This window comes from Corvus kubaryi, unplaced genomic scaffold, assembly GCF_017639235.1.
Source record: "Corvus kubaryi isolate FWS band 111438036 unplaced genomic scaffold, C.kubaryi_AGA036_p1.0 37266, whole genome shotgun sequence".
Classification (NCBI taxonomy): Eukaryota; Metazoa; Chordata; class Aves; order Passeriformes; family Corvidae; genus Corvus; species Corvus kubaryi.
The window spans coordinates 6,231,236-6,375,414 of NW_024581081.1; the positions used below are offsets into that span (position 1 = coordinate 6,231,236).

The following is a 144,179-nucleotide window of genomic DNA, read 5'->3' on the forward strand; positions in this document are numbered from 1 at the left end:
AGCCAAATACTCAATAACAGAAAAGAAACCCCAGGGAAGCTTTCTCTGATGTTCACCATCTGGAACAGTAAATTCCAGAATGGCATCTTACAAACCAGGGCCATCCAGAAAAGCCTTTTTAATGGATTATGATATATGTTGCTATTGACATAAACAAATTAAAGCCCCTGCCTGCTTCTTTAACCTAGGTAGCAATTCTCTGTCCTTGGAAACCTCAGTCTTATTCAGTGACCTATCCGTTTTGAGAGCCCAGTGCTTCTGTGATAGGATGTGACAACTCCATTTTGCAAGGCAGTGCAATACATCAGATCTATTTTTCTGAAACTGAGGACAGCAAAGGTGAACAGCTTTGCTGGTAATGAAGAGGAGAGACTAAACCTCTGTATGTATTTTGATTCTTGCAAGAGGCAGCTGTAGTCAATGTTGGGAGCTGCAAATGCAGTGGCACATCCTTCAGTGAGGAGGCAGCCAGTCTTTGCATGTTAACTTCACAAGATGACTGTTCCTTTGTGCTTTGAGACCAGTGCTCCAAAAGTGCCTTATGACTTCACCTGTCAATGGCTCAGATTCCATCTCTCCTGTGTAAAAGGATGAGTTGTGTAAAAACTGTCTCTCTACCCTGAGCCTCTCCGTCCCTTTCCTCAGCCCTCAACCCTATGTGTGTTTAAGTTCATTGAGGCTCATGCTCGTCCTTCAGTTCAGTCGTGTCCACTCTTGGTTTGTTGTGAAGGATGGATGACTCCTGCTTCTCTAAATGCTGCCCACATCCTTTAGCCTCAGCTCCCTCTGCAGAAAGTAAATAACAATACCTTCCCCTGGGGTCTGTGATCAGTGACCTTCTTTAGCTGGGTAACTTCAGCTCTGCAACTTATGACAGACTTAGACCTCATTTCCAGTGAACAGAGAGCACCTGATGGATCAGTCTGAGGCACACAACCCAGAGAAAAGCCACAACAGTTTTACGGACTGGTCCTCACTTCTCTGAATTGTTTATGGATGCCATGGTTTAACTCCAGCCAGCCACTAAGCCCCATGAGGCCACTCACTCACTCACTCACTCCCCCACCAGTGGGACTGGGGAGAGAACAGGAAGGGTAAAAGCTAAAAAAATTGTGGGTTGAGATGAAGACTGTTTAATACGAAAAGCAAAAGCCATGCATGCAAGCAAAGCAAAGCAAGGAATTAATTCACTGCTTCGCATGGGCAGGCAGGTGTTCAGCCATCTCCTGGATCCTCCTTCTCATTCTTCTCCCACTTTATATACTGAGCATATGGTCTGGAATATCCCTTTGGTCAGTTGAGGTCACCAGTCCCACCTGTGTCTCCTCCCAGCCTCCCATTCACCCCCAGCCTCCTTGACAGCACAGCAACAGAAAAAGCAGAGAAGGCCTTGGCTCTGTGTAAGCCCTGCTCTGCAATAACAAAAACATCTCTGTATTATGAACCCTGTGTTCTGCACAAATCCAAAACACAGCCCTGTACTAGCCGCTGTGAAGAAAATTAACTCTACCACAGTCAGAACCAGCACAATGAATTATACAAGTGGGTAAAGGGCACACTGCCTTTGGAAGGGACAGTCACGTCTCAATTTTATTAAAAATCGAGGAAAATAGTCAACACATACACAAACAAACTCACTAAAGCAATACTTTTTCTAAGTATGACTTCTGAAGCTGAAGAGGTGCTGAGCTTTTCTCTCTTTTTCTTTTTTTGCATTCTGTGGGCATTCTTCTGCAACAATTGGAAGTCAAAAACCCTCAGGTTTGTCCTTGTATGAGGTAGGAAATATTTTCTTTTTGAGTTCTGATATCCTGGTCAAAGGCTCATTTTTAATATGACTTGCAGCAGGTCATTGGTTGTATACATGCCATTGCCAGTTCTACCAATCAGCTAAAGAAAGCTGAAAAATTAGTCAGTTGTAGCTGGATTCAGAATGCTGGTCTATAAATACACCCAAGATGAAATTTTTGTTAGCAATAGGATTGGTAAGAGTTGTCAGATTATGAACAATTTTTGTAGTTCTTGCCTTCAAATCTTGATTTCCTACTTGAATTTGGGAAATAAAATATTTTAAATAGATGACTTAAAATCATGAATCTGTTACTTTGATTGTCTGAATTTACCTGTCACATACTTTTGCATTTTGTTAGATGTTTTTTTATTATTATTATTGAGCACTTGCAAACCTCATCAATTTCCAAGCTTCTGGTAGCATTGCTACTAGGAAAAGTTGTGGCTTCCTACCACTTTGGGTGAATAAAATTGAACTGGATGTTGTTTTCATAAGAGGGTAGTTGATGCAATTTCCACACTGCAGAACTTCAGAGAGATTGTTCACTGTGATTCAGTAGCAAAGGGAATGATTAACATTTCCATCTGACATGACATACCCCACCATTCAAAGTCTCATTTAATGAACTTTCCCTGCACCCTTTCAAAACACAGTGTACCAGACAGTTTTAGAAAGTAAAGCCAATGCATTTACACAGACAGTTCCTCTTGTTGGATTAAACACATGCATGCCTAATGCTGTGACTAACACTTCCCACCTTATGTCCTGAAATGCAGCATCCTGTTCAGATCATCTTTTGCTTCCTTTTTCTTTTCCATGTAGTTATATAAACAGCTTTTGGCCTGTCTCTTATGGCAGTTTTGGCTCATTGCATTCAGAGCCTGCCTGTGGCAACAACTACATGTAGCTCAGATTTTCTTCTGTTGCCATCTGCTTTCTACACCTGATACAAAGCCTGGCCTGTTTGCAAAATCATCATTGTGTGTGCTCTATTTTTCCTCCACAAGAAGCTGTTATTGTTCCTCAGAATTGCTAATCTCAGTCACATCCATCAAGGACTTGGAGGTGCTGGTGGATGAGAGGCTGGACATGGCCCAGCAATGTGTTCTTGTAGCCCAGAAAAGCCAGTTGTATCCTGGGGTGCATCCAAAGCAGCGTGGCCAGCAGGGTGAGGGAGGGGATTCTGCCCCTCTGCTCCATTCTTATGAGAACTCACCGGAGTGCTGCATCCTGCTCTGGGATCCTCAGCACAGGACATGGGCCTGGTGGAGCAGGTCCAGAGGAGGGCAACAAAAACAGTCCTAGGGCTGGAGAACCCCTGTTGTGGAGAAGGGCTGAGAGAGTTGGGGCTGTTCAGCCTGGTGAAGAGAAGGCTCTGGGGATACCATATAGCAACCTGACAGTCTCTAGAGATGGCCTACAAGAGAGCTGGATAGGGACTTTTTAGCAGGGCCTGTTGTGATAGAGCAAGGGGAAATGGTTTAAAACTAAAAGAGGGTCAGTTTAAATTAGATATAAGGAACACTTTTTACAATGAGGGTGGTAAAGCACTGGAAAAGTTTCCCCAGAGAGCTCGTAGATTCCCCATATCTGGAAACATTCAAGGTCAGATTGTATGTGGTTCTGAACAACATGATCTAGTTGAAGATGTCCCTGCTCATTGCAGGAGGGTTGGACTAGATGACCTTTAAAGGTCCCTTCCAACCCAAACTGTTCTATGATTCTATGTGACTTGTTTATTTAATGTCCTTCAGTTTATTTATAGCTCATTTGAAATCATCAGCAGCTCCTCCCTCATGCAGCAGAGTATTTGACCATGAAAGCTGGTTCACAAAATTGCCTTGAGCAGGATGGCTCACAGAGGTGCTTATGTTAAGTCCACATCCAGATACCTGGGCAACAAAAGATCTAAACAAGACTCTTCCTTGCCTAGATTTTTTTTTTTTTTGGGTGGTTCTGCACTAGACATGCAATTTATGCACTTAAAAATATCATTGTCTCTTTGGAGGCTGCTTTAATTGCATACTGAAAGTACGTGAGCTGGAGATTTTGTTTACTTGTCTCTATTCTCAGCATAAAGATGCTTTTGATCAACAGTTTCTGTATAACCTTTTTACTTTAATTACAGGAGGGTGCTTCTACTGAGTCAGAATAAAGACAACTCTAATTCGACATCATGTCTCTGATACTGGCTAATACCAGCTATTTAGAAGAAGAAATTGAGAAAAAGGGCAAATATGAAATAATCTTTCTTCTATTTATTGATGCCTCAGCATCAAGAGCTGCAGGGTTATGGACTGGGAGGTTTTTTTCACGTCCATGATTTAACTGGGCTTATGTTAAATATCCCATGTCCTACTTCCACATTAATGAATATTACCTAGCAGTGTTTTTTAACCCATTCTTGCTTTTGTCTCCCTAACACCTATGGCAAAGTGTTACATGGTTTAACTACATGCTGTGCAAAAAACCACTCACATTTTTATTATTTATATTTGCTACTGGCTATTTTGGTTTTGTGCACTTTAATTCTTTCATTATAAGAAGCAGTGAAGATCTGTTGTCCTTTTCCAAACCGTTATCATTTCATAAACCTTGATCAAATTTTCCCTCAGTCATCTCTTTTCCAAGTTAAAATGCTCTGAGCTATTTCCATTAGCTTTGAACAGACTTTCCTTTGTCCACATCTTTTATGGGAAAAGAAATTCTCATAAAAAGCATGGGCACACTGTCCTAATCCAATTAATGATGGTTTCTATTTGTGATTCCCATTCTTTTTTTCCCCCAGCGTCAGTAAGTAGCTAAATTAGAGCCCATTCACTTTCATGTATACTTAGAAGTGTTTTTCCTGTATGTGATACAATGGTCTTAAACTTATGTTTCACCTGCTATTTTATCTCACAGCTATTCAACATTGCAAAATCCCTCAGACACTTTTTGCAGTCAACTTTAGAATTGATTTTACTAAACCATTTTTAATCATTACAAAAGGTTTTTCACCTGCACTTGTACCTTCCTTGCCTGTCAGTAACTTCTTCCCAAGTCTGAGCACATAATCTTAGGATTTTTAGGGGTAATTTCCCTTCTTTATGAAAAGTGACCATTTGTTCATATCTTCTTTTCCCTATGTCATTAGCAGATTTTAAATGCAAGAATGACTTCTCTTCCATGCCATGATGATTATATTTGTCTAAGAGCTTTCTGTGAAAGCTTACTGAAAGCACAGAAAGGAGAAGAGGAGCAACAGCAGCCTCTGGAAAATGGGGATTCAGATTACAGAAGCAAAGCATCTGGGTCAGCTGGAGGGAGCTAGAGCTGCTGAAGGTCATAACAAAAGAGCTGCAGAAATGCTAAGGAAACCTAAAATGAGGTCTGTCTGAGAGAAAATCAGTTGCAGAGTCTAAATGATCAGCCCATGTCAGGTCTTGCTCAGAAAGCTAATTCAGATTAAGTCATGCAATGTGAATGCGAAGAATTATATTAAAATCATGTCACAGAAAAAGGATTAGATTACTTGAGGAAGATGCTGTATGCCTCATTCCTATTTGACTGTCATTTCAAATCCAGATCAGGGCTGTGCTCCTTAAGACTTGCTAGCATCTCATGGCCCATCTGATCACAGTATGAACCTCTATTTACAGTCATTCAAGCAGTAGAACACAGAATTTCCTCTGGATGGCTGCTCCATGCATGGGCCAGTTCTCATGACCAAGCCTGCTAGTGTGTATGGATAGCATTTTGTCCTAAAATATCATATTAGAAACTGTTCTTCGGGTGGCAATTAATTCAGAGGAGGAATAGCTCTTAGTTTGTCCCACAATAAATTTTGAGAAGACAGAGCATGAAACTGGTTTTGCTTCAGTTTGTTAGTGAGGAAAGGTGCCAGCAGAGAAGCCAAAGACTGACTGGGTAGGGGAGAAAATATCATTCACAGTCCACCAGCAAACCCATTTCCAATGGGCTTACACTGACGACTGAAGACACATTATTTTGCTTGGTCAGATCTTTCACTCAGCTTACCCTATTTTCTCTTTATGCCACTGCTTACCTCTGATCCAGCAGATTTATACATTACATCATTTTGAGAAAGAGGTTGAAAATTTGTTTTGAAAAATATTAGGAGTTGCTTCTTTATTCCCCAGCCTTGTCTTTTTGTATGTGCTGCATGCCCAATCCATCACCAAGTTCTCCTTCTCAGTTATAGAATTGTGGTATTTTATCAAATGTATTTTTATTCTCCCAACTTACATTTCCAGCTGCTCCTTCTGCAGTGTTAATATATATATATTTAAAAACGCAAGGAAGCAAAAATACTACATGATCTATTTGAAGCAAAGCAATGGCTAACTAGGAACTTGAGTTTATTAAAAAATATACATGTTTTGGTTGACTGAGACAGGGCTTTAACCACATATCAGAAAATTCTTTCTGTATGTGTAGTTATGTGACCAACAGAATTACAGGGAAAAAGAGATTGCATTTCTTTGTAGAGTCTTCTTGTGTTTCATCACAGAAATGCACCTGGTTCATCACTGAAGGAATGTTCTTGCTGCATGAAAAGACAGAGTTAGTTATGATGCATTGCTATGCTGTGCTAGTGGTAGCTTTTGTTATGCTGTGCACAGAGCCAAAAACTCTTTCAGTTTGAATGACTTTAATTAAAATTTCAGATAACAAAGACAGAAAAAAATTCCATGTCAGAGAGAGTACAGCACATGTCTGTCTGTCTTCTGCTCAGACTGTTTTAAACTCCCAGAGGGTTATTAGCTTGAAAAGTTAGACACTGGAAAAGTTAGTTGTATTTCCAATGCAAAACCTTTGTCTTGAACATCTTTGTCCCCATCTTTCCAGTTTGGCAAACAGACCTCCATAAACCTTCTTGCCACCTTCTGTGCCTTTATGTATTTATTTGCTGGTCAGTTTTCATTGGGAATTTGATGGCTGAAGTTGAAGACACCCATTCTGGGATATACCCTTTCATTCCCACCCATCACCCATTCATTCACAATTTCCAGGCAAAATCTTTTTGTTTGGGTGAGTGTAGGAGGGTGTGAATTAGTGGAGAAGGCAGAAGGTGAGAGAGTCAAACTAGCTGAGGGAGAAAGGATGCTTGAAATAGTGACTATTTAAAGGGGGGAAAATAAATGTTGAGTTGAAGTGTTTGTTTGAAAAAAGGAGCAGAGAAAAGCAAAAAATGCTTGAACTAAGACAGAAAGAGGGAACAGAAAGCCAATGATCAGACAGAAGGAAAGAATAGACCTGCAGAGGAAAAGTAATAGAAGGGATGAAAGCCTAGAAGAATGGTATTTAAAAGCCCTCAGTATTTTCATGGTGAGAAAGCAATTTGGTTTTATGCCCATGCCTTAGTGAATGAAGTTGGCTGTGGTGCCAATTAGCTTCTGAGAGCTTATAACTTGTCCTCATTTCTCACTGCACTTTTCCTCTTGCCTCAGCTGCAGTTTCATTTCAGGAGCACAGCTGTAAGTCTCTTTTCTCTTGCTGGAATTCTGGGAACCATGATCTTCCATGTCACCAGCGTTTAACTGGACACGCATGAAAAGCTGCAGGGGCCGTCCAAGGCAGGACAGGCAGCAGCTGCCTTTAGACAGAGCTTCTTCAGCACCCACACGTTCCTCAGAGCAGTAACCTGACTGTCAGTGTCCAGCTTCACCTTTGCAACTGCTCACACTTCCTCAAAATAGCATTGTCGCTGTCTGGGGCTTCAGAAAACATTCATTTGGGGGAATGTTTGTTGTTGCTGTCTAGCCCTTTAAGAGGTGGAAATGTACAGTTTTTCAGATGAGTTGGTGTGCTTTCTGTAGCATTTTAAAATGGTGAGGAAGGCATCATTTTTCCTTGAAAGTTGTGGGCATTTTAAGATTAATTTCAGTCGAACTCCATTTAGACACCTGAGTGTTGTTCCCAGAGACCACTCAGAGAAAGGTCCTCCTAAGGCCATAGGACAACAGAAGGACAAGAGAAACAGCGGGTTTGAAATATCTTTTTTGGCACAAGGAATAAAAATGAAATTTTAACCAAAGAAAGGAGAAACCTGAGAAACCTTTCACATTTCCAGCCGAAGAAAGCATAAGAACCCATTTCCAGAACTCCCTGAAAGAAGTGGTGAGCTGACACTGAACCGTGCCATAAATCAAATCTCTCCTGATGGGAGAGGGTGTTTTAAAAGTCCTTGCAAGGAGTTCAAGAGACAAACAGAGACTTTCCTGGAGTTTCACTGCTGCCAGATAGTTGTTTATTAAGTCTTATCAGAGAAACAGAGTCACTAGTGTGACCCAGGCATAACACAGAGCAGAGAATGCAGGAGAAAAGTCTAATTATCAAGATTTACACAGCCTTTTAAAGATAATTTAACCAATGGTTACTAAAAACATATATTATTTTCACTTTCCTACCAATTATTCAATATCACAGGCAGGAACTGCGGAATTCTCTATCCAATCATTCCAAACTACTTTTACTGCAAAATATGGAGTGGTAGAAGAAGAAAAAGAAGGTTTGGAGAACAACAACAATCCTCCATTTTGATGTTTTTTGCTCTCATCTATTTACTACAAAGAGAAGCCCAAAACCTCTAAATTTTTCACCCTGTGACAATCTTACATAGTAGTCTATCACCTAATTCACACCACTGTACTTTCTAGTTTTTGTCTGATCGTAGGCAGTTTTTTCCAAGGTTGGAGGTTAAAATAGTGTTGTTCAGGGGGGTAAGAACCCTTCAAAACAGGCAGAGAAATATTCTCGGCATTTTGGGTTCCTACAGTGAGCTTCACTTTTACTCTGCATTTTCCACAGTGGTGTCTCTCAGCTCTCCCTTTAATATGAAAGCAAGGAACCCTATGACTAATTTCTTTAGCATCAAAAAACTCCCTAATTCCTCATACCCTGTAAAAGTCTGCAGTGGGACAATAGCACAAAAATGTATAATTAAAAAAATAAAAAGGATAAAAGTGTAATAGTTTCCTTGTGCATGAATACTTATGAATACTTCAGTAAGAAACTCTCTGGAGAGCATTTTCATTAACAAGAAGAAAAGTAATAATAATAATGATAGCAAAAAAAGAAGATATACATTTTGCATTTATACAAAGGAATAATTTATCTAGAAATTTGCTTCCTAAAGTGATATTCTTCAAGGGACATGCACTTATCATGTTACATATATATCTAATGGAATCTAGGCAACCATGCTTCAGTTTCATGTATCTGATATTTTTAATAAGCTGTGCAAGAATAAAATCCATCTGTCAATAGCATGAAGATCTTTCAGGGGCAGGTTTTATTAATGTTTTTTCCTGCCAAGGAGCCCTTAGTCACACGAGGAATCCTAGTTAAATGAACAAGAGAGTAGTGTGAAACTTCTGCACCTCTGTAGATAATTACACATAACTTTGGGAAGAAATCTTATCAATGCTGTCTTTGTTCCTTCTCTAACTGAAGGGGGTGGCTGAGCAAAACATTTATAAGTCACATATACAGATTTGTAAACAGTGCCTGAAATTAAGGTTTTAAAGTCACTTGCTATTTGTTTTGATCCAATTTTGGGATGTGCATGGTAAACATGAATGTTAATTAAGTCCTTCTGTTGACTCCAGCTACTAACATAGTATGCATTCTGCTTATCAATAATGAAATGCTTTTCCTTGCACTAGTGGGAAGCTGCCATGTAGTATCAGATTTGCATGGTATAATCCTGAGTCTACATTTTTCCTCTGGCTTTGAGCCCCTTAGAGTTCCCTTAATGATTCAAATGGTCAATATATGTTTTAGATTCTGTGTCCCTTAATTTAATTTTTTAAAATATTATTGTTGTTATTATTACCAGATATATTTCCTTCTTCAATGAGTTCCCCCATTGACAAAAAGAATGAATGTGTCAGGTTTAAGAGAAAATTTCTAAAGTCCATGCTTACAGAATTATTCACATCTCTCTTCACTCCCTCTCACCCTTTCTTTTCTCAGATAGAGGAAAAGTAAACAATCATAAAGTTGATTGCTAAAAACAACAATTACATCAAAATCCTTTGATTGTTTTTATTGTGCAGTAAATTCTTTCATTTTTATGTTTTTTTCAGTGTAAGTCACATTCTGTTCAAAACTAACTGCGAGTTTCTTTCTAGATTGTAACTGTGAGGTATTACACTGGGGATTTATTTCCATTCTGGAGTTTATATACCTGCCTTTTCCTTCATTGATTTGCCTCTCTCATTTCAGGTATACTTATCTCAGCAGAATCATTGACTTAGCTTAAGCCAACCACAACAAGAGTATGCAAAGCTACACACCCACGCAGCAATTTCTGCCGGGCATAGTACGCAAATGACAAATGCTCTTTTGCCTGTTTATGCCAATCACCTATGTTCTTCTCACCAGTTTGAAGGCTATAATCATTTTCCCTTTCATCAGGTAACTTTAACAACCTCTCCACTGCTGCAACAACAATTTAAACACGAATGCTCACCCATCAGTGCTCAGATTCACTTTGCGTGAGCTAGTGCTCAGCTGGAGGAGTGAGTGGGTATGTAAGTCTCAAAGATGATTTTTCTGGTAGCAGTTCTCCTCTGTGAGTCAGATTCTACATGGACTATGAGACACAGATTGAAAACCCCTCCTCTAACTTGGTTCTGTATATCTTCTGTACTTTTCCAGCCTACAGTTGTAGGCAGGCATCATTAGTGTCTACAGAGGATGTCATGACTCCAAATGATGTGAGATAAAGTAGTTAGGAAGAGCATTTGAAAATCAGTTTACTGTCTCTAAAGAGAGTATTCAAATGTTGTGACATCCACTCATCAGCAACTACAAAGGAACTGCAAACGAATATTAGATATTTATCTTGAAAACAAGGTCAAAATTTGCCCCAAATAACAGTTCCTTAACTATGATTTCATGCTTTCTTTTGAAACATCCCTGGCAAGTAATAGGAAACCCGATGAAAACAATGATTTTGCCTTCTTGTGTGCCTAGCCCATACTTATTTTCAAGCCTGGGGACTGCTCACCATCAGAATTTTGTTGCTCAAAGCCATCTTGATCTTGTATTTGAAAAACATTCACAGATGGAGTGAAGAAGACTGTTTCCTGCAGTGAACACTCTTCTCTCTGTGCTACTTTCTCATTTTCTTCATGGTTATTTTTCCTTTTTTGGGGGGGACAAACAGCATTTAGCTGAGTATTACCATAATGTTTTCTAAAAGCACTTTCCATGATTGAAGAGACCACTGCTGGATTCCTCACAAGGCCGCTTGGTAGCACAAGCTAAAAAAAAATAAATGTAAGATAATGAGAGAAATCTGCAAACTGAAATAATTCCCCACGTTAATAAATATTTCAAATCATCCCAGTAATGCTGCAATTTTCTAAGAATACCCAGAACCTTTCATTAATGACCTCTGTAAATGCTTTTTACTGGCTGGAATCGTTCCTCTTAGTCACACTAATAGCAGCATGACAGACAGGCCAATAATGGCATCCTGGGGGCTGCAGCCACTGCAGCTGAGCTGGGGTCTTGCCTTTCGGACTGGAGGGAGCCAAGCCATTCCCCTTGTGATGGCCAGGGGGTGGCTCTCAGCAAAGGATGCCTCTGCCAGGGCTGGTCAGTGAAGGAGTGATGCCACAGGGATGATCCAAAGATGGGGAAAGGTGGGGCAGCCCATCAGCTGCTCTGAATTATGTGGGGGACTGAGCACACCCATGGCCACTTCAGCACCAGGGAAACAGTGGGTGAAGGTTGTAAAAGCCCCTTTCTCCCTGCCTTAGTTGCTGCACCCAGGGATATTGTCCAACATTTATAGCTAGCATTTGCTTTGGTATTAATGTTTCTGCAGCAACATCTCCTAAGAATACAAGGGACTAGGAGCAAAAGTTAGCCATGTAAGAAGGTAAAAAAACCATCCAGATTTTGGTAATCATAACTCAGTCATCATTTTGGTCCCTATATGCAGACAAATATTCTGAACACTTCTCATGGAATATTTCTCAGGCATTTTTCTTGTTATCTGTTAAAAATGTAGGTATGCTCCTGCCCCCATAGAGGCCACTGAGGGGTGGAAACTGTCATCATCTAGCTGGGAAGGAAAAAGCTGCTGCTCTGTTTGATGCTCTGGGTCTGATTCATGTGAAGCAGTTGGAGAGGAAAAGGCCGAGAGCTACAAGAGCAGCCTGAAAAGGCCCCTGCCCGTCCCCAAGGCTGGCTGAGAGCCTGTTGGCAGGGCCTCTTACTCTGTAGGAGCCTCTTACTCTGCCACTGGCACAGAACTCACTGCAGGACCCAGCCTTCTCTGTGCCCCTGGGAACACAATTAATTGGTGTCATTTTTGGAAGTGCCTTGCCCAGTTTTCAATAACAAACTTCCAGGGGAGACTTTGCGACCATCACTGACATTGGGACTAACAAACAGCTCCACCCACAAACAGCCATACTGCCAGCCATTCCCAAGCTACTGTTTCCCAAAGGAAGCAGGCTCTGGGTTAGGTTATGTGCTGTATTGCCCGTGCATGGCTGGTACAGGAGGGGTGTGGTTCTTGGGATCAGCTCTTGAACGGAACCTGAGCATAATCATACTAGGTCGGCAGACTGATGGGGAGCAACAGTGATCTCTGAATCCTCGTTTGAAGCAAAAATGCCTAAGCTCCCTCTGTGTGCCAAACATGATACCATTCCTAACATTTTCTAGCACTATCTCTGTCATGCAGGAAATTATTGACAAACAGCTCCAAGCTATGCAATACAAATCCACCTGGTGTGCACCTCATGCTGTAATGCCTTTCATCCATTCACAGCATCAGTGTCTTTTCAGACAGATACCAAACAGTTGATCCAGGGGCGGTTTGTTTCAGAGGTTTCTGGTATGAACATCTTTTCTTGGTTCCTCAAATGAAAAAAACGTAGATCTATAGCTCAGCATGATCAGTTTTCTTACAGTCCTCAAAATTGCTTAGAAGCAAAGAATTTATAAGACCTAGTGAACTGAGTTGTCCTCCTTGTTCTCCTTAAACATGCACAGTTAAGGGAGAAGCTGAAGGAGCAAAGTAATGAAATAGGACAGGTACACTTGACAGACACGTCAAATATGCCTGACATCAAACTGAGATGAAATCAGCTTTGCCTCTGTATTGCATCTTGAAGGGAGGAAGAGATTTCTGATCTTAAAATGACTGAAGGACATCTTACCCTACACTGAATGACTCGGGCGCTTTAACAAGTACAGACAGGGCAGGGGCCAGCTAAAGCAGTTGGTAAGGAGTGTTAAAGGTGTGCAGAGGTGCAGAGCTCACTCTCCTGGCTAGCATGTGATTCAAAACAAAGGGCCACATCTGCAAATGATCAAACTAATTTCACTGTAACCCACGGACAACACTGGTGTGTTTGCTTACAGGATATGGCCAACTCACTTTCCCACACATTTTTGAGTAATGCACTAGAGACTATCACAGACTACAGCTTCCATTACAGCTTTGACCTAACACTTTACAATATGCCATGTACCCCTTCAAAGAGATGAACAAAAAAGTCAACACAGGCAAAGTTCTGGTTAGCGAGTTTCAAATGTTCCACTTTCGGATATATTATCTAGCAAAACACTAGTAAAGTGTAAAGCCCACTGACGTGCAAAATTAAAGGATTCTTCTTCTTGATTTTGACTCTTTATATTAATGAATTGTTTTTCTTAAAATACTGCCACTGATGAAGATTATGTTACCTTGCAGCAACCCTTGTCTGTAGATTTTATAGAACATTGAACTATAGCAGTCCCTCCACTGGAGAACTCTAAATGTTTAATAAATGCACATAAACTAACCTCAGCACTTACCCAAAGAACAGAAGAATCATTCTGTGTTTCTGGATCCTGAACGTGCCAGAGTCAGTGGAAGGAGCAGCTCTGGTTGTGATTCCTGACTGCCTCCCTTTCCTCTGGAGGAGGGGTTCCTTCCTATTTGTCTTCCAGCATGCTGCTGTGATCCCAGAGACATTTTTCATCAAAAGAGGGATCACCTTCATGTCTAGCATTTCACAGAGCTGAGTGCCTGATCAGTCCAGATTTGGATCAACCTAAAATCATTAAAAAACAGCTTTTTTGAATTGGAATGTTTCCACTGAAAACTACTGGCATTTTCTAAAAACTGATATAATTCACCTCCAAGTGGAATTAATGCTTTAGTACTTAAGACAGATATTTGGACTCAAGCAACTATAAAAAAGCAACTCCTTTTCTTACCACTGCTGAGTAATTAATGCATCTAATTTCTAAATTGATTTCTCTTGAATTACATACAGCTGAGGAAGTCAGCGAGACAAAGAAATTCTGTTTGTTTACAATCAAAAAGTCAAATTGGGATGAGATTGAGAAATCAGATTTCAACACCTCTTCCCCCATCAAATTAGTTGATCCAAATTGTGCTTGCTTGAATTAAGTAAGAAAAATAAATTTGCAACATATAATGGAGTTCCTTAGAAAGTTTTTTATCAATGAAAATATATGTATTTAGGTAAGGGACTACGTGGAAGTAAACTCTCCTAAAGAGTTCTCAGGCCAAATTTACTCATTATTGAAGATGATAAAACTATTTTGCATCAAAGAGTCATGGTGGATGACACCTGTGATGCATAATCATCAGCTTTGAATGAAGCTTTGGACCATGAAGGTAATTTTCAGCAAGCTGATTTCTCAAGGAATAAGGCTGATTCATTCAAGATAAAACTTTTTGTAGGAAAGTGTCAGTTCTGACATTTACTTTTACCCTTAAAAATTTTCAAATGTGATAAAAAAGTTTCAATGAAACTATTTTTCTAATCACAGCATATTTCTATCATGTTTACAGAATTTCCCCATGTTGAAACACTGCCCATGGTTTGAGTAATATAATTATGAAAATTGGTGAAATATTTCAAAGGTTTTGAAACAAAAAATTGGCACAAATTAAATTTCTTTTTAAAATTTCTTTCTTAAAAAGCCAAAAGAAGTAAATAAGCAACCCCCAAAGCCCACCAAACCCCAGGATTTCACCTCTTGGTCCCTAGATAAATTAAGTTCTTTTATTTGCTTGGTTTTTCCTAAAAAATCTGGGTCAATATATCTACATTTAGCACATAAATTCATTTCAAAACACTGACTAATATTTGTACTGTTTCTTTTTTTTTTCCAAAAGACCCTGATTAAGTTGTGAAAGAAACGAATGTCTTGAAGTTCAGCACCATGAGGAAATTACAGATGGTGCATCAAGCCCATGAGAGCCTCACTAACAGAAGGGAATGGGCCTGTAGTTATGAAAACACAAAAAAGGTCTAAAAATTCCAGTGTGAATTCCATAGGCTGTTCTCAGCCCTCCAGCAAAAATTAGCACCAGGGAAATTTCTGCAGTTGAAAGCCTCAAGACCAAGCTCAAGTTCTACTATTAAATGTTAGCATCTGTGCTTATATTGTGTAGTACCTCCAGAAGATCTCTCACTGAATAAATATGATCCATCAATAACAAAGTTATTTTTTATGTTGACCTGCAGCCTCATCTGGGTAATTAGGGGACAAGTTTGTGTTGTTCAACATCTTCTGTTCCAAGGTACCATCAGGTCACTTTCACCCCCTCATGCACACTGGCACATTAAATCCCCCATGAACTAGTTATCATAATTTGCATCTGTCTTCCTGAAGCAAAAAGTGGCCTGGGACATGTTCTTCCATTGTTGTTGATTGGTTTAGCGTCTCTTGGTCCTGAGAATACTAACTTTTAAAATACAGACACGTATATGGCAAGCATAGATGACAGTGACATATATGCTCCTGCTACGACTTTCATTTCCCTTAGCTTAAAAACTAATTTTAGTCACAACTGAGCAGCTCCACTAGCATTGCAGGGGTAAGAAAGACATAACCAAGACTGAAACGATCTTCATTTGTAATTGCCCTTCTCACCCTGGCACCTTATGCAAGTATATTTTGTATTATGAGTATATTTGTATATTTGTATTCTCAGCATGTTTAACAAACAACATCTGCATTCAACTGTTTGCTTTGTTAGAAACAGCAAGACAGCAAACAGCACAACACAAGACCATCCCTGCAGGTGAAAAGGACTTGCCTCTTCCCAAAGGACCTTGATCCAGCTGCAGTATCCTGTTACCTGCATTGATTTTTGAGCTGCTGCCTGGGTTTCAATAGGATCAGATACGATCCTTCCACACTGTCCTTGTGCCAAGGCTTGGTCTGGTGTCCTGAGAGTACAGGTATTCCCCACCTCCCTGGACTGTCCTCAGCAAGACGGATGATCAATGCCTGCACAATGACAGTGCAGTGACAAAATGGCCTCTCTACTCCCTCACTTTCCTTTGGATAATTTGTTACTGTCCTTGTCTGTTTAGTGATGCATTTTATAGTGGCAGCCGATTCTTCCAAGCTTAATAATGCAGCCTAGCTGCTTTCTGACATTATCCCAACATAATCACTATAATTCCTTCTGTTTCCAATATAGGTCAAGTTCTGCCTGATTCAATAAAATACCATTTTTAAGTGAGCATCATTCATCTTAGGGTGCATTTGTCTCTTTCATTTTGGTAATTGGTCTCTATCATTTGTTGTTTGCTCTTTCACATTTTCCTTGCTCCTTAATTATCTAATCACACTATGGATCATTAAAAAGCTGAATCCCTGTTAAATAAGGTGACCATATGCAGAAACTTCTTTGCAGTTTAATTTCCATTCTTTCAGGCTACAGAATTCCTGGAGTTGAACAAAGAAGTGAGTTCTGATTTTCAGTTATGAGCATAGAAAAGAACAGGAAATAAAGGCTCTAGTTGTATTCAAATCTGAAATTGAATAGAAGTGGAAATAATTTTAAAAATAAATGGACTAACAGAGATGGTATAGGGGGCATGGGGACTGGAAATTCAATATTTTATTCTGTGGTGTATGATAACTTTTGGAATGTGGAAAACATCACCAATGTTGGAGAGGGAAACAGACAACTGTAGGTGTAAGGGATTGTACTTCTCTTTATTATTAGATGTATCTGAGCCCCATCTCCAGAATGACAGACATGCAAGTCAAAGAGATTTGCAATGAACAAATAAAAAATAAATACTAGCCGCTTTTTGTGACTGTAAGTGGCTTTAGCCTAGATGGGGCCTCTCAGCCACAGGCAGAGGCTCCTCAGAAGATGAGGGTCCTAAATGTAAAGACTTAGTTTGGAAGAAGCAGTTTTTCAGAAAGTTCCAAATATTTGCAGAAAGGATGCATGATAAAAATTGGCCTGGTCTTCCATATATTTTGGTGGGTAGTAAAAAGCTGCAAAAAGAGGTTGTATTTTGTATCAAAAAATGAAATTTGCTTAAAATAATAAAAGCTAAAATTCTGAATTTAAATTAGTTTATATGTTAAATACTGTATTCTGCTTCTAGTGAAACACTTAATAAAGTCTAAACATAAAATACAAATATATTTAGTACATGTACTGATAAATATAACATATTATTAATATTTTAATGAGTCAGAATTATGTGAATGACAACAATGCAACCTAAACTAAATTATCAAGACAAGACAAACCCAAGCTATTTAAGTCTGTTCTCTATTGAACATGTGAAAAAAATGGCATATTTCTGTGAAATACATGGAGAGGGAAATCTCATTTTTAGGGAAAATGGGTATATAGATGGTTTTGCAGCCACGTTTCCAGCAGACATTTAAAAAAAACACTCTACTTACTGTCTGATGACAATTGAAAGTTCAGCTTATACTGTACAAACAGATGAATACTGAAAGTACTCACAAGTAATTATTATATATTATTTATTCTTACTTGTATGCCCAGTGCTCTTACAGCTACACAGACCCAGCAGAAGGAGTGGTGCCTTCCCAAGAGTGCAGCTGGAAGACTTTGATCTGTGACAAGCTTCCTATTCCTTCCAATAAAATAAATATAGAGCTGAGGTCTACCTCCTTATGTTCTGCTGAGAACTGCCAAATAAAATTAATACAACCCATGTCTGATTTGACATTTTTTGCTGGGTTGGCCTAGAAGAAACTTTTGCCACCCTGAAGAGCAATTCAGGATGATGTGATTTCTTACACTGACTAAGTCTTTGACATGACTTCTTGAGGGATCATGTCTTTTGAAGATAATAACTATTTTATGTAAGTGTGCTGTGATTTGCAAGTGTATCCATGTGGAAAAAAAGGCCAACTCCACACTAGCAGGGACAGCAATTAGGGTTGTGAGTTCCTGAAAGAGCAGCCACTAGCTTTTAGTTGACTTAGAAGATGACTGAAATCAGAATATGAGATGAGGTTGCTGTGCAAGAGGTGATTTTAAAAGTAGTCAAGGAATGATTCAAATAACAAGTGAAGTGGAAACAGAGCTGTCTTAAGGAAAAGAAAGCATTGAACTTTAGATTTTCCCTATCATTTTATTTTCTGCACTCCAATTCATGGAGGCCCAGGAGACTTCATAATTTCTCCAGAGTCTCTGCCTGTAGAGGGGAGCTTCTGCAAGCATAACAGCCTCTTGATCTGGACACAGAGAGAGTCTGACCTCAGGCGCTGGGGGAATTGGAGGCAGACTTTTTCTGCTGTTTCACTGCCATTTGTAATAGTGTGCATGTGACTAGTGCTCCAAGGTATCAAAAAGTTTGTCTACAACACCTGTTAAATATGGAAGCTAGCTGGGTTACCAGATCAGACTCATCCAACACAGATGTATATACATGGGAAGCAGGAAAACTCAGGTTTGCTGGATGCTTTAGCCTGTACCAAACATCTGCCTCGGGTAGACTGTGCTGCCTAGGACTGTCAGGGCTGAGCACACAGCAGCCCAGTCCAGCTGTCCTGCATGGAGCTCTGCTGAGGCCCGAGCATGTCCTGCTGCAGCAGAGCAGACTAGTGCTTCTCACTGCTTAGGGACAAGATCCACTGAGTTGTCTTTGTTGTTCTCACCAGAGGAAAGGGGGAAAATTGCCAGCAAGACACAATAGGTTTCCCTCTTCTAAAATTTTCTGTCTCTGGTGCCCAGAGGACACCACCAGGGGACTGTGAGGGCCATTCATTATCTCTCTGCAAGATGTCCAATGAAGTATTGGGACAAATCAGACACTCTCCAAACCCTGGAGAAACCTGCTGTAATTCTGCATTTTTCTGGAAAACACTGTGGTGTTTGCTTTTGTTTGGAAGAAGCTGCTTCTTTCCACTGTGACCTGTTTATATAAGAGGACAGGATAAACCAAAGATGCTCTTATTTTCTTCGATGCTGGCTCCCTTCCTCCATTTAAGTCTGCTTTGAATACGCCTTTTAAGTCCACTAATGAGTACATTTATCACATTTGCCAAATATTTCTTTTGTAATTCACTGACTTGAAACTGTTCTGGAAACTGCCACATTATACTAAACAATTCTTTTAAGGCGAAGATATCTGGGGTGGGGAGGGAAAAAAGACATTTATTTTCATAGAACTGTTCCTTTTTCTTCAGGCTTTCAAGATTTATTTTTTTTCCTTAGAGCTCAAAGTAACCAAGAGTAACTAACCGAAACTAAATCAATAATTTAATTAAAAATAATAAATGAGGAAAATAAGATTTATCACTAAAAAGGGAGAAACCACCTAGCTTTCATTCTGTCTAGTAACATTTTTAGTAATATAATCAGGCTAAAACAGGTGAATTTAGACATTCTTGGGGTGAACAGGAAAATATAAATATCTCTTTGACCAACGGTCATCTCCTTCTAAGGGACTGAAAAGATTAAACTGTTCAGATTGCATAAAGCAAATGTGTGCATCATAATCCCATAAGGGCAAGAACGGGTAATAATGCTTGGAGCACATGAATTTTCACATGAAATATTCTAAGACAGAGCTGCTGGAAGCCTCTTAAGGCAACAATGGCTATAAATTCGTATATTACATGTAAATAACCTTGCTGTCAACAAACACAGGGAAATTTTTAATCACAATAATTATTTTAATCTTTTCCCAACTTAAAAAATAACAGAAAGGAAACTGGGGACTTGTCTTCTAGTTTTGTATTTGTTGTTAGTGGTACTGTGTGCTCAATACAGGCAGCAGTGCAGTAATCAGAATGAGCCTGTTTATCCTGCCAGCTGCTGACATTCGCCCCGTGCTTCCCCCATCTTCTTAGGCTGCACCTGGGCCCCTCTGATAACTGGTCCCTGGTGTAGTTGCATGCTGAATAGCTACATCATTTCTTCTCTCACCTTTCCATCTCCTCCTGTCTTGACTGAAATGCCACCATTTTCACAATGGTGGCATTTCGATTATTTTCTGTCCTCATCAAGAATTACAATAAATGCTGTTATTCCTCACTGATAATGTCTGCTTGATCCAAATGTGAAAAGAGAGGCTGTATGGTCCACATCTTGGTCATCTCTTACCTCTCACTGCAACTTGGTTCTCTGTAGCTTCCTCTCATACAGCTACCTGTTCTTTCTGAAGAGGAGCTGGGGAAGAGAAAGTCTGCATTGCATATTTTCCTATGAATGTATGCACCCTCGTGGCCTTTTCCATATTTTTGTCTCTGTTTTTGCATGAGATTAAAGCACCTCAGTTCTGAAGTTCTCCACCTCATTATGCTCTAATCAGCAACTATTATCCATGAAAGAGAAACTGATTATTTTTCTGACTAATTCCAGAAAACATCAGTTCGCTATTCAGCATCCATGAAATAGGAAAGCAGAAGGCTAAAAACTAGTAAGAAAGGAGTAGGAAATAGAAAACATCAGTAAGTCTTTGCCAAAGTCTGCAATGCACACACACCTAGAAAACTGCAAGGAGTTTTGATAAATCAGTGTTTAAAAGGATACAGTGAAACTAGAACAAATACAAAATTACATAAAATAATATTTTTAAAATATATAAATTTATGATTGCCACAGAGAAGATGAATGAGGAATAATTATTGACTGTTTTTCACAGTACTGAGAGACATCAAATGTCTCTCAGTACATCTCACAGGACTGAGGGACATCAAATGAAATGATCAGGTGACAGGTTAAAAAAAAGGAAATACTTCACAAGCTGTTTTTAACTTGTGGAATTCATTGCCACAGCATGCTGCAAAGGGTGTTGAGAAAGCTGAAAGTACAAGTTTGCTCAAAAAGGAATTAGAAAAGTGATTCGAAATAAAGCCTACTAAGACCATCAGACAGAAAGATATAGTTACATTTGTTTGTGAAAATTCCTAAACATTATCATTCTTATTTTCTTTCCTTCCCTCTTGCTGGGACTCCTTTTCTTCTCCTCTTCCCCTCCTACAGGCCACTATTCCTACTGCAATCCTCCCCATCCTTCACCTCTTTATAGGAATTCCTGGGTACTGATTTGTCCTGAAAACACATCATGGTAAGACTTATACTTTTAGTGTATATGTCATGACCTGAACTGAAACATCAACTGGTTTTCTGAAGGTTTCATCATTTTTTAACATTTGCACACTGGTAAGAATGCCTCCAGGGATGAAGAAATGTGACTGTATCTTCCAGCTTCATAATATCATGCCTACATCTCGCTTTCTTGTAGCAGCAGAGATCAATATGAAAACAAAAATAGGAGAAAGAAATAAGAGATGGATGGGTGCCCTCTGCATTCAGCATTGATCAAGAGAATGAGTTTTGCTTCTGAGTTAATGCAGAACAGGTATGACAATGATGGAGATTTCTGAAATCCTGATCAGAAGAGCTTTCATGGAAAGGAGGCTCCATGCTCATGCCAGAGAGGGATGCTTCTGATGGAGGGTGCAAAAATATGGCCCAACATCTATCTGGTGACAGGACAATCATGTGGCAACTGAGCGTGGCACCTGGCACTCTCTGTCAAGCAGCCTGACACACCCATCACCCAGTGACAGCACTGATCTCTTAATTAACGTCATGGGCGTACATCTAGCCACTCCGAGCCAGCTGCCACTGCTGGAACAAACCATCCAGCCAGCAGCTGGCTCTCTGCTGTGTCTGAAGTGTCTTTCTGCAAGAATGTGGCAGAGCCTTTGTGAAAGGAAAAGGGGAACAGATAAAGTGGATCTTGTCAAGGTCTCACGGGATCCAGGCTGCGAGCCTGGTGAGCCTGCATTTTTGTGCTGCTTCCCATTCTGTGCACAAGGCAGAGGAGAGCACTGACAAATGGAGGCTTCTCCAACATGCTCAGTACATATTTTATGGCCAGATAAGGCTAATAGGACTGAATATTATTGAATCACTCTTACCACCCCAGATTATCTGGCCTAACCTATTGATTGATCTCAGTACCTGTTGCAAACATGTATCCTCATGAACAAGCAACCATTCATTGATGTGGCAAATTATAAATATGTTTATGTGATGAAGAAGTAGGCAGATTTTCCTTAATATATGAATACATTGGTGCCAGACTCTTTTCAGTGGTGCCCTGCGACAGGGTGAGGAGCAATGGCCATAAACTAAAACTCAAGAAGTTTCACCTCAACATGAGGAAGAACTTCTTCACATTGAGGGTGGCAGAGCAATGGAACAGGCTGCCCAGAGAGCTTGTGGAGTCTCTGTCTCTGGAGACATTCAAAACCCACCTGGAAGTGTTCCTGTGTCACCTGCTCAAGGTGACCCTGCCTTGACAGAGGGGTGGGACCGGATGATCTCCAGAGGTGCCTTCTAACCCTAACTATTCTGTGATTCTGTGATTTTCCACAGTTACAGAAATTAATATACATGCCCTTATTCCTAAAGAAGTACATATATACAGTCAGCTATTTTGTCCATAGTCTTTACTTATTATTTTTTCTCAGTGGAACCAATGTCTCTTTACTTAAACAACCGGACAAAAGGTGCCCAGTACTGAACACATCTGTTTAACAAGCTTTGTAAGATAAATCTTGCAGAATATATATTTGGAAGTACATTTCCAAGACAGCTAAATGCTCAAGTTTTTCTTTTAGCTTTCAGTGTGCTTTTGTGTATTTCAAGATCAAGGAGATTTATGGGATTTGAGCTTGCTGAACTAGAAGAAAGGGGACAGTGTTACAGCCAACAGCTGATGATTTGACCTCTGCTCATCTTTGTAGAGTCTCTGCTTGGAAAAAGAGGAGTTGAAATTAAACAAAGATGGCTAAAAAGTATAAATCCAGCTACTTTCATCATACAATATATTTGGGGCTACAAAATTACTGAACATTCAAAAATAACCCTAGTAAGTGTCCTTGGAAAATAATTGTATCAAATTATTAATCTACATTTAATAAATTGGTTTGACTTGTACTGCAGCTGCCTGCAGCAAATACCTACTTTACAAAGAAGTTTAAGACTCCAGAGTAATGTAATTTACATACCAGTCTTTAAGTACTGCTAAGACTAATTGTCTTTGGGAGAGGGGTATAATACTGTCAGTGTGTTCCCGAGGTATCACCTTGTTAGTAGGTGCTGAAGTGGTTGAAGATATCCAGGATGCCAAAGTGGATGGGAAGTTTTCCCGGAGAAGACAATTGTCAGACACCTAGTAGCAGTAACTGAGGATGGGACAAAATTATGGACCCGATTTTGCCTTCTTTCTAGAAGGCAATGACCTGGGTTACATAGGAAAATGGAGCCCCAGGAATGACAGGTACAGAGTTACCCAGGGACATTCCTTTGTGTTTCAATGGCTATTCAGACCATGCCTGTAAGCACAGTACAGCTTGAGAAGGAAGGCTGAGTTTACAGAGCAACGTGATTTCCCCTCTTTAATGGGTAAGGAATCACAGTCAGAAGAGAATGTTCCCACTGCAATTGTAGCAACCCACTAATAAGGATGACCAGAGGGGAAATCACGCCATGCAATATTTTTTTTTAAGGGTAATTACTATAAATCCAAAAACTTACAAGATATTTTCGTGTCATCTAAGTCAGTCAGTTCATGATTCCTCATTGCTCCACAAACACACCAGGGAGTGATATTGATTGGTAATATTTTTCTATATTTTGAGCATGGCAGGGGGAAGAGGATTTAAAAATAACTCCAACAAAACAAAACAGAAAGAGCAAGCCACCACGAGGAAAGACTCCTAAAATCAAATATCCTACCAGGGAAACCTTACAAGGAAGATTAAGTCCATGAGCCTGTGCTTAGTTGAATTAGTGGCAAAAACCCATACTGGTCTGGATGAGACAGGTGGGCCAAATGGGAGACAAAATAATTCAGGGCTGTGTGTAAAGGAAATGCAGGGAACCAGTGTGTCCTCAGCCTACAGTCAGCAAAGGAAGCTCTCATCCATGACAGCAGATTTCCCAGACAATAGCTGTGCAAAATGGAGAAGATGAAGGAAAATGAAGCTGTGGTATAAATCAGGAGAATAACACCATATTTCCTCAGGTTGTTTGTGCAATCTCCTCTAGGGACTTATCTTATACATAAAACACTTTGAAAAGGCAGGTGGCCCAGGTGAGGAAAAGTTAAGCAGACACTGCAGTGCACAAATGAACAGTTTGACAGCGAGCAGACGGAATATTTTGTGTAATACCTATCTTAAGCTTCAATAACTCAACTGGCATTCAGAAGTGTTTCTCTTCTTTCTCTTTCTTTTATACTAGACTCCATGTTACAGAGTAACTTTGAAGGAGTAATAATTAGGTACCAGACAAATATCAATGTCCCTCCAAAATTTAGTAAAATTCCCTCCAAAATTTAGTAAAGCCTTTACCCACTGTGGTTTTTCATCTACTTCATGAAATTAAGCAACTAGGACATGACACATGAAGCACTGACAGATTTATAGCCATAGCTGAATTTCCATGAAGATTCTGCTGCTTTAAGAATACACAGCTTTGCCAAAAAAAACAATCTCAGGAAAAAAGTGGTCTCCTAGCAGGACTTTTTTTGCATATATATAAAAAAGAAAATGAAAAAAGTTGTGTTTTCTTTGTCCCTTTTTGGAGAAAACAATGGGGAAGGCTGATACCCTGATGACATAAAAGGTGCCTATTTCAATCCAGGCCAATGTGCTCTGCCTGATTTTTGTAGATTTCTGATAGCTGGACAATGCCCTGATGGAAAAACCATGGTAAATCTCCAGACAAACTACAACTTGAGTGTTTGACGGTGACAAAGTACAATAATAAGTACAAAGACAGAATTGATCTCTACAAGTAGTCTCTGATTATTCAAGAAGAGCAACTCCCAAGCAAAGCCACTAGGAGATGTTCCAAGATCTGAGAAATGGACTGCTCTGCCGTGAAGCCTCAGTGAGCAGGAAGTAGCTCCCCACCATGGGACGACTGAGATACAACAAGAAAGAGTGGCTTTCTAGCTCATATGTTGGATTTAACCTCTAGGTTGGTACTGTCAGGAAGAAGACAATGCAGTACCTGAGGCATTGCTGGCAGCTCTCTGCAATGGCGATCCATTCAGTGATCCACCATGTAGCAGTGACACGGCACACATGGAAGAGTGGCCTTCCAGCTTGAGGTTGCTGCATCTGGTCACCAGCACTGCTTTAATGCCTCTCAGACTACATAGTTTCCCTGCAAAAAAAAAAGGGGTCAGAGTAGGATTCCATCATATAACAATGTTCTCACATTTTCTTAAGTCAGCTGGAACAGGCGTTTTAAACAAAATGTTAGGCTTCTTTTGAAATCTAATCAACCCAACACACAACAAGGTCGCCGAACGATGAAGAAACAAGGGAGTTTGCCAGGGCATGCCCATCTGAATGAAAGTGACAGTCATTCACCAAACTAAGCTACACAAATGCCGAAGGGAGAACATAAATCTGACACAAAAGCCAATTTGCATTATTTCTTTTGGTTTTGTAAAATTATTTTCAGCGTCACTTGGAGGGAACTTCTAAAAATGCATTTCAATTAATAATTTTCTCCATCTTGCAGTACCAAAAAATCTGATTTTTATCTTGACAACACTCTTTGGAAATGTTCCTCTTTTGAATCGCAACTGCAAATCTGGAGAAAAACTGGCATGCAAATAAGCCATTTCTGACAGAAGATCACAAACATTTTTTTTCCAGATGTCTTTTAAATATCCTATTTCTAACAACATTACAAGCTATTTAGAGACCTCAGCTTCTGGAATTGGTAGCTTTCAGTGGTGCATCTCAGAATAGAAATTCCGAGTGTGCTGAGCCAGCAGCCAGTTCCATGCCCTGAAAGGACCACTTGATGGGCCAAATCCTGAGAGCTGGGAAGTGTTTGTACATTTCATTCACTGCTGCAGCTGTTCAATTACCCTCAAGATCAAAACCCACTTATTTTGTGATGGCTGAACATTCACCCTTTGCTTGGAAAAAGAAAATATCTCCCATGGTGGGGGCAGATGTCAAACAGAAGGTATTTTTGAGATTAACAATTATTTTTGTTAATGAAAATAGACTGTCACTCTTCTTCACTGCTCCCTCACACATTTTCAGTATTGCCCCCTTTTATGATCAAAATTTGACTTCTGAAAGCCTCCTTTTGCTACAGCTAATTGGGACCTGATCTACTTCCTGTTTGCACTAATTGAACAGAGTGGGTAAACTCTCCTAATTTAATGGTGACTAACAGACATCTGCCACAGTCTATGACTAATATTACTCTGCTTTTGTGGGACGATGTGATTCCATTTCAGATCTTTAAGTGATTCAAATCACCCTATCCAGAAGATATTTTGCCTTTTCAGCCTTTTTTTTTCCTCTCTGGAAGGAAACTGGATCCCATAAAAATGTGATGAAGGGGGCTGCTCTTAACCAAAACATAAATTAATCTGTTTGGTGTCTGATGAAATGCAACAGAACATAAGTCTAATCTCACTTTGCCAACCTGTACTGCTTTGCAAGGACTACCCGTTTCAATAGGTTTAAAATTGTCTGTCAAGTTACGAGAAGGTTTAGCACAGGTTATCAATGGGTTGGAGCCTATTTAGATAACGCTAATCAATGCATCTTGGCAACTGCAAATCCTGGTGGCTTTAAAGGGCATATTACAAAAACATGCTAGAAACCAGAATGCATTTCCCTGTAGAAAATGAAAGTGATGGTAGATGACAAAGATTAGCAACTTGAGGAACTGGTTTTGGGCATTATGGCTCATCTACCTACTCATGGATTATGTTTTCTGTCTCCAAGAAGAGGCCTTCATAATGTTAGTGTATACTTGGGGCCTCTTTTCAATAACATCATATCCTAATTTTATTATATTATTATTCTAAACATTAATGGTTTAATAATAATAGTATACATATGGTAATTTAAAATAAATATTTAATTATTAAATATTTATTATAGAAGATGAATGTTTGCACTATTTAATGATTTTATCACTTTACTTCTGAGTTGGAAAGGTAAATTAACAAGCTGATACGCGGAAAGAATGAACACATTCTGCAGCTGGAGAACCCTCCAGTTTGAGCTGCAATGGGAAGACGACAGTGTAATCTGTGGAGCAAATAGAATATGGCTGTACCCATGCACTCAGGCAGGCAGACACCTGACTTGGCAGCTGAGGCATCCTTCAAGAAAGATCTCAAGAAAGAGAACTTGGGAATCTGCAGACCAGTGGTGGTAAAGCAAGGATGGCCATGGCAAAGCAAATGCTATGCAAGACAGCAAACTGGGAACCAGCCTGGCTGGGATCCCATTCTCTAGTCACCTCCTTCATGTGTTGCCACAACACAGCTTTCCCTGAAAATCCTATTATGTTTTTACCGAGCTAATGAACAAATATAGGATAAGATCTGAAATTGTAATTTGCAGCAAACAGGTTTCCAGATGGTAGAAATACAGGTAGGTTTGCATGTATGATTTGCATGATAAGGAGTGTTCTCACAGACCTGACTGTGAGTTGTAGGTCACAAGGAGCAAAGTTCCTATCTCTAACTGGGCATCAAGCCCTGCAAACTTAATAATCCCGTAGCGTGTTTTAATAGAATTAACTAGCTAAACAAAGAGCTTCCAGATGGTACCACACTACCAGTCCCAGGGACTTTCTAGGTTCAACTCCCATATTGATCAAAAGTGAAACTTGATCTACACTGCAGGGCACACAGGCTGTTGTAGAGCATTGCCTTAAGGACTGCAGCCTTTAACAGGGCTCCCCTGAGGCTCTGCCTTACTGGCTCAGGTCTTACTGTGAAGTGCGTGCGTGGGGTCAGCCCTTCTAAAAGTCCATTTCAAAACTGCATGCTTTTCAATGGAAAAGTAAGTGCAGCCCTACAGCACTCTGATTTTTGAGTGACAGCACAGCTCTGTGCTTCTAGCCTACTGCACTTAGCTTCTGCTTCACACCCATACCAGAGAGGAAGGAAGGGCTTTTGCAGACCATTGCAGGACACCCTATGGACCCTCCATAAATTATTGATTAAATAGCTGATTTTCCATGCATGCATGAGAAACACACCTTATCTTTCCCTTTGGAGCTTAGGTGAGACTTGTTCATAATACAGCTTTTGCTAAAAATGTACTGGGCATGCATGAAACACGATTTCCAAGGGCTCTTAATCTGAAAATCAAGTGTTCATCACTGAAGCACTGAAATTTCTCTCCTAGATTTTAAATTGCAGTCCACTTTTGCTTCAGTATTAGAAGAATCAAAAAATCACCTCTCCCTCTCATGTTATAAGAAAAAAACCATACTTGTTCCATATCTCTCATTTGAAAAGAGCAGCTTGCTTTTTCCCTTGATTTTTGGGTCAAGATCATACTTGGGAAATGTTAAACATCAAACCAAGAAATACAGGGTTCAAACAATACAAAGCAGTTGGAAAACAGAAAGCAAAAAGGAAATACCTAGACAAGCATTTTTATTGTACCCAACTTGCCACATGCTGTAAATACTTCACGAATTTAAAAGAAAGACAACAACCCACATATATTATCAATGTTACTTCCAACAGGAGAGTTGCAGGGAGGATGAGAAAGAGCTCCACAACAACCTGCATAGAGCACTATATTATGCAGGGCAGAACAGTGGCAAAGCAATCCCTACTGAGCTGCCTTTCCCTGTGCCGTGCAGCAAGACATGTAACAGAAGCCTCTGTGGAAGGGTGTGCAGAGCACTGTAACAGGACAGGTTGTGGTCATATAGATTTCGACCCTGCAAAGTAGGGACATCAAATGGTGATGTGCTTGAGAACCAGCCTGAGCCATGAGCTCTCCCAGGGATGGGGCAGTCCCTCCCTACCCTCTTCCCAAGGGCTTGGGAGGAAACAGTCCACTGGCTCCAATTCATTATTGTTTTCAGTCTTGATGAAGATTTTTCCCCAAGTTCGTCTGTTCCTCTGAGGCCATGCAATAATGGAAGAGGGAACTGAAGCCTATTGGCCTAACACTGGATAAACAACTCAACTGACTCTACAGACTCCTTTTAGCGAGGCACTGAGATGGAAGACAGTTTGAAATTCAGATTCCAGGGTGCACTTTCAGAACAAGTGATTAGAAAAGAATAATTTTGTAATCTAATTAGATATTATTCCATCTCAGTGTATTTGTGCTATGGAAGGCACACACCAGGGCTTAGTTCTACAAACTCCATGAAATCAATAGGAAGTGAAGAAGCTGAGACAGAAATGTCAATATTCTGTTGGATCTAGGCCAAGGCTTGACAGTGTAAATATGGTGAAAGATGGCACAAGATCCTTCCACAAAGAGATAACTATGAAAAATAAGTTACTGAGAAGTGAGAAACAAGAGATTTCCCACTATCATAGTCTTAACCATGAAGCTTTTCACGGTCAGGAGGAGTGTACCAAAGGCATCTTTTCTGTTGCAATAAACCCAGAAAACTTAAAGGAAAAAAACACCAAACATTTTCTCTGTAGACAAATTAAAAGTGAATCCACAGGTTACCATGGCTACAAAAGTCCATTTACTCTAGTAGTGTTTTCTAGCAGCTAAACACAAGTTTAAGTGATTAAGGAGAAAACACAGCTATGTTTATAACATTCCATTAGGTTTACATAATTAGATCTTTCAACTGCAAACCACCACTGGTGATGGTTTTCTTGACTGTTCATAAAAGCCCAGTGGACTGATGTAACCATTTTTAGAACCATCCATTGTATTTCTGCACCTCTGCAATCATTTGGGATCAAATGACTACTAGCATGTCATACATGGCAATTTTCACAATCCAGAACACTCCTTTTGGGTTACAGTAATCCAGTTGGCAGCTTCTGTGGATGGTTGGAGGGGTACACAAGAAAAGCTAATTCTTCGACCATAAGGCAAGCCAAAACCTTAGGCATGCAGCCCTGTGTGGGAGCCTCTACAGTCCTGCCTCCTAAAAGTAATCTTCCCATACACGCATGAGAGACTAAAGCCGTTTCTCTGCTTGTGGGACAGGCAGAAGAGGGACTTGTCATTTTATACACTAAGCTGAAAGAGGAGAAATTTCCATCAAAATAAACTGCATGTGTGTCTATGGCAGCAGACTCCGTCATTAAAATGTCATGTTGGATTGGTAGGTGAAAGGATCAGTCCCATCTCTCTCCATCAATGCAGTGATCTCCTCCCAGAGCTCTCATGTCCATCACTCTCTTAAAAAAATGAAAACTGAAGTTTTGGCCATTAGGAGGGAGGGTCCTGGCAGTGTGCATCAGCCAGCTGTGATGGGAGCCTGTTTTTGGCACAAAGCATGCAAGAGTTGGGAGACATTGTCTTTGCTGCAACCCACGGACAGAGAGGGCTCTGTGGGTTTCTTCAGTCTCTGGACTGCTCCCATGAGTTCTTTTACTGGGAGCCCATTCTGATAAACTTCTCTTTCTGTCCTGGGCTTTGGAGCAGTCCTTGTAGCTGTTGTGTTTCACAGAAAAGAAGCAGCAAATTGAAGACATTTGAGTGTCCATGGACACTTTCATAGAAGCTGGGTGCTGAGGTGAATTCTACATCACCTGGATGGACACCTCCATCCTTCCAAAAAATCAAAAGTGTATTTCAATGTCCCTATACAAAGAACCTGTCAACATATTTGAAGTGGCTTTTTTTCAGTCTTAACCATTGTGTGAGAAGATCAACAAAGGGCATCCCTATTTTTTTGTTTCGTGAGAACAGCATATAAAACAGACAACATTCGTGAAGAAGAGTCTGTGGTTTTCTACATGCCATCCCAGCAAACTGGATTCATGATGTTCAAGCTGGTCACTCACTACCAGCAAGAAAAGTCATGCCTTCCCATCACGGTACTCTGAAGACACAGGGTGGCAAAGATAGATTAAAATGATACCTTGGCCTACAGAGCTCTGATTTCTGGTGACCAGTGAGATGAAAGGAAGCCAGTGCAATGCTCAACTGACAGGCTACATCGGCAGAGATTGCAACTAAAAAAAAAAAAAATCCGTTTGTATATCAACTTAGTAATTTTTTAATATCATCAATAAGACACTTGACATTTTTGAAAGTAGAAATGCAACTTAAATCTCAGCCTTCAAAATACACTGGGCTTTCCTGTTTACTTAAAGATGCACAGAAGATGGATTCTTTTCTCTGGATTTGCCTGTATACATTATATAGAACTTTAAAGTTTTAATGAAGCCATTGCAATTTAAAAAAAACTGAATAGGATGTAAGATTAATCTTTTAAATACCTACACAATCCAGCTTTTATAATTTTCCATGTTGTGCTATAGTCCTTGAGAATCATCAGAAGGCCATTAATCTTCCTTTTTTAAAGACAGAAACATTCAGTGTTATAAAATTTGTTAAATCTGTAGTACTAACAGATCTTCAGACCAACCTAAACTGAAAGTTTGCATCAAAAAATGCAAACAATATGCCCCCCCCCCCCCCAGTTCCATACGATCAGTCCACAGAACCCGATTACTGTTCATTTTGAAAGCACTGCTGTGAAAGGGTAGGCTCGATAGCTGCTATTGCTGTTGACAAGGGAGTGAAGGACTGTCGTCCTAATGAGTGTTTGTACAGTAACCAGCACAGCGGTATGCCAAATCACAAATAATAAACCCTGATCAGAGATTTCAAACATTCCTGTAACATCAGACAGACCATTCTGACTGCTGCACAACCAGGGACATCAGCTGCTGTATGAAATCCTTAGATTACTCCAGGGATACTTCTGAGTCATGTTTAACTAACCCGGTCACGGCACGGGTGTTTTCACTTGCCTCGTTTTTCTTGTGCCACGATATTGCTTTTAAATCAGCGGCAATTTTGGAAGAATGGTTACTTCACATAAGAAACCAAACCATGCACTGGAGGCGCTGAGCCCCACACCCTGAAGAGAGCCGGACAGGCAGGAGCGCGTGTATGTCCCACGGCCAGTGCAAAGCCTGCACGGAGCCCAAGCCGGGTGGTAGGGCCTGCCAAGTGCCAGGTGTCCCACAGCCCTGTGCTCCAGCACCTTCCCCACTTTCCTTCAAGGGCTGCCCCGGCGCTGGAGCTCTGTGTCCTACTAGGGGGCAGCGACACGAGGGCCCCCCCTGCTCACGCTGTCCTCCATGACGAGCTGTGTGGCCCCGGCCACGCTGTCGGGGCTCGGACCCACCGGGTTAACACCTCGGCGCCTTTCTCCTCCCAGTCCGCGGGAGCCCTTCACCCTCTCCCCGCACGGCGGGCGGTACTGAGGGACCCGCAGGCACCGAGGCCAGCGCTCCTGCCTCCGCCTGTGCCGCTCCAGCACCGCGGCAGGGAACAGCTCCGGCAGGGATCGGGGGCCGGGAGCTGGAGCGCTGCTGGGGGCAAGGACCCCCCTCCCGGCGTCGGAAGGCAGCGGCAGCCCCACGGCAGCCGGCGCTGTGATTTTAAATGGGCGGAGCGGCGGCGAGCGGCGGGGCGGGCGGTGGGCGGCCCGCGCTGGCTCGCGGCGCCCATATAACCCCACCTCCCGAGCGCGGAGTGCCGCGGCAATTGGCTGGATGTGGTACTTGGAGATGTTGAGCTGGCTCCTTCCCCCCATGTCCCTGCACACACACAGGGGCGGGTGGTGCGGGCGGGAGCGGGAGGCAGGGCTCAGCCCCGGTGGCGGCGGCGGCGGGGCTTCCCCTCCTCGCTGCCTGCCCGCTGCCGTGCCCGAGCCGCTCCTGCTGCTGGGCTGCTGCCTGCGGCCGCAGGACCCGGCCGAGCCGGGCGGAGGGGAGCGCGGGCGGCTGCTGGCGGCGGCGGAGATGATGGCGGAGGGCGGCGGCGGGCCGGCGCGCAGGAAGGCACTATCGCTGCTGGAGGCGGCCCGATCCCGCTACGAGAGCCTGCAGATCTCCGACGACGTCTTCGGGGAGTCGGGCCAGGACAGCAGTGGGAACCCCTTCTACAGCACCTCGGCCGACTCCCGCTCCGCCGCCTCTTCCCAGGACGAGGAGGACGACGAGGAAGACGAGGGGCGCCCGGGGGTGCCGAGCCCGCGGGGCAGGGCGGCCCGGCGCCGCGCTCCCCGGGCGGCGGCCACCCCGGCGGAGCGGCGGCGGCAGCGGCAGGTCTGCGGCGGCAGCGCCGTCCCAGGCGGCCCCGGCCCTATGGAGGAGGAGGAGGAGGAAGCGGAGAAGGGGGGCTGGACCCGGTCGCTGCGAGACGTCCCACCCCCTCATTTCAAGGATGGCAGCGGTACGAGGAGAGCGGGCTGCCGGGGCCGGGGGCGGCGGGTTCGGGCGGCCGTGGGGATGCCGGCGGGGGTGCCCGGAGCGCGGCCCCCACGCTCGGGTCGCGGCGCAGCCACGAGAGGGAAACCCCTACACGGGCTCAGTTGCCGCTTGGGCTGCTGCCCGGCGCCGGGCCTCACGGGCGGGGGCACGGCAGGTGCCTCTTGGCAGGCCCCTTCCCGGGAGCGGCCCGGCTGTCTGGCCGCAGGTGCCCAGGGCCGGGCGCGCCGGTGCCGGAGAGCCCGGCCGCGGCGGTGAGCGGGAGGGCGAGGAGAGGCCGCGTGTGCTTAGTCACAGGCATCCCCTCCCCAGCGGGGAGCAAGGTTCCCCATGGAATGAGGACAGGCGCTGCCCCGAACAGGGTGGGTGCCTAGGCCCCCGCCGTGGCTCCGCTCCGGTGTGCGGCTGGCTCCTCGTCCCCACTCATAGGTGGGGAAAGCCGCTGGTCAGGGCACTGCGGGTCACCTGCCCTGCGCTGTGCAGTAGGGCTCTGGGATTGGGACTGGGATTCCCCCTGGCTGCAAGGTTTCCTGTGCAGCCGTCCCTAAACTTAACCCTCCTTGTGTGGCTTTTGGCCAGAGCGCGTACCAAGAGAGTGGTGAAATGACACAGCGCGACCTACAGCAGCAGTGCGCTGCACGGAGATCTCCACGGAATGGCTTGTGTAGCAAGTTGCACCATTGGTTTGCCGAGGGAGCCATTATAACATATATCTGCAGGCCTCGACAGCCAAGTTGACTGTGTAGCAGATCAGCAAGGCATTGCAAAAAAAGATTAATGGTTATGAAAAGCTGGGATGTGAAATTCAACATGTGCATCTCAGACTAGGATGGGATGATTGCTGTCAACTGAGTGGGCAGTTTGCCTGTCCTAAGGTTGCTTCTCTTTGCTTTTTTTCAGTAGTGTTTAATTCCTTCATTTGGCTGCTAAAAGTAAATGGCCAAGAATGCTGCTGCACTCGGTGTAGTGTGCTGAAATTTGTGCAGTGGGGCAGGCAGAAACCTATCTGAGGAAGCAGCTTGGGATGGTTGGGGAGGAAGGTGGAGCTAGCACTGAAGCCCAGAGAAAGTTCAGTTCTGCTTCTGACAAATGTCCAGATAGAAGCTGTGTTTGCTTCTAGAAATATCTGAACCTTGTAAAATGTTTAAAAATCGCTGTTATGTGCCTCTATAAAGAACTCCTGAGTTTTATTGAAGGTTCTTATTCATAAACATATCTAAGATGACATTCTGGACTATAAGCTTCATGATGTGATGGTATTTCAGCATTGGTTCTCGTCTAATTTCTCTGCCTTTGATAGCTTATTTCATCATATCATTACTTTATAGTAATACCCTTTTTAATACAGAACTGGGATTAGTGCTTTAATACTGGTTTGGAAAGGAATTGAGTTGATGAACTGTTAATTCAGGAATTCATATTTCCTTTGATATAAAGGAGTCTGATTAATGGTTGACAGGGACAATGCAGATGTCTCTTGAGGAAGGTGTATGGATATTGCTGTGAATATTTCCTTCCACTAATAGATGCAGAAGAGGATACTTCTGCCCTTTCATTCTGTTGATTGTGATGATGATGATAGATGCTGCATGCTCTTCATAGAATGGTAATTTGGTTTGGCTAAGTTCAGGTAATGTAGTGATTTGATATGTGGGAAACATTTGCCATCTGTGATATTTTTATTTTTGACTACTCAAATTCCAAGCTATGGAAACTACTGCATTGTATTTAACTAAGCTCTTATAAATCTAGTTTGTAGATTGACTGACTTTAGGCAGGTATCATCATCGGAGTCATGCTAAACATACTTGTGCTGGCACCATTGTTGCTTCATGGGACAGCATTCTGACCCAAAAGTTTGTATCTATACCTGCTGAGGAAGAGGTCTTCACTGAGCTCCCTTGCAGTGACAGCTTGTCTTTCACTCCCTTATGGAGTACAGCAAGAAATACAGGGTTAGACAGAGCACTAAGAAAACTGTATTCTTGGTTCAAATGTATTGGATGTAAGATCCTTTCTCTCTAGGTTCTGAGATTAAAAGGAGTAGGTTTACATGACACTGAGATAAAAATTACCTTTGGTTAGCACCAAAACTTCAGAGTGTGGCATTTTGGTCAAAATCTCAAGGTTTGGTTAGGGGCAGGTACTTGACATCATCTGATGTCAGAAGACAAATGTCTCATGAGACTTCAGCCTCATTGATGCTGGAGATAAATTCTTGAATCAGACTAGGATCAAACCTACTGTCAAGCTCTTTGGTTTGGGAGACTGCTCCTTCATGAAAGGAATTGTGTGGAGGAGGAAAAGGTTTGAGTTAGTTAATGAGAATAAGCTAGAGCTCCCAAGAGGAAGAATAAAGAGCCACTTATAAAGCTTGTGGTCTTTTTAACTACAAGTAGAAAATACTATTGCTTCCCTTTTTTCTTTTGAATAAATTACTTATTACTACTTTTCCCTTCCCAGCCTCAATATTGAACTTACGTCTTTAAAAAGTATTGTACCCATCCCTAGAATTAATCTTGAGCACAGACAGGCTGATACTTCATCCCAGAAATACACTCAAGACCCAGATGTGCTGGGGGCTGCTGGCAGTGTGTTAGATGGTTGAGTATGTCCTCAGTCTGCAGTCAGTCACCGCATGTATGCATGGTGATGCCTGCCTTGCTTGTGTGGCAGGTTCTGACAAACTGGGAAAGGTCTGGCTTGACTTATGTGTGAGGAGATAAGTGCATTGCTATGCAACATGGTGCTGTTTGTGTCCCAGATTTTTGTTTTCTGCCCCTTCTTCAGGGATCTCCAGTTCCTGTTGTTCCTGTTCCATATAATAAAAATAGTGGGTGCTTAGATTCCCTGGGGGGAAAAAAAAAACCAACGTTAATAGCTTTAGCTGACTTCCTTTGTTGAAATCCAAAATAGCTGTTAACTTTAACATAGAGGTTAGAACAGATGGCTTGCTGGCACTTTGTGTTACTTCCTGTTAAACTATTTTGCAAATCACTCTTTTAGTTGGTGAGAAAATTCCCAACCATATGATTTGATACCCTCATTTATAAACTGGTAACTTGCGGCACTGTGTAGTTCTAATTAAATCAGGTTGAGGAAACAAGTGTCTGCCACAAATATTAAAGCAGTAATGTAAGTTCTGAGGTACTGGGATGTGAGTAATGGATAGGAGGTCTTGGGGAAGTTGCTGAAATGCCTTTCCTTCACAAAGAGCACCTGGCTACAGCAGGTCCATGGGTAGGTCAACATCTGTGTTTAAAAGGATGATGTCATCCATGGTCAAATGCTGGTCAAAAGCTTTTTGACCTAGTTGTAGAGTGTGGAAAGAATAAGAGAACAAATTGCTGCTAGGATAGGGAAAGAATAATTGAAAAGGAGAGAGAGAGCAAGCAACTACTATTACAAGCCAGTATGTGCCAGTAACTCAACATAAGCCCTTCATTTTTGGTTGCTCCTGCCTCAGACTTGATAGATGTGCTCTTCCTTTCTTTAGGAGTGGGGTGGCTCTGAATGGTGCTTTCCCTTGTTAGCTCAGTAATGTAGCCAGCAACTGTTCTGTGATATATTGAGGCACTATTGCTTCTGCTCTTGGTTCGTTTGGGGTCTTTGGAGGTGCGAATATCCTGGTATTGCTGCAGCTTGATGTTCCTGATTTGGGGTAGCTGGCATTTTCTTCCTAGGATCCAATGCGTCCTATATCAGTGTAGTTCAGCAACCAGAAAATTTGACCTCAGATGTAAGAGCACTTCTTACTGTTAGGATGCTATGTTATGGTTATGTTTTGGGGTGGCAGCAATAGCAGGGAAATGTAAGCAAAAGTTAATGTTGAAGTCTTCAAAGATATGGGCAGTTAGTGCTACTGTTTCCTTCATTTTCTATGCCCTCCCAAACCCTATTCTTGAGCCTAGACCTAAGGACAAAATATTAAGAATGTTCCTTGCTGAAAGAGCATAGCAGGTCCTCTTTGAGTTGCATTTAGACAGTGAAAATATCTTTTATGGATTTCCAGAGTGTTTCTCTGAAACACTTAATGTGCCGTAAGTTGCCATCTTTGAAGAACATGCTGCTGTATAACAGCATGCTCTCAGGAAGAAGCTGCTAGGACCATGTTTAGCAATCTTGTTGCCTTGAAGAAGTTTAAGCAAATATTTAAAGTAATTTTTAGTATTTTCTGTTCCCAAGAGTGTGGACAGGCAGATGGGAAGGCAGCATTCCAGCAGCAGGGAGTCTGGAAGAAGAGCTCTTGGGTCAGGCTGGGCCGTAAAAGAGGGCCATATACATGCTACCACCTAACAGTGCAGGAGCTCTTGGGTCAAGTTCAATAATAGAATCTGAAGACTTTAGGCTTACTAGATTGATGTCAATATTTAAAGATGCTAGAGTAACAAAAGTATGAAAGCTACTTAGTCACTTATGTCAGATTCTGCTTCAGAAATATCTGGCCCAAATTTTCTAGCTGTAAGTGGATAAAGTGATGTTGATATGATTTGTTCTTATTTATGTCATCAGAGGACTTAGCTGCTTTTGACTTTCATAACCATGGACAATATTGGGAAAAATGTGTATTTATATATCTGTTCTTGCATTCTAGGTAGAAATTACTTATAATGACAGTATCACAACACTTTCAGGAAGATATGATCAATACATCTCAAAGACGTACATTACTACTTTGCAAAGCCTTTATAGGATGACTTAAAGTCTTGAAGTTTTGCTAAATAAGTGAATTGTGCAAAGGCTTAGTATCTCATACATATTACAAAATCTAGATGTGCTTTTCAGGAGGTTTTAATGGCTTTAGAGCACATTTTCCTGCTTCCATCGTCACTGAAGAGAACAAAGTGCATATGACAGCCTTATTGATTAAAAAATTTAGTGCACCTTAGCTATCTGTGTTCCCTTGCCTCTTTTGCCCATACCTCTGCCTTAAACATGCATTTGAGGAACAACCTAGTATTTAGATAGACTTTACAGGGGAAAAAAAACCACTGGTTTTTTTCTGCTTTTATAAAAAGAATCTGTTTTGGTCAGTACTCGAGACAAGTCTATAAGCACTGCAGATTAAGGTCTTCTCCATAGACTCTATCTAGCCTTTTACAGAGAAAAAGCATATTTGCTCCTAGATCTGTTACTGCATAAAATGAATCTTTTCTCCTTGCAGCTATTGATGGGGTCATTTAAAGTAGATCAGTTCCTACAGCTACTCATGTCCTTTAGTCAACATCTCAAAAACAGTACAGCAAACAGTTTCCATGTCTGCATACCTTTTAAGTCAGCCTAGAGAGGAAATCAGCCTCTCTGTTCAGTCTAATGAGGATGCTAATGGTGGAGTTGACTTGCAAACTCTGTATTGACTGCTAGGTCACAGGAGGTTGTCCTGGATGCCATAGACTTAAAAGAAACTGGAAATGCCTCTTAGACGTTCATGTTCATATAAGGGTTTTGCTTCCCTCCTGTGCTCAAGCTTCAGAATTTTTGGAGTAGATGGATTTAGCAGTTTGGAAATACGAGATATTTCCCAAAGGGAAGGTAATCATGGATATAGTTACACATCCTGACTAGAGGTCAGTGGGGTATAATCACTGAAATATCTCATTCTTTCAAGTACTGCCAAAAATTGGGCATGTTACTAGAAAACAGAACAGATGGACTCAAAAGGAATGCATGGCTAGAACAAATGCATGAGGATACTATCATTTGACGTCTTACTTTCTTGTAGCAAGCCATCGTTTCTAGGAGCTTATCCAAGCTCCCCCTTCATATTCTTAAAAGAACAGGATGTTAACCAGTCACCGGCCCTGGGTGAAAATGAATGAACTCATACCTGAGTAGGTCATTTAAAAATTAAGCCAGTTCCTTGATTGACAGACTGCAGGAAAACAGGCTTGGAAAGCTCCACAGCTGATTTTGTCTCTAAGTTACTCCTGGACTATTTTCTTATTTTCTATGAAAACAACTGGTATTCATGTAACATGGTAGAAAACATGCTTTTGATTCTGCTTTCTTGGATATCATGAGGGATTCACACGACCTGTATGGACAAACCACACATAGTGTTAAGGACAAAGAACAAAACCAAGCAACTTCTATTCAGCAAGCAATAAAAAGCTGTAACTATGCAGCTGCAAACTGGGCAAGTTGAAGTGTAGTTGATGAGGCACATTGTAAGGATGCCAAAATCATGTTGGAGAGGGATACACAGGAGACACAGAAGAAGAATACTGTGTATGTATCTGTATGGATGGGGGCAATTAGCTGTGTGTTGGACAGGAAGATTATTGGACTGACATAAAAGATACAGCAAGCCCATCAGTGGGCACAAATGAAGGTGTTATTTCTAGTGAAGAAAAAGCAGAAAAAGACCTAAAGCAGCTGCTGTTATAGCTGTGATTCATTTCTGATTACATATGGCAGGGAGGTGGGTGTGTATGAAAGATTAAATTCAAGCAAAAATGAGAATATCTTTTTTAGTTACAAAATTCACTGTTGTGGAAAGTCTGACTATCCAGTGCATGTAGTCATCTCTGCTTTTTTTGGAAAGGTAGATGCTGGTTAACTTCTGAGTGGGGAGCACCTGTAGTTGTGCAGTGCTAGGGGTCAGTGTGTAGCTGTGGGCGTGGCTGTTCCCATTGATGTCATGGTGCTGCCTGCTGCCAGATGCACCCTGTTGACAGAGGGCTTGGACAATGGTAATCTTGTCAGTTCGTGCCCAGGGACACTGCTTGGAAGAGGCTACATGTATTGAAACTCACACATGTGTGCACTTACACATTCAGAATCATAGAATCATTAAGGTTGGAAAAGACATTTAAGATCATCAAGTCCAAATGTCAACCCAGCACCACCACAATGTTCATGACTAAGCCACGTTCTCAAGTGCCATATTCATAGGTGTTTTGAACACTTACAAGGATGGTGGCTCCACCGCTTCCCTGGGCCATCTATTCCAATGCTTTCAAACACTTTCGGTGAAAAAAAAATTTCTTATATCCAATCCAAACCTCCCCTGGCACTACTTGAGGCTGTTTCTTCTTGTCCTGTCACTTGTTACTTGAGAGAAGAAGCCAACCCTGTCAGGTAGTTGTAGAGAGCAGTACTGTCCGCCTTGAGCCTCCTTTTCTCCAGGCTAGACAACCCCAGCTCTCTCAGACTGTGTCTCATAAGACTTGTGCTCCAGGCACTTCACCGACTCCACTGTTCTTTTCTGGACTCCCTCCAGAACCTCGATGTCTTTCTTGTTGTCAGGAGCATAAAATTGAACACAGGATTGAGGGGCAGCCTTGCCAGTGCCAAGTACAATCACTGCCCTGGTCCTGCTTGCCACACTATGGCTGATACAGGCCGGGATGCCACTGGACTTCTTGTCCACCCCTGCTCACACTGGCTTATGTTCAGCTGCTGTTGATCAGCACCCCTTTTCTTCTGGAGAAAGGATGCAGGATAGATTTCCAGCCACTCTGCCCCCAGCCTGTAGGACTGCATGGGGTTGTTGTGACCCAAGGGCAGGACCCAGCACTTTGCTTTCATGAACCTCACACAGTTGGCCTCAGCCCATGGATCCAGCCTGTCCAGATCCCTCTGCAGAGCCTTCCTACCCTCCAGCAGAACAACACTCCCACCCTTCTTGGTGTCATCTGTGAACTTGCTGAGGGTGCACTCAATCCCCTCATCCAGGTTATCAGTGAAGATACTGAACAGGCCTGGCTCCAGTACTGAGTCCCAGGGAACACCATTCCCTGGCCCTGTCATTCAGCCAGGTTTCTCCCCAGCAAAGAGTACAGGCATCCACACCATTGGAAGACAATTTCTCCAGGAGAATGCAGTGGGAAACAGTTGTAAAGGATTTACTAAATCTAGGTAGATTACATCCAGAGCCTTTCTCTCATTTACTAAGCACATCACCTCGTGATACGAGGAGATCAGGTTGGTCAAGCAGGACCTGCTTTTCATAAATCCATGTGGCTTATGGCATTTGGAATATGGGGTCTAGTTTTCCTTATTCTGCCCCAGTACAGGGTAAATAGATCAAGTGGACTACAACACAAGAGGTGGCCAGCCCTCCCCAGAGGGCAGGGTGGCGGTTCATAAACCTTTTGCTGCAGCAGCCAACTGAAAATGAACCACCTTGGGTTTGGGGTAAGGGATTCCCAGGATGATCTTGAAAAATGTAAGATGCTCTTACATCTATCTCGCTCGATATGTTGCATTATGGATATAAATACATATGTGGATATAAATTCTTTTTTAGCTTTTCAAAGGGCTTCTAGCTTTCTGGACTGTATTCTTGAAAAGGCTCACTAGATGAGAAGACCTTCTTAAACTGAACACTTTCTCATTTTTTGGCCATTATAGTTCTTCCTTACTCATAAACTGGTCCTTTTATGTAGTTAGTGGTTGTTTTGAGATGAAGAAAAAGACAATGTTTGAAGGTTTATACATGGAGATCTGCATTAGTTCCCTGTTGTCACTGACTCTGAGATGAAAAGAAATTACGCTGCGAGACTAGGAGTGCGGTTGAGTGATCTGTAGCTATTTTCATGGTGCTAACATTGTTGCAAGTAGTTTCAGTTCTTTCTTTTAAGGGTATGGCTTTAAGTGTATCACAAACCTGTCCCATTGGGAAAAGAGTGATGGGGTTTTAGAGTAAATGACATCTTAGTCTTTCCACTTGATGAGGTTGTAGTTGATGAATAAAGAATGACCTCTCAAAAAAGGCCTTTCTTCATCTGCTTCTGTACTACAGGGTAATGACTCACACTTAAAATGACATCAGAGATGGTCTAAGAGATTGTCCAATCTCTACAGCAGCCCCCTGCCGTTGGGCCCCTGGGCGTTTGTCAAAGCAGGGCTTGGCAGCCAGGGCTGTCCTGCCACCCCAGCCAGGAGAGTTGCAGCCGAGGACCCTGAGGCAGCCCTGGGCACTGGGGGGACAGGCTGAGGCTGGGTCAGGATGTGGGTGTGTGGGTGGGCCCGTGGCAGGACAGGGCTGTGCCAAGCTGGAGCCTGGCCCTGCTGGGGTGGGGGCTGATGGCTCTGGGTGGCTGATGTGGAGCCCTGGGCCAGGAGGGTCAGGCATGGTGGTGATCGTGGGGCACTGGCAGCAGCTCCTTGAAACAAGCTCCTTGGCAAAAGCCATGAGTTTCTGTAATGGCTCTTCCACAAAAAAGTGTTCAGAAGGAATTTGTCAGTGCTCAGCTGAACCATTGTTTCAGCCCACTTCCCAGTAGCTGTGGTTCACTGCACCCTATCCCTACAGCCCAGGCTGTTGGTAGACAGCCCTCCTGTCAGCCATGGAGAGCCTGGCTGCTGCCACAGAGTGACTGGGAGGTAGTGCTGTCTTGTCATTACCTTTGTTTCATGGGTGCCCTGCAAGTTCTTTTGGTTCAGATTACCTTCAGTGTATATGTCTTGTGTATGAAACAAACCCTGTGGGGGTTTTGGTGCACAGAGCAGTTGTGTGAAGTTAGGAGTTAGCTGGTCCTTGTGGAGGCCCACCATGGTCACTGTGTTCCATGACAGACTTACTGCCTTGTTTTCTGCAGTGAATTGGAGGCAAGCGATGGAGGTTGGAACCATCTCCACAGTACTGGCTCTGAGTTTCACTTTGTGCTTTGTGTTACACTACATCTGTTGCAACAAATCTTACAGACATTAAAATATGTAGCAGGGTGAAGCAGACAGATGCAGAAATATCTGATTGGATAAATATCATCTAATCCCCAAGGTATTCTCACTAAAATTGTCGTTAGTGAAAATGCCTGTTTGTCTCCGTTTGAATTGGATAGGTCTGGCCCAGCATCTCCAAAAATGTGTAGCATAAAGATCTGTCAAAAGCTTAAATGTTCTGATGGTACATTTTTACTTTTATTTTTATTTAATTTCATTTAATTTTATTTTTTATTTTAATTTAATAAGAACTTGAAAGCGCATTCCTGAATGGAGCTGGACTTCTCAAATTTGTTTATTAAACCTTTAGATAATGTGAAGTTGGGAGTGATTCCATGTACACTGAAGAGCAAGCTGAGAATTTCCAAGGTTCTTGATAGCCTGAAATAGTCTGGTGCAGGGAACACAATGGCATGGTGCAAGAGGGAAAAGCTTAGTGTGAAGGCAGCACTGACTAACAGCAGAAGTGGAAAATGGAAGAACTGTCTGGGTGGAAAAGGAACTGGTGGTTGAAGCTGAACACCAGACAAGTGCGACTCAGTGTCATACTGTTGTGAAAAGGCAAACATCCAAACAGAGTGTACAAGACTTGAAATGAGACCGTTTTGCCACTTAGGAGAGAGAGTCTGGGTTGCCAGCCCAGGTGAGAAGCACGTAATTAAATATGAAGATAAAGGACAGAACCGGAAAATCTACTAACTTGGCTGCCTTTTAGTATTCCGGTTTTAAGCCAAAGGGCCATATGGGTAAGTAAAAGAGCTATTGTAGGAAAGGGAATTATCTGCCTTACCTGCTCTGAAAACTAAATATGAGGAATAATGGGTATAAATTGATGGATAATTTAATCAGACATGATAGAAACTCTCAGACAGTGCAGTGGTGCAGAAGACAAATGTGTCACTGAAAACCTAAGAACAAGTGTCATTAACCTGTTACATCTGTTGTAACAGACTGACACCCAGTATGTGTGCTGAATGGGGATAGAGGCCTTGGACTGAAGGACTTCCTGAGGTTCCTTCCAGCACTCTTTTCCTGTGTTTTAGATTGGTTAAGATAAAGTAGCAAGCTGCTTAGTGGCAAGTTAAATGTTGGAGTGTTATGCAAAGGACTTGCTACTTTCATCTCCCATGTCAACTTTTGGAGCAGGGAGAAGGCTGTGCAGCTTGTGGGAAAGAGCTGTGTGCTCTTAGAAGGCTGCCTGATCTGTTAGGGTGAAACTCCCTCCTTCCCTTTGTCCCGGAAAGTGGCCCAGGCACACTTGATGGTTACTTAGGGTGTTGTTTCCACACTCACTTCTATGGTAATGAGTTGTGTCCATGAATCTTGTATCTCTACTCAAATGACTTACTCTGAGACTCCTTTATGTTCAAAGCACTAATCTGCTTATGTTAGGGACATCTGATATGAAACTACCCAAATACTTGTGAGATTAGTGGTGCTACACTCTGGAGGCAGTGCATCATCCAGTGGTGCCTGGGTTTGTACTTGCCTTTGTTCATGACACTTTTTGAGGTATAAAGAGCTTCCTTGCAACTGAATCCCAACACAATGCTCTGTAGGTGTTAAGGATGGATACATGGAGGAAGATGAGCGCAGGTCTGGAAGAGGCCCAGCTAAGTCATAGTGCAGACACTTGCAATAACTGATAATCATGTAACAGGTGTCCTGGCAAGAAAGAACAACAGAATGCCTACTCCATGATTTTTCAGTTTGTGGACTGGGTATCCGAAGGTTGTTTTTTCACTTTCTTTGTGAGCATTGCAATATTGTTTCATCTTCAAAGACTACTTTTTGGCACTTAGGTTTTCTTTTTTTCTGATATTTACCTCAAGTATATTTAAAGAGATTTGCTGTTTAGTTTTCTTGTGTTTTTTTCTCTTGCTCTTTTTTCCCTCTTTTTTCTTTTTCTGTCTTTTTTTTCCTCCTAGGCTAAAAATAAGAAAGTGTCATATTTCTTCACAATCTTTCCTTGCAAGAATACACCCCTACTTCTAGTAGTAGTTCTCTGCCTTTTCCAGTGTAGGATCAACTCTTTGTTGACAAATTGCACAGGTGTCCAAGTAAGGTCTTACAGTTCCTTGTTCAACGGTACTAATGCATCACTATCTCCACTAAAGATAACCTGCTTTATGCTACCCAAAAAATGACTGTTCTGGAAGTCAGTTGTGTATCACTTTTCTGCAGAATAAGAGATTGTGTCTGATAATTAGAGAAAAAACTTTCAATATGGGTTTTTGAGATTTATTTTGGCCAATAAATTCAGATACTATCTAGTGGGATGATCAGCCCAGTATTTTCTGATAGTGTTTTGAGCATAAAATTGGTTCTAGTTCCATGTCCTGGTAAAAAACAAAATAATGTCTTTCCCAAAGTCACCTCCCTTCATCCAGACAATTTCTTTCTCAGTCAAGGATCTGGGTAAGGAGGACACATTAATACTCTTACTTATCTATGCTGCTGCCAATTAACAAGTATCTAGCTTGAAACAGAACAGATAAATTCAACTTTCCTGTAAGTAACATCTTAGAAGCTTACCCACTGAAAATGATTTTAAGGTGACCTGTCTATGATACAAATGTCTGCATTTGTCTTGATGTCTTTAATTAGTCTTTCCTTCAAAATCTATTCAGTGTTTAATGAGTATTGGGATCAGAGCAACAAGCTAAAGTCACCAAGGCTCTTACTTCTTTTTGGCAGTCTTTGTTTTCCCAGCTTAACATCTTACCTTGAACTTGGATTCACTTAGGTTCTTCCTATGGGGCTTCTATTTGAGTATTTGAAGATTAGAAACAAAAATATATACTAAATGGCAAGATTCAAAATTTTTTGTCTTTGTCACAGGTATTGCAGTTTCTGGTGTCCTGTCCTCAGACTCTTGAAACTTACTCTGCTATAAACCTCATTAATTGCCTTGAGAATGAAGCCAAAATCCTTGCCCTAACAGCTGAAACACGCCTAGGTTGTCATGAATCTCTGTGTCATGAAAATTGCTCTGGCTTCACTTCCTCCTTCTTCCCCTTCATCCCCCTTTTATTTTACTGAAGAGCATTTTCGATCTTTCTGTACAAGACATGGCTGTTTTGGGTTAAGTGTGAGTACACACACTTCTGTGGGTGTGAGTACAGCCAGCAGTATCAGAACCGATAATCCCACTAGACTCAGGTAAATTCAAAATACATTGAAGGATGTTAAGTTCAAATAGTAGTGCAGGCACCTAACTGCTTTCTGGGACAGATGGTGGGTGTAAAGTATTCAGCTATGGATATTTTTGAATCGGTACCGTCAAAGTACCAATTGAATATAAAATGGTTCTAGAAGTATGAAATGGACTTGACACTGTTAATGCTGTTGTTGAGATTGTGCCAGTTTGCAACTCTCTTTTCACTTTTTTTTTTTTTTTTTTTGGCTGCTGGCTATCTCTCCCTGAATCAATAAAAGAAGCTAAGTGAGCAAGTGAGCATCAGTTTTTTTCTAAAAGCAGCCATTTGTATCATATGATGAAGCAGAAATGCTTGATAGCATTTTATGGACATATATTGCAGTAGAGTGAGCGAGGTGTTAAAATAAAACCCGTGCCTTTTCTTCAGGTCTTTTGCTGAAAGGTTGACTCAGAAGGGAGGGGTCTGAGTATTGACCTGGAGCAGCTTGACATAGAGCAGCGCACTGCCAATTGTTCGAAGGTCAGCTTTCTTCCTAAGATAAAAGGGCAGTGGAATTCTTTTTTTTTTTTAAGCTGAAATGGGCAGCTAAAGGGAGACTCCTTCAGCACAATACTTTAATCAGAAAAGGAACAAGAAATAAGTATAACAAAAGCTGCTCAAAACTTTACTTTCAAGCTTTCAGTTTCTACTGAATCCTTTTAATCTGTACTATAACCTCTTTCTAACCTGCCCTTCTGTGCTACAGCATTTAGTTTCTCTAATTGTATTTTGCTTCCTAGAATCTTCTCCTGTCATAAAAATGACGTTACTCTTATATCTTAATATTCCAATACTTCACATTTTAACATCTTGTTCTTAGTCATTATGAAACTTCCTTTTTTTTTATTCTCTGGGCTCTGCTGGATGCCATGGCTCCATTGTTCCTATTAAAATTGTAGGTAGTCAGGGGCGAGAGTTCATCAAATTTTGCTTCTTAGTAAGTCAGGCTTTGTGTGATTTTGCTCTGCCCCATGTGCCCAAGTCCATTCTTGTGGGAGGAGAAGGTAAAGGTCTTCCAGATACCGAATTCTCACCTAACTTACGGGAAGATAGCTGATAGGATGACAGCCTTTTGAATTGCCCTTGCTGAAAGATGGCTTGCTTGAGTACAATCCTTATTGTACAGCACATTTGCAGTGAGAAGAGCCTGTAGGCTCCAACAGCATCTCCTGTGATGAAAAAGCAGGTTGGTGTTGAGAAGTGAGGTCATATGAAGCAAGTCTCTGCCTGTTCTTGCCTCACACAGTGTATCATAAAGGTAACAGCTGGTACTTCGAACATACCAAAATTATGGCCAGGTGCTCCTGACCACATTGCTCACCCAGCCTGGTGTAGCGGATGTTCCAGATCTGCCTTTGTGGGAGATACGAAATGTGAACTGTCACACCCACCACAACATCAAACGTAGCATTAAAAAGCTGGGAGGAATGCTGTATGCAGCTCAACAAAATTTGAGTTCAGATCTAATAGTGATGTTTATTTATGGGTTTGGTTATCCCATGATTATTCAATCTTTTTGGATGAAGGTTGCACTTCAGGAGTGTCAACTGCCCCCGCATGGAGTTTTGAATTAGCGTTTTATTTTGTCTGAGTTTTGAATGCATCTGTGCTCCTGCTGCCTAACAGAAGAGACCAGTGCAGTTCTACAGGCTAATGCACTGAGTAACAGGCCCAATTCTTTATAGCAAGGATTTAAGGAATAGTCTCCCTTCTCCCTCACCTGTATTGGCAGGAGTGGGAATTGCGTCTCCTGTCTGGTTCTTCCCTCACTTTGCGAAGTGTACCCTGTAGTCCCTCGTCTGCCAGACATTGGTTCTAGAGGCAGGAGGATGTGACCAAAATCAAGCAATAATTTCTATAAAGAAAGCAAAATATTATGGTTTTTATAAACAGTTTTGGTGTAGCTATTGCTTTTCTTTTCGTCTTTGAGACTAGCTGAACTCAATGTTCTGCCTGCTCGTGGAGCTTAAATGCTTCCTAAAGAAAGGAGACACAAAGATTTCTTTTAAGTTTTGCTTTCTCTGACTACTGCTGTAGAGAGTCATTGTTAGTTGCCTTGTTTGTAATTTAGAAGAGGGAGGAGAAAGGAAGCAAGCTTTTAAACTGAAGTAAAAAAAAAAAGATTTTTTTCTAAGCAGAGTTTTAAGCACCTCATTTGCTGTGTCTTCAAGGACTGTGTACTATACTTGCCAATACTTACTGTTTTGCAGTTATTTCTGTGTTTTATTATGGACTGTGTCACTTGATATTGTAATACTTATACCACTAAGTCATTTGTTTGGAGCATTCCTAGGCTAGAAGAAATATGTTTAATCTCACTTCAAAAACATGCACATCAGTGTAGTGTTGCAGTGATACCTAAGAATAATTTAGTCACTGTAACTTAAGGTTAAGTATCTGCCTCAAATGCTTTCTGCTGGGCTGGAGCTGAAAAGACCCTAGAAGAGGTTACTGTTGTCAAACTGTAGCCTCGAAAATTTCTTAAAAGAGATCCCTTTTGAAGTTTATTGAAAGTACAACCTGTTTGCTTCATATCCTGACAACAACAGAAAGTTTGGTATCAGCTCTGAGTGGTAGGAACAACATGAAATCCCCTGATCAAAAGGAAAAATCCATGCTTCCTGAAGAACATGGTTTCCAATTTGCTTGCTAAGGTTTGTGAAGAGTGACCAAAATCTGTAGCGGTCATAAGGCCTAGGAGGAAGGACAAAGGGGCTGCAGGATAGACTGCAGAGAATTTTCACAGTCAAAAGACATTCCCCTTTTTTCCTACCACTGCACATATTGCAACCCCAGTCTTGCTTTTAGGATTAATAATTTGCGTGGCTGACTGCAAAATGAATGTCTGCTCTGGAAACCTATTTCTGCTAGAGAAAAACACAAGGCTCTTACACGTCCTTTTGATTTGTGAGTGACACAAATTGAAATTCAAAGGGAAGTGTCAAGGGATGTAAATATAGGGCATTATTCTTTGAATCCAGAAATGCATGTAAGCATGTACATAGGTGGTACTACTTTAATGATACATGACATATGACTTGAATGAGATGTATTTCTTTAGTGGCATGAAAAGTGTTATACCAATGCCGAAGGACCTCTCACTGATACCACCACTCCCCTGTTCTTACAAGAAGACAGTTTTCTAGGAGGACAAAGGGAAATGACTCCTTTTTATATTGGTATAAAACCTATGAGTAGATCTGCTGAAGCTTGTAGGATTTGAGCACACATTCAGCTCTCTGCTAAAGAGAACGTGAACTGTATCTGCTAGGCTGCTTTAGTCCTGAATGCAGTTACTGGAGAACTCGAGGGCAGTGTTCCCCAATCATTTTTGATCATTCACCCCTATCAGTCGAAGCTTTTTCAACAGAAAATCTCAATCCATGTATATTTATTTATAGATTATATATTTGCACTTCTGTACTAATATACTATGTACATTATAAAGCATACACAAAACCATAATTAAAACCAGGATGAGATAAAGACAAAACTAACACTATTTAATTTTTTTACTTTGTTAACAATACAGAAAAATGTTTTCTTCCAGCACCCCAGTAGATTGTCTTGTGCAGCACCCCATGTTGGAAAGCGCTGTGCTAAGTTCATGTATGACCAAGCAGATGGTGCCTGGATCTCGGCAAGGAGGACTGTGGTCATTTGTGTCCAGCCAAACTGCTTCAGTCCAGGCCCAGAAAGAGAATTTTTGTAAAGTGGTTTGAATCTCCCTGCCAGGGATGCTACCAGACCCAGATGTAGCTGTGATGAAAAGCCGTATGTTCACCTGCTTTCTCTGTATTCTCTCTCCTCCCCAAATAAATAACACTCTGATTTGCCTAGTAGGCTCGGGGTTTTGATCACACCAGAGTAATAATCTGAAGGCTTCCCCGTGCCCCTCCCAGCAAAACATCAATGGGGGTTATAGCATTTCAGACCTAGTAGAATTTGGACCTTAAGGGCAGCATGTAATAAATTCTTGATACAGAAGGTAGACTGCTACCTATTCAGGGCCATTCACAGTGAGCAGGAAAGGAGCTCCATCAACGATGATGGAAGAAGCTGATGGAGTTTCACAGTAGGTCTTTTACTTTTCTTAATTTTATTTTATGAGGCAGCCAACATAAAGAATGAATGGAAATAAATGTTGTTTAAATGAGAGCTCTGTGAACATAGCAACAAATGGCTGAGGAACTGGAAGGGCCATGTAAAGGAGCAAATCCATCTATAGTGTAAAACCAGCTTTAGCAGTTAGGTCCAGAAAGCATAGGAAGTGGGAGGCTCCCTGTGGAGATGTATGTTCTTCTATATTTGCCTTACTTTTTCTGCTCACAGAGCCAAGAGAGCAGTGCAAGACAGCAGTGAAAACTGGAGGCTCTCAGATACCCCTTTCCGTGGGGGATTCCATACTCAAAGAGTGCTTAAAAACCAAATCAGAAAATGAAAGAAGTTTTGGAAACAGATAAGCATACTTGATACTGGAGCTGCAATGCTGTTACCCTGAGTGGAGCAGCACCATGTGCTGATTTCTCCCAGAAAGCAAGTTGACACTAGGATTTCTGATGGATGAACTCTGGCTGAGGCATCATCTCAGTAAGGGCATGAAGGAAGATCTCAGCTTTCTATAAAACACAATGGTAAAGAGGCAGAGATGCTTGGATGTCAGTAACAATGAAAGGAAAAAGAATTTTGCCTTGTGAGAACAGTGACTTGCTTAAATAACTCTCAGTTGTTATGTAAGTGGAGACTGTAAGACATCTAGAGAATTGAATTTTCCTTGTAGAAAACGTTGTGGTACTGGATAAACACCAGTGTACCTCACACAGATGTTGGGCACTTCCTTGCCAATGGGGAGTGTCCAAGGCAAGAAAGCAACTTGTAAGAGCAGCTCTATGTGAATTGTTACACATCTGCTGTGTAATTCAGTTGATTTTGATGGCCTGGCTGACTGGGCTGTACGGAAGATTCCATTTCTGCCTTTTGCACACTTACAGAAATGTGTATGTCTCCTTACTGGTGTTTTGATTTTAAGCCCATAGATTTGAATCCATACTTTAAGATTTTGAATGCCTCTTCCATTATGTTGAAAATGGTTGAGGAAGGTGTAGGTGTGGCATGCTCATACCTGTAGATTGTACGAAAAGAGCAGGGAATACAAGTTCCAACACTTTCATGTAACATTACACTGTCTTCAAAATGAAAGAGAAGAGCAGCAGACCTCCCTCCCCAGTGGTTACGGCATTTGATCTGTATTTACCTGCTAATTAGGTATTCCTTGACAAAAGGAGAAAGTGTGACTGTAGATGCCAATACTGTGTTAATTCACATGAGTCAGTGCTTGGGAGCAAGGGAGAGAAGTGGAACAGGACCCAGAGGGGGTTGGAACATCTAATTTTGCTTTTTGAACAGCCACAGGCTGGCCAAGCATAGGTGCAGATCTTTATTCTGTGACTTACAGCTGAACACCATACAGATGGACACACTGCTAACCAGTGCTGGCCCAGCTGCTTGTGCTGTCTGACAGCTATTCCTTGTCTCAGAACATGTGACCTTGGAAACAGCAGTTGTAGACTTGAAAAATTCATACTAACATATGCCTCATCTCATCACTTCAGTGAATTGCCAGTGGAATGGGAAACTGAGGTATGACACTGTCTCAAATATGCAGGAGGAAGGGTGGGGAAAGTAGCAGAAAAGTGGACCCTAGGGAAGGTTGAGGTCAGATAAGAGTGAGCAGTTGGGGATGGCTGAGAATTTGCAGAATGGAGCAAAGGAGAGCAGGCCATAGGTCCTAGTGACAGCCTGAGACATGATACACCAGAAAAACTGATGATATGGTTAGCTGGAGATAGTAGAGCGTATCAGTCACAGAGTCAAATATTCAGGGAGGCTGACTTTCAGTTCCTGAACTCAGGAAATAATTGCTATAGCTTGATGGGCAGACAGTTTGGAAGGGAAGTACCACTTCTCTCTGAGCAGCAGTCAAAAGCCACAAGCCCTTCTTTAAATGAAAACTTTTCTGGTTACTTGTCACCAAGTAAATACACTCCATCATATTAAATTGTAAGCCAGCCTGATATGAAAACAGCAGCTTACATATTTTCACTTTAAGAAAATTAGTCTGAAAGTATATAAGAGCATGCAGGACAGGACATGGGGCTAGGGTTTACACAGCAAAAAAACCTGTAATGGAAACTTCCATATTACTAGGTTAGTAAAACTTTACCTTAAGCATGCAAATTGACTTTGCCTAGGGGCTCTGATCGGTCATTGGCTTTTGTTCCAGGCAGATTTTTTCAAATTGTGAAGGATTTTGCTCTGGTATAGTCATCTAAAGATCTGTTCTGAACCCTGCTGTGAAGACTGCATGCTTCTATAAGAAGAAGGCTATAGCTAGCAAATGTGAAGCTCCAGTCACTGAGGTCTCCAGCTATAAATGTCCTAATCTGTGGTTACAGAGTGGGAAGCTGTTACTTCTGTTATGATAATGCCCAGAAGCTTCTGTAGAAATCCGTAATGTGAAGTGCTTGACACTTTGCAAACAGAAGGACACGCTTTGCAGTAGTTATTCCTGTGTTCCTAATTTAAATTTACCCTGCAGGTGCATCCTGTATCATTATACCTGCAGATTCAAAAAACTGGTGTTTGAGTGTGGGATTTTTTATACCAGAGAGATTTATTTGCTTTGTCTTCCACTCCACTACTTAGTATGACCCAGATTTCATCACCAACAACCTTTTTTTTTTTTTTAATGTGAACACACCATGAACTTCTTTGACAATCTCTGCTGTTTGAAATCTCTGTTGCTGCTAGGTCCATCATGAGAAATACAACCTACTTTCTCCTTTTATAATCTAAAGTATGTTGTTAGAGTGATTCATTCTTATGAGATCTTTCAGCTTTTACTGGTTCGTATGTTGGCAGTCCCCAAGAAGCCTGGACAAGTTGACCTCTAAGTGTAGCTGTGATCTGGTGTTCTGGGTGGCTACTAGGAAGCAATGCCTGTCTGGTGACCTCCAGTCTTTTCTCTGCCTGATCTCAAAATACAGCACACTAAGCCTGTGTTTGAAGAGGTGGACACTGGCTCCAGAGTGACAAAGCATCTCGCCTGAAAGGCTGTGGGGGAAAAGTACACAATGCTTTTCTCTGCAAACCTAGTTCCGTGGGTTGGTTCCTGCTCCGCACAGCACGGCGTGGGCTGTGGTGGGAGCTGGCTGCCCGGAGCCAAGCAGTTCCGCAGGCTGCGCGCAGGAGCTGAGCAGAGGTTGCGGGAGTGGTGCTGTGTTGCTGAGGGACTGCTGCTGAGGGTGAGCGGTGCTGTGCCACTGAGGATCCCACTCGGACTTTATGCACTGTTTAGCTCCGAGTTGTGTTTCTGGCTTGCTCTCTGCAGATGCAACTCCCTGAAAACTTTCCCCTGGGGTACAGTGGCTTGTAAATACATTTGTGTCACCCTGAAGTTAACACAGGCAGTACAAGTAATAAATCCCATATTTTTCACAAGTGACTGTCTTTTTTTTTCCACTCTTGATTGTTGAAGAAGTGTACTGACTTCTTAAAACTGGCAAGTTGTGGGTTTATAAGAGTTATTAGGAAGCCTAAGCACTTGCAATGCTGTGGAGTGTGTCATGTATCCTGCATGTGGTAAGAGGATTAGGGATGTTGATGTACATGGTGTATAGAAGTCATTTATTGAACTTTCCGGCTGCTTGCCTGTTTGAGTTGAGATGTTCAGACAGCCTGCAGCACTGGTCACTTCTTAGGGCAGGCAGAACAAGGATGGAAAAAACCAGTCTAACAACAGGGGCAGGACTAGAAGAGCAAAAAGAAACAAAAAGCACACAAAGTGATACTGTGCATGTGTAAAGGAGTCCTGACCCTAGTAAGGATTGAAAATACATGACCTCCACTTTGCATCTTAGGTGTCCTAAGAAAACATTAAGACTTTCATCTGCCTCTAAGCCTAATGCACCAGCAGAGAACATGTGGCTTGTCCCAAGATTTTTAAGGGTATTCGGGAGGAACATGGAGAATATAAAGTGAGGGAATTACAAGTTTAAAAGCAGGTGTGTAAGTGCAGATGCAATATGGAGTGATGAGAGCTCCTTTGCCTCCTAGTCTGTGGTGATGACAGTAGAGAAAACTTTTCTTACTGGGCAGTTGATGAAACTCACCTACAAATGCAAGTGCACACTTTTCTACAGAGAGCAGTAAAATCCAAGGGAGGCTGGTACAACCTAAAACAGGTTTGAAAAAGCCTGAGTATTGTCCCCCTGCAGCTCCTGTCACCAGCCTCTTTGGCAGATTCCAGTTTTTGAGCTCTTCTAGCAGAGCTGCAGCATCACCCTGCTCATCACCCTCTCCCAAGTGGGTGCTGCAGTAGGTGCTTACTTCTGTTTGTGAGAAGTAGCACTGAATACTTTGGGGACTATGTGCTTACCCTAACAACTACTCTCTGTCTTCTCCAGGAAGAGCCTGTTGCTGCTGGGAAGCAATTGCAGAGACCAGTACTGTAGCTACCTTAGCTCATGTGGGATGGAGATGAATCATTAGGAAGTTCTGTACTGAAATTAATGTTAGCATGTGATAAGGTTATCTCTAATGCTTTAGTGAACTGTCTGGATTTCTGGTTGCTATATTCTTTTTTTTATTCTTTTTTTTCCTTTTTTTTTTTTCTAATAACTAATATTTGAACAAACCTGAAAGCCGTTTCTTTGTGAGACTTGCTCAAAAACTGGAGGTTCATTTTTAAATGGCTTGTGTGTGTTGTGTGTAAATGGCAGGAGTTGATGTGAAGGCTTTCAGCATCTCATTAGTTGGGTCATTTGCTTATTGACTTCTATTTACAAAAGATAAAGTAAATATTCTGATGGTTTGCTTGGAAAACATAACAGGCTGTTTTTCCTCCTTCAAACACAAAAGCCCTACCTTTCAAGGCAGGGTTCTCACATCCAATATTGCTGATGCTTATACAGGTGGATTTTTATTTCAAATTTCTGGAAAGGAGCAAGTTGCATGTGGGTAGTGGTATTTGTGAACAGTGTGCACTAGAACAGACCAGGAGCCTGGGACAGAAAGATGGGGTGGTGGGATTGCACCTGCAAGAGTTGCCTGTGCAGAGGAGGGGTCCCCCCATGGAACCATCCCAAAGCAGTCTTTTGGGATAGAGTTATGTAGGTCACCCTGCTGGTAGTGGAAGTTGTGCTGACATAAAACTATCCATGCTGCTTTGTACAGTTATTTCATAAATGTGCACAGCTGTGCCTACAGACAGATGTGTAGCTACTATGTGATCTACTAAAAGCTGTATTACAGATAGTGTATGAAGTCAGCATATTGATGGTTGTCTCTAATCTGCTAAATATGCCCAGTGTCATCTGGGCTGCCAGGAGCAGTGCAGTAAAATGCTAATAGAAAACTACAGTGGCAAAAGAGTGCAATGGACTATTGCCATGGAAGCTGCTGCAGCAGGAATTCCCCTGAGGAGGAGTATATGCAGTCCCACAGCTAAATAATGTGCAAAGAATTATGTAAACTGACACAATATGGTACTGCTTCAGCATTGACTCTTCTGCTTTAAGGTCTTTGGCTTTTGGAAATTATTTTAACCATAAGACCTTGTACCAGTGTTTTGGGAGGTTCTGTTGGGTGTTGGGAAAATGGTGATTGGCAGGTTGCAAGATCTCACCACAGAAATTAAGTGTATAATTAAAGGTGTCAACATCAACTGCAGTGGGCTTTTTATTCTTTGTACTTGTCACAGCTTGAAAACTTTGTAGCTTTAAAACATGGTGGCAAACACAAAGAAATACTCTCTTAATTAAACAATTTTTTGCCATGGCTTAAATCTACAGCAAGGCACACTTCCATGGAAGACTGCCACAACATGTCTGGCATGTTCTCATTTTCAGACCAGTGCTGTTGGTGGTACAACATACATTTAGTCAATGGGAAAGGTGTAAGACCTGCATGATTGGTCTCTTGAAAATGCCCCGAAATTTAATTGTTCTTCTACAGTGTCTTATCACACAAGGTAATTTACTGAGTGACAGTCAAAATTATTTACCCTTGGTATCCCAGTCTCGATGCCCCACTGAAGTTCTTCACCTTTTCCAGGCTGAACTGCCAGCACACAGTATGGAGGAGGAATGGACAGGGTGCCTTGGTTATCACCCCGGTCTTTGCAAGGTCAGTCACCATCACATCAGGGGAGGAGACTGTCTTGTGTTTGGTGAAACAGGTGCATTACTTGTCCCTGACCTATGCCAGCTTGCCCTGCTACACTTAATGCTCAAGGGTTTTGCTATAATACTTAAAAAAACTGAATGAGAGTCTGGATCCAGTACACAGCATGGAAACAAGCTAAATTGCAGGAATTTCCTTAGTTTGCTAAATACTTCATTAATTTTACTGGTTAATTTAAATTTTACTATTTTATTTACTAAATAAGTTCTTTATTTAATTTATCATTAACTCAGTGCTGCTTGCTGTGGAGGCCAGGGACTCTTAGGACCAGAGTCAGCATGGAGCAGCTCTGTGCTGATTTTCAGTCCACTTTCATATGTCCTTGGATTGCTTCTAGACACAGTTCTTAGTGCTCTCTATGGATAGAAGTCAGACTGCAGTCTGTGGATCGCTTTATTGCTGACGCTCTGAAGAAAACAATCCTTTTTAATGCCGGGGAGGGAAGAGAAAGTGGCCTTTCACTGAAGCTGTTTGGAACAATTTTTTGACTACGGTTATTATGTGCAGGCGTGGAGGCATTGTCAAAGGCTTATTTATAAGGTTGGAAGAGTGCAGTCAAATCTTTGCTAAATAGCTTGGAATAAACTTACTGAAACTAAATGTAGAGCAGAAGTACGGCCACTTAGCGCCTGTGCAAGGGTATAAAGTAAGTTTCTGTGAAGGTGACCTTGCAAAAACTTACCCAGAAGCCTGGGCTGCTGAGAGCGAGCCCTTATAGTCTAAGAAGAGACCATCTTTGGAAGGACTGTGTCCAGTTTCTTCTTTCTAAACCAAGAGTGTCTGCTTGGGAGTTGTTGGCTTTTTTTAACTGCCTCCTCCTAGGCTGGCTCTCAGCTCCAAGCAATGCCACAGTATGGATCATGTTTTCATCATTTATGTTGAATTCTTCTGCAAGGCAGTCATTAAAGGAAACTAAGATTTGTTTACCAAAATAACAGATGCAGACATCTACTTGCCCAAAATACTGGTCAGAACCACAGCTGGTATAAATTAGGATGATGCCTTTGGCTTAGCAAAGGACACCTGTCACTGAGGCTTTGGTAGCTTTTTCTAATGAAGATGAATAAAAACATGCAGCATAATATCCTAAAGACCTGGATATTTGCTGCCCAATTCCTACAGGAGAGCGGTCTCTGAAATAAACTTCAGAAAAGAAGTGGTACGTGAACTTAGTTCAAGCTGTCTTGACAGGCTTGTCGTAAGGCCGTCAAACTCGCTATGGTTTGAGGATGGTCTGATGTACATTTCCAGGCCATTAAGAATAGAGCTGAAATGAAAACGGATATTCTGGCAAGCCAGATAAGCTCCAATGCTTCCAGAGGTTACATGAGGAAACTTAGTGTAAACAGAAATTCTGAAAAATCTCACTTGGGAAATATTAAAACATCATTTTTTGTTTCCTTGCCTTTTTAAAAATCTCTTTGTATTGCTCTCTACACATTGAAAAAGGTGAGAAATTGTTTTAACTGTCTTTCATATTTTATGAATTGACACCTTCCATGAAGACATCATGATTTTTTTGATGGATGTATATTTTCTGACAAAAGGCTTTTGTCAGCATTTTTTGATCTTCTCTAAATAAGACCCAAAAATCATGTTGTGCACTTTTGCAAAGGTAACTTGTCAGGAATATAAGAGTCTCTAACTGCTTAGACTTAGGAAAAGGGAATTAATTGGCTTTTCAAACCCTGGTTTTTGAAGGCTGTACCATATGTTGGAGGAGAAGGTACTTCCCAGCGGCCAAAAAAAGTAGTTTCTGGATTGATTTTTTGTAGGTAGGTATCTGTATATAATACAGTTCATGTGCTATTCTCATGGGTGGCTATAAATTGTTAGATTTCTCCTCAAGACAATAAAATTACTTCTAAATTCTTGAACTGATACTTCTACCACTCCTGTTCCTGATTTGGGAGTACTGTTTGCCAAACTGTTAATGAAGTTGCATTAATTCCAAAGTCAGCCACGATTGGCTCTGCACAAGGTTTGGTTACAAACCACATAATTTGGGTTATCATACATATGGTGACACCTGGGCCTGTCAGCATAATGGGATATTTTATCATGGACCTCGATTGCACTTTGAATGAGAACAGAGTCGTTTGCACTGCAGAGCAAAAGAACTTTCTTTGACTGCATTTTCTTCTTACATATCTGATTTATCCTGCCCAAAATGACTGACCTTCTTAAGATTTGGATGCTATATTGTAAGCACTGATAGGTTACAGTATGTTTTGAAACTTTCAATCTTTTGCCAATTTATTCTTAGTTTGTGTTTCAAACTTCATTCTGAGTCTGTGAACTCTGAGCTACTAAATTACAGGTTGGTGATCAGAACAGAAAAAATGGGAAAGGATGCATGAACCTGTTAAAAATGCTCTCAAATTACTTAATTCTGCAAACCAGTTAAGTAAGGAAAAAGCATTTAATTTACTTGGAGTTCTTTTTTTTTTTTTCCTAATGTGTTGCTCAGTGAGGAGTACTAGAAAGGGAATGAAGCAGGGGGAAGAATGTGACCGGTGGGGATCCATCCAAGAGAGAAAACCAGAGATTGTAGGAGGACATGCAGAGGCTGCCTGAAGTTCCACCTGAACTTTTTCTTAAATCTTTCTGGGTGTTCTGCAGTGGATATATTTGCTGAGAAGTTGAGTGTGCAGCCTGCTCTCTTGCTAGCCATCAGAGCCAGCGAGACAGCTGCAGTTTGCCCTGAGCCGAGTTGAGCCAAAATGGGCTCTGCAATGCACACTCTCCTGAGGGCGAGGTGCCAGCCTCTTGCCTCTGCTTCACAATCGGATCCCCAGTACGGACACACAAATGGCTGTTCCTGCTTAGTTTTTTTTCATTTATTTTGAGTCTATTCTTACAAATGGAAATGTCTCTCTGTGGGAGACATTCCCTCTGAGTGCAAAATAGAAAATGGAACCAACTAGTCAAAACAGCAGTAATGACTTGCAAGGCGGTTGCTGTGGAGAGCACGTGCAAGTTTTTTCTGGCAGACAGGGTGAGAAGGAAGAAGAGCTTGTGTGTGTATGTTGTACCATAATGGAAGTTGTTTGTTATTTTCCACATCCTACAAGGTCACTCAGAGCAAGCCCAAAGTTCTGCTGCTGGCATCTGTGCTGCCCAGTCAGAACTTCACTCAGTAGAGCTCTGTCCCTGTCCTGACTGTGCATGGAATACTGGATCTGGCTGCATGTTTGGACACTCCAAGAGTGCTTTTGCGCTCTGTCTCTGCAATTTGTATTGGAAGCCCTGATTGGCTTTTAAAGCAAAAAACCCTGTGAAAGTAAATATATTCTCCATGCAAACACTCTATAGCAGAGGAGAGAGAACAATCTGAATTTTACATACCAGTCCTAATTGTGTAATCATTCTGAGAATGGACAACTGGGCAAAGCCATTCTCTCATCTGAGTGAGTAAAGCTTTGAAAGGTAAACAGTGTATGTATGAAGCACTGAACACTTTTCGTATCAGTATTTTCTGGGTAAGTGCCATTTAAGTCAATGTAAAAATCCTTAAAAAGTACAAATTAGCTATTTAAGTTCTTTATGCAGACAGTTGGCTCTCTCTATGGGATATATTTGTGTACTTAGAAAGTAATATTTAAATATTTTAGGCTGGTCATTAACTATGCAAAACTCAATTCATGTTAAGAATTCAGTTCTTTTCCTACTGAAATTCGATGTTGCTCTTGTTATATTGTGTATCAGTAAATTATGAATCAGTTGTGCTCACTTTGCTAATAAAGGCTGTTTTTTAAGACAATGAGATTATACAGGAGCTTTCATAATTTTATTTAATCAACAATTATGTTGGTGTTTGAGTCAGAAAGTGATTCAGCTTGCTTTTTTAGAGCTGTGTGGGTTCTGTATGACCAATGAGATACAAAGCTTGCATATTTATTTCAGGAAGGAGAGGAGGTAGCAGGTTCTCTGTGGCTGGAGGAGGACTATTGGGTAAGAAAGAATTGCCAATTCCAGTATACCTGTCAGGTTTCCATAATCACTTACCAAGGTAAACTTATGCAAATACTGAAAATTTCTTTACACCAAAATTATATTTTTGTGCTTCTGACTGCTCTCACCTCCATAACGATGGAGTCCAGTGTGTACCTGTTGTCCATATCCACAAGTCTCAAGACAAACCTATTTCACTTTGTATGACATAATGCTTTATGAATTCTTGTTTGCTGTAGACAAGATTTAAAATATTACCCCTACTCCCAGCTTCTGCTTCTGAAGACAAGAATTTAAAAACTGTCTCTGTGTGCTACCTGGAAGGTTGCCTGAGCACTGGAGTTGAGTTCAATAGCTACTCAAGATTTCATATATAACTAGGAATACACTCTGTCCATGTGTTGTTATCAGAAAACCATACCTGCTGTAGAGTAGAGCATCTTTTGTGAGCTGTAACAGTCAAGCCAGTGCTAGCAAAAATAAACTTCCTGATCAAAAGAAGTAAACTTTTTGTTAAATGGCTTTATTATTGCACTAGCAGTTAGGGTTAAGTAAATATATCTATTCTAGCCCCATAGTTTCCACTTGATAATGGAAACCTTTTATCATTTAAACTGAAATTTTCTCTTCTGTCCTTACCAAAACATGGTTTGTGTGGGGCTCTTTCCTCTGGCCTTACAATAGAGGAATGTGCTTTCAATTGAAAGTTTCTCAATCTCACAAATTAAAACTGGAAAGTAATCTTTAAATAGATGTTTTTTTCCCAGTGCACTTATAAAAAAATCCAGTTTTGTTTGGGTTTTTGGCATTCTTTGCAATCTGAAGGTTTACTGTTTCAAAGTCTTGATGCTATTTTTGCTGTCCTTTCAGTAGCTTGAGTTCACCCAAACTTTAAGGCTTAAGAGCAAGTCCAACCACAGTATTTGCATAATTCCTTGTAGTTCTGTTTCATGGAAAATTTCTGCAAGCTGTAGTTATTGCTGTAACTAGGAATGCAAACTGAGATACAGGGGCCTGGAGAATGCGACATGACCAACATGGTTGTGGATCTTTGCAGAGCCTGGTTGTGGAATGGTCAGTCTCATGCTCTGATCTAGCTGGGAGAGCTGAAGCTGAGATCCAAGCAGCCTTGTTGTGCGAGAAAGACTTGCTCTTGTTAGGCAGAACTCCAAATGAGAAGCTGTATGCTGTTTCCTTTTGATTAGGAAGAGTGTTTCAGACAGTCCCAAGGCTGAAGGCTGCTGGACTAAGGTGCAGTATTTCTTGGATCCAACTCTTAGTTTGGGATTATACTTGTGACAGTCTTTATCACAGGGGTGTAGAGCTGCTTTTAAGCGCTCCCCTGTGTGCTGGGTTTGGAGAGGCTGCTCCTCAGGGTATTGGTTTTCACTGCTTCTGTAGAATAGAGAGTGTCCCCTGCCCTTACCTGGTGACTAAAACACTACCACGAGGTGCAAGCATGAAAACTACTAGTTTTAGAATGGAGCTTGGTTAGTTTGTGGGCGGGATTAGAGGAGAGGGGGCTCTAAAGACTGGTGTCTGCATCCCTGTTATTGCGGGTTTGACGTTCCTAATTTGGCTTAATGTCATCTGGTGTCTGACTGGCTAACCTTGTAACACTGAGCCCTTAGAGTCTCCTTTCTGGGTTTTTTTTGCCCTCCTCTTATGGAATAGTTGAAACTGGCAGAGAAGGTGCAAGATGAGTGAAATGCTAGAGTAATGACAGCATGGGACTGCAAGGCTTATTACATTATGGGAGGAAGAGGACCACTGCTTGCATTGTAGTGCTAAAAATATTCCCTGTGACGTGAGACAGTGACACTAGCCACATGGTAACTGTGACTTGTTCTGGTAATGTGCTTCCTTGGGGATGTCAGAGTGCAGGATAAAACTCCAGTGTGGTGGCAGAGACACAAAACTCAAAAACACATAGACATGACCTGTATGTGATTCTGTGTGGAGCAGAGGCAGATTTGAAAGTCATAGAATTTATGACAATGAACTAGGCAGGAATTAGAGGTACAAGAGAAATGGTAGGATCAGGTTCTAGAGCCTAGGAATCATGTCATCTGGAATGAGGGCAGCACTGTCTTTGGAGGACTCACACTGTCCTTCTGGGCTGTTTGGAGGGAGGTACTGCTTTGACACACATAGGGACAAATAAAAGACAATCCAGAAAAAGGCCAAAACAGCTGCTGAGGATAAAAGTTGCAGATAATGTGTAAGTGGAGAAATAAAATACATGCTTGTCTCACAGGCCTGCATGCTGCAAACTAATGAGTGTGCAGAGCAGAGGAAGAAACTTTTCAGAGTGTATAGTATCATATAGGAGGAAGAATATGGGGGCGGGAGGGGAAGTTTCCTGATGAAGTCTGTCAGACAGTGGGTACGTGCCATCATTTGCATTAGAAAAATTAATCATGCTTTTAATTTCTGGTGTTGGACATGCCTTGTGGTGATCAGGAGTGTGCCTATCTTCCCTTCTCACTTTTATCCTAGGTCCAACACGAAAAATGCCCCTGACTGCCAGTGCCATGGACTTTTTTCAGCTCTTTGTCCCTGACAATGTACTAAAGAATATGGTGGTCCAAACCAACATGTATGCCAAGAAATACCAGGAGAGGTTTGGTAGTGATGATGCCTGGATTGACGTCACCTTGACAGAAATGAAGGCCTTTTTAGGCTATATGATATCAACCAGTATCCACCACTGTGAGTCTGTTCTCAGCATCTGGAGCAGTGGCTTCTACAGCAACAAGAGCATTGCACTTATCATGACACAATCACGGTTTGAGAAGATTCTGAAGTACTTCCACATTGTGGCCTTCCGCTCGAGCCAGACAACGCATAGCCTCTACAAAATTCAGCCTTTTCTGGACTCTCTGCAGAATGGCTTTGACTCTGCTTTCAGACCTTCACAAGCCCAGGTAAGAATTAATCTGTTGGCAGGGAACATCTGACCTGTGTGCTCTGGTTGTCTCACTGTGACAAAAAGTGCACAGCACAGCTGCCTGGGGAAAGAGCTGGGGCTTCACAGTGTGAAGCTCTGCTGTGGTGCCTCCATGAAACAAGAGAGAAAGCAGCACTGTCCTGTGCGAGTGCTCATCAGTGTCTGTCAGTGCAGGCACCAAGCCTGTTTCAGTGGAAATGGTGCTCTCTGAGCTGGAGCTGTTTGCTTTAGTGGCCTAAAAACACCTGGAGTCTTCTCAGTGAGGCTGGCACCAGTAGGTTTTGCTGTCCTGGGGATGGGAGGTTGCAGGTTGTGCAAGGGCAGAAAAGGCAGAGCTGGTGCTGCTGGGCTGGAGGGAAGACCAGTAGCTGCTCCCACTGCAGACTGAGTTGAATGGAGGAGTTGAGTTTGCTGAGTGACTGTCCCTGACCTTAGCGATGGGTGCTTGTTTTATGGTCCAGTAACACAGCTGCTTCCTCACAACTGGAAAGGGGTACAGGTGAAAATCTTTTAATATTCATCATACTCTATTTAAACTTTGTTCAAAATAAATGATCTGCTTTTGAAGCTGTTGCTACTGGTCGTGTTCAGAACTCTGGAAAGAAAAAAGAGTAAGCATGAAATATGTTACTACTTGACATAACTTTTCAATCAATTCTCTGTTTCCAGAATATAAATATTTCACTTAGGCATTTGGAAAGGGTGTTGTGCCCATAGTCCTCTTTTTCTTCCTGTTTCCCTTCTGAAGCATCACATTTTTGCCTTCTGCACAAAATTAATGAAGACATAGATGCATCACATCCATTGAAGTGTGCCTAAAATAAATGGCGAGTGATTACAGTTTGTTCTATTTTATTGACAATAAAAATCATACCTATATAACTCATGAGAACACAGCTGCCTAAAAAGCTGTTAAGGTGGAGAAGGGAGGAGTGTTCTCACTAAGCCATGCAAAGTGTGTTTCCATTAAGACAAAACAGGCAGTGAGAAACACAAAATTGTTGGGACTGAGCTCTTACTAAGGTATGAAATCTAGTCCTTATGGCTGCTGAGTTCAATGGGCAGAAGATAAAGGCTTCAGAAATGTGATCACTCTGTCTAATGTGAATGCTTATAATGGTGTGCTGTGGCACACACTCTGAGTGCAAGTCCATTAAAGGGATATACATTGCATGTATATCCCTTCTCCCATTCCCCATCCTGAGCAAGGCTTGAGAACTGAATTGACAAAATCACAGCACCCTGTTTGCAGTGGCAAAACATCTAAATCTTCACAAGCAAAACACATTCTTATTCTGAGCTTGGTAAGGGGATGCTACTTAAAAAAAATAGGGGGGAAGAAGTAGACACAGCCCAATTCTCTTCCCTCCCCCTCCACTTCTCTGCTCCTTTGTCAGTGTTTACATCAGTGATTTCTATGCGGCATGTTTCAGTGATTTTGCATGGAACAAAAAGCACTAAAATACAGCTTCAAAAATAACCCTGTGAGAAAGAATAAGGTTTTGAATCTGTTGTTAAAAATACCTTAGTGTACCTCTGGTAGCCTACTGTTCCAGGCCTCCTCCTGAAAGGAGCCTTGTGCGTAACATCCTCCTGAGTGCCATCAGTCAGGGCTGAACACTACCTGTCTCAAGAGATGAGGACCCCATCTGCTCAAAACAGGAGGAAAGAACTCTCCCTGCAAATTGTCTTGAGTGCAGACTGCAGTAAACATCAAACCCAGAATGCCCAGTGAAAAATACCAGAAATAATTGAAAATAATAACCCAGTTGCACAGAAACAAATTAAAAGATGAGGGGAAAGAGCCATTTAGATGGGCTTTTGGAAGTTCTGCCTGTGAAAGCCAGTTGGAAAGGGGGGGCCAGGTTTCTGTAGTCAGGGATACCTGAAATCCCAAGTTCAAACTGGATTTGTTGCTTGATGTACATCTGTATCTTAAACATGAGACTTGTGGTACCTGGGTGGCTTGTGGCTGACCCATGAGCTTTATGCTCCCTTCTTGTAAGTGGCATCAAACAGCTGAATCACAGCTCCTGTTGGATGCAGCAGGGCTGTTCGGGCTTATGGGTAGGCTCGTTACTGACTTTCTTCCTCTGGCAGTGTGGACTCACAGAACACGGATTAGGAAGATGCCATATTTAATTCACCCCTATGGACCAAGCAGGGACAATCTGCATCCAGCAGGCGGTACATCTGCCATTACAGTTATTTCTTTTATAGATCTGATCTTTTCTTTTTGGAGAGCTAGAAAAGATTCTTCAAGTGGAACTTCTGTCAGAAAATACTTAGGGTTTTTTTTTCTCATCTGTGACCCCTCCCCCTGCCCAAATTTGCCTGTAAAAATAACACCACAGTTGCTATGAAAGGGAGAAAGAACTATGCCAATATACCAAACCAGAGAAAACAATCTAGTGAATTATAACTATTTTGCTAAATATACTGAGCAAACAAAAGGAAATAATTACTCTCCAGCTTATGAAGGATTTGAAAGCCCAGAACATTTTGTGTATCAGCAGTGCTAGCTGTAGTTTCTGAAGTTAAAAAAATGGTGTTCTGACCTAGATCGGTAAAAAAAAAAAGACAGGAATATTCTCTGCATCTTATCCCTCCTCAGCATCATCTGTATAAATAAGCACTGCCTCTACCTGAGCAACAAGAGGTGGAGGTTTGGGTCTGTTCTTGGAAGCAGTGTTGTTTCTTCGCTACTTAGCTTTGTAGCTGTGCTACTGTCTGCAACCCTGAAGGCAGGGAGGATGCCCTGCCTGCGCTCAGGAGGTATAGAGCGACAAATTCAAGGGTACTCACCTGCCAAGGATATGCACTGAATTCCAGAAACCTGAGGAGTTCAGTGAAAATAACATCACTGCTCAAATACCCTTCTGTGCCTGCTGAGCATTTATATGCTTGTCAGCAGGATGTGACTAGACAGCATTGCTGTGACTGGCTGCCCCTGACTGGTGTGGGAGAGGTCAGGAGCATAACTCCAGGTACTCTCTGCTTCCCTCTGCCTCTAAAGTACCTTCTCTTTGGTGTCTTGGAACCAAACAATTTTGCATCTGCCCAGTGGAATGTCAGCTGGGAACAGTTGTCTTCTTATCTCCAGCAGGAGTGAACCCCCTGACAAAAAGACAGATGTAAGTCCAATCTCTTGCTCCAAGGGCACAGTGTTAAACTTTGGCCAATTACTAGGCAACTTGTTTGTGTTTCACTCTTGGTGGTATCGTAGGGTACAGCTAGGCAGTTTCAACATAGCTCTTACAAACCAGCTCACAGCTTTAGATGGCAGCCTCTTTGAAAACACAGAGGGACAAAAACAGGCTGGTCAACTTGCTTTTGTGTCCTCATGATTAAATATTCATTTGATATTGGGTATTTCCAAATTATAAGATCTTAGTCGTGTTTTACCTCTGTATTTCAGACTTCCTGTTCTCAAAATTATTCTTTAGGAGTTAAGGGTGCTGGTCCCAAACCAGAACCATTCTGTCTTAGGGCTTCTTTGAGTGTGACACAAATACATAAATATTGAGAGAACACTGGCCAAGTATAAGACATCGAGCAAGAGAAAGACAGACAGAGGAGCAATAAGGGTATTGAGCAGCAAGGTAAATTTCTGATGTCCTGTAACTCTTGGCCAGTTGATCCTTTGGTGAAGCCAGATTTTAGGGAGAGTTTGGCAACAGAAAATGATGGAACTTCATTGGTATTTTTAAATTACCTAATGGCAATGGAGTGCTGTAAGTACTGGCTTCTTGTTTTTAAGAGGATTGATTGGGCAGAGGAGCGTGGAATCATGGCTCCATTGGAGGTCGGAGTTAACCTTTGAATGATGGCAAAGAGGATCTGTAAAATGTGGATAGGCCAATCAGGACTTTGAAAATGAGAAGAGAAAGAATCTGTCTGATATAGTGGAGAAAAACTATCAGAGAGAAGTAAAGTGATGTGGTCAGTGTGATAGACTTGGAAAATGGCTTTCCAGCAGTAGTCTGTAGGACAAGATTGCCTTATGCTGAGTAGAAGTAAAACTGTTGCAGGATGGTTGTGGGTTTTGGATGTAAACTTGTCTGGGTGGGTGGGTTGTTACTCTAAAATGAGTGCCATTTTAGAGCTCTTACTCAGAAAGCATGGAAAATGCAGGCATTGCCTAGCTGAGAAGATTTTGCAAGTAGGAGGTAAAGACTGACATTCAGATTCACTAGCCAGTGATATCTGCAGCAGGAGGACAGGGACGTCTGCAATGACCAAAAAAGGAGATACTAAGGGTTTCTTAAGAGAAGGGAGATGCTCTCAAATGCAGCGTAATGTAATCAGAACTGACAGCTAGATATGCAAGCAGAGATGTCAGACACCAGCAAGAGAATTTAGATTAGACAGGAGGAGCTTTGGAGCAAAGAGGCAGAAGCATGAGCTGGAGGAATGACTGTGTGCATAAAGGTGCAGTTACCCGGGGACTCTGCAACTGGGTGGTACCCGCCAAAAGCCAGAGACAAGGCAAGCTGAGGGAGCTTCTCCAGGAGACAGGCTGAAGAGACAGCCTGTGTTGTGGATGGCCATGGATCTAAGGGGCAGATGTCTCATGGATAAGTTGATTCATTATCTAAGTGTATGGAGTCCAGAAATTCCATGTACAAAAGGCATAGTGATTCGGGGATTTGTCTACAAGCCTGTTTGGGCTCTGGTGAAAGCAGGATGGGTGGAATTCTGGCATGGAAAAAGCATTGGAAATGATCTAAAATGGAGAAGAAAGAAAGGCACTCCTGGCAGTGGCTATCTGTTTTGTTCTGTGAGTGAAAGATATTGTGTGATGGAGCAGTTGATAGAGTCCCATCTTGGAGTCCTGCCTCTGCAACATTTGGAGTGCAAATACATGTTGAGGGGAAAGCAAATGTGTGTGAAAAAGAGTGAAAGTTTGGCAGGTCGATGTCGCAGGGATAAGGATTACTATAAGGAAAAAGGAAAGGAAAAGAAAAGGAAAAGGAAATTAAAGAAAAGGAAATGAAAGGAAAGGAGAAGAGAAGAGAAGAGAAGAGAAGAGAAGAGAAGAGAAGAGAAGAGAAGAGAAGAGAAAAAGAGAAAGCAGTGTGATGGCAGTGGGGGAGCAAAGCAACTAGATGAGGAGCTTCTTAGACCCCGAGAGAAAAGAATGGGGATGGTTTCTATGAAGAAATCCACAAGCTATCTTGCATCAAAGGAAGTCAGAATAGGAAGAGGGCAGCACTTGGAACTGAGAAAAAGATTGTGAAGAGGCGGCCAGGAATATGTGTAGGAGTCAATTAAGCCTGAAAGTAGATTTTTATCAAGGAAGATGAGAAGCAGGAAAGAATATGCCATGGAGGCAGTAAGCTCAGTCCTGTAAAAGCGTATATTGCAGCAACAGCAAGAATGGGGAATAGGGAGGGAGGAAATACCACTTTGCATGAGGATTTGGCAAATAGATGGATTTGAGATACAGGAACAGCAAGAAGACTGAGAATGCAGGAGGGTGAACAAACTAATAGGGTGGGCCAGTAGCACCAGGGCTAACTTTTGTCCTAAAAACACCATGTCAGTGCCAGGAGCAACAAATTGCTTGCTTTGAAAACAAGGTGGGGATCAGCTGTTCCACCAGCAGGCACGGCCCGTACAGTGCCCCGTTTGCAAAGTTCTTTACAGCTGTTGAAGCAGTGGTTGCATTTGGAGGGGTGACAACACTTGTCCCCCACTCTCTGAAGGAAGCAGGAAGAACAAGCTCCAGGGTTTTCAGTTCATTTTCCTTGCCTGTCCACATTTTTTCTTTGCAGCAGCAGCAAACAGCCCTAGTCTGTTCACATTTTTATTCCCTCTTCACAGAAGTTGAGTAGGAACTTACAGAGAAATTATTTACATTCAGTACAGGGGAACAAAGGAGGGGAAGCTCTGGTTACTAGGGGAAGGCAGGGCTGAGCATGGGCAGGGAGAAAAGGAAGATGGAGAGAGGTTTTAAATATTCAGATTTGCTTTCTAAATGTAAGGCTGACAGGCCTTACTGTGTCATAGGAGGCAGAAAGAGTGTGAAGGGTAAACAGGACGCAGTAGAGCTGCTGTGAGGAGAGTTGATGCTGTGGTGCAGAGGGAAAGGAGCTAATGACAGAGGGTAAAAGATGTCCTAAGGTGATGCTTATACAGTCTTTTCTTTCTGCTGCTCTCCATCCTACAGCAGGGGAGATTATAACTGTGGAACCACACCACTCAGTGGGATCTGGCAGGTAAGAGAGCCTTTCCAGAAGCTGAGAAATTCTTAACTGTGTATCCAACCCTATCCCAAAGGATGTGCTCCTTCCCTCTGCACATGAGAGGCAGAAAGGCAAAAGTGAATGAGGGCACGTTTAATATTTGCAAAATACTGTCAGAATCCTCTGAGGCGGAAGTGGGAAATGCCCCAGATGGTCTTTAGATAGGAAGGGCTGTGTTCTGTGTGGACCTTGAGAGAGGAAGATTTGGCTTCAGGGCAGCTGCAGCTGGAAGAACAAATATCTTTGTGTGCAGCTCTCCTTGCTCACATCTGTGTTTTGGTATATAATTTGAACATTTCACAAGAGTGCTTTCAGATGGTCCTGTGAATGTTTCATGAGTTGTTAAGTGGAGTGTGTATAAATGACAGTGTGCAGCCATCACTGTGTGGGGAGGGCATGGGTGCCTATTTTGGGCTGACAGAGTGATGTTCAGCAAACATCTTGTATTCATGAGGCCGGCAGCTGTTCATCTCTGCTGCTTAACTGCTCACCCACCACATCTCTCCTACGAGCATCGCTCCCAGGTTTAGTGCAGCTTTGTTCTCATTTCTGCCACTGACTGCATGGATGTGCACAAAAGTAGCACACGTGCAGGCGTGGAAATGCTTCATCTGAGGATGGGAGCCTCTTCATACCTGTATCTGAGCCCGCTTCCTGGAGGGATGGTCACTGGAAAAGAATAGACTCCTTTAGATTATAACGCATCTGACTATTTTGCACATCTTTACAAGGGTATGAATTATGGCCTGCTGGGACTGCCTTCCCCTCGTGTACAAGGAGGGGAGCCTGCAGTGACTTGCTCTGATTTAGATGTACATGTCTGAATTTGGTCAGCATTTATCAGCTGTGACCTTTCAACAGTTAGCAAGTCTTTGTACTTTCACAAGTGGCTTGCTAGGCAACTTACACATCATGCAGTCAGGTATGTGTATGTTATGCACAGCTGCCTGTGAGCTGTGGGCATCTGCTAGTACTTTTCTGTAGGTGAGTTCCACAGTGTGATACCTAACAGTTTTGCTGGTGAATTAATGGAGAGAAGTGTAACGAAACAGTTACAAGAACCACTTACAGCATCTGGATGCAGAATGCAGAAACTGCTTCACTTTCACAGGTCTTCGTTACTTGCTCCAGTCTGCCTTACCTTTTTCTATTCCTGCCTCTGGTGCTTTATACTTGTCTCCTTTTGTCAAATTTTTCAGCTCCTGAGGCAAGAGAGACTTCCCTGAAGCTGCTGCTGCTGCTGCTGCCAGGAAAAATATTTTCTGTCTCTTCACCACCTCTTTAAATGGCAGCATTTTTCTCCCTTAACTTCTCTTTCTCTTTATTATGTGTTTTCCTTTGCTGTAACCAAGGAACATACTTTACAACATATTGTAGGGGATGTTTGGGTGGAAGACATTCTGCCAAACAAGATGAAGCTTATGATGAAGCTTGGAGAAGGATGCTGCCAACAATCCACTCTCCCTGCCCCATCCCCTGCATCGTTTTGGAGGGATGCTGAACTGTAGCTGATACTAAGAAATGAGAGCTGTGCCTTGCAATGTTTCCAAACCACATGTAGAGCAGCTATCCATAAGGGAGTGTGCTTGGCCAGGCTTTGGTTTTTGTTGGGTGGTAGCATCAAACAGAAGTGAGTTTGCTTCTTTGTTTGGAGTGATGCACACAAGCACAGTGCAAGGGTTGTATTTCCTTGAAAGAAGTTAAAGCACCTTTTTTTTAGCAATCTTGTATTCTTCTATTTCTTTCCCTGCCTCTTTTCTTGCCACTTGCAGGTACTACATGAGCCCCTGATTGATGAGGATCCAGTTTTCATTGCTACCTGCACAGAGAGGGAGCTGCGCAAGAGGAAAAAGAGGAAATTCAGTCTTTGGGTTCGGCAGTGCTCGTCCACTGGTTTCATCTGCCAGGTGGGTTTTACCTCTTCAAATGTCATGATTCAGTTCCAGCAGGCCCTTAAATGTATTGCAGGACCAAGGGTAACAGTCACTTCTCTTCGTTACCCTGCTGGGGGCTACAATCTGCGTGCAGGAGGCCTCTGACTCCTGCGGATACGAGACCCAACGGACAGTGATGACAAGTTCCTGATACTTTGTTTGCTGTATGATTTAACTGAGAGTTTCTGTCTCTGATAATGTCCATCTGGCTGCCAGCCCTCAGCTAATTACATTGAAATGCAGTTAAAAGGTCTGTCTGTTTGTATATCCTAAGTTTATCTGAATGTCTGAGTACTGTGACTTATGTCATTTTTTTATGAATCAGCTTTTCTCTCTCCCTAAGTATGACACTGCAACTGTGATAGCCAACGGTGTCCAATAGACTAAATCAATACGGTATCAAGATGTCAATTTTTCTGTGAGAAATATATTTGTGGGGGTTCCTATTACCTATCTTTTCACACATCTACCTCTCTATCAAAGAAATAAAATCTGGTGTGACTTCAAGGTGAGATGTAAGCTGGAGTGAGAGATATGTTGAAGGGTTTGTTTTTATTATCATAAGGCATTGGGAACTTCTTTTCAAATTCTCAGCTTCCTCAATTGCTGATGTATTTTGAGAGCCCTTGAAAAATCTGGTCATTTATGTTGTTACTTAGAGATGAAGGGGCAGATGTTTTCTAATATTTCTTTTTCCCAAGAGCTCCTGTGAGAAGGTTGTCCCCCGCATGTTCCAGAGTGGTGGTTCAGAGGTAGGATGTGCACACTGCTTGCTCAAACTGAATGCATGTCAGAACAGGGCCTGTGGATTTGCTGCAGTTGAACATTTGTTCAGAGCAGAATTTAGTTGGTGAATCATTATGACTGTTTGACTAGCTGTGCAGGAAAAGAGGCTCACTGGGAACAGAGGTTTGTGTTTTCAGCAATGCTCTTCACTCTGAGAAGAAACTTAGGATCCTACATCTTCCATCTAAATTTTAAAGCAGCTGTTTTCTCTGATACAAAATAGATTCACCTTGTGAAGCATCCTTGGAAGTTTCTGCTCTCAAGGCTCTTAGAAAGTCATTTGCTATATAGAGGCAGTGTCTTTGATCTCCAAGGAGAACTTCACCAGTCCCACACGCAGTTTATTACTGAAGCGTATTGGGTACAGCGAGCACAAAGTCTGCTCATCTCTCTTGCCATGCTCCCCCCAGCCAACTGCCACAAAACTAATAAGTCTTCAGACAAACCAGAGGTTTCAGATTCTGAGCTATAATTATGTTGCACCTCCCGTCCTGTCCACTGAGAGACTAAATTAATGGAATGTCAAATTAAACAGAATAGATGCTCAGCACCACCCTAATCCTCCCACTCCCTTAATGAATTAGATACTCATGCTTCGCTTGCATCCGGATGACGTCCAGGATTATCTTGCCAGCTGCCTTCTATATTCATTCCATGACTTGGCTGTCGTTATCAACGTGCTGAAATGACTGGGTTGAAAGGGACTTTAGGGAACCGTGAAAAAGAATATGCCTTCATGCTAAAATGGAAAAACCTAATCTGGGGAGGATGGGCATCTTCAATTATGATATGCTTGAAATGCTATGTTCATTTATGTGTCATGCTTACAAGTGGTCTTGCAGAATCCAAAGCACTTTTTCAGTGGTTATTTGGTTTATTTAGGGTTTTAAAACAGAGGTTTTGTTTCTTTCCCTATGTTTAGCAAATGGAGAGAATTGATCTAAACCAGAAGAAAATCCAGTGTTTTCCCTTCATGTACACATTTTCCTTTCCATCTCTTGTGAAGCTGCCATCGTGAAGAAAAGACTTGTTGTCTGATAGTTAAGGACTGACCTGTCTATCGCCTGCCAACCATTGGAAAAACCTTGCAGCACTTACTTCAAAACATGTAGACATTCTGTAATACTGTCCAGGTGAATTCCCTCCCTCACTGCTTCCATGTGATGGCATTGAGGTCCTTTTATTCAAGATAAAATAGGACAATCAACACTTCATAAATCAGCATAATTCAGTTTCAAAAATCTGAATAATATGTATTTATAAAAAGGTGAGCCAGCCCAGACGGAAGAGAGGACGGAGCTATGTATGACTGGTTTTCAGGAGTGGAAGGAACCTCAAGAAGATTGTGATGCTCCTGGCCAAAAACAAGGTCCTCCAATCCTGAATCATAAGCCTGATGTTAAAAAAAATCTCCATTTGAGGAAACACCTTAGTTTTCCCAGTGTGCTGCTTTTCCTACAATGAAAGGGATTGGTTGGTTTGTTTTCCTAATGTAGAATGGATATGCCACATGATGAGTTACTTTGTGAACTCAGCTCACAGGTCAGCTGTTAATGTTAGGAGTTTCAGCTGTTTGTCTGCTCAAATTCCTGTTCCTGCTTGTTCTGTGAACAAAACTCTGAATCACATTTTTGGGTATGAGTAAACACTTCTGTTTGATGGCTCATCATTTACTTTTTTTAAGGAAATGGTGTTTGGTTAAAAATCTAGCCCAATAAGCCATTCATGGAACAGAAGTGGCATAAAACCCAAGTGCTGCTTGTGGACATAAGGTGCATAGGCTTATATATTCATAATAGAAACAATGTATGAATATTAGACTACTTTTCTGTCTTCTGTACTCCAGATAACTTGACTGCACCCTGACAGTTAAGTCTTTGTTTTAAGATGGATGCACAATTTCAGATTATATCTCTGCTTCAGAAAATCTCAAGCAGAGCATCTCGTTGCAGTGAATAGCTTTGTTGCTGAGCATCTCTTCACGGTCAGCTGGCCAAGTGGGAACATGCAGGAAGGACACATCATTCAAACAATGTAAATACACGTCTGCCGCAGTTGGGAACACGAACAAAACCTCTCAGAGAGTTCAGAAGGGCTTCAGGAGATCTGACTTTGGCAAAGTGGATGGCAAAACTGCCCTGATACTGTTGCCTTTTTCATCTGCTCTTGACGCTGGACATCAAGGTGGCAGCAGCTGCTGGGGGAGAGGGCTTGGGCCTTCTAATTTCTTTCTTTCTAATTCAGGGAGGACAACAAACACAGCTTGCAGGACTTCAGGTGTCCCTCTCTGTTCCATCTTCTCTTTGCTTTTCTTGTTTCTTTCCAATCTATTTCCCTATATACTGCTTAGCACTTCTATTTCCCTACTTAACACCGAGACACTTTTAAAACCAATATTTTAATGTCTTGATTGCAGTTTAAATTATTGAAGTAGATTAGAAATCTTTCTTAGACTATTTGCTTAGCGTATATTTAAATATTAAGTCATACTATGTAAATCAAAACTCCAGCTGTGTCAGTTTTTTTGTCAGTTCTTATTTCTTTTTCTCTGAAAATCTGGAATAGTTGATTATAAAAATTGTTCATGAATATGATTGGTAGGGCTCTTTCTTATTTTAGATATAGCAATATAGCTCATCAAAAAATGATGAAGAGAATTCCCAAATACCTTATCAGGGCTATTTATTTTGTCCTGGTGGGACATATCATGTGCTCTCTGCATTTCTTGTGTGGCTCAAAAGGAATGAGCATGGTTATGAGTAACTAAGTGATGCCTAGTCCTTGCATAGCTCCTCCTGCACAAGAAGGTGTTCTGATCATTTGCAGGTGAAGAAAGCACAGGGTTCTGGTGAACCCCAGCACATGGAGAGCTGACAGAATAAGGTATTCCCATAGTGCCTCATCCTGAAGCGCAGACCCATAGTCCAAATGTAACCCTAAGACAGTCCCTGACCCACAGAGCCATCAATCAACAAGATGGAAGGCAGTAGCAGATGGTAAAGAGCACTACAAAGAGACAATCAGACAATATTAATCACTCTGGTAGGCAGTAATAGAATTAGCTCATCAACGTAATTATTTGCTTAAAAAAGCGGGTATCATGGTGAGGAAGAAATTACTTCATGCATGCATATATACTTTCCTAGTCATTGAGATAAATTTTATTTTCTGAGGCTATACTGGACACTTTTCACTTCCCACACCTCCTCCCTGCCCCCCAAAATATATGGGCTCTGCACTTGCTTTTATTCCCTGGCAGAAAATTCTTGCAATAATGCATTTCATTTTCATTAATATCCCTGTGCAATGTTACTCAGATTTATGAAGTCCTTTAGGTCCTTGTGCTGGGACTGACTTTGAGTTTCCACCTTCCACTGCTTCCCATGAAGTGATGAGTCAGAACAGGGTAAGGAAAACTACTGTGTTTCAGCAGCTTGAGTCTTGGTCCTGAAGAAACAGCAGTTTGCATGATAGCCGCGTTTAAAGAGTGAAACCTGGAGCGGGGTGGCCCCTGCCTGAGAGGGTAAGAAAGGGCTCTCTCCCCAAAGAGCAGCAGTCTCACTGAGGGGAGATGTCTGAGGTTGCTCCACAGATCATTGGCAGAGCTCTCAGTGACAGGAAAAAAACCCCGAACAGTGTAAACACCATGCTTCTACAGTAAATGCTGTAGTTAATTTTAGACAGGGTAGCTACAGCTAGCTTAAATACATAACCCTATTGACTTTACAGAGTAAGAACTTCCAGAATTTAGAGAAACTGAGGTTGTGCCCCAAAGAATTTATAATTTTACAACACACCACATAAGTGCATTCAGTCAATGGGAAAGGGAGGGGTAAAAAAACCTGGAGTCAGTTTTGTTTTCAAGGTCAGAGTTGCAGAAGAATTAGCCATCTGTGCACTTGTTTAATAAGCTGCTCAGAAATGTTGGTGTTTCGGCCTGTTTAAGTTCTGTTTAGAGATTAGTCTGAGCCCTTGCATTTCTTTAAACCATGTCCTGATAATTCCTCTATTGCTGGAACAGTTGCATCTGGAACACACAGATGTAGCAGGTGCTTTGAGGAGGTTCTCAAGGTCAGGCTTTGTCTGGGAGGGGATCCCAGGAAATCTGATCACCTTCATTTGTCAATCACTGGTGGCTGGAAAATCCTATCTACTTTCTTCCTCTGGCTTCCATCTGGCTCCAGCTTTTTAATGCATGTGGTTCTGTAGTGTCAGCATGTGAGAATCCCAGATCTCAGTTGAAAGTCAGTTATCCTCTTGCTCACCAGTGTTAAATGGAAAGGTATTCTTGCAGATGTGTGTTGGGCCAGACCTATTCATTTTTATGGAGTTTACAATCTTTCCATGTTTCTAAATGAATAGGAAAACCAGACCTAAATGTGATCTAATGCAAAGATCTCTGTCAGAGTTTGCATACAGTCTTAGTGTCTATTTTCAGGTGTGAATGAAAGTTATTTTTTAGTTCCCATCTGAGCTGCTTGGAGTTTATGACAATAAAACTACCTGTGTAGTTGTGTCCTTTCTGCAGCTGTTCTCACTCAGTGAAACTCTGCCTGGGGAAGCAGACTAAAAGCACCAGAGCCTCCTCTCTTATGCACTTCATAGGTTTGCCATAGGAGTGCCCCTCATGGATCCCATCCCTTTGTGCTGGGTGTGGAGAGCAGAACAAAAATCTTTGCCCTAGAAAGTTTGGGATCTAAGTGCAAGAAGGAGGCTTAAGCTTCCCACAGCAAATCTCTTTAGTTCAGACACATTTTGGCTGCCCAGAGAACTGTGGAAGCAGGCTGAGTGCAGCAGTGTTTCTTGGCTAATGCACATGGCAGAAATCTGGGACTAACACACTACTAGGTACCAGTATACACCCTACTCCTGGTGAGCCTGCACAGGCCAGGCTGTCATCAGCCTTGTGGTTCCTCCTTAGAAATGAACTGGGTCCTCAATGTCAGTGTTTTGTCATCTCTTGGGTTTATCTTAAGATTTTATGCCCTTTTTATGTAAGTATTTTCCTCCTTGAGCTGCTATGTGTTATCCTCTCAACAGTTACAGCATTTCTGATAGTTTATACTGTTCTTGCCTTGCGTCACTTATATACCTTCTCACTTACACCTCCTCACTTACACACCTTCTCACAGCTCAACAATAATTTTCATAGAAAATCTGAGCCAATGTTGTGCAATTATGTGGCACCAGAGTGAAGCCTCAGTCATGGACCTGAGCTGGGCTACACAGAGGGAGCCTGGAAAAGCAGCATTAAGAAGCAGCAGGACCGATGCATTGATTAGCAATTGCCTTGTGGGGATTGCATCCTTTCTCGGAAAGGTTTTGAAGAGCAAAAGGAAAGAGGTCTGCTGAGATGGTGGTGATTTCCAACCAGTCAGAAGGGCAGCATGGAAAAGTGCAAATGTGGGCTTGTTTGACACTGGTTGTTGGATGCTTGGCTTCACAGGGCAAATGCGGGGAGGAGTCACTATACTGACATGGTATAGGAAGAGATCAACAGGGAAGCCTAAACCATGAAGGCCTGTCTCTGTTTTCCAGCCCCATTTCCATTTGATGCTGCAAAGAAGAGGGAACTGGCAGAAGGCTGACGTGGTCAAAGCAAAGGATTAGACAAGTGATCCAAGGGGTGGAGCACTGTCTGGATGTCAAAATACATTTCAGCAAGGCCAAAGAAAAGAAGGATGATTGCAGTAATTGGGAGGAAAGCCAGGCAGTTCTTAGGTATTTGAAAGAATAGGAAATGATTTATGTGGAGCTGTTAGCGATAATGAGTCTGCCTGGCCTAGATGTGGCTGCCTGGGAGAAGGTACAGAGCAAAATCTGCATTCGTTGGTCCATGAGTTGTTGGTCCGCCATGCAGGTAAGATGTTGTAGTACCCACAGTGACAAAGAAACAACAAGAAATCATGGAAAGAAAAGCAAAGAGCTTTAAGCCATATGACTTGCATTGTCAACTCTGCCAGCATCTTTTTGCCAGTCTCACAAAGATCTTTTTAGAAACTTTGAAGAACATGTGCAGGTAAAACAGACTTTTGTCAGTCCTCAGCACAGAGATGTTAGCTGCATCTGTGTGTGTTCATGCAGATTGAAATCATTCAAAAGAAAATGCAGAGGGAGAAAAGAAGGGGACCGAGTAAAGAACTTTGTAAGGAACACCAGGAACTACCTGGGAGCAGGTTGGGAAAACTGCATGTTCTTGCATACCCTTTAGAAAGCAGACTTTAGAGTAGCAGGAAGAAAATGAAGAGAGACTCAAACAAATGAAAAGATCTGGTCTTGGTAAGAGCACCACCACTGGTGCCAACATCTGCTGGAAAAGAGCTGCCTGGGAAGAGATCATTAAAGAAGGAGGGAGTATGATGTGCAGCAGGTTTAGGGTGAAACTGGAGAGGAGAATCTCCCAACAGTGTTGGTAATGGCAACAGTTAGAGGTAGGGTTTAAGATGAGAGGGGATTGAGGCAGGATCTAGAAAGTAGTGCTAGGAATGTGCAGTTGTGGGTTGGCTGTAGAAAAAAATAAAGTTATTTTTTCAATAGCTATTGAGGATCGAAAAATTATGACTACTTTACTTTGTTCTCTTGCTTTTATAACTGTGTCATCTAAAAACATGGCTTCTGTTTTGTGGTTGTTTAGGATCTGCCCTTTGTGAAACATTTTTGCACAATATATCTTTCAAAATCTTCCTTCTGTTTATTACTACCTCTGCCCTTTTTTTTCTTCCAAATGTCATCTATTTCATTTGAGAATTGTACCCTGGGGTGCTTCAATTATGTATGAAGGTGGAATATTTGGGATGTGCTATTCACAAGTGCTTTCAATATGCCATCTGAGCTTTGAATATGAGCAGAATCACCAATATTTCTGTTTCTAGGGCACATTCTCTTAAATGTGCAGTCAAGATGTAGCTTTTGTTCCTAAGCATTCCATTTTTTACTCAGTTTCTGTGAGACCTTATGAACTTTCCACAAGAAGGTAATGAAAACATACTGGATTCAAAGTATCTGGTGCAGTAGGGCAGCCACAGATAGAGAGATGGCAGAATTGCGTGTGTCACTGTTCTGAGAAACAACAGATATTCAACAAATAATTGACGAATGAATACAGAGAGCACTGCATGTTAAATGTCTTCAGCCCACAGTCACCTCCCAAGACAGCTGCTGTCACATCTACACAGGTTATCCCAATTAGTGCTGTAGATCAAATGTACCAGTAGCCATTAGAAAAGATACAGTGAGAGAGATCTCTGCAGATATTCAAGAAGCACTGGTTTGGCTGTCATGCACAGAAGCAGAGGATGTTTGGTGCCAGCATCTCCCATCTGTTATCCAGCAACAGTGGTTGAGCCTGTACTTCTGATGATATTTTGCTGTTGGTGCATATGGAAAGGGCACAAAACTCTAATGTCCCAGGACAAAACAGAAGGTCTAGTGAATGGTTTAACAAACATTTTGGGGGAGCAGTTTCTGACTGTGCATGTGAAGGTCTAACAGCCAATCTGGCAATGTGTGCTGTTTCTGCAGATTCCTGACTCTTAAATACCACTTCTAATGCATTACAGAAAGGGAGGGAATGCTGTGGGCTTCAGTAGGGAGGATCTTAATGGGTTGAGGTAGAATGAAATAAGCTGGATGGGGAAAATAAAGGTCATATGGGATCCTAGGTATTTGCAAAAATATTTGAAGCTATGCGTTTGCCAGTTACCTGTACACAGCCACTTTATGCCTTCACAGCAGCCTTAATGCCTTCCAACATTGTGCTGCTGTCACCCGTCATCCCAATAGAGCTGGGCACGATAAAGCTTTGAATGATGCTTCTCCAAAACAAGAAACACTGTGCCAAGAACAAAGGCTGTTGTTGGATAGGCAACGAAGTGCCCAAGGAGAGAAAAAAAAGGGGTTATATTTAACATTGGAGGAGGAAAGGTTCAGCAGTGGGTATGAACATTTGAGTAAAGGGCGCTGGGAAAGTGAACAGAGCAAGGGGGGTTGAGATTCAAAGCCAAGTGCACAGGGAATTCTGCTAACCAAACCTCTGAAGTGTGTAGCATCCTCATATGAAAGTAGTGCTACCTCAGTGGACAGGTGCCTGGTGGGCATGCTATTAAAAGTAGCTGCTTCCAGACACAAAGCAGCCCACAGTGAGGGACCAGCAGTGCCAGAGGACTGTCCCTTGGAGGGGCAGCACTCTACAAGGAACACGGAGTGAGCATGGAGCAGGAGAGATTCTAAGATTTACTGGATTCGGGGAGGTAAGGTGTAAGACACTTTTATAGACTTAGAGAGATTCCTGCTTTGTTTTCAGCTCATCTGCTGATCCAAGGTCAAAACTAATCTGTCTGCATCTTCTGTCTCCACTGCCCTGTCTGTAGATTTTGAGGATTTGATCTGTGGTCTCTGTGCTGACATACTAGTAACCTAATCTTAATTTTGTTGCCAATAATCATGAAATACCTTTGCTGTAAATTTGGAACAATCTGTTCTTTGAATGCATTCCACTGGCTCTCTGGAGCTCTGATTAATAACCTAAATGACTTATCATAATTAGCTAGTCCTCAGCCTTAGAATTGGAGAAGTTTGACAGCTTTCAAAAACAAGTGGAGCAGAATCAGGGAGTCTGCAAACATTGCTGCTTTTGTCCTCATCTGGAAGCTGTTTCTATCAATAAAAGGGGTTTTAATTTTTTTTTTGTGATAAATGATGTATTTAAGACTTCCATTTAATATACACTCTACTTTTTGTAATTAGTGTGCATTTTTCCTTGCACCAACTTTGTTTTCAGCATGTCAGTTCCTTCAAAATTATGTCTAATTTCCCAGAAATTTCGTGTGTAACACACACTGTTGAGGTCTCTTCATGATGAATGAATTGCTAGGGATTATTACACAGAATACCAGTGCTGGGGCATGCACCATCTAAAATAGGGAGAAGCTGTTTAATTGAATTTTGTCCTTCTCCAAGATCACTGAGTTACAAATTACTGGGAGCACTACTGCAAACATGAGCATTTTTGTTCTCTGAGGATTGCTATGAATTTTCATTTGTAACAGTGTCCGTTGGTAAGAGAAATAAGCGATACAGAAAAGTAATACTGTATGTTTTGCATGGTTGAACTCCCAAACAAATTTAACGAAGTTGTTGTGGATACATCACTCCAAAAAACCAAGGTAAAATTACATCTTCATGCCCCTGAATACTGAACAAGTTTCAGCTTTTTCTTTGACAGGAAATATTTTCTGTAATTCATAAAAGTTTTGAGTATTTCAGAGCCAAAGTCACAAAGGCAGGCCAGGGCAAGTTTTTCTGAAAATTTGCATTTGTTTGTGTATTAAATCTTTGCAAGTTCCATGGTGTTACAGTAGTGTTTGATTAACTGAGTACAGTGTTTGCTTCTTCCCATTTCTCTTTCCAGCAGGTTATTTCTGCTAGCTCTTAGAACAAGATGAGGGTTGGATGCTTAGTTGGCTTATTAAGTGTTGAACTTGGGTGAAAGTTGTGCTTGTAAAATACTGTCAGTGAAATAAAATAGAAGGCTTGTGTACAAACTAAGGGTTACACGTTTTCTTCCTCTACATGGTTCAAGCTGTTTTGGTGGGTTGTATCCAAATCAGCATCTACATAAAGGATGTAAGTGTTAGCACTGTGCCTGGAGAGTTTGATGAGGGTGTTCTGGCTGGTTGGGAGTGCATTTTGCTCATTTATGGAGGTGCACACACACTTGTGTCACAGCCCGATGGTTACTGCCAACCTGAATCTGAATATTAGTGCAGAGAAGGCTAATGGGCCATTTCCTTCTGGTCATCGTACACTGGCCTTTCTTGAAACTGAAGTTCCCATGCTCTCCTTTTGCTGGCAGCAGTGAAGCCTATGCAGATTCAGTACAACATGTAATCCCAGTTATGGCTGGAGTCTTTTCCTGCCAAACAAACAATGTTCAAACTGCACAACAATGACAGGAGCCTCAGAAGTGAGGTGAAGGATGCTGTATTTACTGGTAGCTGTGCCAGCTAACCTGAGTTGGTTTAAAAGCAACAGCCCCTTGAAAGGACCTTTAATTAGCATTTTATAACAAGTATCTGCTGCTTTCTCAGCTTGTCTCAAGTTGAGCTGTGCAGGTATGTCGGGAACTGCATCTGCTCGCTCTGGGTTCTTTATAACCTTCTGACTTTTCTTACCATTTCTCATTTAAGATTTATGTCCATCTCAAAGAAGGGAGTGGTGCTGATGGGCTGGATGCTTTGAAGAACAAACCACAGCTTCACAGTATGGTGGCCAAAAGCCTTTGTCAGAACGCCTCTGGGAAGAACTACATCATCTTCACAGGCCCAAGCATTACCAGCCTGAATCTCTTTGAAGAATTTGAGAAGCAAGGTGTGTATCTGGTGACTCACTGGGTTTTAATGGTGACAGACCTAGGGGCCTCCTGCCACTGAATTAAAAAAACTTCCAAAAGTCTTCACTGATACTTCAATTCCTTGTATAGATCAATTGTTTATCTCTAAGAAAACTTCTCATTCATGAGAAGGTACTATGCAGAAGATGTTCTAAGTTGCTGTTTCTATCTTCCTTTTTAAAGATTCAAAATGAGGGTGCAAAAACAATTTAAATACGGTTATTTAAAGAGCTTCCTTTTGTTCTTTGACTTAGAAGTGTGAGGTCAAATCTCCTATGTGACCTGGGGGACATTTCAAGGAATTTCCTGTCTGCCTGTGATTTTTCTGTTCCTCTTGTGAAAGATGAAGGATGGGATGAATCCTCAGAGATGCGCCTTAGAAGTCTTTTTTTGGTTTAATATCTGTTAAAGATGTGTTTTCTCTAGAGGACATTTTATGCCTTTGCAAAAGCTCTAGGGAAGTTTGCTTTGTTGTGTTTTCGGGGGTTTTTTGCTTTTATCAACATACCACTCTCCATTAGCAAAAACCCACTTCCAGCAGAATGTCCATTGATACAGCTCTCCCAAGCAAGTCTCTTGCTAGTGCAAAGAGCAATCCCAGGTCATCCTTTCTGTCAAATGCCCCCTCACCTTGAGCGTGGTAGAGCCACATGTTGCTTTGCTTTCAGCCATGCTGAGGACTCGTAACTCCCCCTCAATTACAGGATCCTGCACTCTTGCCAGTCAGTTCTAAATAATTTCATGTAACTCTGGTCTCGTTCTTCAGTCAGCACAGCCCTTCAGAGTGATGTGGTGCATAGAATAGATCCTTCCCAGCAGTGAGCATGGAGGCTGCCATTACGCGTCACAGCTACAAGGCCATTTGCTGACACACCACTGCTGTCCTAGTCGGGGTCTTTTTTGTCATTGCAGAAAACTAACCCACGTAAACCATTATATTAATGAAACACTGCCCAAAGCAGGAGGAAAGTGTGGGAATTGAGACAATATGTTGATTCTCATTTAAAATGAGAATGTCAGTGAGCTGCACCACTGCTGTAGTTTAGCACTACAGATGGTGCTGGCACTGAGAGCTGCATCTGTTGAACTCCATGCAGGACTTGTCTCCTACATTAATTTAGGCAAGCTGGAAGCTCACTGGCTACAGTGGAATAGCTGCATATTCTCATAAAAGAGCCATGGTTTCCCAAATGCTGTGAACAGCCAAATGGGTAAGGAGTCAGGTGTATTTATAGTGCACTGGAGTTTTTCCTCTGAGCAGAGACTGATCTTTGCTAGATGGCTTTTCACAGCTGATTATAAGCATTAAATTTGTAAGACTACCAAACCAATGATGCAAAATGTGAGTTTAAAAGAATGTAGAGGATAACACATGTGCTCTTAGTACCTGAGGTGAAATGTTAAGGTTTAAATGTAAAGACTGACAACTTGACTGAGTTCATCCTTTACGCTTAGCTAGAGAAGGATAAAGATGATCTGGCATGATCCATTTGGTTAGTAACCCTGGTTGAAAAAGATACATGGCTACTAAACCAGTTGAGTGTTTATACTTGCAGATAATTCAAATTGTTCACAGGGTTGAATTATTCATAGGCTTTACCCTGCACAGATCATTCAAATTAATGGTTTCTAGCAGGTAAGAAATTCAGTAATATCTTTTTAAAACATGTAATTTTGACTTACTGTCTGATCAAATATGCTAATGCAATACTGAGATTTCAGTTTGGTTCATGATTTGTTATGTAGCTTCTTGAGATTTTATAATCTCTGACGGTTGCCTCCAAAATTAAATTTCATATCTGGTACATACTATCACCTTGCTAGGGGTGAAGCTATGAGGTAGGTGGGGGGTGGACACTAAGAGAGCAGGTTTATTGACTTTGCAAAACAGCATGGCGCTCCTACATAAAGAAGATCATGGGGAGAAAAGTGTTTCTGTTTAATAAGGCAATGGGATTGTCTGCATTTGCCATGAGCTACTAGGGGCTAGCTCAGGTTTTGCAGGGAGAGGTTGAGCTGAAAGGACTGTGAGACATGGAGAGGTGAGATGTCAAGCTGTGGTGAAGTCAGTAAGAGCCTTGGAGGAGATAGTGTTTATTGACTGCTGCAAAGCAGATAGCGTACTACCAGCACCTGCTGGGAACCTACTGCATTAGCAGTACATTTGGAGAGAGGCAAGCAAAGAAACCTGGACTTGACAGAGAGATCTCTTCTGGTGTACCACAGAGTCTCCTTCAGCAATGAAGTCAATGTTGGGATTTTTTGATGTGTGGCTTAGCCAGCTAAACCTGAACAGACCTATACCATGGCCACAAAGTGTCATGAGAGCCTGTTCAAAAGCATCTATGCTCAGGTGCTCATAGCAGTTTAAGACCCATTCTTAAACTGATAAATTTACCTTTTTATGTTCAAGAAAATTTAATTTGTGGGCTAGAGCAGGACCAGCAGTAGAAAGATCCCATTGAGAGCTGAAAACAAAAAGAAATTGGTATTGATCTTAACTGCTTTATTTTGTTTGGGGGTTTCATGACTATCAACAGAGAAATACGGAAAGATTTAAATAAGTTCATGCGTGGAAGCCATAAACTTACTGGGAACAAAAAAGTTTAAAGGGAACTAAAGGGAATTCTGGAAAATCTGGAAAGTCACCCACTAAAACTCTATCAGTTCCTTTCAAAATTCTTGTTGAAGAGGACCTGGGGTCTTGGTAGCCAGTGTACTGAACCTGAGTCAGCAGCATGCCAAGCTGGTTAAGACTGTCCTGGGCTGTGTCAACAGGAGTGTAGCCTGTAGATCAAGGGAGGTGATTACAGCCTCCTACAATTTTAGACAACAGGCCCTCAGTACAAGAATACTCTGTATACAAATATAGTCTGCCATGGGGAGGGAACTGTTCTTGTTCAGGTTGAGAAGAGGCTATGGGGGCATGCAACAGCAGCCTTACTCTACCCTGTCATGAGAATGGAGCTGGCTCTTTACAGTGGTGCATTGTGGAAGGACAAAAACCAACAGATGTAGGCTGAAACAAAAGATGTTCAGACTAGATGCAGGATTTTTCCTGAGGGCAGTGAAGGAGGATGCCCAGACAGGTGGTGCAGTCTCTGTCCTTGGAAGTTTTCAAGCCCAGATGGCCTAAAGCCCTGAGCAGCACTGTCTGGCCTCAGAGCTGACCCTGCTCTGACAGGGGATGGGACTAGAGACCTCCTGAGTTGTTTTTCAGCCTGAACTAGGCTTTAATCAATAGAATCCTGTGATCCTATAAAAAATTTTGTGGAATCTTAACTATCATTCACTTTTCCTCACCCTAGCCCACACATGCATTATTGTTAAAAACACGATGCTCTTTATTGGGAGCCTGTGGTGTAGCACCTTCACTGTACCACAGCAGACAATGATGTGCCTTGTAATACAAAGGGATGTCGGTGAACATAATTCTAAGGCTTATATGAGGATACCAAGAACTGAGAAAACTTCAGAAAATAAGATAGAACACTTTGATCTTTTTCAAAATCAAAACCCTGAATAGATCTCTTTTTTATTTTTCAGAGGACATATAAAGAATTTCTTTCTCTGGCCTCTGAATAGAACTGGAAACCTGCACTGAAATGCCCCAGATTCTCTGTTCTGTGAGCAGACAGCTATCACTGCTATTTGCTGTGACATTCATTCATAGTGCACATCCCTTTTTCCCTCTCTAAGCATTAGTATTGTCCTTTATACAGGATAAAACCTCCTAAAGCCCTGTGTTTCATGCTTGCCTTAAACATGATCCCTGAAAGTCCCTTCTGCATGTTGTGAACCAGCAGGAGCAGCTGGCTCTGCTCTGCAGAGGGGCTGGTGTTGGCAAAGCTGCAAGAGCTGCCAGCCTGGTTGACCATGGCATTCCCACAAGGTTTGCAGGATCCTGCAATTCCAGCACAATGACCAAAGCAAGCTCACTTCTCCCCACAACAGCCGCCTCGCCCCCTCCCCCGCCCCGTTTCCTGGCTCTGACTTGACCCAGTGTTTCATGCAGAATACGTGATTGCAGAATGTGTATTTTTGCCTGAATTAGCTCGAGCCTGATGGCCTTTGCAAACTGTGCTAGCGAAGATGTGGTGAAACAGGCTTCAGCACAAGCTGTCTGGAGGCTGGAGACTCTGGGAATGAGTTTTGGGTGACTACACTACATTTCCTCTTCTTTGCTAAACTACCTTAGGTGTATTCGTTTATATTGCACCTACAGTTTAAGAAGACCAGTGAACAAGCTGTTTCCACTGACTCCTGTGTGTGTAGCAAACACCTGTTGTGATTCTGATTTAATTACACACAAAAACTTCATTGAGCCAGATGGGTGTAATTTTTATTGCTTCTATTGCTATAGTAACTGGGTGGTTTTAAAAACCTCTACAGTAGATTAAGGGTGTCATCCATGATGAGAGATGCTAGTAAATCTGCAGAAGTGCTGCACTTTTCTAGGCTGTACAGCAGGAAGGCAACATGTTGTGTTCCTTAGAGAGAAAATGGTTCCCATTATTCTGCATGAGGAGTGGAACATCTGCTGGAAGCTTTCTGCAGGCTTATTGCTACAATAAAAGGAAAGGCTACAACTAATTATTATGGGATCTCAGAGATGGCTGTTGCTGTTTTGAAGCTCTAGCACAACAATGTAGTTATTAGCTTGGTTTTATTCCATTGCAGCCTCCTGGAAAATGTATCACATTTCAATGAATAATAAACTCTGGGTGGCTAAGAAAAATCTTCACAGGTTTGCTTGTTATCAAAGCAGGAAGATCTTAATATTCGCTAGAAGAAAGCTTTATGAAAGTTTGCTATGTTAATGGCAAAGTTTTCAGCTACATGACCTACACAGTTTGGGTACCTCTTAGCAACAGAAGAAATTTTTAAAAAGAAAAAATAAAAAATCAGCTTTCCACTGGAGGTGCAGTTCCCTCTATAGTGATTGTAAGCCTGTTACCATCAGGCTTTTCTCATTGTCTTTTGTGGAAGGAACTTATGGATTTCCAGGGACTGATTAATTCATTAGAAATAACCAGTGGAGTACAGGTTTCCCCCTTGAGAATGAAGTTTTCCCATTACTGTGTCGGTTGACCCTTCTTCTCCCATCAGTGGCTGAAATTTCTGATGGAAGAGCCGTAGCTCCTTGTAGATCTGCCCACAGCAACTGGACCAATGCATGAGTATATGAAATTAATTTATTAGTATTCCTGTAGTGTCTGTGAGCTGTTGAGGGGATGCTCAGCATGCCAGTCACTATATGAACCAAGGACAAAGGCTGCACCTGCACTCAAGAGCTTAGGTGCTTCCAGAAAGACAGAGACAGAAGAGCCACTTAAACGGAAACCCAAGAACAGAGGTAACATGTTTAGGGGAGGCCAGACACTGCATTCTGGCTTTGCATTTTCACTGTAAGGATATCATGCAAAATTCAGCACGATGAAAAATTTGATCAAGCAGACTTAGCTGACAGATGAGCTTTAAACCCCCACAAGATGTGCACAGATGTCAGCTGCTTCCATGCCCACTGGTTTTTTCCACTCAGATGGGTTAACACAAAACTAAGGGAGACCATGGAATTTTCCATCCAAGATTTCTTTGAGTCACAGAAAAATTGGATTGAGAAGATCTACTTCTCTTGGACTAACAGAAACAGGCTGCTGCTATTTCACAGGCTCATGAAAAATTCAAGCATTGTTATTAGTGTTGTTTCCAAACCTTGTTTGTGCCCACCTGGCTGTATTGAGATGCGTTTTGTGGTGTTAGATTTTATTCATTGCCTCTTTCACATATGAAAAGGCCAAGAGGCTCTGAGCAGCACACTGTCTCCTGCAGAGCCTCTGGTGTCTGTGCAGGACAAGATCAGTGCTCGCTCAGGTAGGGCACTGTGTGGTTTTTCTCCTTGCCCTAAAATCAGTTTTCAGTGAACTTGTATTTCTATCTTCTCCATCCTTCTGGCATACGCATTTTTTAAATCAACCAGTGGTTTCAGTGGTTTTTAGTTGCTTAAGCAGCATTTCCTTAGCAGATGATGCATGTGCAAGGAATATTGAGCTAAAAATGAAGAATGTGGCAGCACAGTGAAACAGTAGATTAAACTAATGTGTCTAAAAGCATCACAGGAGTCATGTAGGAGAATTTATTTTGGTTAACATCAGAGATGCTATAGCTTTCCCTACCTCCCTATTCCCTCCACAATTTATTCTTTTAGTTAAACATCAAAGACTCTCTTGGATCATAAATTCTGATTTGTCCCATAATGCATATCACCACTGGGAGGTTTTTGAGACCAATTTTAAACATGTTGTAATGTTAAACACAGATCGTAGGTGTTATAGCTTGGAAAATACCCAGGATTATTTTTCCTGTTGTTTCATCATGATGGTGCAGGAGGCGTCAGTATATTTCAACAAGAGAGCAGACTTTCTGCACTTGTCTGTTTCCAGAGACATTCATGTAGGACACAAATCTTTGGTATTACAAAATAAAACCGGTTGGCTGCCATATCTGTTGGACTAGAAGATTGTAGGGCAAGTTCTTTCAGAGGTCATTCAGGCTTGCTCTGCTGGTTTTGCTGTCTGGGTCCATGCAATGGCTTGCTGATAGGGGATGTGTTTGTTCACTTGCAGAGATTTACTGCTGTGGGTTGCTGAGCACCAGGAAGAGTGACTGCACAGGCCTACCTCCATCCATGCTGAACAATTCTGAAACTCCACAGTCCAGAGGACAGTACAGAATAAGAATGAAGGGAAACATGTCATTGATCTGCTGGTACAATAAAGGGCACTTTCGTTTTCTGACCAACGCCTATTCTCCAGTTCAACAAGGTAAGCAATATTCCTAGTTCTCATCTCCAAAGTGCACATGCTTTATATCACAAGCCAAAATGAGTCACTGAGATTGATATTAAGCCTGAACAAAGAGCTTGATTGTAACTGATCATACATACTAGATAAACAGTAGCTGTAGTGATTACTTCCCTTTTGTGTCTTCGTACAGCTATTCTTTTTTCCCATACAAAGGTTAAAAGCCTACTGCTAATGCAGCCTCCTTGCCTGAGCTGGTGGAGGCACTATCCTTTCAGGTATAAAGATTATATCTTTGCTGATGGTCAGAGAAGGGAAGATAATTATTGCAGAAGACAATATTAGCCCCATTTGCAAAGCATCTTGTAGGATTGCGGCTACAGAAAAATTAATAATAATGTACTTTGAACTCCAAGCAGATCCTACAATTAATTTTTCTTACCTAGTAAAAACTTAGTCACAAACAAGTATCTTTTTGCCAGAAGTAAATATGATTAAGGTTTCCTGTTGTATGTTAAATTGATTTTTACCAGTCGATGAGAAGAAAGCAAAACAGATAATCTGGATAGTTCAAATAATTACAGAGAGCTTCTTGTTAATGAAATATTTTCTTTTTTAAAGGTATCCAGGTGGTTTGAAGAACCTTTGGAAACTTCTATAAAATGCAATATGACTAACTAACTTCTTGAAATTAGTTTTTTTGTGAGAATGTTTTTTTTCAGTTTCTTACAATTTTTATTATTCAGATTTATGTATAACTGCCAGAGAAAAATGAAAATAAAAGAAACATTTAAATATAATGCCATCAATTCAAAAGCAACTTCTACACTCATTTTCTGAATCCCAAGCTACTCTCACATGTGTGTGCGGATTACAGAAGCAAATTTAAGGCTTAGAATTACTGTATGGTAAACTGAGAAAGCTGACTTAGTGTGTTCAGTGCCTTGCCAGAAGGCTCATTGCCTTAGCAAAGCATGGCTGATCCTGAGGAATTGTGCTGGGCATCCCAGCAGAGTGAGGACTTGGTGATTCAGATGGATTGATGTCTGAGCACAAATGCTGAAAATACGTATGTGAAGGAAGTATGACACTTTGGAGACCCTGCTGAAGCCAGTCTCTGGAGCAGTGTAGTTCCCCATGAGGGGCTTTCACCATCAGGATTTGTGCTATTTTCCTTGTGGTTGTTGGTGGATTTAGATTATTTGGCAGCACTAACTGGACAAGAGTTATCACTACAAACTACTACTTGTTTCCTTTAGACTAGCATAGAGAATATGGTTATAATTCATAAATATTAGAAAACTACTCTGTTTGTAAACATCAGTGTTAACTGCCCTGTTAAAAAGGGGAGCAAAAGCAGACTGTGCTGGCAGCCTCCTTTAAAAGCAGCACATGGAGTTGTGAGCTGTTGTGCTTGTGATTGACCTTGGGTCTGTTTTGGCATAGATGGGATTGTGGATGGTGTGTGTGAGGTAATTTAACGTCCACTGATTATGACTTCTGTGTGTGATGGACAAGACTTTCCCAGCTCGTTGCTCACCAAATGCTGGCTGGGACAGTTGACATAGTTCACTGTGAATCACAGCAGAAAACAGAGACTGGCTTCCTAAAGAGTGATGCTGGGCAAAGAGTCTCTAGCAGGGACCTGGGAACAGATGGAAGCTCGGTGGGAAGGCAAGAGACCAGATTGCTTGCCTCTGATTTGGCACTTGTAAAGTCAGTGCAGCAAAGATAGTTCAAACCAACTTGAGAGAAGCTGGACCACCAGTCTCCTCTAAGGCATGTAAATATAGAGGAGGAAGAGGAGAAACCTCAAGAAATGTTCCTTGAGGCAGGCCTGGAGCACAGATCTGCTGAGCACATGTTAGATGGGAGAGGAGGTAGGGACAAAGGGAGTTAAAACCCACGCGGGATAGTTGAACAGAGACTGCTGCCAGTGGGATTGTCTGGTGATGCACAGTGTGTGTTTGCACTTGGCTGAGTGTAAATGTGTACGGGCTGGAGGAGGCCACGAAGAGAAAACAGTAAAAACATAAGGTAAGAGATGGTCAGAAGAACACTTAGGATGAGAAAAGAGGTGGACATAGCTAATCATTAGCTATTTATTGCAATTTAAAGGAAAGTCAAGAAGGGAAATCTTGCCTGTACTTGGAGTGCAAATCCCAGGCCAGAGGCACCAGGAGGGCAATACACTTGTCAGAGCAGATCTGTGAATACTGTTCTTAGATGTAGCAGGTTATTCATTATGGATGTTTTAAACCAGCATGTCATAATGCATCATCTCAGATATTCAAGGATGGGTCTCATTTCTTTAGTCTTGTAAAAGTGTCCTGCTTACTTATCTATCAAGTATGTAGTTTCTGCCTGGAACAAAATCCAGTTGGATTTTTAATTGCCCTTAAGCTTTAATTTTTCCTTGTGCTTGTATTACAGAGGAACTGAGAATTCAAAAGAGATTGGGACACCCATAGAATAAAAAGTTACCTTATTCTAAAGCAGGTCATCTACGTGCTGGCCCAAATCTCCCCATCTGTGGGACAAGGCTGCATTTTGTTTTTTTCACTCTAGATCTGATGCCCACTTCCCCAGCATCTCCATTATTGTGTTCCAGAAATAACCACAGTCTTTACTACCTTTCATATATAGCAGGATGGAGCAGGCAGCAACCTCACTTGCTGCACAGTAGGAAGACCAGAATAACATCTTCAGCAAAAAACTATTGAACCCAAGATCTTTTTAAGAAGTAGCTTCTTTCTGAGAAGAACTTTCACAGGTGCTCTTCACTAGCTCTACGTAGAAGCTAAACAGTCAATAACTAAGAGTAGAAAACAAACCTTGGGCCACATATGCAAGGAATAAAGAGCTGCAAATGGCATGTTAGCATCTCATAAGTGACTTGTGAGAAGGTGGAAGGTGTTGTGGAACCATCATAATTGTATGGAGCAGTTGTAAGAGTCCCTGTGTGGTTCTTACTCCAGGAGAAGCTGCAGTGATGGGTGACGGGTGACAGTCTAGTTTCCTGAAAAAGCTTGTGAGATTGGCCCAAAATTGGAAAGTCTGGGGAAAGAAGCATAATGTTAAAAAGCATGTTTCAGGATGGGTAAGCTTAGGGTTTCAACTTACCATTTCCATGTGTCCTTTTTGAGACTACAGCGAGGAGGTTGTGTCCAAGTATGGTGAGATTGGGGATGGGGCCAGAGGACCCCGATGGTAAGACCTCAATCATCAGACCTTGCACAGTGCTGAATATTGGAAATTCTGACAAAGAACTGTAAGAAATCTAAGTCCTGATAAAAAGCCATATAGCACTTGGATCATGCAATGCCCCTTCTTTTATATTGTTATGAAATCTCAGAGTTTGCCAAGATGGATGCAAGTGCTTGTATTAATGAGACTCCCATTTTTAAAAAAGCATGATTCTTGATAGGTTTAGAATAAGTGTTTTGAGGAAACAAACATGTAAACCTTTGTCTTTTGGCTTGTTTCATTTGAGGTAGTATTTCCCAAGCTTTGCTCGATGAGCATACAGCTTAAGAATTTAAATTAAAAAGGAAAAAGGTTTAAAAGAACCCCAAACCCAAAAGCTGATGCCTTTCTATGGTGACAGGATGGAGGCTAACAGTCAGCACGCTTTCCAACATGGAAGCAAAGGCAAGCTGTGGCTGCAGTGCAGGTGGTGTGTTCCCTGGAGTGCTGCCAGGGATGGGAACACAGCAGTGCTGGGGGAGGACCAGGAGGGGAAGTGGCTCATCGGATGTACTGATGAGTCAGCTGGCTCGGGACCACATGCCACAGAGACCTGCAGCTAGGAATGACCCAGCTCTGGCAGTTGTCTTTCCGGGGAAGGTGGGTTATGGCTACGAAACAAGCTTGGAAAGGCTAAAAATAATATGCCTATAAAGCTATTTATATTCTCAAAACAGGGGAATGTTATGGGGAATATAATAGAAAGTGATAGGGGGTATATGGTTCTGCCACCTCAATGCATTCTTTTAAAGATCATGAATACAAAGCAAATTGCAAAGGACATACAAATCCTCCAAAGGAAGAGAAGGGGAAGGAAGAGAAGGGGAAGAAAGAGAAGAGAGGAAGAGGAGAAAGGGGATTTTTTTTTTGTATAACACTTGTACCAGGAACATAGCCCTTCCCTGGCCTGCCCTGATGAGATGGCAAGTGATTTTGCAGCACTAATGCAGCAGGCTGGTGGTGTATCAGTCCTTTTTACCTCATGCTGGCCAGATATTTGTAGGACTCATTAAAAGAATCAAAATCACACTATAATAATTACATGAATGTAATGAAGAATTTATTTGTTCAATTGGTTGGGCGGCCCCCCCCCCCTTGGGCTACATTTACACCAAGCTTGAGGAGGCAGAGATGAAAGGAGAGTGTATTAGACAATTCAGAGGTGATATAATTTTGGATTCTGGAAAAATCAGATTTTAAACACCCCAAATAAATTTCTGCATGGCTCAGCTGTAACATGACATTTAGTATGTGTTGCATACTTGCTTCAAAATAGAGCCTGCCAGCTAGGACAGCACAGGGGGCTTGACAGAGATAATGATGGAATGAGACTTCCAGCTGGAGGAATGAAATGGTGAAGTCTGTAATCAAAACGTGAGTAGCATTTTAGGGCTGATTGTAAAAGAGTTGGCAGAAGGAAGGCGAAGAAAGTTCTCTTGAAAGCTTGAGAAATGAGAAAGCCCAGAATTGTACTGAGAAAGGATGCAAACAAGCCTGTGCTTCTCTAGACGTGGAGAAAATAGTGCTGTACCAGAGAGAAGGGCACTACACTAGTCAGGGTGCCACAGCTGTGGAGTAAGTGGTGGTCCATACCCTGGAGAGCCGGCGATTGAAACCTGTGGGGGTAAAAGGTCAAAAGTTAGGGAACAGACTCCTATGCTATAAGTTTGTTTTACTCACCCTTCCTTCCTACATGGAGCTTTCCCCAGGAAGGGGGAAGAAGGATAGGAGCAATAAATGAGAAAAGAGCTAGGGGAGTTTCTTAGGAGATCATTTGACTTACAAATACTGCTGTAGTGTTGGATAAAGCCAGGTCAAAGATAGACCACATGAGGGAATGGGGCCTGGTTTTGGAGTTACCTGCTCTAGCACCACATCTTTGTCTGTGCAAAGAGTGGTTGGTAGGTGGCTGCAGCATGATGCCTGTTGCCTTACCACAGATTTCTGCAGTAGGCAGGGTGGCCATCCCCCATGATGAGCTGAGTTACCAAGCCAGATGACCAAGCAGGACAGGAAGCAGCACTTGCAGGCAGAGAAATGTATACTAAGCTCCAGTGAGCAACCTAAGAGTACTTCTGAGCTCTGGCTCCCCACAGCAGGAACCAGGCTGCTTTTCATTTCAAAGAGACCGCAGTCACCAACCAGCATCATTTCTGTCTTCACTGAGTTCAGACATTTGGCTCCTCCTTACTGTATTTTCTTCTCAGTGTCAGTCAGCCTCCAGTGAAGAGAAGGTAATATTGCTCTTGGCCTCCATGGGTGGAGATAAGCAAAGGATTTAATGTCAAGGGACTAATTTGGAACCTCCAGAATTCAAAGCATATAACAGCAAGTCACTGCTCTAGAGGTGACCACAACTTCTTGTGATCCAAAAGAGGAGAGACTAATACTGTCTGTAGGCGGCTACTGTGGGACTACAGCAATGTGTGCTTTTTTTTGAATGTATGGCAAAGATGTCTTTTCATTTTCAACTGAAAAATTATCCCTCTTCTTCCCCTTCCACTTGTTCAATGTACTACCTGTGGGAAAAGAAATCAAATTAGCATCTCTGTTACAGAGAAGTTTCCAGCTTTAGGGGAAACATTGTCAATAATGTTTATTTCATAAGCCATATATAGAAAACATATTTTTCAATTGCTAGACTTATGATGTCAATTTAAAACTGTTGTGTTTCTAATTGATGCAGGAGTTATAATTAAGAGAAAAAGCGGAGAAATTCCATGCCCACTGGCAGTTGAAGCCTTTGCTGCTCACCTTAGCTATATCTGCAAATATGATGATAAATACAGCAAGTAAGTAAGAAGATGTGCATGTGTGTGTGTACTTCTTTCACACCTTCTCTGTTGCTGCAATGTTTGAGTTCTTCATGTTGAGCTCCATCTGAGGGCCCAATGCTGCTTTCACTGAGTCTCTGTCAAAACTTCTGTTTAAGTCAAAGATCAGATGCTGGCTCTGCACAAAGCAGGAACTGCATTGCTGGTATTGGTTTGGCTCTATCTACCCATCCAGCAGTCAAAAAAAAAGAAATGTTGAGACACAGGTCCTTTGCATCTCATAAATTACTTTTAAGAAGTGATGGGAGGATGAGCCAGCAGACTGATAGAGAATTCAACAAGGGTCTACCATCCCCACAAGTCTCTCAGGCTGGCTCAGCTCTTCACCTGTAGCAGTAGATGGTGTTTAGTTGATAATCCATCCTGGTGATATTTGCATCACCTGGAGCCAGAAGAAAGAAGACTTTCAGTTGTGCATGTAAAGCTGATCTACATGATCTGAGAGAGCAGAATGCAGAACTTCTAGCTCCTGAATTCCAGTTGGTGTCCTCAGTGTTAGCTCTTAATGTAGCAGGGAGGAACAGAAGTGAGTAAGAATAGCAGCGGTGAAGCTTGGCTATGGGAATAGCAATGAGGTGCAGAAGATTTCAAGAACTAAAAATTGAGAAGAGAGAAAAAGCAGCACAGGTTTTTCAAGCCGATTCTGGGCAAGGCTGCAAGAATTCAGTAGAACATACGAAAGAGGAGGAGATGGTCGCTGGAGAACGATATTGGGATCTGATCAGAGGAAATCAATGCAGAAAAGAGCTGAGGTAGTAGTTTTAAATGGTTGCTAAAAAAATGAAAGTAGGAAAGTAGGAAAATGGGAAATCTTATGACTGAAGAGAGAATATTCTGGCAGTCCTAGAATTAGTCAGAACCTAAATACAAAGATGTCAGTCCTTTCTAGTTCTGCCTTGTGCTCCACCTACCAGCAGTGTATGCTGTGGCTCTACCCCCACATCCTCCCACCTACTGTTGACAGCAGCAGCAATCATCTTTGCTCACAATAAACATGAGGAGAAGCATCAGCAAGCTTCCCAAAACTGTAATGTAATGTGACTGAGGCTTTTTTTTAGTGACAAATTGAAGGGATTCAGACCTACATCTCCCATCACAAGGATATTTGTCATGGGTGAGCTCGAGGAATCTTTATCAGTACTCTTATTTACATGGAGTGATACGGAGGTGAGAGTGTTGCTGAAGTTTGCATCTGAGAGACAGGAGGTCTGTTCTTTTACACACTACCAGAAATGTGCAAATCAGCTGTAAATGACTGTCAAACACATTGTACAAAATTTCTTAAAATAATACTTGAACCAGGCATCCAGTCCTATGTCTGCTTCTCCTTTGGGACTGCAGGGTCTTTGTGTGGGGTGATTTCTTGCATTCCAGTTGCAATTGTTTGGCTGAACAATGTTTTTCTCTCCTTTCTTGGCTTTTTAGGTATTTCATTTCTCACAAACCAAACAAGACCTGGCAACAAGTGTTCTGGTTTGCCATAAGCATCGCTATAAATAATGCCTACATCCTCTACAAAATGTCAGAGGCCTACCACGTGACAAGGTACAGCCGCGCACAGTTTGGTGAAAGACTTGTAAAGGAGCTCCTGGGCTTGGAGGACACCTCACCCTCCCATTGATGCTTTGCTCTTGGTGGCATAGGCAGGGGCTGGAGGGAAAGCAGAAGATACTACACCTGGAGCGACAAAGCAAGGAACGTGTGACACCACCAGTGCTGTCATCCAAAAATGCCAAGTGATGCCACTAGAGAGGTGCAAACTTTGTTCCTAGTATCAGCTGGATGTAAACATATAGTGCAGAAAGTGCCACTGGAAAAGCTGACCCAAAATTGCATATGAGAATGCCCTGTGGGAATCTGTACACCCAAAACAGACATAAATTAGCCGTCATCTTAGTGCTATTTGTTGAACAGGGTCATCTTGTAAAGTTCCTCTTGGGCCAAGAGCTTGTCAGAAGCTGGCACAGCTCAGCAGTCCTAGATGGGTATTACAGGAAACTCTCCACCTTCCTTGGAGCTACTCAATTCTGGGACGAGCACCATGAGGCTGCACCGTGGGCTGTGGCTGAGCACGGCTGCCATCCCGCGAGGCGTCGCTGCTGTCCTCCGGTGGGACAGGCGGAGCAGCCCAGCACAGAACACTGCAGCAGGCATCTTGACAAACACGACCTTCACAGGCAGGCAGCCAGCAACTGAGGACCAGTCATGATTTTTTCTTTCTGTGGTTTTTTTTCCCCTTTGCTTTTATTAATGTAACATAAAACAATTTGATCCCAGTTAGAACACAGAAAAATTAGGAGAAACCAAATACATTAGTGAATTTAAAATGACAAATATATTACATTGATTTTCTTTTTTAACCAGGATGAAACATTTTATACACAAACAGTGATTAATACTGTAAGTATTAACAGTGAGTAAACCAGTAAGTAATACTGCCTCATATCTTAACTGCCACGGTCAGTGTACAGGTGAGAAATCAGAATATATCAACTATATTTTTTCTTGATTTCAACTGTATCTTAAATGTTGCTTAAAAAGCTAATGTAATGGACTGTTAAGGTTTTAAGAACAATAATTTCTTGCTTTTTCTTTGGTAACTATCAAGACCTTTTTGGTCCACTTTAGAATGTTTGGCACACAGTTGGCAGAAAAAAAAAGTCACTAATAGCCACGTGTTTCCCATTATCACTGTGGGGTGTTCTGTAGGAATTCTTTTTGGTAGAGTTCAGGGCTTGTCACAGTAGTTGCAATTAAGCAGATTACATGTTTAGCAAAATAATGTAGCATTGTGTCTTACAAAAGGAAAGAAGTCCAATTGTAACCAACCTTAAACCTTGCTAAAACAGAGCAAGCCCAAAGAGTTCTTCTGTTCTGAGTGACACTGTAGAGGACAAGCATCATCGTGAGCTGGTGGCCAAGGCCATGTTTTGGGGCTCATGGAATCTGAAAGCCGCTAGAGTTTCAGAAAACAATGCCAAGAGAGAGGTATGACTGAAACAAGGGAATCAATACTGAGGTGAAATAATACCCTGCCCTCTACACTTTATTGATTTCAGTCCACAACTCAATCATCCAAAAACTCTGTATTCTGAAGGTTAGCAGTGATGGACACAAACAGAATTGCATTAACTTACAGGGCAGAAAACCATGTTGATTAGAGGACCCTAAGCCTGAAATTTTTACTTTACTCCCAAAGAATGACTCGAATTGATTCAAGAGGAATGGAGTGAATGATTGACTTACCACTGTAAATCTAACCAGGTTACATGTATCTATCTGACAAGAGGCAATAGAGGGTAACCAACATGAATTTGGAAACTCCTCAGATTTCATCATTCTGTGACATGCAAATGCATACCATGTAAATAACAACAGAGGAAGAATCCAGCAGGGGTAAATGAATGAGTAGCCCATGGAGTATCCTTGCAGTGACACCTTTCTGTTTCCACCAAAGTCTTACTGTTTGGAGTAGACCTTGAGGCAGATCTCACCTGGTTGCAAGGAGAGAAGGGGATGGCTAACTCCATGGTGGTTCTGCTTGTGCTACAGCCTGGAGCCTGTCCCACACATCCTGCTCTGCCTGCCAGCTGCACAGTGAACAGCAGCAGGATTCCTAAGCATCCTTTTCACTTCTCAGTCCACAAGGTCTCCACCCAGGAAACATGGGAGAAAGGACAAAACTTTGTGTACTGAGGCCTCCTAACCACAAAAGAAGGGGATGGGTTTGTATTAATGTAGCCCTTGGCAATGCCAATCTGCACAGGAACCCAAGGATGAGTTCAAAATTTCTTGGCCCTGCAGAGAACTGATACCACCCCTCTTGATTGAGTGTGTTTGATTGCTGGTTCTTGTCAGTCTTGTAAGTACTCAAAGGGAGAGAGCAGCTAGCCTGAAGCATGAAAAATAAATGTTCAGCAATAGAAACATACAGTTTTCTTTTTTCAGGAAATTTCACAGAGTGTTCTCATTGCTTCAGACAATGCCAGCCTATATTGGATCAGGAAGAGTAGCTACTAGCATATTATATCCCATAAATTTATATGGTAGTTAAAACTGGAGCAGTAAGGAAAAGACTGGCTGGAGCTTTGCTGATGGGATGGCTTAAATGAGCAGTAGCTGCTTCCTTGCACTCCCATGCCATGCTGGAGTATGTGCAGGGATACCCATGGCCCCAGCAGACATGGGATGGTTTCCCAGACCACCTTGGAGCCACTTGGCATTTCTGAGGAGTAGGCAGACCACTCTCCAGCTGTGTTGTAGGCCCCTGGGATAATCTGGAGCCCTTGGCCAATTGTTACACAACTACGTATGCTTAAAGGCCTGGATCTAGGCCAGCCCATACAGAAAATGCCTTTTCTTTTTTAGGTGACAGTAGGCCTGAGGCCTCAGAATATTTAATTTTTCACTAATGTATGCTGTTAATTATGTGGATTACTTGAGCTCAAATCATGAGGTCCTAGCTTTTTGCCTCAGGGACTTGGTCCTGAGTAGTTTTCCCTAGAATTGGTGTTGACGGGGGATTACACAGTGGCTGACTATTACAGGGAAGATGCTTTAGTCTCCTTTGTAAAGGAGAAAAATGAAGACAAAATTATAGCTTTGCAATGAATTTCATTTTCTTAGCCTTAACCATCCCTCATCATTTTGAACTGGTATTCTAATCATGCACGAACATTCCATAAGTAAGCAAAAATATTTATATATATTTATATGTACAAAATGCCTGAATTTTGGCTCTCGAAGCCAACAAGCAAAAGCCACCAAAGTGTAGTCTAAATCTACAGCTGACTCTTCCCCCTCATCTTTTCCTTTTATTGACTGGAAGTGGATAGGGTTGGGGAAAGTTAAGATTTCTCCTTGTTGAAAAAGCATCTTGCACTTTTTCTGTTACTACAACCAGGGCAAAGTAATTAAGGAAGATAGAGAATAATTTTTTGAAGGCTAAAATTTGTCAACTGCAGCTCAGCCTGTGTAGGATTATTTCCTTTACTGAAAACTGGCTTACTTAGATTTGGTTCCCTACCTGCTTGTAACATTAAAGCTTTTCCCTAATTAAAGGGGGAAAAACATTAGTCTCAAAGTAGTGCAAGGATGCTCGTTATAGTGTGTGTGTGTCTAATTGTGCAATAGCTTGTGAAATGATAGTTTGGGTTGTTTGTAGCCTTAAGACAATCTGGGTAAGAGATCTGAGAACTCAGCAGTAGGTAAAATGCAGTCAAAATGCCAACCAGGTCACAGAGGAATGGCTCTAAACTTTTTCAGGAAAAAAGTTTGACACTGAAATAGTGAAGGGAACACAGCACAGCTCCTTTCTCTCCTGCTGAATTGAATTTTCAGAGACATGTACTTCTGAAAACTGGTAATTACTTGTTCATGGTATGCAAACTTTGTTTCAAAGAACCAAGACCATCAGTAAGACATACCAACCACCTTCTATGCACAGTACTTTCAGGAAATGTCTGTCATGCCACGATCCATTCTTGGAAAACATTTCCTTTCCCAGTGAGTAATACAGCACTCGCTAGAGCTTAGAAGCCACTGGGAAATGGTTTCCACTGTTGTCTCAGTTGAAAAATACTTCAAGGGCTTGCAGGAATTCTGCCACTCTTTACTTCAGCCCATCTGTACACTTAACCATAGGGCACAATTTAAAGAAATCTCATCTCCATTTTCTGTTTCTGTTCTCTATCCCCAACCCTTCTATGTTACAAGTAGTCTAGGAAACATAATATATAGAAGTACAACTTTGTTTTCTTCAGGTAATTCCTAAAGAAAATTGAATTTAGCAACTCAAAACAGCATTCCCATTTTTTACCTCCAGCTGTATTTCTGTGACCTTTTATTTTTTCTGAAGATGTTATTTTTTTTCTAATATTTATTTAGAAGTCTGTCTTTAGCTGGGAAGTAGTGAAAGCAGCCTCCAGTATCTCATTCTTCCACGCCTTAGTCCCCTCGTGTGAGAGCTGATTCCACTGACGAGGTGGGGATTATGCTGCTCTGATAATTCTGTGCATCTCTGGTACTTTCCAAGCAAGGATTGCAAAGTGCTGTAACAACCTCAGCACTCATGAGACATCATTAGCTTATGAAAGCTTCTCCTTTCCTACCAGACACCAAGGCACAGCGCAGATAATAAGGGTGACGAAACTGTGGAGTTTGCACTCCTGCTGATTAAGGCCATGTTTGGTGTTTTCAGTGATTTGGTTCTTGTTCAAAAGCACTTTTCCACACTAGAAATGAAAGAATATAATTTCCCCCTAAGTAAGGGCTGTGGGACTTAGCATAGGTTCCTTCATACAGGCTGGCACGAGTCAAAACCAAGTTGCACTAAAGGTAAGAGAAAATTTGATAAAACATAGGAGCCCAACTAGCCTAGAGGAACTTAGATAAATGGAAAATCTGAAGGTGTACAGTAGTCCAGTAAACAGTGTGAAATTCAGACAAATAATTACTGAGTTGAGAAAAATCACTGAGGCTTAGATGGAATATGAAGTCTTCCATCCACCTCTGTTGTGGAGTTTGCCATGGCACTTTCTTCCTGCTCGGATTGATGTAAGATTGGTTGTTTGTAAAATGAGCTCATCTCTGGCTGAGAAAAACATTCAAGTGTCAAAGGCCTGTTCACAGTTTCATAAAGGCAAGGAACTCTAAGCTCAAAACAGGTATATATTTGGCCTGCTGTTAACTAGGATACTTGCACCAACACATCACATCATCTGCTCAAAAGGAAGTCTGTCATCAGTGCTACTTGATATATATTCATTCTTGTCACAATTCTTCCTAAACTTACCTTACTCCAGATGCATCATGAACTTGAAGCACGCCTGTATCATCACTTCACTGTTGGGAAACAGTTGAGAACAGTTGTGCTTTGTAAAAAGAATCTTTTCCTCTTCTTTTGAGTGACAGCTTTGTCCCTCTGGAAATCTAGCCCTGGAGAAGCTTCCTGCCCCACACTTTTCCTTTGCTTCCCTCATTCCTTGCATTTAGAACACATCCAAAGCATCCTGCAGGTTCTTGGTCAGTCTGGAAGAGCTGACAACACATGGTTGGCCCTTCAGTTTACTTTTGTAGCATTGCTTTGCTGGTCCTTTCTTCTATTTTGCAAATCTCAGATGAAACAGAGTATTGTTTCTGAAGCCTGTTCTGATTGCAATCACTGTGAAGGTGCTGTCTGCTTTGCCCAATTAGTGCTGCCCTAGCAGATTCAGATGGACCCCAAAGAGGTTTCAGCAGCACCACACCCACTGCTCCAATGGGAGTGGCTGTAAGATTCCTCAACTCTGGATTGCTGGCATACAGGGACCTTTGACAGGGTCTGGAGATTTGTTTTGTGTTTTGCTTTGTTTTTTGAAGCCCTTTAACTCTGATGGGTTTGGTGAACAGCTGTTAGGTATCACGAAAAGGCCTTAAGTGGTAAATCCCTTTTGTATCACTCTTTTGAAGTAATAATTGCTTGTATTGGGTGTCAAGGTGGTCCATGTGATGTGTAGTGCAAAAACCTTACCCACGAAAGCATCATTTGCTGTACCTGAACAACCTTGGATGCCTGGGGGCCCTGGGTGAGGAACCCAGTGGGAGAGGACTGTCATGCCGTGCTGTAGGACCATGATGTGCAGGACCTGACTGTAAAAAGAAGCTGGGGAGATACGAGACTGCAATTTGCAATCCAAGCTCCTTGGACAAGCAGACTTCATAGTCAAGCTGGTCTCAGAAGTTTTTCTAGGGAAGGGAAGATGCCAGGCCTATGCAGTTTGCTCCCAGCCCTGGCAACTGTGTTTCTAAAATAAACACTCTGGCAAATGCTTTCACGCTTCAAGTATTTACAGCGTGCTCTAGACTTCAGAGCATTTTGACCTATTTCCACTAGTTCCCCCCGAAAAACCTAGAAATTGAAAAGCAAAGCACAGTACACTAGGTTCAGCTGTCCAGAACCCCAACCCACTTGTGTCAAAGTAACTTTGTGGTCTTGTTCTCAAATAATCTGTGTCAAGGCATTTGCAAAACGTGACTGCTGAAAACTTGCATGTCTCTAGAAATATAATTGCTCATTTGGTGGAAAACAGTTTGCAGGTCTTTCCGACTTACTTTTTTCTTCTAGATATAAGCTAAATCTTTGCCTGGCATTTCAGTACTGAAATAAAAAAATAGCTTGATCCCATGGTCTGGAGGTGATATTAGAGATAACAAAACTCAGGTTTATGCCAGAGATTACTCTGATCCTGTAAAGGTGAAGCTAATCAGCATGGCCTGACACAAGGAAGAGTTCAAGGGCAACAGTGGGTTTGAGAAGGCAGAGGAAAGTTCAGAGGTTGGACACATGGAGGGAGAGGAGCCAGGTGATCCCTTCTAACTCTCATCATTCCAGCATGTATACCCCTCTCTCCTGCTGCCTTTGGATTAAAAGAAAAGGCTGATGTTTAACATATCCAGTCTGCTCAGCTGATTTAGTAACATAAACCCTGCTTTAGCTACATCCCTGGCCTCACTCCATGCCTTTCCTTAGCCTATACATGTTCAGTAGTCATCAGCCTTGAGTCACAGCACTGCTGCATGTCAGCACAGCATGGAAGCTACCGACTGTGGAAGCACCACGGTAGGAACAATGGAGATTCCAGAGAAGGAGTCTCCCCCTTGACATTTTGTTTTCATTTATTTTCAATGTGTGCATCAAATGCAGTGACAGTTCCAAAAGTGAAGATGGGCCCTAGCTAGCTGAGTGCTTTCAAGACCACTGGGCTGTGGTCACACCATCAGCAACTGCGGTTCTGTTGCAAAGTTCCATATTCTTTATAATTTTAAAGATTTCTGTCAAAAGCATAAATTCCAGAGGTAAAGTATACACTGCGAATTACTTTTTTTTTTCCTTTTTATTTTCTTTTTAAAAATCTTCTCAGAGCAATTTTATAACAGCCAAGTCTTTCAGGAAATGCAGGTGTGTGACCTCTTCACAGTAAGAGACACACAACTGTGTTTCTGCATGGGACAGGGAACTACTTTTGTGACACCAGTTTTGTTCTACACAAAGGCACGCTTGCAATAAATTTTTACAAGTTTTGTACACCATAAGCTAAACTCCGAGTTCCAAAAATGTGAAGTGTGGCAACAATAACAAAATGGATTTATAGTATCACTCTGATATCTTGTCATGTGATTTTATTTCTTCAACAAAGTTTGTTTACAACCAACAACTTTGAAATACAGTCAGATATATTACCGGTTGCTTTTCCTGTCTTGTTCTTTTTTGAAATAGGTGGGAAAGATGTTTGGTCATGCTCTGGGTATGTAAGTGGAAGGATGTAGAGAATATACTGCAAGATATGTTATAGGTTCACACTCTAAGAATCCATTAGAATCGTAAACCTACCATCTTTATCCAGCCATTGGGGACAAGGGCATTTTCTTTAGAAAGAATTGACTTTAAAAAGCCTTTCAGTGTAGTCTGCACACAGGCATAGGAAAGGGGACCACTGTCTGCCCCGTGTTGTCCTGACCCCGACAAGCAATTCTTCCCAACCACCTCAGGGCAGAGTAGGGTGGACACAAGGACAGGGAGAGCTGTCCCACCTCTCAAATATCTCTGCTGAACAGAACCAGCCCTTTGTCCTCACTGCTCTGGCTCTTCCTGGCGAGCATTGCCTGTACCAGCAGTGGCACCCAGCAAACCCGTGACCTGCACACCAAATTAGTGGTATTTGCAGACAAAACCAGACACATGTGATCTGCAGATGGCCACTGTTTCACAGCTCCAAGTCAGCAAGTTGCTAGGACCTGGTTTAAACCTTATTCCACAAGGGGAGCAGAAGCCTTGCAGGAGAACACGTGAGTGGAGTTACAGTCGGTCTTTGCCTACAGCCACAATAAAGATGTCCCCCACGCCTTGGGCTGTGTCCCTCATTTCCCCGCGGCTGCAAAGGCTCCACTGGGACCGGGCTGCCTGGCATCTCCCAGGTGTGTGAGTGTGGCTCAACACTGACCTCTGGCCGGGATCTGTCGGGCTGCCGTGGCTGATTTGCTCAGGGTGTTTCTTCATAGCATCTTGTGTTTTCCACATGAAGAAATTTAGTTTGCACCTAAGCTGTGCAAAAAAAAAAAGCCAGAATTCCGGGGAAAACAAAACATTAATAGAAGCCACCAGCAACAAGCCCCTTGACCTATTTGATCTCTTTATGGACCCTTCCCTAGGAGAGGACTATTTTTCTGAAGTTGCTTAGTATCACAAAAGGGGAGGGCAAGAGATTCTGGCTGTTCAACACAGCCAAGATCTCAGAAATCTTTTCAGCATGTAAGTAGCTGCATTGACAGCCCTTAACACTGGTCTGAAACACAGTCTGGACCCTTCACACAAGAAACAGACTCCTTTTCTCCTTCGCTGTGTATTTTTTGCACCACAACAGTCACTGCTGAGCAGCAGGGGAGGAACTCACAGTTTCTGCTCTGAGACGTCACATCCAGGCTCGAGAAGCAATCAAACCACAGTGCGTGCCTGCAGCTCAGAGTGGAGGCTGGCTCATCCCAGATGAGTGCAGAGGCTGGAAACAAGTAGGTGCATCCTCAGGGTGATGGACCGGCACGAACACGCCCTGGCGGGTGGCAGGGCTCCCCAAGACGGGATCAGCCACGCACAGGTGGCTCCCTGCATCGCTCCATAGGCACACACAGGAGGGACCTAAGGAGAGGATTACAAGCCCCTGCAGTGAGACCAGCTACACGCCAGATGAGATGTTCAGCTGTGCCATAAACCAAGTGATAATTTCTCCTTGTTCCCTGTCACGGTTGGAGAGTCGCCCCCAGCAGCACAGCACTTTGTTCCCTGGATGTGCTGTGACCAGAGCTGACACTGTGTCTAATCAGGCCACACCATCAGAGGTACAATAAGCAATGCAAATCATCTTTAACACACTAATTGAATAAAAGAAGGAATTTAATTTATGAAATTATGAAATCCAGGATCTGATTGACACAGACACACGCATTACCTTGGCGCTGTCATTTACAACACTGCCATCCGTTCAGATCAGTCCAGGGCCTGCAGTAATTCAATTTCCCATGAAATTATTCTCAAGAGAATTTGCAATTAATAATTCCAACAACTTGATGTTTCTTAATTAGGCCAAACTTAACATTCCCTTTTTCAGTGTTTTCTAATATTCTATTCCACTTGTCCCGCTGTCCCCAGAGAGGAACAGAGAGAATAAAAACGCCACCTCACAGACACTGCAGAGAAGGACACCCCCAGCTGTCACCAAGTCAAAGCACAGACTCTCCTAAAGCACCCTCACCTGAGATTTGACAAAGCACTTTACAGGCAGTAATGAACAGCATCTCATCAGACCCCTGCAAGGCAAAGCTATCTCTCCTCTCTTCAGACACAGCCTCCGTGCTGCAGTTTCCTTAGACTACAGCATAGTCACAGTTTTGTCTTTGGGAATGAATTTAAGAAATCAATACACAAAAGGTGATGAGAATTGAGAAGCCAGAAACCTCTCTTGCTTCTCTGATATTCCCACTTCCCCAGGTGAGGGCTTGGACAGGATTCTACAGGAACACCTGCGCCAGAGATGCTGGCATGGGATTCATGAATTTTACCTGGGCTTTTTTTGCAGGTTATGTTTCCTGTCACAGGTTTTGCCTGGGAATCTGCAGTCTGTCCTTCATCAAAGAAGCAAGAGCAGCAGCAAAGGAGGTTCTCAGTTTCATGGGGAAATGGCAGTCCACAAACTTGGAGGAGAATCACCTCCCCTGAGCAGACAGTCTCACCTCCTGCAGTGCAGCCATTGCCCTGCACTGGCCTGGAGACAGCTGGTACCAACTGCAGTGTGAGCACACCGAGGTGCAACAAGCCAAAATATGCTCCTTTTTCTACTTCCGTGACTCAAGGCTGGATTGCAGCCTTAAAAGAAAGGTTAGATACTCCTCCTGCCAGATTCAGACTCCCCAAGGGCAACAAGGCAGGATTTAAGATCACAACATTGTCTCAAACCCTTTGGGGAAACACCAAAGCAAACCTCTTCCATCTCTCCTGGACACACACAGAATTTACAAACAGTCAGGTACAATGATGCCAAATAATAATCCCCAACAAATGGAAAGTTTTGAGGGAAAGTGGGGAGGGAGAGGCATTTATTTGCTGCGAATAAGATTAGCACCTGCAGGCAGTCACACCAGAATAAATTGCAAATCACTCTCAGGAACTGTAAAAGTTCATTGCCTACTAGACTATCTGTATCCCAAAGCCTTTTAAGATTGAAACTGTTGGAGATAAAGACAAACACGTGAATTAATGGGCATAGTTGTATCTTGGACATACGGACTGGAGAAGCTGCTCTGCAAACATAAGCAATTGTATCTTCACCCAGCCACAGAGGAAAGTCTCCATCCAACACTTGCAAAGAAAAATCTAATTCTGTACCTGCTGGTGTTCCTCCAGTGTATGAGTATCTGAAAGGTATTCAGTAGGACTGAGACCAGCTGTTAAACATCTGTAGCCCTTTCAGGGGTCTCGGCCAGTGCAACAAACTGGCCATAGACGGTTTGAACAAATCATCCATATACAGCAGCATTCTCTTGCCTGGGATGGCAGCAGCCAATTTCAAGGCATGGTGCACTATAGTGATTTTAGAAGCTGCTTTTTTGAAGCAAAAAAAGCCCCTGGCCTGGGGCAAGTACACACAAACACACACCAAGCACAGACATTCAAGTGGACTCAGTGGGGGCCAGCAATAGCTTTCTATTGCTCATGTGACAAGCAAAACAAATTCAGGAACTTTTTCCCACAGGCCAGCATGTATGATCTGTCTCTCATGATTTTTCCAGTAGCATCACCACCAAATTTCAGTGGAAACATGTATAGGGTGGTGGTTCAGCAGGCCAGTGGTAAATCACGTATCATGAACATCTTGCAGGCACTGGGATGGACCCTTCCCTCATTGTTTCCTCAAAGAGCAGCCTGCAGGAGTGATGACCAGGCTCCCTCTTAGCAAGAGAGAGCAGGTGCCAAACAAAACTGGGCTGCAAGGGAGCTGCCCAGCGACAGCCCAAACCCCAGGGAGCTGGAAATGCTGTCCTGGAGCTCTGTGGGTAGGACCCAGCCTCATGCCTCTGCATCAGGTTTAGCAACCAGATGTGCCAGACCAGCCAGACCTTACTCTTCTCCCCATGTGCTCATCCTACCTGTCGTCTCATTGGTTTTATGGCCACTGGTCCCAACCACCTCTGATTCTGTACTGCAAATAACCAAATGGCTTTTGTGCAACCTGAAAGGGACAAAAGTGCGACAGAAAGAGAGTAAGAAAGGATTTCCTCTGACTGTTTATTTTCAAACAACGAGGAGCGATTTCTAACATAATGAGGTTCATTGTTGCACGGAAGCAGTGCCCTTTCCCAGCTGACAGAGCCTCTCTAGCAATGACAGCCTTGCAGCAGCCTGCAGGATTATTTTGCCTGAGGTAGCTTAACCCAGTTTTTCTTGTCGATAATGAAAATCAGCGGTGGATAAGATTTGATGTGGCTGCTGTTCTTTGGGGCTCTATGCAAAGGCTGAAGCACCCAGGAAGATATGAGCACCTCTACCTTCTTAGGGCAGATTTCTGTAGAAATGGGTGGTTGCAAAGCTCCCTTCCCTCATTGAAAGCAAACCGTAACACCTTATCTGAAGTGAATTTATACTTCTGGTTCAAAAGTTGCCCTGCTCTTCTGTCAGCACCTCAGGCCGGTGTGATAGAGGCAGTCAGCAGAGAGCAAACTGCTCCCCAGGAAGGTGACCTAAATCTCGCTTTGCCCAATGCTGCTACAGGGCACTGAAGGGGTTTGTGTGCTGCCTTCCCTCCCCTCGCCAGCAGCTAGGTGCTCCAGGGCATCCATCCTCTCAAGGTGGAGCAGTGCAACTGCTCCACAGTCCCCAGGGCTGAGGAGAAGCATCCCCTAGAGAGGGACAGCCTTCAGAGGCTCTGGTAACACAGTGTCACATATGCCAGCTCTGCTGAAGAGCCCAACTCTGCCCTTCCCAGCTCCCCCCGCAGTGCTGTGCAAGTGCTCCCTTTGGCAGATGTCCAGCAGGAACATCTCTGGCCAAACAGTGCACAAGTGTCCTGAAGAAGTGAAGGAGAATGGCAAGAACAGCTGAGCTGCTCAAAGCAGTGGGGAGAAGAGGGAGCAGGAGTGTTTTAGGAAAGGGGGGTAACGGGTCACTATTGTGGGATATTTAGGCACCTTCACACAGGCCTTGAGTTTCACAGGAGGCTCCTTGGATGGACCCAAGCCTCCCAAGCCAAGCTGTGGCCAAAGAACTTCACTGTAACATTGCAGCAGTGGTTGGGAAAAGGCGCAAGAGTTGCATTTGGCATGGCTGCCAAAAGTTAATTAAAACAACAAAAACAAACTGGGGAGAGGGCTGTGCATATGACAGGGTTCATCAGTCAAATCAGGTAGAGCTTGTGCTTATTACTTGCGTCAGACCAAACTCCCCACAGTGATTCCTTTACCTTTCCACCTCCTCGGGGCTAATTTAAGAGCTGTTCTTCACAGCCCATAATAATAGCGAGAAAGAAAATCAAATTCTGTTCTGCCAAAAGGAGGAAACTGGAACAAGGGAATGGGCAGGAAACTTGTCTTGCTGCCATCTCTGGCTTTCCTAAGGAAATTCGTGCTCCAGGGCACCCAGTCAAAGAAAGCAGAGCTGCCAACAGGATGCATGACTCTGATCCTACCCACAAGAGCAGCCAAGTCCATCTGCTGGGAAAGGGAAGGACATTTCCCACAAATAAAACAGCAGTGGGGTGGGATGCATAGGTGAACACAGAAATAACCATCCTGCACAGAGAAGCATTTTCTCTGGGAATACCTTGGGCTCAGACTGCCTCTTTTTTATGTACAACACTCCACCCGCCACCAAACCTTTCCTGTGAGGGGCAGGTAACCTCCCCTGCCCCAGCAGAGAGCACCAGCACAGGAACAGAGCTCCTCACACAACAGGAGCAGTAACACTGTTTGTGACTGCTCCTGCTCCGGCCTGTGCGGGCACAGCGAGCGAGGCTGACGTGATGCCTCCTCCAACACAAGTGTTCAGAATTGAAGCAAGCGGGCTAAAAGGTCACCTTCCACTCACGTGGATTTGGGCCTACCCTTTGTGTACCCCATGAAATGACTTTTTATTTGGCCAAGTCTATAGAAATGATTTTTTAAAAATCTTTCTGGAAAGTCACCCGATGGCTGTTGCAGCAAGGGCACCAGTCACTCCTGCCAGGCTCAGCTCTGCTCCACACAGGCTGGGCACGTCTTCAGCTTCATTTCCAGAGAGTGTTTAATCCATACGAAGTGGATCACAGAAGTATCGTGGTACTGGCATTAGGAAACCAGCAGGGCTGGTTCCAACCAATCCCACAGTGCAGGGGTTCCCAGGGGCAAAAGCCACCTGCCCTTTTTGTCACAATTTCTCTAGCAATGGAGCCCAGGGTGCCCCACCTTAAACCTGGACCCCCTTTGTGCCAGGTGCGGATACCCAGCTCATACAAGCCTTTCTCCAGGCACTGCTAACAAAGGTCGAAATTCAGATGCAGAACAAAGATCTTTGCATCCAGGCTAATTGCAAATCCCATGGCATGCTCTCAGAACTCTACATAACTTGTTTTCTTCAGAAGCTCTCAGAGACTGTCCTTAGGGACTTAGGCAATGAAAAGAGCAGAACATCAAAGATGCCATCTTCTACCAAAGAGACTTTTGAGAATGCAGATTCTATGGGTTTATGTCTGTGGCAGTTTTGGATAGGAATAAAATTCTTTAAATCATGTGGAATTTGGTCCCCAAAGGCACTAAACTGCTATTCACAATAAAATACAAAAATATTTTCCTAATCCTTTCCAGACTCATTTTTTGCCCATACTTCCTCAATGCGAAAGTCTGAAATTTAAAAACTATCTGCAGCCATTTTCTGTTATAATATAAAAATCAACCAGAAACATCTTAACATTTTATGTGAGAGGTTGAGGACACCATTTTGTAAGTAGCAAGAAAAGTAGTTTGAAATGAGAGCTGGAGATGGGATTCTCCACCCAGCACATTAAATACCAGCTGCTTGGTCATTCCTTCTGGGTGTGCTCACCTGGCACTGCCCCTTGGCATGTTCCTGGTGCTGCACTTGCTGTTCTTACCTGCTGTGCTCCAAAGGTGCTCAGTGCATCCATGTGTTGGTCCAGCTTCAGGACACTTCAGCTGGAAAATGGAGCAAGCATGGACCAAAGGATTTGATAACCCAGCAAGCAGTTGCCTAAGGAAAGAACAAAGGAATGGAATTAAAACCGAATAGTATTACCTCCACCTGCCCTTCAAGCTCCCATTAATCTCTGTCTTAGAGACTTCCTGGTGCATGTTTATAAATTTGCATGTTTTACAGCCCTGTTTTCCACTGAAAGGGCTGTCACATCCATGGAGTAATTTTCAACAATATGAAGTGCTTTTGTCTTAAAACTGGTACCTGGCATCTTTTTTTTTTTTTTTTGCCTTCTCATTCAGTACTTACAAAGAACAGCCATGAGTTAACTCCCTATCCATATACTCCTTACTGCTCATGATCTAACCTCTTCTTGTACAGCCACCCTACCTTTCCAGCTCAAAACTGGACAATTCTTGCTCCTTGCTGATAAAGGATTTCAGATTTAACAGGGAAAGAAGTGGCCCCTGGCATACACTCTGTGCCACTTGCCTTGTAATTGAGCTGTGTCTATCCCCCTTATTCCATTTTCCCCTATTAAGATTTCCCAGTGTGCTGTGCAAATACTTTGATCCGTTCCAGCACCTAATCCTGTTGTGTAAAATGAGAAGCACAGAGATTCCCAGGTGGACAACCAATTTTTGGGATGTTCCCTGAGCAAACTGACAACCCCTCAAGAGCATCAGCTCTCACCAGCTGCCTGCAAGCACTGTTTGTGGACACCTAGCAGTGTTCTCTTTACTGATTTCATCCAGAAAGATAAACAGCTAAAGGCCCAACATTGATTTACCTTGCCACACTGGATTTGCTGGAAGCCAAGGAAGATGTAACACCCCTCAGGATCACTCAGAGCACTGCCTGGCTGTCTTTCTTACCAAGCCCCAAGAACAACGTGAGTAAGAAGCATCAGTGGGAATCTTACACAAGTAAGAACCATAGGGAACCCCATCCTGTTTTTACTGGAGTTGAGAGAAGGACCTTCACCCCTCATCATCCCTCCATCTGCCTTGAGGACAGCTCAGGGAACAGCTGTAGCAATGTGTGACCTGAAAAACCTGCTTCTGACCTAGTTTAAGGGTTCAGTCTGTACAGGCAAAACTAAAGAAATGGCAGAATCACATTCCAGAAGCTCTGATTCTATGAAAAATTATTTTAAGGAATCAAACATAATTAGCAGACAAATGGCTCACAGTTGAAGCTAGACATTCAGCCTGGAAACAGTTATTCATTAAAACAAACTTATATTGGAAGAGCTGACAAAAGGAGAATTAGATCAGCTGAAGAATAAGATTTCCTAATTCTCAAGTTCATCTGTTTCTCAAGATGTTTAAACTTCCAAATTTTATTTTTAAAAACTAACAATCCTTAAAACTTCTGAAAATTGTAGCCAGTCTTTTACATCTGAGCTCTTGCCAGAGGTCACATCCAAACAGAAGCTGAGCACCTGGCACAGATACCACTGTTGAAGATGTTACAGCTGATTCTGTAGAGCACAGGATAGCCCCATCTTATTTTCCCTTAAACTATGAATTACTAACTTTGAAATACATTCTAAGCTGCAGCTCTGCATCTGCTTCTCCACGCCCTCTCCCTTTGTGACTCTGCTCTCTTCTGCTTCACTTCTTTTTCATCTTTTCTACCAAGATACCAAGAAGAGTGTGTGTGTGTGTCATTTTCTTTTGAAGCTCCTCCCAAGACAGAAGCCCTGACCCTCACCAGTGACCTAAAGATGCCACCCTCTCTCAAATAACTCATCCCACAGGGAAAGGAAGAGCAATGGCTTGATACAATTCTGAAACCAGCTGGCAGAGAGCCTAACACCAGTATGATGTGCTCCATGCCACACAAAGCACAAACTACACGCAGGGTGGAGCATCTTCCTTCCCCAGATTGTTGAGACCAAACTGTTATGTCCCTTTCTAGCAGGAAACTCCCTGTCAAACACTGGCTTAGTGTTGAAACCAAGACCTTGATGCAAAACTTACAATCTTTTTGTCTCTCTCACCCCGTTTCTCCTCTCTTGACACTACAGGTACTGCTGGCTTTAGATATCAGCAGTTTTGGTATAAGTTAGTAGTAGTACTATTATTACTATAGGCACCTCAGCTGCAACACAAACCAGAGCATCCCTCACCTCAGCCTCTCTTACAAAAATGTAAGGCTTGATTTTATGGTCTAGTTAAGCCAAGCTCAAAGGACTTTCAGCTACCAAAAGTAACCACACTTTCTGTATTTGGGTTGTTGGTTCTTTTTGTTTGTTTTTGCCAGCCTTCCCTATCTTGTCTTATGGAATGGGCAGAAACAGTATCCCAGGGAGGAGAGGCAGGATCAGCATTCCTTTCTCCCTCAGCAGCAACCAGTAGGCTGGCTCAGCTGAGCACGGAGCTGCCACCAGGAACCCAACCCTTGCTCACTTCAAAAACAACCTTCTGGATGGGAAGAAAGGTGGCACAAAAGTTGAGAAAAGTGTTTTGCAGAAGTGGTGCTCATCACACTACCAGACCACAACAGACCCTCAATAGTAATTTTCTAACCCTGTTTTTACCAGACTACCAAAGGTGACCATTAATTAATACAGGTTTGGCAGAAAGATGCTTGCTACTTCCAGATCCTTTTTAATTAAAAAAACACCTCAGAAAATCCTTGGATTAAAAACATCTGCTGGGTAGAAATAGGAACTTGAAATCAAACAGATCCCTCTTTCTGCATACAGAGCAGCAACATGCTGCTGTGCTGCAAGAAATCAAGTCAAGTCAAATCAAAAGGGTATTTTGCACCCATTCAGACCTCTTGGAGGGCTGTAGAGAGAACATCTGTGGACTGACTTTATTCTCGATTTTTAAGCTTGATTACTAGCACATCTTAAAATAGCTGCTGGATGCTAAGCTGTAAATAAAATGTGAAGGCTAACAAAAGATGCAACCCTGACATTTGTGCTCATTCTGTAATCATGGCTTATTATCCCAGAGGTTTTTTCAGTGACTTCATTCACTTGAAACGATTCTGTAGAGGAACAAGCCTCTTGCTAGAGCATCCTGTAAGAAGTTACTGCTATGAAATTATTCACTGTACTTCAGGCTTGAAGGAGGACACGGGTGATGCCTGCATGCCACTCAGGGCCACATAAATTCATAAAGCATCTACATTTAAAATAAACCTAAGTAAGGCAAAGGAGATGTTGGTATTTGTATACAAAAATTAAACATCTTAAAATAACTATGGTTATGGCAGTAACACCCCAGAAAGGAACTGGGCAATGTTCTATAGGATCCACTTTAAACAAGACAACAGCCCTTACCTCAGGCAGGTTACAGCCTTTTAATCTCTCCCAATATTCAGCGTCCTTTTTTCCAAACAGAAACAGGCATCTTCTTGAAAATTCAGGATTTAAAATGCTTTTGTTAATCCACAAAGAGTAAAGCTTAAACATTCCCTTATAAAAGCAGTATAGACATCTGCTTTTATGCACAGTGACAAGCAAGCAGAGTAAACCCATGCATGAAAAACTGCTAAAAAGCATAACCTGAATTTCCAGAAAATGAATGGGAAACTTTTTTTCAGATCTATGTACTCAGGTAACATGGCAACAAGGGAGTTCTGGTCAGCAGTAATGCAAAAGTTGCTGGATGGTTCATTCAGTCGGGCTACTTACACTAGGAAGTGAACTGAGAACAGTACACACAGGAAACACGGAAGACTCTAGGCAGAGACATAACAGACTCCTACATTTAACACTGGATTAGATTAAAAGCTTCTATTGCTTTTATTTTTCCTGTTTTAATTATCTTTCAGTATCACCTGCCAGCTCCCAGGTGTTAAAGGGCATTTAAGATAGAGAATTCTCATTTGAATACTCAGATATAATCTGCAGATGCAAAACTGTTCCTTTTGTTTACTGCAGCTTGACAAGGCCTTTTTATTTTTGCCAGCCATTAATATTAAAGACCTATTTCCTTGATTTAATTCAGATTTTGAAAGTCACTGACTTCTGCTACAGAGAGAAAGTTTGTACCCAAGACTTCTCCTTTCCCACAGGTTGCTAGGCAAAACTCTTCCTGTCAGTACAATTAAAAGAGTGGAAGTGTTTCACTCTTTCTGATAGATGCTTCTGTAGGTTCTGCTGGCTGATTGTGCCCTTGGGGCTGACTGCAAAGCTGAGTTTCTTAGACCAGGAACAAAGAACCTAGCCCTGTATGCCCTGGAGTGGGAAAGAATGATGTGCCCCAAAAGCTGATCTGTGGCATCTCTGAGGCTGGACAGATCACAGATGAGATTTTTGGAGCACTGTCCCATCTCCATCTCACTTAGCTTGCAGCCCAGCTCTGCCAAGGGGATGCCAGGCCACGCCTTGTTGGCAGCCCCATTTCCTCTTACAGCAGCAGGAAAACTGAAAATTCTCCTTTTGCAGCTCCCCATCACTTCCCATGCAGGATTTGCTCCCTCCCCAGCTGTCTTGGTGAAGTCTCATCTGCAAACTCTCTAAACTAGACCAGTGGAGTGTTTGCCCCCTAAAAAACCTTTATTAAAAAAAGTATATTTTTGTTTAAATATGAAGTATTTACAATCTATCACCTCGTGCAGCACAGGCACCTGAATGCCCCCCCTGCACAAGAGAGAGCAGGGGGACAGCACGAGCCCATGAGCACAGGCACCCCGAGGGGCTGAGAGCTGCAGCTGTTCCCGGCCCTGGCACAGGGATTGCTGGGAGCAAGGAGAGGCACAGCAGGAATCTCCAGAAGCCCAGGCCTAGAGGGGCAGGAGGGTGACAATATGTTTTAAGGTGACTATACAGTCAGCATTAACCTTCTCTCCTCAGTGTAACACAGCTTCTAAAATTTCTTCAAAATTATAATATTAAATACAAACAAAATCTCTTTTCTTAAATACAAATATACACCCACATATACACACTTTTAGAACAGGAACTTTATGAAGCAACTAAGTGAAATTAAGTGGTTGAAAACTACTTCAATCTACAAGCTCCAGGCAGACTTTTACTGGCTTTACTCGGTTCTATTAACCAGCACACACTTATCTATAAAGCGTTCTTCTTTATTTAAGTTAAACAAATTTTCAAGGATGGTTTCCATCTATAAAATGAACAAGTACAAGCTCTGTACAGCAGACTTTTTAAACCAACTGAAAAAAACAGTTTCCAAACTATGTTTTGAAAATCTGCAAAATAAACAGTATCACCATTCTTGTTTTGAAGATGGTAAGAAAAGTTCTCAGGAGACTCCATCACAATTTGCTTCAAGGGCTCTTAATTTGTCTTTCAAATGGGTGAATTTCTTCAGCATTAAAAACCCCTAAAATCACAGTAAGTAACTTTGGCACACTGTCATGTAAACATAACAAAAGGATACCACTTCTTGTCTATTCTCTCCAAGAAAAGCTCCTATATTAAAACCCCTATGCACAGCATCCATGGGGAATTACTGAAAAATTATTCCTACTTTATGAATGTTGTTGTCATTAAAGACTTAAGAGATGGAATATGGATTTTTAAAATACTGTTACTACCAATTTTGATTCAGAGATAAGAGGCAGGTCAGTATTGAGAGTTGCAGCTGCTGATTTCAGTTAGTACTGCCCTTAATTTGATCAAAGCTGCAAGTGGAAATACCTCCATGGTTGAAGCTGAGTGGTTGGGTTTTTTTATTTCCTTTTAAATTCTGTTTTTCAAAGCCTCAAACAACTGGCTTGCTGCTGAGCTCATATTTCAGCATTTGTTTTCCAAAACATGAAGGCATCTATTGCTATGTTTATGAAACACGTTCTTCAAGTTCTCAGCTAGGTTAAAAGGCTACAGGGAGAGACTAAAAGCTGAAAATAGTTTATCCACTGTCTGGCCTTTAAAACAGGCAAGTTTTGGAGAAAGTGGATTGTGGATAAGCAGAGAAAGAGTATTAATTATTCATTTAAAAAAGTCAGATGATGATGGATGGGTAAAATTGGATTTAATGGCCCCATCCAAAAGGTAAGCAGGTACCTGCAGGTCATAACACAGACACACAAGGTATCTATGGGCACACAGACTGGCACAGTAAAGCCATGTTGCCCACGAGAGTACCATCTCTACATCTGATGCATAGGTACAGCCAAGGGAAAATGAAAAATCAGGAACTACTCTACTTCCAGGACAAAGGAAGAGGGGGACTGTACCAGCATACTACAGTACAGCAGATGTTTTTCATCTCCTTATGATCAACCCTTTTATTTTTCCAAGATCCATCATCTTTCCAAAACCACTTCCTGGCATGCCATGTCTGCACTGATTTTTGTCAATGCTGTCTCGCTTATTAATAGTTATTTACTTTCCTTCTTGCTTTAAAAGCTCATTGAAGCATTTGCTTTTAATAAAAAAGTATATAGTCTATGCAAACATAAGAAAGGACAGGTCAAAGCTAGGGTTACCTTTGACAGTATTGTTTTATAAAATTGACATCAGCTGGACTGAAGCTGCAGAATGCACAAGTTCTATGGTTAAAAACACATAGGCTATGCAGGTATCCAGGCTGATTCCCAGAGTCAAGCCTGAATCCATTCAAAAGCTACATTTAAAGAAACAAAATGGAGGAAAATTTCCCAGTAGTAGGCCTATAAATTACCAAGTGCAATTCAGAGATATTACACAGCTCATCCTTGCAAATTAAAATCCAGATCTTGTGCTGTCATCAGTGGTGGTACAATTCTAACTTATTTCTACAACTCAAAAGGGGAGTTTAAGACAAATTTTTCTCATTAGGGCCCAGAATAAAACTGTGCTGAACCAACATGGCTGCACAAAAGCTCTGTGCAGTCTACATAATTTTGTAACTAAGGAAGAAATCTTTTAAAGACAAAGTACTACAGAAATGATCAACACAAATATCAAGTACAGGTTTAACGTTATCCAGAGCACAGGTGATGAATTCCCAAGTTGGAGCAATCATCTGGGCAGATGCATTGACTTCCTCTGCTATTTTCTTTCTCCTCCTGAGTTTCATGATCTCCAGCGATGGTGAAGTGTTAAGAAGTAGATCCAGTTTGCAAAGCAAAAGCATCCAGTGTTAGCACGGACATCATACCCAGCAGCACAAAATCCGCACCCTCAGTTTCTCTCTCCTAGCACTCCAATCCAATTTCTGGTTATACATATGTCAATCACTTTGTTGATAATTATAGGATGATGAAAACGGATACAAATCATTGGGAGCTGACAATATATATACTTTCATATATTTATATTTAGAGTCCATCATAGAAAAGTTCATATTCAAATTACCAAGTACACACAGGAGAAAAAAAAAAACTTCAAAATGACACTTCTGGTTCTGGAAATGACAAACCATGACTTCTATTCCAATGGAGTTTTCAAATGACCTTCTCCTAGTAATTTTTCCCACCCTCCCTCCCACACTCTGTTCCCCCACAGATGTTTCTTCAGATCCTTTTGTTTATAATACGTCAGTTGTTCCTAGAGTTAATTATCTGCTGTGCAAGTAGTAGCTGAAGACAAAAAGGAACAGTTGAAGTCTGCAGCACAATTCCTTCATCATGTGAAGTAATGCTCAGTGACATCTTTGCAGTGCTCCGAGTCCCCTGAATCCCTGGTGTCTGCTTCAGCACTCTACTTTCAGATAAAGGTGGAATACTGAGGTATATAAGTTCCGTGGAAAGTTTTAAGAAATACATCAGTAATTCAATCAAAACTTTCCCCAATGTTTTTCAGTTGAAACAGCATTTTGCTTGTAAGTCCTTCTACTGCTGCAGATTAAGTGTGAATTTCCACTGCTGTGACAAAGAAGGATTGCAGATCTCAACGGTGAGACCACCATTTTTGGCATTTCGGCTGTCTAGACAGAGGTTGCTGCCAACGTGCCTCAGTTTAGAATTGCTTTCAATTTGTTCCCATTTCTGGAAGAGAAAATACAGTTATTGACCTGGAAAAGCAGGAAAAGGAAGAATTCTACATCCTGTCCTTTGAAGTCTTCATAAGCCTCCCTGGCTTGTGCCTGGAAAGCTGTAAAAACTGCAATAATAGGAGCAGTTTAGATGATTCTTGAGTAAGAGCATGTAAGTTCTGGCAAGCCTTGCCAAAACAGCTGTTCTTTCAGCTAACACTCAGCAAGACACAGAATACACCAACACATTTCCCTCTAGTTCAGAGCTTCTCAAATACAATGTCCCACAGTTACCTGTGTGACACTTGTGGTCTGAAGAAAAAAAAATGAGAATCAAAATCCATCCACGTACCACTACAATACTGAGCACAGAGAAGTAAGAAGCACATTTGCTGTAGACAACTTTACAGAAATCCAGACATTTGTCAGACACCTTTCAATTCTACAGAAGACAACCAATCTGTGCTGTCAAAAATTCTTTGTCCAAGATGATGTCAATGACAGAATAAATCCCAAATACAGGATTTTTTTTTTTTTTTAAAGGGGGTGGTTTCTCTTGTATGTCTACCATATTATGCCTGTAAACCTTATCAAGAAAATCTTGCTTCCTTAGTTTCCTTTTCTGAAGAGTGGCAAGAATATTCCTTCCCTCATCAACAAACAGTGTTTCAGTTACCTCTCTGCAAAAAGAGAGATACAGAAGCAAGGAAGCTGGCAGATGATCAGAACTGATGACTGAGCTGAAAGAGATGAGCTGTTGTATGACTACATCAAAAAGATGGTATGACTCTGCAAATGTGATTTTCCTCAGGCATGGGAAATAGATGAAGTTACAATGATGCATTGATAAAAATGAATTTAAGGAGTCTAGTGACTGCTATGAAGAGGCTACTACAGAAAAGAAGGAAAGCCAAACCACATTCTTCTGAGACACAGAATATATAATACTCAAACTTCACTAAGACCTTTCAAAAAGACATTGTGGAATATATAAACTCTTTCAGAAGACACAAATGGCAGTTAAACACTGTTATATATCAGTGGGTGAAACCTTTACATAAGGGCCCTGTTGGGATAAAGCTTATTCTGCCTTTATGACATCATAAATTCCAGCTTTACACACACAAGCAGTAAAAGTAGAGCCTATAGAAGGTCTGATCACCAGTGCATGGTTTATTCACCATCCTTGTTTTCCCCACTGTTTGCAGAGTGCAATCACGACATACTAACCTGTCTGCTGTCGTTTTCCCTACAGCCCTGAAGTTTTATTAGTGAACCAGGTGCTCTGTCCACAACAGTAAGGCACAAATCCATGTGTTTCACTGACTTGTCCTTTGTTAAGGCCCATTCCTACAAAAAGGAAGAAACAAAAAGTGTACAAAGTTGTGTATGTTAACACATGCTATCTCTGCATATACAGCACAAGTTAAAATCCTACAAATAGCTATGTGCAAGCATTAGAACAGTTCATTGCTTCCCACAAGGCAGGAAAGAAAAAGTCCATTTAAACACAGTAATTCCAATTGCTTCAGTGTCCCCAGATCAGCTCTGGGCTGAGCTGGCTCTTTGCTCCCTCTGCTGGCTTCACACAGCTGCTGCGGGCAGCCACACAGGGTCTCGTGGAAATTATTTCTCCAACTGCTTATTTAGTTAGATGTTTATTTTTATATATGGGTGCGTATTACACCTTTCCCCTGTCTTCTATGTGGAAGGATTTCTACATATATATATATATAAAAATATAAAATTATATACATAAAAACCCTAAAAGCTTGGTCTGCAGCATCACTGGCCACCCTGACCACACACTGAACAAAGCATATGGACCACAGTGAGGAAACAGCAGTTCCTAATACAATAGAGACCACTAGAAAGCAATACACAAGAGGGGTAGAGAGAATGTTCCCTCCCATCCAAGGCATGATGTACAACAGAATCTCCTTTAAATGTATTTAACTATGCAACTCCTAAAGAGAGAGCAAAGAAAAGCTGTTCTGTATGCACTGCTGCCCAGCTTGTTTGATCTCAGCATCTTTTCACACAGAGCCTGATCTTGCACTGATGTTCAGACCCTCTCCATATGCCTTTCTCCTTTTAAGTCTGGTCTCCAGGGTCCACATTGGTCTCCATATGTCTAACTATCCTTTGAGGAAAGAAGCCAGTGGATTAAAGCCAGGCTAATTATCCAAATCACACTTATAAACTACTTAAAATGGCATGATTAGCTTCTCTCAAGCAACTAAAGAGGATTTAGAGTTGTATAATACAAAACCCTAGACATACAGGGCCAAGCAGGTATGTTAAAAAACATTTAAATGTTATTTTTCATGTAACCGTGTTTCAGAAATAAAATAAATGTAGAATTACTTTGAAACTCAGCAGATTTAACAATTATTAAATCTCTTTGGGAAGAGATGCTCAGGACACTGTCAGAACTTGCAACCCAAGAGAGTTCAAGAAATCACAATTGTACAGGTCCCAAGTCACTGGATGGGTACCATATTCTGCAAGTACCAGAATGATGACAACTGTGGAAAACAAAGCAAAGCCAGGACAAATCTGTGCATCCCTTTATTTGTCTTCCAAATGCTTAAGCTGATAACTTCTCCTTTTACTCTCTATATGTTAAACTCAAATGACAGCAAAATTACTTCTCAGTTCTGTCCAGTTTGTAAGATGCCAACAAGAACCATTAATATATAATAAATTAATAGCCACTTTTTTAGCCACAACTAAAGGAATGGGCCAAGTTATTTCCAGAGCTTATCAGGAATTACAAATGGCCCTGAACCCTTCCCTTGTAAGATTTATACTGAAAAATGACAGTTGAAAATACTACCAGGGATGTAGTAAAACTTGTCTGAGAACCCTGCAGTCAGAGCTAGAACCTTGAAATTATTGCCTTTATACATCTCCACCTTTCCATCAAAAGGCGGCATGAGCCCCAGCCACAACAGAAATCATGCAAGAAATCATTTAAAAGCCAAAGATACAGCTGCTTCATAAAAGCACCAAGCTCTGTTACTAGAAACATCCACATGAGGGCCCTTCATGTTACGAGACACAGATGCTTTCCTCCACTGGTCAGTAACTATGACTATAATGGAGATAAGACAGAACAAGTTCCATTATTCCAGAGGAAAAGAAAAATTGCAAGGAGTGTATATGCTCAGGGCACAGCCTGGAAACTGGACAGCTTTATGCAAAAATTGGAATATCTCAAAAAATCTGTGTCAAATCAGATATAAAAAGTTAGTAGAATACAACTAACCTGAAATCTTCCCCTTGCACCTAAGTGCATTTGGTTTTACCTTTAGCTACTCTACATACTATCAAATGTACCACAATCTATTCAGCCCTTTGGAGGTGCACAGCTGCCACTGAGTTCTACCAGCCTGGGGAGGGGAGAGCAGGGGAAAAGGGGGGCAGAAATCCCATTTTTGCTTGGGTTTTGCATTTTAAGTTGTGTTGAACATAAGCCAGAGTACACTCTTCAAGTACAGGAGAAGATTGCCACAGCCTATAATATCCGAGTGCTCTTAACTCCCCAAAAAACCTCTTGATAAGAATAAGGTGCAAAACACAAAGTACAGATTAAAAGACTGTGGTTTGTTCCCTATCCCTCTACTCCCATGCTGTTATTTCTTTTCAACCCAATATGAGTTCTGCCTGGACATAAAACCTGGTTTTGACCCATCCTGCTTCTTAAGCTGTCTGAATGTCCTCTCAAAGGTATTTGTTCAGAGCAAGTGCATACTGGCTTGTCAAGGTCAGTGCCACAGAAGAAACAACACAGAAAGAAGAGGGTCAGATTCAGGGGAGGGGAGTTGGAAAGAGAAAAATAACTTTGTGTATCTATAAAGAATACACAACATCAGCAGAAAATTCTAAGATTTCTGCTCCATGGCACTTATGACACGTCTACCCCTTCTCCCAAAAAATCCCCTGTGGTTTCTGAAAAGATGAGGGTACTTTCATAAAGGTAATTGAAAGATCCTCCACAGACAAATTCTCTTTAGTGATAGGGAAAGGAGGCATTTCTCACACGTTGATTTGAAAGAATTGTCATCATACATCTTCTGGGAAATTACTTTATTTTAGGCTTCATCTTATTTTAGGGTTTTCCCATTCTAATTTAAATTAGAGCAAACTTCTGACAGTCATTCAATAGTAGTTTTTAATTGGTCAGCCTTCTATTTTAACAGCTGTACTTGACACATTAATATTACATTTGATTTAAAGTCAGGTTTAATCTGACAAGGATTTAGTGACAAAGCAGCACACAAAGCAGTGAGAACCTTTGTGTGTATTTCATGAATGATAACTAAGTCACAACTGCATAAATAGATTCTTTGAAATAATTAATGCTCTCATTTACAGATCTGACACATTTGCAATTAGTTTAGGAGTAGGATTAGAAAGGACTTGTTAAAACACTCCCCTTTCTGTGAGTGAACATCTAGGCACCTCTGTTTTCTAGAAGAGCCAAATGGAGATTTATGACAGATTTTTTTATACTCCACTCCTGCAAACTGTAAAGGACTAATAGGGAAGCACAGCAAAGCATTTATTTTGCTGACCCTAGGCCATATGCTTAAAGCAACCCAAATATTTTCTTAAGTAAAAATCACCCCCAAAAATCAAACACACCATTTCATTGAAAAAAGCTTTCTATGCAACTACAAAACCCCTGGGAAGGAAGTTATGGCCTCTAGTGCAAAAGCAAATGTTAATAGTGACAAAGGAAGGTGATAATGTGATGCTCACTGAATGAATCTCTGGGCTCAGATTCCTCATCCTGAAAATGCAAAATTATATTTGAGGGAGAAGCTATTTAGCCAATCTGTTACAACAACCGATCTGCTGCTTTGGATTCACCTTTCCCTCACCAGTACACAGTAAACTGCTTGAGTTAAAAAGTTTAGCTTCACTTTCTTTCTTTTGTTTAAGACTTCCTGTAGAAAATGAAATTAATGGCATACAGACCTGGTTTCCCCCGGCATTATGACATTCATAAACTCCAACAACACCATCTGCAAAATGGCCCAAAGTGTCAAGGCAATTGGTACCCTGCTGCAAAGCCCCAAAGGCTATATCTTGATGATCAGGTACCCTGAAACAAAACCAGAAATATCTGCTTAATTCAGTTCGGGGTTTGTTTGGGAAGTTTTTTTCAGGTCTTTTTTTAAACTCCTTGTTTGTAAAAATACTCAGAGTATTTTTAAGATGAGAGGTTAAGGATGAGTGATGACTATTATCTGGAAATCGCAATCATCATTTGAGGGGAGGCAACTACCTAATCATTAATTGTTCCAGCATGAGTAAACTTGCAAGCTTACCACAGAGTACTAGAAGACTTATACCAGAGAAGGAGGATGAGCATAAAAACTCAGCACAAAAATCAAATTTAAGATGACTTATCATCATTTAAAGTGACTCAAAGCTGAATGTTATCAGTTAGGTCATCAAGTCCTTTTGTCTTTTCAGGCAACATAGCTTGTGGCAGAAATAGGACACTACATTTTTCTCAGACTGTTTTTACTGAAATGTTAAAATGGGGGTTAGGAATTATAAAAAAAAAAAAGAATCAAAGTTTTTCTGATATATTATTTTCTCACGGTTGCACACTCCTAGCATGGAAACACCTAGGCAAGTCCATTCAGCAAAGTACAGTTGAGGGTAGAGCCTATGAGTTCATGTCTAACAGTGAAACAAGGGCATATCAGAGCTTTTAAAAACTTCAGACCATATTATGAGAATAATAATCCAACCCAGCAGAATGAGCACATGAGGGATGGCAGAATAAGACAAAATTACATGTAAGTAATGCTTATGGTAGCACATTTTCCAGGAGATACTTTTTTTCTGATGAATTAGACAAAACCAAATATCTTCTGGCACTTCTAAGAGAAAATAAAGGAAAACTTACTTCCTCAGTATCATCCTGGTTTATGAGACTTGTTAGTATGTGTGTCTGTACATGTTGCACTGGGGCTGTAATAGCTGGTGGTGCTTTTGCATCTCAAGTCTGTATGTCACTAGCAGTTACCTTTCACCACTGACATGAAGTGCCCCCAGGAAAAAAACCTCAAGTATTCTTACAAGCTACACACAGTATCTTACACCACTGCACTACCAATATTAGGTTGGCAGACTAGTCAGACTAGTTTATGGGCTCAGATCTGACCAACATACTTCTTAATGGGTTATTTAACCAAAATCTTTCTACCCTTTCAAAAAGTATTTCTCTTCAAGGATTTTTCATTAGTTAGGATGCATTCATGTTACAGAAACTGTTAGAAGTGTTATCCCTCATTTCCCTCTTCTCAGCCCTTCCCAAAAGTCAGTGATTATTCAGTGACAAGAGAAAAGGAGAGAAGGAGGAGCACAAGACTCAGCTTTTCAGAGTCTTAGGCATCTACCCTTGTCTGCCATACAAGGCCCTCTTGGCTGCTGACTGTCATCATTTGTACTGCAATGAGATTCAGTCTCCTCACTTAACTACATGTGCTTATGCAAAGGCAAAAGCTTTAAAAGGATGACAACAGGACACAGAACATGTGCTTTTGAGCAAATAGCTTGTGTAGGAGACTAGCTTCAGGCTCAGGTAAGCTGAGTCCTTTGGTAAGTCAGGTAAGCTGAGTTCTCTAAAATACTACAGCTGTAGAAAAAGAAGTTAACTAGGGAAAAATGACTCTTTAAGAACAGAATTAATAAAAAAAGCCAATAAACCTGCATGAGGCATTGCATTCACAGATAAAGTAAAACACACCCTTTACATCCAAGGATGGAGAAAGAGAAACCAGTAATTTCTGGGGAGGGCAAAGAAGAAAACTCCATATGAACTCTGTTTCAGCCGAAACTCACCGTAACTCAGGATAAACATTTTCAAGATACCACTTAAAGGGTTTGCAGCTAAGTCTCTTTCTGAGTTCCATTCTGCTTTGAATACTAGAGAAAAAGAAAAAAGGAGTTTTCAAAATCAGCCTGTTGTCTTCATATATTTTATGGAATACACAGAAAACTCAAGAACAGTACAACTGTAGAAACATATCCTAAAGAGACAACACTGGATTTAGCACTGCTTTCACCTCAGAAGGTGCTGTCTCATGAAGAATAAACAAATAGGGCAAAGAAGCACTTGTGACTTACTTGCCATAAGGTACATTCCTGGCTGAAGGCACTGCTGCATAATAGAAATTTTTATACTCATCCATCCAGACTTCTGCTGCCCTGCGTGTATTTCTAGGGACAATGATATGAAACACACGGGTTATATTTTCTCTAGGTGCAATTAAACCATGCAATTTTTCCTCAGGTTGATTTTAATTCTTCCCAGTACTACATGGTCAGCTGCCTCAAGCCAGGCAGAAGAGACCCTAATAAAAGACCCAAGTAATAGAAAACCATTAGAGAGTAACATAACTGAAATCAATGCATTTATAACGAAGTTTTTGTCTTTTCCCCAGTCATCACTGCTTCTGGTTTTCATCCAGAATTTAACGCACATATTTCAGTTCTTCCTGCAAATTGGATGGAATTTATTAGGTTGATGTTTGGTTGATCTTTTTATAAGAGTAACTTGACAGAAGACAAATTCAGTGAGTGTTCACCTGGATAAAGCAAGCTAATTTGGAACATAAAAATCTCAACAACTGGCAATATTTAATAATGTCTTTTACATTTTTGAAAACAGATGTGCTAACACGGCAAGACATTTTCAGGCTTCATCCTATTCCTACCAGTACAGCATTCGAAGTTCCAAAAAGACACAAACTGTCTCAACATTTAAGGCTATGAACCAAACAAGTCTTCTGTAGCTGAGGTAAGAGGAAACACAGCAATCAGAAAATATTTTAAATGTTTTAAAATTTGAGATTGATTATTGTAATAAATGTGAAAAAACCACTAACCCAGATGTTTCACTTCTAATCAAACACATCTCTAAAATTCCTGTATTTATGTAAGTGGTGTCTTTAAATTTCCTTTTGGACTGCAAGAGGGTCCAATGGCTTTTTCCCTCCCCTGGCTTCCACATAAAATTCATTTACTTCTATTGTTTATAGCTTCATGCTTAGAAAATTAAGTCTTATTTCAGTTGCAACTACCATGCTCTGAAGCTTATTTTACATTGGCAGAAAGTTCATCTAAAGCAACTGGAGTGAACTCAGTCAGCCAATAACTTCTTTAATACAATTTTCCAATTCCAAAGACAAAACATAGTCAGGATGAAGTGAGGAGGCTTGCAGGCTGCTGAGAAAAAAGGATGTGGGGAATAAAAATGTTACAAGACAAACCCGAATAATTTTTTTGTTTGAGGACTGATTTTTTTTCTTGCAGAGATTCCTCTAGTTTTTTGTAAGCAAAATCGCACTCAGTCCAGGTCAGAAGCTATGTGAGCGTACCCTCACCTGCAGTCTCTCAGGCCTGTGTGCGTGTCAGTCACTCAGCCCCTCTTGTCTGCTCAGCAACCAGCTTGGCTGCCCACAGGCCAAACAGGTTTTGGTGGTGGGAGAGGAACTACTTAGTTTGCCACGGTTTAATGACTTCCAAGGCGCTTTCAAGGCCAGAATGCCTGCCTGTATCCCACTGCCCCGTACTCAGGGATTAAGAACAGCTCAGGCTGAGTGTGACACAACTATGGGCACGGTGTAGATGCTGAGAACTGGCTGAACTAGCAAGGCCCTGAAGAACTCAGGGTGCTGAGTGCAGCATGGGGTGCACCTAATGCTGAGCCAGTTAATGAAAGAGCACGGAGAGATCAGAGGCAGCTTTGCTTGGAGCACACTGGGGCCTGCAAGGCTCACTGGCTCATCTGGAGTGCTGTGTGAAGGCAGCACCTACTGGTCACACAAATCCTGCTGGACACAAGCTGTACCTGCCCACATCACATGGCCAGGACATTCAGTGTCTCATCCAAAATTTCCAACCTGTGTGGGCTGCCAAAAGGCCATGCATACTGATGAGTCAGCTAAAAATAGAGCAGTCCAGAACAAACTGCTTACAGCCAAGAGATAGACAATGGCATAAGCCAACATGTCCCAACTGTGCCACTAGCACAGATCCCATGCACCAAATTTCTTGGCGCCATGGTCCCACACACATCTGTATTATAATATCTGTATTACACAGATATCTGATTACCTAAGGTTTCATATTCTCTCATTGCTGAAATTGATTTTAAGGCATCCCATTATATCAGTCTGACATCCAAGAAAGCTATTTACAGCACAAGAAAAATCAGCATCTTGGCAACACCCCAAAGATGGGAAAACTGCACAGTATATTCATACATTTATTCACTTTTATTAACCATGCTCCTTGTTATGACACTGTCATTTCAAAACCTCATTAAACTAAACCAGTTGCATCCTAAGATTACATAATGCAGTTGGAAAGGCAAATCTTTCTACTCTCCTGGTGCACCCTATAAATGTTGCAACAGAGATATTATGTATTGAGGATATTTCATTGCTAGCTTTTGTGTTCACATATATACTATTATTCATTTTTCACTGCAGCATAAAAACCACAAAGAATGGGTAAAAAGAAGAAAAATACTACTGTGTCTACTATAACTACTGAGAGAAACAGGACAGTGACTTTATTTTAGCAGACTATTAAATTCATTAAAGTCACCTTGGTGGCACAACCAGCATGGAAGGGAAGAACTACACCCTAAGGAGATTCCTCAGTCTAAAGTGAATCACAAGTCCAAAAATATCAGCAGCTTAGAAGATTCTTATGAATTTAAGTACATCTGCACTCTCTGTGTTGCTTCATGTTGAACAGAGTTTGGGCTCCACATCCCTTCAAGGGTAAATAAACAGTTTTATTTCCAGCTCTTAACCCACAGAACCATAGCTGAGACTTGTACTTCTTCAGCCCCTGAGCATCAAGTCCAATTCTCTAAACCAAAATCTACAGTGATTCTTCAACTGCAGCTGATACAGCCTTGATCAAAATGCCCTTGGTACACTCACGCAATACTTTTATCCATATGAAGTAAAAACCACTATGAACATGAATCAGCACTGCTGTTTCCACTTTATAGAAGAGAAACTGAGGAGACAGCTCAGTATTTCAGCTACTGCTATGCATGGGTATCACCAGCAAAATTAACAGGCATACTAATCTAAGCCTTTAAAACTGCAGTTTCTTAGGTCTGTAGAAAATGCATTTTTAAACATAGCACAGGAAAAGCAAATATGAGAGAGAACTAAGTTGCCAAGAGACTGGCACAAATACTGAAATCAGTCTCCATAATCATTTGCCTCTCACATGCTGATCACATGCTAACAAAAAGCAAGCAAAGCATATTCATAACTTAGTGTATTCTGGCTCTTAGTGAACAATGAAACTGTCTATAAAATGAAGTTCTATGACACAGTTCTGAAAATAAAGACTTCTTTAAAATCAAATAAACACAATATTGATGAAATACCAAGCTAAGCATTTCCTTATTTTCCAGATTCTCAGTCTGTGTCCACCAGAAGTTTCCCTCTTTCAGATCAGGTTCTTCTCTCAACCTACATAGCTGACTCAGTCATTAGTTTCTTTTTAATTAATAGTTTACCATGACAAATAATACTGCAAATATTCCTAAAGATGAGATCCCTTAAATGAAGTTACTGCCACCTGCTGATCATCTGAGGAAATCCAAACCATGGCTATTTAGCAGTTACCTTGCAAAGACAGTACCACTCCCACCGGGAAACGTGTAAGGATGCTGCTTGCGGAACACATGACCCACTCTGCTGCAAGGGATGATTTCTAGACTCCCACCACATTGCCAAACTCTGAATGAGATCTCTGAAATAAAAATAGGAATGAAAGACCAATATCATAAAATACTGTTATTTTGTATTCTATTCAGAGAGAAGGCTTTTAGTGATTGTTGCTGAGAAGATCAGCAAGACAGTTTTTGATAAATTCTAGGATAAACAAAGGCATATATCTCAGCATTTATGATTCTGCAAGCTCAGCAGAAATAAACATACTATCTTGTAAGCAAAATGTGTATCTTCTCGTATCTGAAGTTACCAGCATTGCCCAAATCCATAAACCCTGCTGCCATTTGCCAGTGAGTTAGGTGTATGTGCTTTATCTGAAGAGTAAACAATAGTACATACATTTAATAAATAATGATCTAGTTTATAATAAAATTTTTCAGCTGAAGATGGAATAACAGTGAAATCAAGGCAAACTAAAATAATCAACAGATTCAAGCTGCTAACTTACTATAGCAGATAAAAAAACCACTCCCAAACATTGGAAGGAGTTATATCAAGTCAATGTTGACTTGAGGATACACCAAATAAAAACTTAACTTTTGTAAATTGAAGGTTATGGACAGTACACTTTTAAGCTAATCTAATGATCTGAGCCAGCTAGTGATGACAAGAAGGTCTAGAAATATTGATGCTTTTCTCAGTTTTGACCTTTGATAGCAGAAGTCACCTAGTGCTGAGAGAGAACTTTTCCACATTAATTCCACGTAAGTGCAGTAAGAAGGGTGCTTCCAGCAGCACTATTTCAATTTTGATGATTCCCCCTTTAGTCCAGCAGCTCATACCAGACAGCCTTCAAGCCTCCTCAAAACCATTCAGCATCTTTCCACAGGTTTACAAAAAAAAAAAAAAAAAAGGCATCTCTAAATTAAAGTCAGTGTCTCTGTTTTATGACAAACTACGTGACATGCCTTCTTCCCTCAGAAGCTCTCCTCCACATGCACAAAAGAAGTCATAATAGCAGAATTACTTCAAAACTAAATTTGAAAAAACCAAAACAAACATAAAACCCAACAACTACATGTTAGAGAACACATCATCTTAATTGCACGTCCAGGGAAATGTAAAAAATTTTTAAAAGTAAATAAAAAGATGTGATTTCATCTGTTGGCAGTGCAAGTTAACTGCCTTTCTTCTTGATGGCCATATCCATGAATCCTGTACAGTCAACATAGTCCAAGCTATAGATAGATCATACTTCCAAAACATGAAAGACAATATTGTCTTTGACAGTAACTTATCCAGTTGCATTTACACGGGACAACAGGCAAAAATAATTTTTAATTTTTGTACACCTTCCAGCACCTTAGATCATGAAGAATCTCAAAAGAAGTGAACATTATGTGAAATGGCTCAGTGGGAAAGAGAGCAAAGGACTAGAATATAGGCAGAAGCAAACTAATTCTTATTTGCACCAACATGGCTTCTAAAGCCTGCACAGAAGAAGAAAAAAGAATTTACAGCAACTAAAACTCAAAACAACCCCACAAATTGCCTTAAAACAACCATTTTGTTATACTCAAACAGTAGGAAAAGAAATTTTACTACTGGAGCAAGTTCAATGGACATAGTTTTTAAATGAAAAGGCATTAGTAGCATGTCAAAAATTCTTTATGAGATCAAGTTACTCCTCTGTGACAGATTCGTTCTTTTTATTAGAGTGTGTCATCAATATAGAAGACAAGGAATGTCTTACTCATTCCCTGATTTTAGAAAAATTAGTAAGAAAAGCCTAGATTTTCAAATTAGACCCAAACCTTCTCATGGTCCACCCAGTTTTCTGGTGTACTCCGATTCTCCTAAGCTTATCAAAAAGCATCATAAACATACTGAGAACTGGAGTTGCTGAGTTGGAGACAAGACTGAACTAACCTTGATCTGCTTTTTGTACAGCAGACACGTGTTACCAGTTACATTTAGCAACAGTCTGAGAGTGTACCTATCTTCATGGTAATCTGGGCAGTTTAGAGAAAATACTGCAGGCTCATCTTGAAATTTTCCAAATTGATACTGACATGTGAACAAAACCTCATATAACAGCTGCTCTGTACATGCTTGAAGGAAAAATGCTAGCTTTTATAAATGAATATGATATGCAGAATTATTTTGCTAGTCCATTTAGCAGGTTATTTGCATGTAACACCAAGCGACTGATCTAGAGCTATGCTTGAGAGTAAAGAGGCCTGACAAGTGTGCACATTGAATTTTAAACTGCACATCACAGATTTCCAGTTATCTGGTGCATGCGTCATTTATTGCCAATTAAATCATATGCCATGTGATTTTTACTCATCTTCAATTAGTCTGACAGCTAGGAAGAAATCATTAGCTGCCTTCTGCCTGCTTTTCAGGCACCCCTAAGTCTCCATCTTCTTTCCATGGAGGGGAAGGAACTGAATGCAGCAAGAGCAACATAAACATCTCTTGGCATCCTCGAGAGAGGAGCTATTGCTCGTGCCCTTTCCTGCTATCAAGGCCTCAACTATCGAAGCACAAAAGTAGTTGCTAAGTGTTCAGAAAAAACTCAGTTGCTAAAGTACATGCTTGTAACTAATCAAATATTTCAGTGCTTGAGGGGTAAAAGTGGTTTTCAGAGTGAATAGGAGTATTGCTGCATCAAATTTATCCAATGGCTTTCCATGACATTTAAAAAAGGAAAAAATTATTATGTTTACATTAATACAATTTAGCACTATACAGACAAAAGAGCGAGACAACAGAAACATGGAATGTAATTGCTCAAAATATCTGAAGGGTTTCTTCAAGTACTGCATAGGATGGTCAGAGACAGGACTATAGGGATGCCACTTCCAACTTTTCAGTGCATTACAGTAGCATTAAACATTTGGTTACCATGTCTCTATACAGCAGACACTTCCTTGTAGGCCAAGCATATGCTTAATGCATATGCAGATTTCAGTAACTCAAAATACTCGTGGCTTTTTACAAGTTCAAGGTATTTCAGGATTTTGCAGCTAGCACGTGCAGTAGAGAAGCTTCTATCCTGAGAAGTGTTCCTAAAACACACTACTTGGAATGTCTGAGATGCATCTCTACCCCAAAAAACTAAACTAATGACAAACTGGAATTCTTGAGGAGCTGTAGAATTCTGTTCCTTTCAAATCTTTTTTGTTTTAACACAAGTAACATATACTGGTCTTACATGGAGAAAATCTTTGTATAATACTGTAATGCAAATAACTACAAAAACCTACTAAGGCCAGATTTAACCACCTGGTCAAAGAAGAAATGCCCAAAGCACAAGTTCTCTCAGTCCCTCCTCCCTCTTGCCTAAATTTCACTCGCTTCAACATCTGAAAATGAGGACTTACAGAAAAAATGACTTCTTGACCCTCAGTATCTCATAGGGCTAAAGAAGGGGTATAAAAACTACAAAATTCACTAAGTTTAGATGCCAAGCAACATACTACTGGCAAAGTTTAGAAACAGGTAATTCTTCAGTCAGATAAGTTAACTGATTTAAGGTTAACATTAAACTCCTTCTCTTGTATCCTACTTTTCATTATTAAATTAAGCAACATCTTAAAAACATGCCTTCAGCTGTCAGCATTTAAACATTACTATATTTAATTAATAACTTAGGATGATGCTTGACTTTCAAAAAAGATAGCATTTTTGAAACTAATTGCCTATCTACAGCCTGTAATGTTTTTACCAACTAACTTCCATTACAAAAAAAATTCACTGCTCAATGAGCTAATACTTTTATTCCCTCATATTTAGCATATCATTTTTAATTTGTTATAATTCTTTCATTGAAATAAACATTTTGGATTTTAGCAATAACATGTATGAAATTTTAACTCTTTGCACAAAATCAGGAAAACCATGATTCCTTGACAGTAAAGGAAGTGATGAAACCTGCTTTCTTTCAAGGCTGATCAGAAGGTAAATAATACACATACCTAGGTTTTCTCCACCCCAAACATCCATCATCATGTCATACTTCCCTAGTTCTTCAAAATAGGATTTGTCCATCACAAATAATCCACCAGCTATCATGGGTGTCCTAAACAAACAAGAAAAATTAAATTAAACAGAACCATGAACTTGGGGTAACTATTAGTTGCACATCAAGATTAATACCTCCTTGAAAAACCTGGCAATGCTTTTGAAGGCAACTTATTTTGCATCTGTCACTTCAAATGCTGTTTCCACACACTTCTATGGCATACACAATGCCACGACCACCTTCTGAGGCAGCTTTCAAATCTCCATTTGGCTCATAAGCCCCTCATTTAAAGGGTGGCAATTTGTGCCAGCAACAAGACATTAAAACTGATGCTGTATTTTTAGCTATCAAAACAAGCTAACTTTAAACAAAGTGACATTTATTTTTTCTTAAGAGTAAATAATTTACTGGTGTGTTTTAAACTATTTTTAAATACCATTTATTTCTGAGAGTCTCAGAATGTTCCATATATATTAATGAAATTTCAATATTGATGTAAGCTATAGTAAAGATATTCTTTCAGACTCAGAGAAGATGATTTCTAACTTTGCTTAGCTGCAAACTACAATCTACTTGAGAAGTGGTGGTACAGACATACTTTATGGGAGCAACTGGATTTCCTTGTCGTGCTCTTCTTTGCTCTGGTGTCATGTAATCCCACTTGAATACAAGGTTCCAGTCAAAGCCTTCAAGAAGAAAAGTAGGCTGTTAAAATTACTGTGGTCATCATTCAATTTGTAGTAACATAATGTTCACTAAAAACACTGGGAACCGTAATTTAAATTAAAACTTAAACTTGTGCAAAATTCTGGGTAGAAAACAAACAAGTAGGAGTCCAGCTGAAAGGTAAAGAAGAAAGAGTAAATCTCAAACACCAAATAACTTTGGATCTTGTCTTCATTTATTTCACAAAGCAGGAAACCCAAGTGGTACCCCTACATCAAATAGAAAATACCATATGATGATCTTCCAGCCATTACAAATGCTCCCAACAATCTTTACTGAGTAACTACATTTCTACTCTTTAGAAGTGATTGCATATTTCCATTTACACAGGCTTTATGCAGTATTCTTGGAGGTACTCTGACAGCAAGAGCTCTCTATCATGAAGGTCACAACAAATTATGTAGGTTCCACTTATCTTCTTAACATCCATTTAACTTCTTACTTTCCCATTGTGTTTTTAAGTGCATCATTTTTAAAACCTGAGGATAGTGCTAGAGCACCAAAACCTTACTTTCCTTATGCATATACATGTAAGTGTGAACACACAAACAACTGGTCTGGGCCTGCCATGAGTTAAGCACAGAAGCACAAAGATGACTAGAACAGACAAGATCAATAGGTTGCCTATAGCACCTTTCTACATATCAGCCATTAAATTACCTCTTTTAGGCAATGGTACAGAGCTGGTATAGGACAAACTTCATATAGGAAACACTTTCATAACAGTTTTTGTGCTGGGTTATGACCATGATCATGAACATTATTAAAAAACTGTACAAGGCCCATAGTCCTCTCCCAGGACACCTCACAACTCAGCCTTGTACACTCTGCCTGCTGCCAAACACATTTAGATCCTATGAGGTCATGTAATGAATGATTTCCAGACTTCTGGTGCACAGATGTCAATAGTTTTCATTCTCCAGTATAAAGATAAAGCAATTACTTTGTAGGGAAGTGGGAAAAAAAGCTAAAGTAAACAGACAACATTACAGCCCTACAAACTGCCTGTCTGCATCTGTAAAGGTGCATAGCAATGACTGATGTAGGAAGTTAGAAACTCCACAGTTTTCATTTTAACCCACGAGATACTTAGCACACACAATACAGAAATTACCCTGAACAGTCTTTACAGCACATATGCCAGCTTTCTCTCCATGTTTGAGTATTTCATGAAATGTTGCATTGTAAAAATGAAAGACTGCCTAACTACTCCAAAACTCCAAGTAGCAAAACTGTAAAATGGCTACAACCTACAGTACTGCTCCAGCATGAAGAGTAAAATGAGTTCCAATATTTCCATGCCGTTAAAAAGCCGCATTTCATCCTAGATAGCCAGCAAAATTACTTGCATATGGGAGAAGTTGAACAACCCACTGCTCTCCAGCAGCAGCAATAGAGACAGTTACGGTGTCCTCCAGTGAACACAAGGGGTCTCTTTTGGAACACAGCACTCTCACAAACTGAACAAGTGTATAAAGTCTCTACACATTCAAAACTGGTTTTCTGTCTCCATTTTCACAGACTCTGGGAAAAATCTGCACTCAATGAGATAGTATCAGTAACTCTGTAAAAGGAGTATTTTTAAACACAGTGCATATCCAGTATGAAATTCTGTCCAGTATGAAATTCTATCCAGTGTAAACTGCATCACAGGCATATTCTAAATTATTAGATCTCAGTTAACTACAGCTTGTTCCAGTAATTACAGAGTTTCTCGGGGTGGCATAAACACTTTCAGAAACTCCCCTCCCCCACCAAAAAAAACCCACAAAAAAACAACCCCCAAAAAAACCCCTGTAATATGAAGTGCATGGATTTAGTTTTGGCCAGACTTGGGAATTATTTCAGATGTGTCCACTTAGAAAAAAGTGTGTACCACTTGGTTGGTTGCTTGTCTTGGGTGATTAAGTCCTTTCAAGACAGACCAGGCACAAATGCTGTCCCAGCTGTTTCAACTCTCCATGCTTCAGCCACACAGACACTGTACCTAAAGTTGAAAGCATAGTTCGGTTTCCATGTTTAGACTTGGCCCCAGTGGAAATGTCCTGTGGTGCCAAATGCTGTAGAGCCTCTAACATGGCAATCTGTCTTTTGGGAACTGACAAGAAATATATTATTCATGTTCCAACTGACCCTCAAATAGCTTGGCACACTGCTATGTGCAGGATTTCTATTAATGTTAAAAAGAGACAGTTTCTCACTCCTCAATCAGAAGTACATAGGCTTCACAAACCTTAAAAAAAAAATGAAAAATCCAATCTCTATTGTGCACAAAGGGAAAAAAATGAGTACTAAACAGTAATAGATAAATGAATGAATTGGGAAACGTAGTTTCAAAGATAAAGCATGAAGAGCAGTAGCAAGTGAAACAATCTCTCAATCTTCTCCCACTTGGAAAGAATTTAGCATGAACCCAGCAGCAACCAATCTAAGGTTTCAAGGAAAGAATTCCTTCTCCTCTTGCAGACGACAATAAAAGCCACATAATGGTATAGGGGATTTTTGTAGTCGAGATTTAATGAATAGATCAAGTAAAGGCCTTAAGGTTTAATAATGCTGGCACACACAATAGCACAGAACTATACATTAACATACTGTGAATATATGCACCGTAGGCATCATTTCAAAATATTAGTTAAAAGGATATAGAACCTCTCGCCTCCAGATCACTGATGAACTTGTAGCATATGCAACATTATGCAAATACTGCTTTTATTTTAGTTTACTGGAACAATCTAGGTGACCAGTTAAAGACTAGAACCTAAAAGAATAGACTTGAAACTGTTTTTTCCTTCCTCACTCAAGAAAGTCCACTCAGAAAAAGATGGGACACTGTGAGAACAGCACTATCATTTTTATACTGTGGCTCATCTTACACCTTTATGCAGACAGGTCAGTTTCCAGGGTTGTGGGAACAATTACTTACAAACAATAATAAAAAAAGGGGATAAGTGGGTAGAGAATAGCTATTTTAAATACTAGATTCTTGTTAGCAGTGAAAGAAGTTTTAAAAATCTGTAATAAGTAAGGAGTTTAGCATGCAGTTGCCCTCTCTCTTTGAAAAAGGAGATGAGAAGAATTTTTTTTATTTATTCTTATTTAGGGCTTCAAAAGTAATTTTGATATTTGCTGTCAATGCTTTACACTACCTAGACATATTGAAACTAGTATTTCTCAATTTAACAGTGGATTTTTTTAATGGCAGAAGTATAAACACTACAAATTTTCGTGGTCACGTGTGACTGTTTTCACAATTACAGATCATGGCTGACAAACATTTATTTTTAAAACACATTCCAAAGTCTTCTGCTTATTCAGAAGAGTTAAATTTTTTAAGCAAACCAGCATCTTGAAAAAAACCTCATAGACACTGCATTGTTGATGGGCTTCTAAACTAGTGAGCAATTAAAGCCTGTGTTATCTAAAAAGAGAACCATAAACTCTGGCTATTAGCTTTTTCTGACACATTTACACAACCCTACAAACCTTGGAGCAAGTCCTGCATATTGGTAAAAGGCAGCATAAACTTATAAGAATTAGTATAATAAAGATGAATTTCAAAGCAGAGAATGATAAGGCCAATTAAAATCCAAGCCAAGAAGCAAGTGACCTACAGAACTTGAAACTAGATCTATGAAAGGGAAGAACAGTATGTTAATTGCCCATTCCACAAATGCAGTGATTATGAGCTTTGATTCTTGATGGGTTTTTTTAAAGTCTGTATTCCAGTACAGGTACATACCGCCTTTTAAATCAGCTGACGCCCCCACGTACTGGAAGTTGTCCATATTAATTACATCAATAATAGGAGACACAACTCTGGTCTTGTCCTAAAATAAATGTTAGAAAGTGATATTGAAATAATGAAGTCAATATATAAAGATTCAGGCAGGATGTGATGTTGAACAGTCCAGCAGGATTTCATTAGCATGTCTCCCCAGCTCTCCCCCTACTTCCACTTATGGCTCTGAGGAGCTCAGCACTGCTTCAGAGAGCAGAAACCATAGGATATGACTGGAAACCCTCTTTCTATTCTAGGCTACTTCTATGCAGTAATGCCCCTCTTCCGACTTGCTCTTCGAGAAGGCAGCAAACTTGTGGTTCTAAAGGCAGTCAAGCAAACAGCCCTTCCATTCTTGCTTTTAAAACCAATGCAAAGAAAAGCATCCAGGCAATACATATTTTCCACAGCAAGTCTCCAGCCATGCAGTGTACTAGTGTCCTACTATTTCAACCTTTAAGGGACACTTAGGCCTTTCGGCAGTCAGAAAAGTCTTAGGTTAATGCCAATCCATTTCACACTAGAAGAATCATACTTCAGTAACAGGTACTCAGATAGGAAAGAGAACCTAAAAAGCACCTCAGACTCATGAATGCTATTAATCTCCAGCAGCCAAGAGTCCAGCAGTACAGATAACCACACTCCTCTGTCTAACCACGGTCCTGTATACTATTCTGAGCAATGTTAATTATTTTAGCTGATGTTTTTGCCAAAACAGTTTAAGAACAAAAATCTTTCCAACAACTCCACATGCATCACCCAGTAGAATCACAAGACCTCAGTATTCTAAAAAAAACCTCATCTAATGTTAGAAATGCAGCATCATGGTTAAGCGAGTTTGTCTCCATGACGTATTGCTTGAATTCAAAATAAAAGTTTTGAGCTGCACAATTTAACACCATTCAGGGAACAAATAACTTCAGAACAGCATATCACCAAAGCTGTGAATATTAAAAAAAAAAGTTTTGAACAAACAGGAGATATTTTGGTAACTCCTGTTACAGAAAAACTCTTCTTATGGTTACAAAAATACAACCTAAACATCTCCATTTTAAGAATTTATTTTACAAGTAGGTCTTGACACACCACCACATGTATTCTAAACAATGGTTCAAGCAATGTATCCACCTTGCTAATCAGTATTATACAGAACAGATTGGAACCAAATTAGTAAGAGAATAGCTTGAGCTCATAAGAAGAGACTTAAAAGCAACTCTTAGTCAAATGCTTTGCTTGGCCCATTTTCTTTTATTGAACCTTAACTATTCAATCTGTGCTGATTTTTAGTAAGCCCTAATTACATACAGGACATTTACTAGGTCATTCTGGCTGAGTGAACAAAAGGTCACAGACTTCTGTATCATCCAAAAGAATTCGAGCAAACCCAAGAGAATTCAAGCTGAAGACACCTTTCTTTTTACATTCCCTTTACTTCCACTGCAGCTATGCCACCCAGGCCAAGAATCTGCTTTTATGAGAGATGTAATTTAACATCTAATGTGGCCTGCTACTAAGAATTCATTAGTTTAGTCTAAAGCAAACTAGAAACACAAACAAAAAAAGACCAACCTGTCATATTCCCCCACTGATCACATCTTTAGCTCCTGTTTCTGCTAGTGGTGGCCTCAAGCCCCTGTTTGCAATGCCAAGCAAGGCACAGTTTTGCTAACTGCAAGGCAGTTACAATTTACTGCACCTTCACTGCAAAGTCCTCTCTGAGTGTGTGTGTGTGCACACCTTCCTACATCATTGAAATGCTTTAGATGTACCCATGCCCTTATTTTAGGCATTCTATACATAGTGCTAGAATTAGGAAACTCCCTTAAATAAAGGCTGATGAGACAGAAGATATCCAGCCTGTCCAGTTATTCACAGTACACCTATGAGCATAAAATAGAAAAATGAAAACACCCTTCCTTTCTTTCTTGTTTATTCCTTAGGTGAAACTGAGATGGCTTATTCATCTATGCCCCTCTCTAAAAACATCTTCTGAGAAAGATTTGGTTTTTTCAAATGGTTCTACTTGACCAGGTTGAACCTGGTGGTAAAAGCTGCCCAAGTTACCAGGCGTCACATCAGGCACAGCTTCATTTAGGCTTCAGCTTACCTCCACCAAGCCACATAAGCAGGTAACACGTTGCCCCTACACATTTGGGATTTCCTCAGGCTTTTACTGTTGGCCTGATTATTTCTATCAATATCAGTGTGGCACCACACTAACACCACTTTCTACATTTAACTCCCAGTTGTTTCTCTGACAGCCAAATACCCAGGCCATGTGCATTCAGTCTGATGTATAACCCTCACACTGCTGACTTGGAAATATGCTGTTCCTTCTGTGACTTGAAATTACAGGATTTGCTCAGCAGCAAAGCAAAAAAAAAAGATATGTACATTCTTAAGGTGATGATTTGTGGAGCATTAGAAAGTTGTTAATGCAGAGACTGCTGAAAAAGAGCTTGTGGGTCTCCAAATTACAGAGTTCACTCATTTAAAAGACTAAAAAGCAGCTGCTCCCTTTAATCACACCATAGATAAATAATACCTTGCTTTAGGATAATTTAACATAGAAAAATCTTTTGCCTTCTAATGGCAGGCACAACTGGAAAACCATGTACTTCTTGGTGAAGATAATGAAAAGAAATAGTCTGTGAATACTGCAAGTCTCTAGCACCTGGAAATGTGTAGCAAACTATTTCATCTTGACAATTTATAAGGAAGTTATGAATGCTCTAGAGAGTTAGACTTAATATATTGTTCTCATAAACCATGAGAAATTATCCTCAAAATTCTGCATGTATTGCTTCCTCCTTCTAAAAATCTCAAGACACTTCAAAGATTAAGCTTTATAACACTCTTAAGAGGAAATATAAATATTTTCCATTTAGCATTGTGTCAGTTAAAAGTTGACTCACTTAAAGTCACAAAAATCTGAGACAGACATGAAAAAGCCAACCACATCTCACTTCTTAATCTTGGTTATTTCTTCCTTTTAAGATCATCTTTGTTTAAAAATATCTTCCTAAATGTGATAGAGGATTTACTGCTAGGCTATGAAAACAGATTAGTTCAGTTCTGCATCAGAATCTTTCAATTTATTTTTCTCATACAATTACTGAATTGTAAGAATAGAACGTCAAAGTGTTTAGAAATTTGAAATGGAAAAAGCCAAGTAGACAAGTGCCCATGAAATCACTAGTAGTTATAGATGTTTTCAGGATTGTGTATACTTACTACTATTTTTGAGGAATCAAAGGGTTAACCTCCACTGTCTCCTCATTTAATCACACACACACACAAAAAATCTAGAGGGCATAAAAGGTAGCCTTAGCAATCAAGCAGAAAACCACTCTCCAGGAAGGAGCAAAGATACCAGCTCCAGGTTACACCAGTATCTGTAGGCATTCTGAACTTTAAAGCAAGTCACCCTGTGTGTATGTTGCTTCTGCTTTAAGCCTTTGCTCAAATTGCTGTAGAAAAATCCCTAGCAGAGTCAGACCCCTCTAGAAACACTAGGCAAGCATGGCTCGTGAAAAAAGGAAGATATTCTAACCAGGAAACCATCTTATGGAAGAAAACTGTGGGATGGATCATGCTTCAATTGAGGAGGAAAGCTTGGTATCTCAGATGTCAGAGGCACAGCTTTCTAAAGTGGTTATAGTACATCAGATAGAGTACTGCAGAACTGACTCTATTCAGACTGCTCCTCAGAAGCTGTAAATTCCTATATTGTAACACACACAACTAATCTCCCAAAACTCCAACAGAAATAAATGCCAAGTGGGCAATTCTGGAACAGAAAGAAAACAAGAAAAACAAAAGACACTTTCCACCAGATATATAATACAGGCAGCTGCATATCAGAAAACATGGTATTAATTAACAGTAGCCCTGACCTGAAAAAAGTTACCTGTGAGGCCAGAGCAGAAAAGAGTTCACATCTATTCAGCTTCTTGTCACTTAGACTATCAAAAAATGCTGCCAATTAACATCAACTAACATACTGTCTGCCCTGTGAGCAGAACAAATCCATTTAAAATAACAAAGAACTATCACATGCTATGCGTAAACACTAACCATGCCTTAATTATTTGAATAACCAGAAAGCTGCTTTTTCAATCCCCATACCTGTTGGCTGGAAAGCTTTGCAGATGAAAGTCAACTGGAACTCTATATTCATTATTTAACACTACAGCAATCTTTTAAGAATGGAAAAATATATTCATACAGCTGAAAACTATTCAGTGGCACACAATTAGTGTGTATTATGGTGACAATTGGAAGGAGTGAGTTTTGAAGGATCTAATAATTCACATGCTACTAAAAAGTAACTGCTACAAAAAGCAAAATACGTGCCAGCTTCTCCAACCAAATACACCCCATGCAATGCTGGATCTTCACAAATTGCCAGCTATTTAATAAGAGGCTTTACATTCTGTTATGATGGAAAGGTAACACTTTTTCAAATTCTATATCAGTTTCAGCAAGATAAATGAGTATGAGCCCTGCAAAAAGTCATACACAAGAGAAACGGGAAAATGACTAAGTAACTGTCTTACCAAATGCAGGGTTTTGCTGACCAAAACCACCACCTCTCTTCTGATTTCTTGAATAAATAGATGCTTCAAACGCAAAAGGTCTGAAAACGGTTCCCATATCCTAGAATTCGTTACTGCTTTAGCAGCAAGCATTCTCTATCCACTTCTTTCTGAGATATATTTAATGCCTTCAAGTTTATTTCCCTAGTTAATAATTACCGAAAAATTCCCCCAACCCTTCTGAGGCTGCAACACTTTAGGTGGGTACAAAAATAGGAGGAAGTGCTATGTTACTCACGCTCACAGGCTTTGTAGGCTCTAGGTACTTTAATAGTATCCAGGTTTAGTTATTTCTACTCTAAAACAGGATTTCAGCTGATGTGTCTTGGGCAACTTGCAGTACTTCTGAAATACCCAGTAAATATAACAGGCTGTGGCCAATTGTATGAGGTTCAACAAGGCAAAGTGCCAGGTTCTGCACTTGGGTCACAATTTCATGCGATGCTACAGGTTCGGGGATGCTGACTGCCAGCAGCTAAACATGACCCAGTGTGCACCCAGGTCAGTGGCATTCTGGCCTGGATCAGCAATAGTACGGCCAGCAGGACCAGAGCAATGATCATCCCTTTGTATTTGGCACTGCTGAGGCCACATCTCAAATCCTGTGTCCAGTTCTGGGCCCTTCAGTCCAAAAA

The 144,179-nt window shown here is 41.5% G+C and overlaps 2 protein-coding genes and 1 long non-coding RNA gene across 4 annotated transcripts in view; 1 reads left to right on the forward strand and 2 right to left on the reverse strand.

Moving 5' to 3' along the window:
• Window positions 1-8,583: 8,583 nt before the first annotated feature.
• Window positions 8,584-26,986, reverse strand: LOC121663203. Its single transcript, XR_006015561.1, has 3 exons — window positions 25,116-26,986; window positions 13,622-13,860; window positions 8,584-11,067 (listed from the first exon to the last, which is right to left on the reverse strand). It is a non-coding gene; the product is annotated as an uncharacterized LOC121663203 (long non-coding RNA).
• A 5,525-nt stretch (window positions 26,987-32,511) lies between these two features.
• PGBD5 (piggyBac transposable element derived 5) lies at window positions 32,512-104,799 on the forward strand. Its single transcript, XM_042025227.1, has 7 exons — window positions 32,512-33,289; window positions 62,889-63,316; window positions 71,360-71,494; window positions 82,495-82,675; window positions 89,324-89,521; window positions 95,433-95,538; window positions 97,006-104,799. The coding sequence occupies exons 1-7, from the start codon at window positions 32,608-32,610 to the stop codon at window positions 97,199-97,201; spliced, it is 1,926 nt and encodes a 641-aa protein (XP_041881161.1). The 5' UTR covers window positions 32,512-32,607; the 3' UTR covers window positions 97,202-104,799.
• A 12,022-nt stretch (window positions 104,800-116,821) lies between these two features.
• GALNT2 (polypeptide N-acetylgalactosaminyltransferase 2) overlaps window positions 116,822-144,179 on the reverse strand; it is a 95,382-nt gene continuing 68,024 nt past the window's right edge. For both annotated transcript variants that reach the window (XM_042025229.1, XM_042025230.1), the window contains exons 8-16: window positions 138,908-138,995; window positions 135,038-135,125; window positions 134,393-134,496; window positions 130,362-130,488; window positions 126,829-126,921; window positions 126,544-126,627; window positions 124,663-124,789; window positions 120,907-121,026; window positions 116,822-119,689 (exon numbers count right to left, since the gene is read on the reverse strand). In XM_042025229.1, the coding sequence (XP_041881163.1) occupies window positions 119,534-119,689; window positions 120,907-121,026; window positions 124,663-124,789; window positions 126,544-126,627; window positions 126,829-126,921; window positions 130,362-130,488; window positions 134,393-134,496; window positions 135,038-135,125; window positions 138,908-138,995 (987 nt within the window). In that variant the 3' untranslated portion in view covers window positions 116,822-119,533. The remainder of the gene's footprint in view (window positions 119,690-120,906; window positions 121,027-124,662; window positions 124,790-126,543; window positions 126,628-126,828; window positions 126,922-130,361; window positions 130,489-134,392; window positions 134,497-135,037; window positions 135,126-138,907; window positions 138,996-144,179) is intronic.

Excerpts from the sequence above, each read along its gene's own strand:
- PGBD5 (XM_042025227.1), top strand. The coding sequence starts at position 32,608 with ATGTGGTACTTGGAGATGTTGAGCTGGCTCCTTCCCCCCATGTCCCTG. Across the intron at positions 82,676-89,323 it reads TGAAGAATTTGAGAAGCAAG|AGATTTACTGCTGTGGGTTG; the intron begins GTGTGTATCTGG and ends GTTCACTTGCAG. Across the intron at positions 89,522-95,432 it reads CTATTCTCCAGTTCAACAAG|GAGTTATAATTAAGAGAAAA; the intron begins GTAAGCAATATT and ends TAATTGATGCAG.